General features: G+C 42.2%; 3 protein-coding genes across 8 annotated transcripts; 1 reads left to right on the plus strand and 2 right to left on the minus strand.

The window, feature by feature from the left end:
- Positions 1-7,705: 7,705 nt before the first annotated feature.
- On the minus strand, positions 7,706-33,525 carry SDC1 (syndecan 1). The gene is made up of 5 exons (XM_074153854.1): positions 33,211-33,525; positions 12,443-12,524; positions 10,921-11,414; positions 10,570-10,699; positions 7,706-10,010 (listed from the first exon to the last, which is right to left on the minus strand). Exons 1-5 carry the CDS (start codon positions 33,265-33,267, stop codon positions 9,844-9,846), a joined length of 930 nt encoding a protein of 309 aa, XP_074009955.1. The 5' UTR covers positions 33,268-33,525; the 3' UTR covers positions 7,706-9,843.
- Positions 33,526-46,047: 12,522 nt separating this feature from the next.
- Positions 46,048-117,520, minus strand: PUM2 (pumilio RNA binding family member 2). Of its 5 annotated transcripts, none has more exons than XM_074153739.1 (21): positions 117,245-117,520; positions 94,307-94,375; positions 87,747-87,852; positions 87,264-87,451; positions 86,448-86,620; positions 82,849-83,119; positions 82,472-82,565; positions 80,734-80,859; positions 79,465-79,604; positions 77,867-78,005; positions 70,230-70,373; positions 68,904-69,185; positions 63,921-64,157; positions 57,097-57,364; positions 56,405-56,534; positions 54,310-54,438; positions 53,901-54,038; positions 52,239-52,364; positions 51,150-51,271; positions 49,707-49,899; positions 46,048-48,986 (listed from the first exon to the last, which is right to left on the minus strand). In XM_074153739.1, exons 2-21 carry the CDS (start codon positions 94,355-94,357, stop codon positions 48,855-48,857), a joined length of 3,189 nt encoding a protein of 1,062 aa, XP_074009840.1. In that variant the 5' UTR covers positions 94,358-94,375; positions 117,245-117,520; the 3' UTR covers positions 46,048-48,854. The 5 variants fall into 5 exon arrangements, with proteins under 5 accessions (XP_074009840.1, XP_074009844.1, XP_074009843.1 ...); XM_074153743.1 differs by lacking the exon at positions 117,245-117,520 and adding an exon at positions 92,556-92,558 and having other exon boundaries at positions 80,734-80,841; positions 94,307-94,369; XM_074153742.1 differs by lacking the exon at positions 117,245-117,520 and adding an exon at positions 92,556-92,558 and having other exon boundaries at positions 54,304-54,438; positions 80,734-80,841; positions 94,307-94,369.
- Positions 117,521-129,623: 12,103 nt separating this feature from the next.
- Positions 129,624-140,827, plus strand: LOC141468490 (b(0,+)-type amino acid transporter 1-like). Of its 2 annotated transcripts, XM_074153585.1 has the most exons (7): positions 129,624-129,688; positions 130,686-131,436; positions 133,045-133,178; positions 136,068-136,197; positions 138,161-138,285; positions 138,740-138,827; positions 140,594-140,827. In XM_074153585.1, the coding sequence occupies exons 2-7, from the start codon at positions 130,693-130,695 to the stop codon at positions 140,825-140,827; spliced, it is 1,455 nt and encodes a 484-aa protein (XP_074009686.1). In that variant the 5' UTR covers positions 129,624-129,688; positions 130,686-130,692. The 2 variants fall into 2 exon arrangements, with proteins under 2 accessions (XP_074009686.1, XP_074009685.1); XM_074153584.1 differs by lacking the exon at positions 129,624-129,688 and having other exon boundaries at positions 130,693-131,436.
- Positions 140,828-144,179: the final 3,352 nt, after the last annotated feature.

Below are 144,179 nucleotides of genomic sequence, written 5' to 3' on the forward strand. Positions count from 1 at the left end.
AGACAGATGTATAAAGAGGGAATTTTTCTCTTGAGAAGGCAAGGGTGGGGCAGAGGACAGGGTAATTACATGTTCGTCATGAGTGCTGCTTTTCTTCCTTTGCCCAAAACAGCTTTGGAGAACGCATTCCTATTTGTGTATCTCATTTGCACTGCCTTCCCCCGAAACAGTCACATTTAGAAGGTCTGTAATTTTTTCAAGGGAATTCAACGGCAGTGGGGGGATAACAGAATCCGTAGCTGGTTGATGATGATCTGGGACCTTCTGCTGGAAGGCCTGCAGTGTGAACTGCAGCACCACAGTTGTCAGAGGCCAAAGCTCGATGCAGAGTGTTCCTAGGGGGGATGCTGCCTTTTTCCCTTCTCCTCTAAGCTCTTCAGCTTTACTACCTCAGAGAAGATCTGGAGAGGAGGACTTGGAAATTGAGTGCAGGATCCATATTTTGCTGAAGGCCTGTGCAGAATGAGATGTAGGAACATGTAGAGAGAAGGACAACAGGAATGGATGGTGGTTTTCTATTGAGTAAAAAGCAAGAGAACTTGCTACAGCCTTTAGCTGTCATCTTGGCAATGAGCAAGGGTGTCCTTGCTCCTCACGGGCCTGAAGCTGTTTTAAGCACAGAGCCCTAAGTCATCATTTGGCACCACCTCCTTTGCCTGAGGTAGCAATGAAATAGTGTGGCTAAATGCTGTGACTGTGAGTGCCCCCCTCGCCAAGACCTGCTGGTTTAGAAACATTGGCTGACTCAGCTCTACCTGTAAGACCTCAGTGGACCCTGGTCCATCATGAAAGTGGGGGAGGTTTCTGCCTCCTGCCAGAGGGAAAGCTACGATGCATCATGATAGCAAAGTAACCAGGCTAGATGTATGTTGCACAATGCTGAAGAAAAACAGAACAGAAACCCACCTCCTCAGTAATAAGCAGCAGACTCAAAGGCCCTCAGTGTTCGGATGTGATTTTCCCATGGACATGTTTTTACAGCTGTGGTTAATGTGTGACTAATCCTTACTGTGGAGTAACCACACAACCACTCCTTGGAGCTGTGCAAGCACCCATAGCTGCGCCTCGGCAGTCAGGGTTTTGTTTGAAAGTAGAAATGGTGACATCCGAAAAGAATACTTAAAACCAACACCACTTTTGAAGAGGGCTCTAATCATTTATGCTATGCCCAAGAAACTTGCAGCTAGGCTCCAGTTTATATATAGAACAAAAAAGACAAACCACCTCCCAAGAACAATAAACAGTTCAAAGGCTTCTGTTTTCAGGTGGCTGCTATCAAACATTAACAGCAGTATTTCAGCAGGAAGAGCAGAATCAACTAACATTTTCAAACTGTCTTTTCCTCCAGCAGTATATTTACAGCAATAATAAAGTAGCCACATTTTCAGTCTGCAGAAAAGGCAGGTAATGTAGCTCCAAAACTACCATATTTTACCCTGTGCCACCCTGAGAACAATAAAACTCCAAGAAGACCTTCTTGACCCATTGCTTTGGGTCATGGAGACTGAATACTCAACTGCTTCTTTTAAGTTTTTCATAAAGTCAGCTTCAGCCCTGGATGTACTGACTGAGAAAGGACTGATTCCTCCATCAGCAGGGCTGAGCGCCACATGTAGCTGCATGTACAGTCCTACTCACTTCATGTGACAGTCCCTGAAGGGCCAGCCAAACACTGGTGTCCACTCAGAGCTGGGCTGCGAAGGCCTGTGACGACAGAGGATGGGTGATCAAGACGATTTCTGATTGCCAGCAAAGGGAGCTTTTCAGATATCCTCCAGGTATGGGTGGATAAGTTATTAGATGGGCCATTGGCTCACTTGATTGTGATACATGCAAACTTTCTCTTTTTATGCACTCTCTGTTTATTTTCATAGAATCACAGAATGGTAGGGGTTGGAAGGGACCTTTGGAGATCATCTAGTCCACCCCCCCTTGCCAAAGCAGGGTCACCCAGAGCAGGCTGGACAGGAACGCATCCAGGCAGGTATTTAATATGTCCAGAGAAGGAGACTCCACAACCTCTCTGGGCAGCCTGTTCCTGTGCTCTACCACTCTCAAAAAATTTTGACAGCTTCTATCGGCAAGTTTTTTTGAAAATAAGTTCTTTTATGGCCTTTTGAAATTATTTCAGTCTTGATTCCAGTTGGTTTGATTTTGTTCTGCACAGAGAATAGCTTAAGTTTTAACACCTTAAGCTTTCCTTAGCTAAGGAAACTTGGCGCTGGTGAGATGCCACCTCAAGTACTGTGTCCAGTTTTGGGCCCCTCACTACAAAAAAGACATTGAGGTGCTGGAGCGTGTCCAGAGAAGGGTAATGAAGCTGGTGAGAGGTCTGGAGAACAAGTCTTATGAGGAGCGGCTGAGGGAGCTGGGGTTGTTCAGCCTGGAGAAAAGGAGGCTGAGGAGAGACTTTATGGCTCTCTACAGCTCCCTGAGAACGTTGTAGTGAGGTGGGGGTCGGTCTCCCAAGTAACAGGCGGGAGGACAAGAGGAAATGGCCTTAAGTTGCACCAGAGGAGGTTCAGGTTGGATATTAGGAAAATTTTTTACACTGAAAGGGTTATTAAGTGTTGGAAGAGACTGCCCAGGGAGGTGGTTGAGGCACCATCCCTGAAGGTATTTAAAAGATGGGTAGACATGGTGCTTAGTGATATGGTTTAGTGATGGTTTTTGTCAGTGTTAGGTTGATGGTTGGACTTGATGATCTGAAAGGTCCCTTCCAACCTAGACAATTCCATGATTCTAAGGCTTTACATGAGGAAGTCTGGGTGTATCTGTTAGAATAATAAAAAAAATATGTGATTCCTTTAGGTGACACATTGGCTCATCTTGTGCAGCCGGGAACGGCATCCAGCACAGTGCCAAAGCAGGGCAGCAGCAGTTTTATGAACAGCATGTTGCTCGTGTAGGGAGCCACAGCAGCCTGGAGCATCTCCCAGAGGAGCAGCCCCTTGCTCTCAGCACCTACTCATTCCAAATCTGATGGGAGGCAGGAGCCACCTCCTTGCAGAAAAGGAAGATGTCACCAGCATCACAGCTTGTTCAGAAGCTGCATTTCTCAGCTACCGCTAAGTTTCTGCTGGCACTCAAACCCCCTCCTTTCAGAAAGAAATGCGACCTGTTTTTCTACCCTAGGACAACGGCTAGCCAGTCACCTAGGGCAGGAGTTCCCAGGCTTTGTTTAGAGGGAGAAATTCACTGGTGGCATCAGCAAAAGTTTCTTCCATGCTCCCCCAGTCCCTTTCTCACTGTCCCCTGCCCACCCTTAATCATCTGCAGCAGCTCCTAGCTCTGTGTACAGGAGGGGATCTAGCTGGCTCTTGCCAGAGATGAGACAGGTGTAACAGGTTTTGATGGTGTATTTTTGGAAGTTTGGTTTTTAGGGGTTTTATGCATACTATTTGGAAACACACTGCATATTGCAGTGGTACATGTACCACAGTTTGGGGACCCCTGGACTGGTGGTGCATCTTAAGCATACAGCTCTCCCACGCACAGGTTCTCAGGGGTGGACAAGTAGGGATTCATGCTGACACCTCTCAACACAACAAAGTCACATGGCTGTAGTTAAATGACTGGAATGACTGTTCTGAGATCCACTATCTATCCAAGTGCTAATGTCTCTTTATATCTTACCTATTTATTATTTGCTTTATGCCTTTTGAAGTAGGATTTTCTACTTCTAAAAGCACTTCATATTTTCTGACTTTTTTTAAATTTAGTGGTTGCTCTTACCTAGTTCCTAGTTTGGTTTCTAGTCAGCACATACGTGTGTGTGCATGCATATGCATACACATAAGCACATGTATGTATATACATGTGTGTTTGCACACATAAAGCAGAGCACATCGGTGCCAATTATGTTTTGTTACCCTCTCAAAGAATGGTCCAGAAGGCTGCCCATCTGCTTTTCCCATGCTAAAGCACACTTGGGGAAGGAGAGCAGTAAACTTGAGTAAATAAAATATGTGATAAGTAAGAGCAGATCATTGGGACCGTCTATGTGTGGAACAACAGAGCCAACTGAAGGGCTATTCATAAACCCAGCAGTGTCGATACCTAAAGGAGCATATTGCTCCAGATGGCTACATGTTGCGTCACCCTCTCTCTGTCCCCACAATTTCCTCTTGTGTTTGCTGCTTTTATGCTGGTGAGGCTAAGTCTTGCTAGAATCCCAGCCTGGTTTACCTGCATGATGCTCTAAGCAGTGGTAAGTGTAGAAATGTGATGGTTTAAAGTTTGAATTAGGATTTTTTTTTTTTTTTTCAGGCAGTGTTTTCAGAGAGGTGTAATTTGGAAAGTTTACAGTTTGAGGAAACAGGTTGAAAATGACCTATTTCACATTTTCTCCTAGCAGAAGTGACGCTGACGTGCCTAACTAGTCTAGTCTCTTAAAAGAGGTGGCTTTCCAGAAACCTCCACCTCAGATTGTGACTCAGATGATCTTTTCTGTATTAGACAAAGAACTTTCTTCTCAGCTTGGAGTGAAGTGGCCTGAAAAACTCCAGTCTAAAGGAGGAAAAACACACTGAGAGAGGAAGGGGTTTTAACTGGTGTCTCTACTCTTTGCACAGGCTGAAAATGTCCTACTGTCTCAGGAACGTTTCATACCATAATCTTCCTGACCATCTAACTTTGTATTCAATCCATTTTGATCTTTTGCCCCCACCATTAATGGAAGAATTCTCAAAGTTTCTAATTATTTCAATTTCAATTATTTCATATATGCTTGCCAGTTTCTTATTTTTCTTGCTCCCATATTACTCTTTAGCTTAAATTGCTCATCTCCATCTTTTGTATTGTGCTGCACCACAACCAGCATGCAGACAGCAACTGTAGGAGCTGTCAGTCTGTGTTTTCCCGAGCTGAACAAACCAAACACCGTTAGTTTACTGTGGGAAGAGACTCTGTACTCCTGCATCATTTTAATGTTTTTTTCTCTGTTCCTTCCCAGCATGAATTAATCCTAGAGCACATAGGTGACAGTGAGGGGCTCGCTAGTTCTTTGTATAACAATACCCACGATGCTGGAAATTCCCTCTATTTTCTGGAAATGCCTTGGCTACTACAGCCTCTATTTATTTATTTTTTCCTTTCTTACAGCTGCATCACACAGATAATTATTCTAAAACTGACTAATTCACCTAGCCCTTTCTTCTCCTGTATCATTCTCAGGTCAGAGCAGAAATTCCTGTTGCTACCCCCTCCAACCCCTGACCTTGTCCTGTTGGAAGTTGATCCTAATTGTTACTCACCAAAACATTAAAATATTCTGCTCCTGATATTCCACACTACTGAGGCTGCCCAAAATTCCAACAGCAAATGTAATTCCATGTATTGTCTTCCATTTCAAACAATATTTAGAAAGATGGCCCCAAATTGAGGTCTTTTATTCCTTGTAACTCCCTGTCTTGCAGACCCTGCCGCAGGCTCCTCCTTAGCCCATTCCCCACCACTTTACAACTCTTCCACTAATCCCCAGCTTCCGCCTTTTGATTATTCATTTTCTGTGCAGCACTGATAAATTGCTTTCCTGAAGTTCAATTAGATTAGATTGCCTTTGACTGAAAAAAACTGCTATCAAAAAGCAAGAGATCCGATTAGTCTGGCACAATCTACGTTTGGTGAATCTATTTTATATTTTATCCCATGTATCAGCATCCTATCTTTTAATTTTTCTGTCTGTCAGATCCTTTTGTAAGATCCTGCATACTGCTGAGGCCATACCTCTTCTCCCCTCTTTCCTTAGAGCAGACACTGCACTTAATTTTCTGCAGGAAAACTGCTGTCCTCTAATTTGACAAGCTTATTAAAAATGCTGTCCATCAGGCTTCCAGTTTCATGAGCTAAACACCACCCCAGAATGCCAAGTAACTATTTCGTTTTGAGCCTCTATCTGTCTCATCACCTGCATATTTAAAGTTTTTTTGAGTTTTGCTGCTACCTCAAATGGAGCGAATTTCACTCTGCACCTTTATTCCACTACTCTTTTTCGTCAATGTACGTACTAGTCCTGATGAAGACTCAGATAAAGCATTTATGAAATGTCTGAAATAGCTTTTCTCCTCAGTACCCCTGTAGAGTGGCCGCCCTTTTTTTTTTTTTTCCTCTTCTCTATTTCAATTACAAGATTATACAGCCTTTTAGATTTACTTTAGCTTCCTTTATAGGGTCTAATGCAACCTGACAAAGTGAGAATTGTGAAAAGTCCTCCTCCTCTCATAGTTTGCCTTCCTTGACATTCGGTGCATTTACACCCTCCAGCTCATTTTTCCCCGAACAAAGACGGGGTCAGATTTTCTGCCAGCCACATTCTTTGCATCTCACTTGTGAACAAGAGCAAATGTGATAATTGCTCCAGCGTGGATGAAGAGGAAAGTCAGGAAGCACAGTGAAGAGAAACGTGACTCGGGAAAACCCAGGCTCCGCTGTGCCAAAAAAGAGAGGCAGAATAAATATCCCTTCGACACGTTATTCTCTCGTACTACAACAAAGTTTCTCTCAAGTGCACACTGCGGATCAGACACTGCCTTTCACTAGTAAGGGTTTTCACATAGAAATTTCCCACTTTTCCTCCGCAATTCATTTTTTCTCCTCTATCTATGCCACCTTAGCTTCCCACATTATCACCAACTAGAGAAGTGGAAGCAAAAGTCTTGGAAAACCCTGAGGAAGAGAATTTATAGCAGGTAAGACACTGCTACGCAAAAGTCAGCTCTGACCTCACATAAGTCTTTTACCCAGTTTAAGGGACTGGCAAAGTTGCCACACAGCTAGAAAGTGCTTTCCAGCTTTGTCTGGCTATGGAAGAGAAGTCTTCTAAACTCAGTACCCCAATTCTTTTGCCTGATCTCAAAAACTTCTCATTACCAAGAGTCCTCTCCAAACAGTTTCTGACAGGAATCACACAGCCCACAGGGTTCCAGTGTAAGCAAGAGGAGATTATAAACTGATAATACGGTGGCTAGTTTACTAAACAAAAAAAGTAAGTTTCTTACAGCTCAAAGCCTTGGAAAAGAAAATAATTGTATAAGCTACAGTAAGACCCATCCAGACAGGCAGCAGCTTTTGACCTCCCTATTTTGTGAAGGATGTTTTCTTCTACTTCTGTTTTTGCTGCACCTCCTCCCACACAAGCTGTAGCACCCCAGAGTAACTGATGCCGTACAGCGGAATACTTAGGACTGCTCTGTTCTCTCTCCTTGGGGGTAAAATCTCCAAATCTGTCTTGGGAAGAACATTTTAATAGAAAGACTTGGAGCTGCCCCTCTTGCAGCCCTCTCACGCTCCTGGAGGTAGGAAGAGGGACTCTTGGGGAAGATTTACAACTCTTTCCACCTTTTTGGGGACGGTGACATACTGCACAAGAAAGGAGAGCTCCCAAAATCAGAACCAGCGTGAAACACCGCAGGGCTCTATGAAAGAGATTTCATCCAAGTCTCTGCAGCAGCCCCTTTGTATCCCACACCACTGCCCCAGGGCATGGCGGCTCCCCACAATCCCGACATCCAGGGCAGGGGGAGAGGGAAGGAGGCCACACTCATACCCTTCAAATCCGAGCTGAACATCTGGATGTTCAGCACCAAAATTCACGTTTCATACTTGGAATCCAACTTCCCTGAAGACCTGGGCGGTCCTAAAAACCACATCTACTTTGTGAAGTATTACACGTTCACAGAAACGTTCACAGATCAGACACATTCTTGCCAAAATGCCGTTTATTGCAGTATACCTTTACATGGCATACAGATAACCAAATGTTGCATCTTCTCTTAGAACTCATATTTCATTTGTACCACTTAAATAACACAGAATGTCATGTTTGTTTCACAAACTGTCAGTTTAGACTACCAAAATATACAGTTTTTTTTTTCCTTTCCCCCCAACAAGGTTATGAGGTACAACTGAAGTTTACCACTTTATCTTCCTGTGCTTTACAAGAACCTTTTCATAGATAAACCTATCAAACAACATTTCTACATTCCTATACAAAGCAAAGAATTACAGCTGAAATTAACACCATCTGGTCATTGCATTAACCTATAAAAATTTATTCAGTAAAAAAAAAAAAAAAAGACTTAATGGACTTTGCAGCTTTACTTAACAACAGCCAGCTACACGTATGCATACACAAGTTTTCCTTGTGCATAAAGAAGAGTCTGGAATCAGGAAGTGGCATTTATTTTTATTTTTCCTCGGGTTTGCAGAGAAGGCACCAATTTTAGCTGCGTAGCAGCTTAGGAGTGTTATATACTTCATTTAAATTACACAGGTTTTTAAGTTTTACCTTTAATGTGCAACATCTGTACCAACTGTTGCAATATTCTCCAATCATTCCCTCTGGCTCAACAGTACAAATATTTACATCAGTTGTAAACACTCCTCCACCCACCCCATACCTTCTGCACTGAGTGATGAGGAACTGAACTTGCAAGAAACTAACCAAAGGCAGAGCAGAAGTAAGGCTTGTGCAGAACACCACACTCTTCTCACTCGGTTTTGAGATATTCTGGAGAACTCCAGACCCTCAATGAGGCCTTGGTGCCTCACATCTGACAGCACATTGACCACCAACAGCTTCAGGCATCTGGACTTTCCTCAGGAGGTGCTTTTTGGCCTTTACTAGTCTGACATCCCTGGAGTCGCTTCTCTCCAAAGTGCAGGAACAGCTTCTGAAGAACCGTTCCAGAGTCGTGAGAGTCAAGCACGCCAATTGTTGTGTATATATATATTTAAGGCCATCTACACTTAAGCCTTCACCAGGCTTGTTTCAGATGCTACGCTTCTCTACTCCTTAGCTGCGAAGTCACCATATGCTGCTTTCTACCTTCCACCCCTGTGTGCCCAGGTGTCCTGTGGCACAGGCAACAGACCATGTTCCCAGACAACCGCTGTAAACAGTGCGCAGAGAGGTAGGTGCTACAACACGCCATGGGTCGTCTGGCGACTACGTGGTAGCGCAGGGTTAAGAGTACTCGCAGCACGACAGCCCAGCCTACAGCCGGCACCCAAGAAAAGGGAATGTCTGAGATGAGACCGCTTGGGGAAAAAAAAAAAAAAAAAGTCTATTTCTTAATTTCTTACCTAAGTCTAGAGAGAGCAAGAGGGTAGTGGGACAGTCCAATGCTATTGGTAAAATGAACTCTCCACTTAACTTTTGGGGCTTGTTTTGTATTAGTGTACACACCAACTACTTAGGAACTGATTCTGAGTACGGGATAATGCTTTCCAAAACACAAGTTATTTTAAACCACGTGACAGTCATTTGCTTACCCTGCCCCTCACACCTCCTTTCACTAGAGATGACATTCAGCTTGATGTTTCACAGGCATTAAGTGCTCCAAATAAGAGTTAGAAAGAGCTACAGGATTGCAGTGTACCAAACGTCTGCCCAGCACAGCCATTTGTTACACTTAAAACACATTTATGAGTTAAATAGGAAGGATCCCTGCTATACAGAATTTGAGCACTGGTATATGTTTATTCTTGCTAGCCCTTTCCCTAAATATCAAGAGGTTTATACATACAGTGCTCCCTTATCTTCTCCCCACCGCCTGCCCCAGCAGTCTTTAGATAAACCAAAGTTGAGTTTAGGAACTTGCAGTCCCACTTCTGTGGAAAAAAAAAAAAAAAAAAAAAAAAAAAGTTGTGCAAGAAAGCAGGGAATGTTCAATGAATCCAGATCTACTTTGTAGTTATAGAATTTCCAATGGCAAAGTGGTAAGGGCAAATAACCCAATGATCATATGGCTTAAGTTTAATGCAAAGCACACTAGGAGGTCCACGTGCAGGGAGAGAAGAGTCCAAGAAAGATGGAATAAGAAGTGTCCTGAAGATCAGTGTTTATGCATAGAATTCTTCTTGTTTGTGTGGTTTTTGGTATCCTCCGTTAGACTGTTTTGGTTCATCCAGTGAATAGCTGCCTTCGTCTTTTTTCTTCATTCTGTATAGCATAAATGCAACTAGAAACACTGCAAACACCAAGCCTACTAGTCCTCCAGCAATAACACCTAGAAGGGGGAAAGAGCCACAAATTACTCTAGGCACCACACCAGATAAAGCTAGCATGATTGCAAGTTCCAGATTGTTCCTTACAATCCCTGACTTCATGACTTCCAGAAATTAATTTGTCCTTTTGCCCCCTCCCAAACCAGTCATCCTGCCAAAAATCTGCTCATCTACATCAGGTAAACCTGGGGAAACAGATCTCCCACCGGACCACGCTGCAAAGCACGCGAGGCTGCGTTGTTCAGCTCTAGTGATCTGACCCAGGCAGCACGAGTGCAGTTTTACTGTCATTTTTGAGAGGAGCAACGGAATAGGTTTAAACATAAAATGCCAGATAACTAGGCGGCAGTGGTTGCTTCGCTATTAGCGGATTAATATTTGCCCCATCAGGGTTTTTGACAACACAAGATCATGTATCACCAGACTCATTTCAGAGGTCGAACATAAAAGGTTGCCTCTCACGTTCAGAGATGTGAGCTCTGCAGAACTGCAGCTTCTGCTGCCTGGAAGACTCCTACGAGAGTCTGCTTCTACCAACTAGAAATCCAGAATATCAGGTACCTCCAAGAACTTCTTTTCTGTCCATAATTCCCGAGGCTCCTGCTGCTTTGGCATTCCTCCCAGAGTCAGCTGGCACTTCTGAGTTCTGGGTGGGGACCAAATCCTCATCTTTAGTCAAGATGAAGTCTCCCTGTTGGGACATACAAGGCAGGTTATTCATGTTTCTCATCATGTCTGTTACTGGACACTTTCCACAGCTTAGTTTTTTCTCGTCTAAAACCCTTCACCAATATAGCCTATTAAATCGACCACTTGTTTTTGACAAATTGCCACTCTTTCCTACAAAACCAACTTACTACATACTACTAAAGCCATCTCCCTGGGAAGGGTGTCAAAGCTATTAGTCCTTACCGGGTCTCCAGAGCCATCTTCAGAAACCTCCTCATGTGTAGGAACCACGTCCTTTGGAGCCGTCGTCGTGGGGGTGGCAGCAATGTCTCCCTCACGATGGATGGTAGAGTGAGGCTCAGGCACGTCTTTAGTGTCGGGCACATCAGAGCTAGGGATTTTAGGTTCAAGCTTATGGACCATGCCTGAGGCTTCTGAAGGAGTTACATGAACCACTGGAGGAAAGCGAGTAGTGGGGCTTCTCACTGTTGTTGTAACTGCATCATTTGTTGGTTTCTCATCAGGTGAGCCCAGGATGGGTACTTCATCCTTCACAGCTACAACTGGCTCCTCTGTCACTACATTACTAGTGGCAGAAGGAGATACTACTTCCTTTTCAGTTCGGCTCTCAATCCCGGGAAACGGCTGTTCATTGAAATCCATTGGTGTTACCAGCAATGAGGAATTAGTCAGTTCTCCTGGGATTCTCCAGGTGTGAGACTGGTCAGTCAGGGGACCTGCAAAACAAACAGACAAACCAAAATATTATCCTTGGACAGTTCAGAGACCTATCAATAGTATCTTCAGGACACAGGTCTAAGGAGGATGCCTTAACCTGCACAGCCAATTTTCTTAATATCAGCAGCTGAGTTTGTAATTCCTTATCCTGTTCAGTGGAGTAAGGCAGGGACAGACCAATGCGCTATTCAGCAATACTTTGTTAGTCATCTGCTTCTCCCCAAGGCACAGGTGCTAGTCTGTTTGCGGACAGGTCGACAAGGGGGACGTTTGCTTTCAGGATGCTTATCTGATTCTTTTCCCATAAATATCTTTTATGTGATTCAGAGCAGTCACCCGTATACTCAACACCTTTAGTCACTGGCACATCTGGCACTCACTGATTTCAGGGTCTCTTTCCTGCAGAATTTAATCTAAAATACAAACATGTGGCTGGAAGGACACTTTACCTTTCAATAGCTTGCTCAGTAGCATCCTTTAACTTCAGCACTGAACACCAATGATTATTAAACTGCATAAGGGAGACCAGTCTGATAGACTTTCCCCCCACCCTAAACCGCCTTTACTCTGCTTTTAAAGAATTATGGTCTGTGAGAACTTAACATATCTGATAACAGATAAAATTTGCACTTGATGTATGGTGGCAGGTTGAGGTTTACAAACCCTCAAATAGTATCTCCTACCAGCTCGTAAGAGAGGACAAAGGCCCTTCTTACAGTCTCTCTTCCCCAGGAGTAAAGAATGACTCCAGCTTCATAATATTCTTCACGCAGTATCTCATATCAGCAGCGACACGGAGTATTCCCACTTCTGCTCCCTTTCAAGTCTCCTACAACTCATTTTCTGCTAACTGTTAGTATCTGAAGCAGTACACTTGAATAGATGAGGCTCTTTCTCTGTTCCCAGCTCACATATTGTGCGTGTGTGTGTGATTCCTCCCCTCCTTTTAGCTTGGATGCTCCTCAAGATCTTAATTGCCACATTCTGGAAGGATCAAGCACTAACAGTACAAGTGCTAATGACTCACCTGCACCTGAACCTGAGAATGCATCATCGTCATCACCAGATGAATCAAGATCTTCAGGAGGAAGGTTCAAATTTGTAGTTTGCTTTAAAGAGAAGGGAAAAACGCGTGTTAGCGATGAGATTACTTAAAGTCACCATCTTGCTTGCGCAGAGTCCTCCAAGGGGTCCTGAAGGATTACACAAGCTTTCTTTGTTCAGATTGCATTTTCTCATCTTTCTTCATTCCATCCCCCCTCCCCAAAAATGTAATTCTGGTTAGTCTATTCAGTGTTGGATGGGTCAGTCTTGCCATCTCCCTTCTCTGCACTGTTTCCAGGCTGCACTTGTTTTGGGAAAGAAGAAAGCAAGAAATCCGTTCAGAGCTGCATCCTGGCAGCAGCCGATGCTCAGTCCTTGCACAACACAGCCATTCTGCTTCAGGTTCTGACTGCTCATCTCTTCACTATCTAGCAACCACTCCACCTGTGAATTACTGCATTACTTCTAAGGAGCAGAAAGGAAGGGGAGACAAAATAGTTTGGCTTCTCTGCCTTTCTGAGCTCTCCCAGCACTGTTCACATTATCTGAAACCACAGCATCTAACTGGAAGCAGAATGAGATTCCCTTTTTGTAAGTGTGGGTGCTCAGACTAAGTCCTTCGATGGAAACCAGCCTTCCATGTAGGAGAATGTAGCCCTGAGCTTTCTCCAGTTATGCTTCAAGGAGTACACTAACCAGCACAGAAGTTCAGTTGCTGAAACAAGGGGCCAAACCCCTGTTTTACTACACCTGTTTGTCATAACACACAACGTTCAAAGCCGTTCAGGATATCCAAAGACGACAACACTAAATAAAGCAGAGTGATTGCTTCATGCACCTTGTTGGCCTCTGCTGTATACACTTAGTGTTCCTATCGTGACAACGTGGTTGACTCTCAGCTCATAACTAGCCCTAGATTTATTTCTGCAGGGCTACCATTACCTAACCAGCTATTCTTCCTTCTCAGATTTCAGACCAAAGACCTGTAAGTCACTTCCCAATTTCATCTTTCCCCATCCAACTACATTCCCCGTTTTCAGAATTTTGACTTCTGTCCCATCCTCAAGATGCCCTCATCATCGCTTTCCAGCACTGCCCCATCCACAAGTTTAGGAGATATTGCATTGCATCATCCAAGCTGATCATGGTTTTTATCAGGAGTGTGAAATCTCATTTACATTTTATTATGTAAAAAGAACAACACACATTCTTGCCAGTTTTGCACCCAGGCTATAGCTTGCATTAACACGGTGTCACTTAAAAATGATGATAACACTCATCTTCATCCTAGGAACGAAGTTAGCCAGCACTAGTATGATCTGTCAAACAAAGCAATTGAACTCACTCATTGTCACTTTATTACCTACACAGCTGTATTTATTGGCCCTATCTCCTTTTCATTCTTTTAAGGTATCAGGTTTATCCAGTTTTCCATAACACCTTATCCATTTCCCACATTTCCATAGAGCAACTAGTTTCCAAGGTGGTTAACTAGCCCATTAGATTCGACCTCTCCAAAGACAAAGAGCTGTGCAAGCTGCCACCAGCCTAATCACACCCAAGATCTTACCCCTTCTAGGCCATCATGGTAGTTAGATGACCTTTTTTAAATAACAAAAAAACCCTCATGTAGACATTAAACTTTTTAGTACTCTCCTCCTCTACTGGAAAAACAAACCAAACCACGCCACTGTTCCTCAAGCTTCTACAAGCATATATCTAGAGTAATTTTTAAGAAGAAATCTTTTGTTTAGCTGCACGTCATGAGCTAATTGGGATTTTTAGATTTGTCCCTGCTTGCTTGCACTGTGCTTTTGCACTCATCCATGGAAAGTAGGTCAGATGATAAGTACTTCCTCCGAGTTTTCCTTCTGGTGTCGAAGGCCAGTGACTCACACAAGCTGATCTCACTACACTCCAAATATTAAAGAGTACGAACTGTTAGCACAAAAGGAATAGGGAAAGGACTTCCAGGCTTCCCAAACTCTGCTCCCTTGAGCGTCCTTTCCAGTGCCTCCAGAAGTGAAGTCAGATTTCAGAAACTGCACCATTCTGGTTGATGGCGGGGGTGTTGGGGACCATTTTTCTCCCTCCTTTCTTGCACTAGCAGTGGCAAACACAATCCTGCGTCCTCCCACTCAGCTTGGTTTTCAGAGCGAAAAGGGGGATGCCTTCTCCTCCTGGTGGGAAGGCTCTGCCTTGAAGCAGTGAGAAAGCAATCTCTCCAGCTTTTAATGGAATAATACAGTTTCAGACACGCCACCATACACCTTTATCTAGGATCGAGGCTAACTTTCTCCCAAATCTGAATCTTCGTACCGGATTTGCAAGAACACCTGGACAGATCTGATGGTCTCCAGACCTTAGTGACACTCCTGAAAGGATCACAGACTGTCAGGAAATGAAATAGCAACTCTTGATCTTGACTACCGAGCCAGCACCCCTTCCCTCCCCCTGTGGTGCTGAGGCTTGTTCAGTCACGCCATGCTTCCTTTCTTGTTATCCAGCGTGTTCAGCCAGCCTACCCTTACTGTTCCCCCTCACACCTGAGCTTCTGGCCTCTTCCCAGGTTGCTGCATCTCCTGCCTCTCCACAGCCTCTGTCATGTGCTTGTTTAAATCCTAGTTTGATTTCTGTATCTTAGGAGGGATAGCTAGGTCTTCCTCAGAGGAGAAGAGTCCAGTGCAGCCCAGTCTAAACCAATGGAGACCCATGCTGTTCCAGTGTAGAGTGGCCCACTTACTGCACAGCAGCCACCCTGCAAACATGAAGGCAGGCTCCTACTGGTTCCTGTCCCCTGAGGTTGACCTCTGTACTTCAAAAGAGTAATAGAAAACACGAATAAGGATTAATAAAGTCTGATTTCCAGAGCTTTACATAAGAACTTAATGAAATTGCACTAAATGTGTCCTTCTACTCAGTTGTCCCAAAGGGTCTTATCCCAAGCTTCTCCTCTGGGAGTCGCGGCATCTCCCTTTGACCAGGTAGCTTGAGGCCTGGGATCTGAGAGTGACTTTCTTTGCCCCAAACACTTCAGGGACAGTACAGGATTATGCACACGTGGATACCAGTCAGAATATCCACAAAGGGACGTAACTTCACAACATCATCCAATTTCATGACACATGAGAGCTAAGGAACATTCGCCTAATTTTTGTGAACTGTACAGTTATATAAAGACCACACTTCTTGCTCCACAGACTGCAGCTTCAGTAGGCATGAGAGCCAGTAGTAACCTTTCCTTGTGGCGCCACAAAACACGAGTGCTGCAGAAAGGTCATGCTTCTGTAACGACCTGCTGCTGAAGGGTTTCAGACACAGCAAGGTTAACATAAAACACTGACTCGGGACAGCATGGGAAGGGATTGAACTAATCTGGGTTTGCATCAGGAAGACGGACCGTGCTGTTCAGACGACAATCACCTCATGGTCAAGGCTTTTCCATAACCTTTTATTGCAGCCGAGTTACACCGATGAGAAAGGTTTTGATTAGTCAGGAGGATTAGGGGCACAGAACACAGATTGAATCACCAGGTTGTGCTATCATATGAGAGAGCTGAAAATAAACTCCAGCTTAAAGCAAGATTGCTCTACCAACAGCTTTGCATTACTTCAGCTCAAAATTTTATCATCAGACTGTAAGATATAGTCAACTGATGTGGACGTGCTTTCAGAAATTACTTCCAGCATCATCGAGTTTGATTTTCAGTCCACTGAGACTATTTGTGGACCATTCCCATTGGAATTGATGCCAGAGAGGCTGCCTGAATGCATTTAACTTCAAGTGGTGGATGCTTTGAAGGATCTCTGATGGTATCTCATGTATTCTTGTCAAAAACTTTCAATTCTTATACTGCCCCTATAACATGTTACCTTTTTTTTCTTTTACCATTTAACAAACTTATTTTTTTTTAGTTGATGGTTGGTTTTTTTAGCAGCCCAGAAAACTGGTTAGAAATACTTGCCCAGCCCTTTTGAAGTCACTGAATTCAGTTGCACGTGAGGGGTAAAGTTTGTAAAGGGCATTTTTGATATGCATTAACCAGTTCCCGTTAACCAGTGGAAGACCCCCTTCCCCAAGTATCAGTGCAGCCTGTTTTGGGGAAACCCTGGGGAGACTCTTAGCCTCTGCTCTTGCTGAGCGCTGTATTGTTGGGGAACAATAGTTATTCAGTTCTGCTGGGACAACCAGAAAGCTGCTTAGTGGCATCTTCAATTTAATCAAGAATGGGCCAGGCTTTCACAAATCATTAGCAATGTTATTGGCTCCAGAAGTCTGGCACACTCCAGACTTTTGGATTTGTGTGTTTTGTTTTTTTTTTTTCAGAGCATCGTTTCTAACTATTCTTCAGTCTTCATCTTGGTTCAGTCTCAAAACGTGAATCTTTCTGTGCTTATCCCATCAGCTGCCACAGAGTTCCCTCCTGCTAGAGCACAGATTTGAAGTACTCTCTCATGATGAAGTGGAGATTTGGAGTTTATTAGTCGATCTCACCCCACCCAAACTGGGAACCACATTTCTTTAATTTGGAGCCATGATATATGTAAAAGGAAGCAGCTTTTTTTTTTTTCAAATTGCTCTTTGAGGTAAGCAAAAACACTGGCTTTGTCACAAGCTGCTACAAGCCCTAAACTAGATTAAGGATGATTTGTATCCCACTCTCATTAATCCGAGTTAGCAATCAGCCTATTGCAGCAGCGTCAAACACACTTGAAATCCTCCATTATCTGAATAATGCTGTTAAATTTGCACATTGGTTTCTCATAATAGATCTGTCTTATTCAGCTGAAAAGGAATGAGCTGTAATGAGCTCTCCCACCTCAAACGCTTCCCTGAGCGCCCTGCAAGATTCTTCCGACTTTATGGGAAGCCAAACCAATGAGGATAAAGACAAGCATTTAGTTTCTAGTTTGCCTACCAAATATCACATTGGAGCATCTAGAGAAAAAAAAAAAAAAAAGACTATCACAAGGATTTGAACAGCTCTAAAATAAACTCAAACAGAAAGGTTTGTCCCTCACCTTTTTCTATATACTGAAGAGCACAGCTAGACCCGCTAAGAGACATGTTACCTGAGGCAGAGCAGCATGAAGAGCTTCCAACCTCAAAATATTGATATTACTGTGTGGGAAGACAAAACCACCTGCTGAAAGAAATTTTAGCTTTGTTAAACCTTGATACTCTGCAGTTAATAGCCCACACCTGATTAAGTCAAGTCCCAGATGTCTTAAATGATTATGTGGGGAAAAGGGAGGGAAAACACCACCAAAACCCACCAGCATCCTCACCTATCCCCCTTCTTCTGCAGGCATACAGGCTGCTAGCATTAAGCTGGCCATGCACACCTTCAGTTTAAACAGTCAGCAACAAATTCTGGACTAGCCGAGACAGAACTGATGCTTTTATACGGCAAGTCAGAAGCGAAGCTTGTGTCCAAGTCTGCTACATCAGAAGTCAGTGGCAGTGTGGCACCATCTCAGCTAAATGCTCTTCCAGTTGTTTCTCCTGTTACTCCACTGCTCAAGAGAAGCACCAGTGCTGCTTGGTGGCCCTGCAGGTTAGTGAAGTAGTTATCTTCCTACAGGAGCCAAAGATACAGACTAACAGCACAGGCCAAAGAGCAGGAAGAGACACACAAACCGTCCCACAAAGAGCCCATGGACTGGATAGACTAGATCTAAGCAGTACTTTTATCCCTGGCTAGTGTTCCCATCAAGGCTCTTCAATGCATTGCAACTGTCTGCCCTTCCTGGTTCACATGGTATCATTCCCCCCTGTTCCTCAACAAGCTTTTGCTGTGTACCAACAGGCTTCAGCATCCCCCACCCCCTCCATCCACCAGTTTACGTCAACTGGAGTAAGGCTGGTCATAGCGGCTCACAGCGTGCTCCTTCCCAAGGGAAGCAAGTGGAAAGCAAAGGATGCTCTTCTGCTCAGCATGACAAGCACCATTTTAGCAGCGAGAGGTAAATATGCCAGTTAATCTGGCTGCTTCTCTATCAGATCATAACTAGTATAAAGAAATCTGGAAAATCTTGGTTAATCGAGTTCTTACTGGCCTCCTCTTCTGTTTTTGGCTGGTGACTTGAGAAGGAGACTGTCTTTGAGGGAGAGGTCCTAGCCACAACAGGAGTTGCTTTTGTTTGAAGCATGAACCACCTGATTGATCATCACACAGCAGCTACCTCTTGGCACTCAGCTCCTGAGGCAGTGAAACACCTTCCAACACCTACTCAAAATAGGATGGGGGCTTTTAGGATTTATTCCCTGGGCAGACCAAAACAGCCTGAGAACTCTGCCCACTGTCCACCAGGCTTTGATCCTCCTCTGTCAAGGTTTGCAGCCACAGCTGTAGAAGCATACCCTGATCCTTTCAACAAGGTGCAATGGCCAAGGAAGAAGAGCATCCAGCTACTCCACACATGCAGCAGCTACAGCCCCAATGCTCCTAGAGGCTCCCCTGGGACGTACCACACTATAGCCCAATCCGCATTACATTTTCCTCCTTACTGTGACGGGGCAACTTTTTTAATTAAGTAGGGCTGAAAACACAGGCAATCAACATGTCAAGAGGGAAAATGAACCAGCCTGTCACCATCAGGTTGGGTTTCACACTCTGCAGTGGGGCCCTTTACCACCTCCCACGAGAGCGTGTCCCTTCATGCTTCCTGGACCATCCCCTGCATAGCTGTTGGTGCCGTCTCATGGTGAACCAGATCAGGGAACTGGTCTGGTTAAAAAATTAAAAAAAAAAAAAATTAAAAAAAAAAAAAGGAGAAAATATCATGCAAAGAACTTTCCAGCAGGACCAGTTCCCCAATCCTGCTCGGTGCATGAATGCACAAGTGTTTGTATTGGCACAGGGCAGAGCGCGGCAGCCAGGGGCTGCTTAAGCAATTCACAGAGAATCACAGCCTGGGTTCCCGGGATGCTGACACACATTCACCTACCCTGCGGCAGAGGGGCAGCAGAACACCCTGCCACCACCGCGCATTATGGAAACGCACATCACCACCCTCAGACTGCAGGTAACACGCAAATCACAGGCTGCCTCAATGGGCCGTGCAGGTTTATACGCATGGGAGCCAGGAGAAGGTTTGTAGGGAGAGTTCTCTTCTGCAGACAGTTTGCTCGTTCACCATGGGTAAGGTTTGTTCCTAAGTCTCCTAATATCGCTTTTCCGTCCTCCCTGACCTCCTGAACACAGTAGCAAAGGCTAGAGGGATGCCTTACTCAAAAAAGCAGCACTACTGCTTTTGTCTTGAGCCACCTGAACATTACAGGAGTTGCGATTGCAGTTTAGTACTGGCCAAGGAGTATTTTGCACGTCCTTCAGCAGAGAGGGGCTAGAGAAGTCAGGGGTAGCAGGAGTCCCACAGGTTTACGGACACCACAGCCGGGGAAGGTTGTGGTCACACACAGCATTGGTGACAACTCATCCCTTGTGCACGCTTCTAGGAGTGTAGAGCACACATCAGTTCTCATGCAGAAGAGCTGAGCTGCCTCCCAGTTCTCTCTCAGCCAGTTCCACTAGAACTCTGGTCAGTCCTTCAGCAACATAGAGAAGCTAGTTAAGAGCCTGCGCTCCTGCTTTTTCACCTGAAGGATATCTCAAACCCTAAGTGACTACACACTGCGTTCACTCATGCCAACCTGCTTCTTCCAAGCGAAGCAATACAGCCCAGGCCAATGACTGAATCTCACGGACAGGTCAACACATCCACAGAGGTGGCACGCAGCAAGCACTCAGCTTAACTCTGCACCAGTGGCAAGTGCAGGTTGTGACCATTTGGCCAAAAGGGGGGGTACCTTTTGTCTCCCACGTTCAAGGCAGCCTCTGTTTTGAAGACGCAGTCTAATGAGAAAACTCTTTTCCCTGCAGCTAATCTCATGGGAAGCAGCCAGTTCAGTTTTATGCTACAACTCCTTTTCTTTAAAGAGCCTTCCCTGCAGCTCTTTAACGTACTTGAGAGTTCAGGCATTCATTTCTTCAGATAGCATGAGAATGCTGGCAGTCAATGTGTAACCTCAAAGCGCTGTGCAAAGTAGGTGCAGCTCAGCGAGGCCGTACAGCTAACAGCTCCAGCTCAGCCTGGGGAATTCATTTTGAGCTATTTCAGCTGGCTTGAGACACCAGCAGTGAGCTGTGTGAGCCGAGACCAGACAAACCTAACTTCTCTTTAAACCCTCTGACTTAAAGTCACCAGCACTTCTTACGTTCTATGGCAGCAAAACCAGCAGAGAAGATTCAGTCTTACAGCAGCAGCCAGTTCTTCTGCTTGTTTAGAAGAGCGCAGAGGGGGAATTGCTTATTTTCAGCCAAAGCCAGTGGTGGGCTGCCCACCCCAGGAACCCTGACAAAGTCAGGTTTAAAGAGGGGAGGATGCTTCAGGTCAGAAAATTTTAATGAAGTGGAAACCCATTTGGCCAAGGACTCCAGTAGCCCAGACCCCACTACCCACGCGTACCAGCAACTGCACCACAGATAAAACACAACCCTCCCGATGGAAGGACAAATTACAAGTGACAGGATCTAAGGTCCCTGCTGCCTCTTCCTCCCCCTGCAGTAGCACAGCCACGTGCCCCCTGGCTACCACCTATTCCGACATGGCTAGTTCACAACACGTAGGACGACGACAGCACACAGGCAGCCCCTGCTGCGGGGTTCAGGCAGGTGAGGTTGGGCAACTCGCCTCAGCCCAGCCATCAGCAGTTACAGCCACTTCAATGGAGACTGGACTTTGCAGCGTTGCCCTCCAACGCATACAAACACACTGACCTTATGTCTTCAACAGCAGTCCCAGCAAAACCAGGCCCTGTCCTTCACCAATTATTCCCGTCCGTGCGCTGACCTCTGTTGCCATAAGCAAACGGTCTCGCTTCCTTCTGGGTGCAAATTCCTTCCTTTGCCCCATCTCTTGCCACCCACTCACCCTGTCTTATTACAGGATCAGGACTGAGGACTGTCACTGGAGCGAAACTCACTAAAGAACCACCGAGGCTCCCTGGCAAGTGCCAACAGTGGGCTTCAGACCGCCTGATTGCTCCTGGACAGCACACATGGGTTGGAGAAGCCAATCTCCTCTCCCCTTAAAGATGAGAAACAGCCCAGCTCCCAGTAAAGCAGACCAGTGAGCGTTACAGCCCTGAGACTGAAGAATGTAGTCCAAGAGTGGGTTTGAAGGAAGAGCTGCAAAGGAGCTAGCGTCTCCATTTGTCCCATTTGAGAGCGCCTTCTTCCAGTAGGTCCGTTAGCTCAAACTGCTCAGCATGCAGCTGAAGGCCACGTGTCAGGATGCCGAAGGGCTCGACCCTGCACGCTCCTCCTGCTGAGGCCATCACTGCAGAACAGAGCACACCAAAGCCTGCACAACACCAACGTCAGGACACGAGAGAGGCAGTTTGGGGACTTTGCTCCCACAGGACCACAACCTGCCCTTTTCAGCCATTCAGCTTAGGAAGTCCCAGCTCAGAAATCAGACGTGTCTACGGCATCTCAAATCTCCAAATTAGGCCAATGGCACACTATGAGTCACCTCGTGATCACCTCCCAGCAGCACGAGGAAAATGCGTGTGCCTCTGGTCCTAGGGAAGCCCTTTTCCTGGAGATAAGTGCCATACACCTTGGCTGGGGGAACTACTACCCATTTCAGAAGAGCTCCATGCCAGCTTTTGTGCTATCAGGAAGCTACCATGAGCAACTCCACAGCTGCACGAGTGCTCTGACCTGGGCAGATGCATTCCCCAAAGTCAGAAGAGACCTCATCACCGTGCTACACAGTGTTCTGGTCGGGGGGAAGAAGCTGCTCCGCTTCAGCTGAGGAAGGGAAGCCAACATGCAGACAGGAAGACTTCCTGCCTCCAGGAATTGTTATCAGGCAAGAGTAAGTGTAACAGCCGTCTGTATCCAGGCTCATGGCTGGGAGATGACCCAGGTTCTCATCTCAGTCCTGGGAGTTTCCCTCTTCTCCTCCTTCAACTCTAGCAATTACCTAGTGTGAGATATGCCAGGGAGCCATGAGACCAAGCTGTAAGATCTTCTTGAAGGATCACAGAAGCATTTTCAGCCTATTAGTGAGACATATATATGTTTCTAATTTGGGCAAATGGCTTGCAGTGCTACGCTAGGTCAGTGAAATCCAAGTTTCAGATAAAAATCCCTAGTGCATCATCAAACTAAGGGTTTACTGGCAGTGCTTCTGGTTCCTAGAGGCTAGGAAGTTAAACAAACCTCAGCAGAAAGGATGGACTTGCAACCCTGGCGTACTAAAGGTCTCAGCTAAAGCAAGGCTAGTTGGTAAACTTAACGAGATTACCTAAACCTACAAATAGTCAGCCTTACGACAACAAAAAAGCTGACAAGGTGTTCTGATTAGTTACATAAAGTTACAGTGGAACCACCCAGATGTAAGGTTTTATAGGAGGATATATCCTACAGCAACTGGATATATCCTATAGCAACTGCCTATACACAAGACAACAAAACCTACTTTTTATTTGCTGACACTTCAGCGACAGAAGCACCTGCCAGCTGCAAGGCCTGCTGCCATCAAACTCTGCTTTAGCCTCCCGGCTGATCTGCTCGTAGTTTACCCTACAGGACATACACCAAGTCCTTCATGTCATGACAACCAGCCTGAGACTCAACCATCCAAGACAAGGCCTCCTTGATAATTTTTGTAAACTCCCCATTTTCTCCAGAGCAAGGCACAATGAAGTCTCCAACACTTGCGAAAAGATTTTTTTATGCTAACAATCTGTATTTTCCATGCACACATCCCAGGTATCTGTTACCTTTGACTGTTGTATTTCACTATAAATCTCATACCCAGCTTCTTAGTTCCAGCATCACCAACAACCCTTTTCAGGCACACAACCCCGCACTGAAGAGCTGATTGATCAGGGAACTGGAAGCATCCAGAAAGAGCTGCCTGGCTTGAACAGACACTTGTCCCATTCTCCATTTCACATGTGCACACCAGATGGCAGGACAAGTCACACCCCACCACCCGACCTTTGATCAGTTTGCTACAGAAGACCTTGGCTATTTGCAAGGGGGCTGCAGAAGCAAGTTAAACTCGGGCAGCAAGATGAGCCAAGAGTTGGCACTCCGCAGCTGCCTTCTGATATGGTCATGCTCCTTATGGCCAAGCTCTAACCAGTTCTAAAAGCTCTGCTCCTGCACAGCAGGACTCACACCAGTCAGCCACCATTCTGTTACGAAGGAACTCGCGCATCTCAATCACCAGCCAGTTGCTGAACTCACACAGACCGTGCAAGCGGCGTTAGATTCTGGGTTTGACCCAACGCAGGGCAGTTCCTGCGCCTTGGCAGGTCTCACGCGTACGGTGGAGTGTACTTTTTGCATTTGCTTCTGTGCCTCACCATTCCCAGTTTCAAGTAAACCAGCGTGGATGTGAGGAAATCGAGTCTCTGCCTACATTACGAGGCATGCTCTCAGGTCTGGTTTATCCGCAGGATCTCAGAGTGTTGACTAAGCCTAGATCGTTTATAACACAGAAGTCACCCCTGCCAAACAGATGCAGTTACACCAGCATGACTAAGCCACGCACAAAAGGACTGAAACATCTCCACCAGATGCAGGAACCACATCTCAGACCAGGCATACCCTGTTCCCCCATCCCAAGAGTCTTCTCAAAGAGGCACTTTCAGCATCACCCCTTCCTTCCATGTAGTCTTAGCAGCTCCTGAGTGCAGGTGCCAAAGAAAAACAGCATGTAAGTGTTTTGGGTAATACTAGTCCCCTTGGAACAAACAGCAGAAGGAGAGGTGGCCTTTGGGCACAGGCTGGACCACGTTTCACTGAATTACTCTAATGTAGACCACAGTTCAGACTTCATTAACTCCCTATGAGAAATCTGTGCTCATAACCCACTGGAGCATATGATCTACCCAAATAAAATGGTGCGGAGACGAAGCTCTCAGTGCCTCTTCCCAGGACACTAATGGTCTCCATGCTCAGGTTTACCCAAGCGCTGATAATCCTCCATATAAGATGAAGTTCTGACAGCAGTTGCTTACTGCTGCCCAGTTTGCAGTTAAATTATGCAAGACCTGAGTGAGGTTATGGAAGCTGGCTGGTGTACTTCCAAGCTGAGTCATGAGGGTGTTGAGGTATCATTTCAAAGCTGAAGCATCAAATGAAATCCTCCCATCAGTAACTGTCTTAAGAAAACTGACGCTGCAATTGCGCTCTAGTCACCTACAGTCCCACTCATCCCAGAAATGAACATTAGGCATTCCTTGGCCAAACACCACATGGATTAAACTGATCGACTCTGATCTTGAGTCACTCAGTTGCACTTTTTAGTACCACATCTGTATAGCAGAGCCCTGAATGAGGGACTGTTACAAGGGCAGGATAAACCAGAGAGCTTCCCTTTGTCCCAAGCTGTTATCCAAGTCTCACCGTAACAGACACTAGCTTCAGCCACCTCGCGCCTTTATTTTTGGGTATATAGCTTGTTCACCTCTCTTCCCCACAGCCTTGTTTCAGGGCAGTCACCAAATCAATTGAGGAGGTTCGAGTTTAGGGAGAGATGCTTCCACATTTGTGGAGTCTAGATGCTGTCCTGCCTCATATGGGCAACCGTAAGACTTCAGCTGTGATTTGGCCATCCCTATGTTTTGCATATCTACGCTGTGAAGAGACACGAGACATCACTAATGCCACTTCTGATGGGCTGTCAGGCATTTAAGACAAGTCAATAAAACAATACTAAAAACTGGTTTAGCACCACGTTACTCCCAGCCCAACATGTCCCTTAGTTTAGACAAGTTTCTGGCAAGGAGTGCCATCAGGATAGCAAGATGCTACGTATCCACAGACCAAACTTGTAAGACCCTGTTCAAACATCACTAAGCTAAAGATATTTCATATATGAATAAGCTTTTGGGTCTACTTACTGACTACGACGTCTAGTCAGCGCAATGTATCTCTACAGAAAATAGAGCACGAAATGCTGAAAGCCCACCTTATGGGCCAACTCCAAAAGCACAGGCTGCATCACTGCCACGTACCATCACCATCACTGCGACACCGAATGCTTTGCTCTTCCAGGTTTGTGGTATTCACCTCGCAAACCTCCGCTGATTGATTACACAGGATTTCTCATGCAACTGTAATCCCTCATCCTTCTGAAGCATCCAAAAAGATTCAGTTTTCAATGAGAGAGTTGTGATCTCCCAGCATGAACTTTCACTTTCTTTTACTGGATACTGCAGTTTTCACAATTTCATAATATTCTGGGCCTGCTGCCAGAGACCCACTGGCTACATCCATCCTAGTAAATTAAACAACATCAGGGAACATCCCCGGGCACTGGAACACAATCTATACCATCAAGTTATTAGCATGATCTCTGGCACAGTTTCGAGCCTTGCCAACTGCTCTGCCCCCAAATAACGCATGGGAAGGCTCCCCAGCAGGCAAGCCGGTGGGGGGGAGAGGGGGGAGGAGTGTTAAAGGATAGGTCCGAAAATAAGATTTGCTATACGAATGGGACTCTAGCATTTAAGTCGGCTGCAGGACAACTAGCATCCAGCCTGTTTTACTTACTAAAAATCACTGTAAAGGAGGTTTGGTGGCTCTTTTTAACCCCTTCTGGCTGCACGCTGGGGAGGTGGGGCCATACTGAGCGTTTAGCACTTTTCAGCTGCTCCAGTAACAACTTCTAATTAATTCCTAATCGCGTCTTCCAGCTTCTGTAGCAAGAAGCTGCCCACCATTTCCCAGCTCGGTGCGTCTACAGCTGCAGACGGAGGAACTTTTCGCCAGTTAAACGCGCTTCGGAGCGGAGCCGCCGGAGGATTAAGCTCGTAGCTCCTCTGCGAGGCCGTGAGTCAGTTGATGCGAGCACACGATAGCAGAGCACTCCTTCGCCACTGCCCAGACATGCCAGAGCCAGCCTCTTTTGTTAGGCGCGCTTTGTTCACCGATGGGAAAGTCCTCACGATCTAGATGATTCCTCCTCCGTTAGGACAGAGAGAGATTTAGAAGTCAAAGCTGTCTAGCTGCAGGCTGTTAGGCGAGTTTGATGCAAGCCTCGCTACCAACTCTTTGCCACTGCACGTAGGTGCCACTTACACCCTGTCAGAGCCAGCGAGGTGGACAAATCTCAGCCGGCCATCAAATCTGCCGGTGCGAGCGTCTCTATTGCAGTTTCATAAGCACAGAGCACAGCAGGGGAGTGAAAAATATCCCATATATTAGCGTTTGTGTCAGATATGAATTCAAGCAAACTTTGTGGCTCCTCTAGTTTGGGCTTTGACTCCTCTTACCCTCAACTTCTCGACCAAAGAAAGCCTGGGCTCGGTCCCTAAAGACGACACCTATTAGCTGGTCAATGGGCTAGCAGGTTCTCTCTTCTGCAGAGATGCTCTTACCCGAGACTGATGTTTCTGTAGATAAGACAGGCTGCTCTGAGCTCCTGTGGTTGTGCAGAGCACAGGCATCAAAATTCCCAGCTTACCACCCTGGGGCCAGGGCACGCAGCCTCCAAATCCTGCTGTGAGCTGGTCAACAAATAGCACATGACAGGGATAGATATCCCTCTATATAAATATATATACATACCTATATTTATATCTCTCCGCTCCACTGCTCTCAGCACACAATAAGGCAGGAATAGGGTCCTGTTTGGGGACAGGAAAGAGCCAGGTAGTCTCTTCCTACAGCAGTGTAGCTGCCAGCTCTCGTCCCCAGGGAACATATACAGGCTCCCTCCCAACACAGCCAGAGCAGCACCACTGCTACGACATGGAGCTTCACAGGAGCTCTCATCTGGAAATCGTTAGGTTAATCACTGCTTGCTCTCCAGATGGTAGACTGGCTCCACTCTCCCCTGCCCACCTCTGGCTTCAATATACAGTCTGCTCCTCTAATAATCCCTAGATGCGAGGGGCTGGGCTGGAGCTGCTGACTGGCTCTGACCAGGATGTGTACTGCCACCAGCATTAGAAACTAATTAGAAGAGCTTTCCTGTGCACAGCGCAGGACAGTCATGGTCTGCGGCGCTGCCCAGAAAGCCTTCGGCACGCTCCCCTCGCAACTGGAACAGAGTTCAAGTTTCCTCCCGTTTAAGAGGCAATAACCCCCTCCTCACGTGGCTTGGGCAGACAAAGAGCAACCCCCAGTTGTCAGGCTGTGGCTTGCGCATGCTGCGGTGATGGAGCCGGGGCGCTCGGAGAAGTTGCTGCTGTAGCTTGGAGAAGGCTGGTTGAGAGGAGTGTGTGCCTGGGACTGCCTACAGCCAAAAACCCAGGACTGTCGGCCTTTGTGCCCGTGACGGGCGTACAGGACACTGTCGTTACTGCACAGGCAGTACAGAAAAGTTACAGGGTGGAGTATGACAAGAAGACAGAGCCTCCATGAGAGGCACGATACTGTTGGCAAGGCAGTTCCCCATCTTTTCTCAGTGCCTTTGATTTATTCATTCTGCAATAGCAAGCCTGAAGACCTTTCAGTTATTAGAAAAGCCCTGAACACTAAGAGGCAAAATGAGCGGATGTTAAAAGAAAACCATATTGCAAAAACAAGGGCTATGGAGAAGACAGTTCTGCCAGAGAGCACAGCAGCAAGACACTCAAGTGAAGCAGCAAGAGCTCTTCAACTGATCAATACCCAGCGGAGTTTCCAACTAGAAGCCTAGAAGGGAAAGCCATGACTTACACCACCTCCATGACTCAGTTGCAACTGCAGCTCCAGTGACTCAACGGGAAGTTCTATTACCAACTCCATCCAAATCCCACTAACACACTGGTTCCCATCCAGCAAAGCAGGCCTCACTGGTGAGACTGGTCTCAGCGGTGAGATACAAACATTACAGTCAAGCATGGCAAGGAGCCCAAGCTAACAGACTCCCTTGGACTCCTGCCGGTTCCACAAGACCCAGAACGTCAGCTGCAGCCAAGCTCTGCTTGAGAAACTGAGAGGTTGGGAAACCACCACATTAGCAGATGTTGCTCCACAAGAGTTGCTTGTAGGAGGTCCAAATGTTATCTCACCTTGAGGTAAGGCTTCACAGGGCAGTAACTTTTCCACTAGCATCTCCACAGTAGAAAGTGCACTCTCCCAGGTTTCTGGCCAGGCCAGATAAAGCTCATTTCTGTGGTGCACCAGTCGCCCAGCAGAGCAGCAGTTCAAATGAAGTACGCTAGTCATCTCTAACTCGGAGACCTCTTAACAAAATTGACAGTCAGTACTCCTAAGGAGACACCACACACTCTCTGCATTTTAGAGTATCTATCTCCTCAGCTCGAAAGAGGAGTGAAGAAGTCTTCTCATAGAAGAAACACCAGAAGTCCTTGCACCGTCGGTCAAAACAACTTCCACTTTCATGGAATGGTTTGGGTTGGAAGGGTCCTTAAATATCATCGAGTTCCAACCCTCCTGCCGTGGGCAAGGACACCTCCCACTAGACCAGGTTGCTCAAAGCCCCATCCAGCCTGGCCTTGAACACCTCCAGGGACGGGGCATCCACAACTTCTTTGCAAGTTCACTGCCTGTATGAAAATCTAGGAAGTAACAAAGGCTCCTCATTCCTAATCCACAAATAAAACAGTGCCTTTAAATACTAAAATGCTCCGATGCCATCTCAAGAGCTCGCAATCTCCCCCCCCAGTACATCCACTTATGTTTCTGCTCATATTCCTCACTTCAGAGCACTGATACAGGACCCAACTATACTTGTAACTTCTTCCACAACCTTTAGCACAGCAAGACTATGTCATTATTTGGAGGCACCGATCAGTTGCGCTAGGACAAGAGAGAGAGGACACATTCTCGCTGAAAGCTGGTGTTTCGCACAGCTTTGCTACTTCTCTTGGCACAGAAACACCACCTATCCAGTCTGTTTGTTTGTGGAGAGAGTTACCATAAAAGTTTCACAAATAAAAAAGACTAATGCTTTGAGCTAAATTGCTCTCAAAGACACTGAAGTAAAGGTGTCTGTGCTCCCCTTATTGCCAAAATGAGATGCAGTCAAAGCAGCCCCAACAAAGCAGCTCACCTTCAAGTAGACGTGCAGGGGCTGGTCAGATAATCGCTCTCTTTGGCTCCACTGATTACATCTCCATGACTGTAATGAGGGCTTAGGCACCTAGCACACACAGAGACACCTACGTTTAGGTGCCTTAACATCAGCTGAACATTATCCTGAGGGACCAGCGCCATTTGAAGTACCCTACGTCTCAGCAAGCACATCAATCTCCAGCTGTCCTGGAGTGCTGTATTAAATAGCTCTGAGTTAATAAAGAGTAGGAGACATCTGAGATGAAAATACTAACGCTGCAATGCTGAAGCACTGCAATTTTATCATTGACAGCACCTCCTCAGGAATGGGGTCCTATCTTCTCTCTCCCCAGAAGTTCCCTCCTCCATGTAGCAGGCCCTACTAAAGTCCCACAAACAAGTGTGGAACGCCCCTCTCAGAGGCATTAGTAAGGTTCTTGGATGCAAGAGCCACTTCAAACAAGGTTAGGATGAAGTGCTACTATATAGGCCACCTGGAGACATCTAAGCACTAGCAATGCAAAACACATACTTAAAATGGACCAATTTTGCTGCTAAAACAGCAGCCTACATTTCAGGTTAGTGCACTAGCTTAATTTTAGAAGGCTTACAGGTTTCTTGTGCTTGCTGTAACTTGTCTCGGGTTGTTAGAGAAGATTGTTTGGTTTCCAGAAGTTTCAGAGTGCTGCCATTAAAAATGTTAGCTCTTCCAGCCACTTGAAACTGAGAGAAACCTGGAACAAAAGACGACGAACTTGCACCAGAGCCCCCTTACACGATACAAACCACAGCCCATTTGTCTCTGCTCTAATCAGAGTTGACCAGATACAATAAAGTCCATGTTTTACTGGGAGGTGCCACCAGCAAGTGAGCGTTCAGATGGAGAAGCGCTGTTTATAGTGCTTGATAAATGATGTGACGCTGCTCTGCATGTGCTATAGAAGAAAGCGTTTCCTCCTTATCCACTGCTTACACGTTTAATAAGCAAGCTGGACTACCTAATTTCTTCTAATTAGTTTACATCCCGATAGGAATGACATCACCCTTGGAAAAAGGCTCTGCTAAGCTTGTGCTCACCACCAGCGTGCACCTACACCAGGTGAAACAATCCAAACCCTGTTCCCCCTCCCAGTACAGGTGGGGTTGTCCGCTGCCCTCCCGCAGTGGGCTGCAGCTGGGCTCAGCTGGCTTCTCGGCAGGGTTACACCGTGTAGAAGCTTCCGTTTGAGAGAGGAACTAGGTTAATCCATTAAAATGCATCACCCTTCTTATTTCAAGGAAATCAATGCCCCCCATCACAACAACAGAGGGCAATCACTCTCATACAAGGTGTTTTGAGCCACAAAGTGTCACCTTGAAGAAAAACAGGAACCTCCCCAACCGCTCCTGCGGGTTAGAGCGCCCAGAAAGAAAACAGCTATCGTTTGGCCACTTTCTCGTTCCTGCTTATTACTTCTACAACAATATGCACGGACGAGTCAAATCCTGCAGCAACAGCCAAGGGTCAAGTGATGTGCCAGCAGCGGTGACATGCTCTCCAATAATCAGAGCGCCAAGAACCCAACACAACCAGGGCAGTGCCTGCAGCACCACGACCTGCCACGGGAAGGACCGTGCAAGGTCACTCTGCTTTCTGTGCCCGGCGCAAGAGGCTTTCCGCCACTTGATGCAAAAGGCTACTTATTCCAGACCGGTGGGAAAGGCAGCTTAGTCTGTGTCACTGACAGTTCAGCGGGGGGCGGGGGGGGGGAATAAAAAAGGCCACTGTGATCACCAGAAGGGAAAGAGCCTCAACGCTGAGTCACCACAGAGGGCCCCAAGGACTTCTGCTCCTCCATGTGTTCAGCCAGGAAACCCCTCGATCTGAAGCATCATCCAGGCCTGCGTGTCTCTTGCACGTAGGAAAACTCCAGACGAGCCTTTACTTCGTCTCCTTATCATTTCTAATAAGGAATATTTACAATAGGGGAATTTTGGCCAAATGCCCTGCAGAGGCTGCAAATTAACTGCATTTTTTCCACTGCATTCGGTAGAAAGCTTATTCAGACCCTATGAGCAGAGCCCTCTCCCCGTGGGACGGGGGTAATGACGCTCACGTGCTTGTCATTTTTAGCCGTCTCGTAGCCACTGGCTACCCTGTGGGCTAGGAGGGTGCGTGTCCAGAGCTACAGGCAGAGTTCACAGAGGGAATGGTACAGCGAGACTGGAGGTGTTCTGAGCAGCTCGAATCCTGCCGTGCACTTCGCTCCGTCACTCCTTAACCAACTGCTGCTGTGGTTCACCTCCAGACAAGTTTCAAGTCAATTACTCCCTTTTGGAAAGAAAAAGCCGCCAGTTTTGGTTTTGATGATCCCGCCTGCTCACCCAAAGCCTCCTGGGCCACTTTTTCCTTCTAACTCATCCAGAGAAGAGGACTCCACGAGCAACGTGCGCACAGGGAAGGCGGGGAGCGAGTGTCCCTCACCAGGGGGGAAAAGGAGGGCAACTTGGGCTTTGTAACCTCCTCGAGAGGTGGCCGCAAGCTCTCTGGTCCCACACTCCCTAACCCCACGCAGCGCTTCGGGGGACCACCAGGGCTCCCCAGCACCGACCGGGAGCACCGAGCAAAGCACGTTTTGACAAGGCTGCGGGGGCCAGGTTTCCGCGGAAAGGCCGAGCAGAGGCAGGGAGCCGCGGGAGAGCCATCCCCGAGTCAGGGATGACACCTGGTGGCCGCTGCCGCCGGGATGCGGAGCTCCCCGGAGCCGAGAGGTGCCCGCAGCCCCGCGGGGCCGCCCCGCACGCCCCCGGGGGGAGCTTCTCCCCAGACACCGGCGTTCGGGGGGAGCGCAAGGCTCAGGAAGGCGGTGTGATTAGTTACAGGAGGAGCGGATAAAAGTCAATGGGGAGCAGAGCTGGGGGGAGGGAAGCAGCCCCGGCGGGATGGATGGATGGATGGCCGCCCGCCGCCGCCCCGGGGACGCGGGGGGGGGGGAGGAAGCGGGGCTGGGCTCTCAGAGCTGCCGGTGGGCACCGGGGGAGCCGAAGGATTCGAGCGTCGAGCCGAGCCCCAAGGATTTTTGGTTTAGCGGGCAGAAATGCCGGGCGCACCTCTCCCCGCCGGCCCCCCCCCCCCACCCCAAAAGGCGGTCGGGGAGCGGCCGGTCCCCTCCCTTCGCAGCCGGGCTGTGCCGGGGGCTCGGCAGGAACACCCCCCGTTTCAGAAGTCACCCCTGCCCGGGGAGCACGGGGCGGGGGGGGGGGGGGGGGGGAAGGAGGCCACCACTGAGCCACAAAGAGCCACATGCTCGCCCAAAACTTACCGCTCGTCCCCCTACGGGGCGCTCCACGCCGGGCGTGAGCATCCCACCCACATCCGCCCCCGTCCCCTTCCCCGGGCGCACCGAGGGGGCTGCCGGCTCCCGGCGGGGAGGGGGGGGGGGGGGGGTCCCGGGCAGCGCCGGGGCGGAGCCGCCGGCAGGTCGGGAGCAGCCGCAGCGGGTCTGGTTTGAATTAAAAGCTGCCGGGGCTGGAGCCCGCCGACAGCACAAAAGGCCACCGAAGCCCCCCTGGCAGGGCAGGGCAGCGCTCCCCCGCCATAACCTGTGGGAATGGGGGAGTGGGGGGGGGGAAGGTGCGGTCACAGAGCGCGGCGGCCCCCCCATCCCATCCCGGTCCCATCCCATCCCGGTCCCGTCCCATCCCATCCCGGTCTCGCCGCCCCACGTGCGCCGCTCACCGGGACAGCAGCCTGGAAGCAAAGGGCCACCAGCCACACGGCCACCACGTTTATCATCCTTCCTCCTCGCCGGGCCCCGGGAGCGCACAGCCTGCCCCTTCTTCCTGCCGCCGCCGCTCCTCCTCCTCCTCGCAGTCTGTTTAAGTAGCTACGAGTTTTCTCCCTTTTCTATTTTCTCTCTCTTTTTTTTTTTTCTTTTAGTTGTTTTTTTTTTTTTTTCCCCTCTTTTTTCCCTTTTCCTCCCTCTTTTCTCCAGCCGCCGACCCGGCCTCCCAGCAGCGCTCTGCGGCGGCGAGGAGTTGAACTCTGTCTTTTAATGAACCCAACTGCAACAACCTTCACCTTACGGCCACCCCCGCCCCCCGCCCGGCTCCGCCTCCCCTTCCCGGTCCCCTCCCCGGTCCCCTCCCCTCCCCGCCGCCCGCCCCCGCCCTACCTGCCATCCCCCCCCACACACGCTTCCCTCCCATCGCATTCCCAGATTTCCTCTGCGGCAAGCGACGTTCCTCCCGCCGAGCTTCCTTCCTCCTCGCTAAAAATAATAATAATAATTATTATTATTATTATTAATGTTAAAAGCCCTCCCTTCCCTTCCCAGCGTGGGAAAATCGCGGGGGGGCGATGCCTTCTCCCCCTTTCCCCGGCGCCCAGGGGAGGGAACGCTCCCCCCCCCCCCGGCCCCGCTCCCGGGACGGCTCCCCATCGCCGCCGCCGGGGGTTTCTCCCCCCCCCAAAAAAAAAGCGTTTGGATGTGTGTGTGTGTGTGTGTGTGTGTGTGTGTGTGTGTGTGTGTGGAGGGGGGGGTGTGTCTTCCCCCCCTTCCCGCGGATCCCCGGGGGCTGGCCCCGCACCCTCTTGCCCGTGCCTTCGTCGCATCCCACCTTCGGCGGCTCGGCACAAAGTTTTCTGGCGGCGTTAAAAAGGCTGCGAGAGGCTTGCGGCAACACCACCACCACCACCAACAACAAAAAATTAAAAAAATAAAAAAAAAATTAAAAAAAATTAAAAAAAATAATAAAAAATGCTGCTTTAAAAGAAGCGCCCTCCTGCAAATTCCCCTTTCTTCTGGAGTTAAAAGCAACTTTTCAGCGCTGCTGCGGGTTGGTCTCTGCACATCTCGTCGGAGATAGCAGAAACGAGGTGGGCAACCATCCTAAAAAAAAAAAAAAAAAAAAAAAGGGCTGAATGTTATTCCCCTGCTCCCAGGGTCAGGGCTGGCGTTCCTGTTCACTTCCAATCAATTCAGTTGTCTTTTTTTTTTTTTTTTCTGGTTTTTTTTTTTTTTTTCTTTCCTGCACGTTGAAGCGCCGGCTATAAACAATGCAACTGAATGTGTGCGCAAACATTATTAAAAAAAAAAAAAAATTAAAAAAAAAGGCAGTTTTTAAGAACTAATTCGGCTGCCGGGAGCTGCGGGAGCGCACCCTGACTGCACGGGTGCTCGGAAGTCTCCTGCTGGGTGTTGGCCCGTCTCTGCCAGACCCAGGATCCCTTCCCACAGCTGTGGCCCAAAGGCTTAATAGACATAATTGGATATTCAATGTGGCTAAAACTGTTGTGATTTTATCACGTGTCTTTAATTAGCTTGCTTTCTTTCCCTCTCTCTTACATTACTCATGCAGCCTTCCTAGGAATGACTCCTACCACGACGCCTTTCCCTCAGGTGAGCTGTGGCCACCGTGTTCTCCTCCCCACGATGGGGAGATGGCGGCACCCACGGGGCCCCGTAGCCAAGATGGCCACTGGCACATGAGGTGGCCGGGAGGAACGGCGAGGTGGGGTGGGGAAAGGAGGCAAAATACAAGTCATGGGGGGACACGGGTGGGAGATCAGGCTGCCGCTGAGGGATGGATGGGGGGAGAGTGATCTTTCCGAGCCACGTCTTGAACCTACGCAACCAGAACGTTGGAGATGAGACTTTGGGGATGGGACTTGGGTCAGAGATGTTTGGTGCTGGGGTTGGTGGGCAGGTTGTGACATCCAGCTGCGATGGTGTCCCTGGGATTTGGGAAATGCACGCCTGGCGTGGTCACTCTTCTCGTCCGGTCCAGCATAGCAGAGGCTGGTTTGGCCAAGACTGCATCTGATGGACCCTTGCAGCCACGCAGGAGGGAGTGACCACTTCCGCGAGGAAGCGGCGCGGTGGCGAGGCACCGGTGGGGTTGTGCGACATCCGGGTGTCGTGCAAGCGTGGGCGTGCGGGTGTTCGGGGAGGTGGTAGATCAAACAGTGCTGTGGTGACTTCTCGCTGGATTTGCTAGAAAACAGTCAGAGCTGGATCGGGATGTTCTGGTCAGGATCTGTGAATGGGGCACGGGGAGAACAATGCTGCGCTTGGAAGCCAAGTGTTTTCAGTGACATTCCCGTGCCCTCTGCTTGATCGTTGAAGCATGCTAAGCATTGTGGTTTCACTCAAAAGAGCTCCATGCTGAAAAGCCAGATGGGACTTGCATGGAAAGGAGTTTCTTGGCAGCCCCGAGCTCAGGGGATGATAGGAGTTGGTTGCCTCTGCCCAGCGCAGTGGAGCTGTGGGGATTTCCCAGAACTGGATCAAGGGCTTCCAGCAGCGTAGCCCAATTGAACTCAGCCTCCCCGGGGATAAGGGGCTGGTTTGAACCGTGTCCTGCCATGGGAAGAGGGGAAACGCAGCCGGGGGAGGAATCCAGCCCGCTGCTTCCGCCACCACCAGAGGCAAGGGGGGAGCGGGGATGGCAACTGTTGCTTTTGGGCAACCGCCACCATTCTTCACTGCCTTCTGCAGCAGAAGCCATCCTTCCTTGTCCCCTAACGAATGTGAGCATCACGCAGCAGCAGGAGCTGCCTGCCTGCCTTTCCGGGTGTCGGACCTACCCGCAGTAGCATGTGAGGATGTGGCCGCTGTCACCGTGTGTCCCCACCTGGCGTTTGCCCACCAGCAACAGTGGAGCCTGCAGAGCAGATGGCCGCCTCTTCTCCTGAAGTCTGGTGCCATGTGTCCTTAGATGGTTTATTAACGGACTGTGACCAGATGGGGTGGCGTTAGAAACAGCTGGTTCTGTTCCAAGTTCCTTAAGAAGGGCTGGATTGTCCCTGTTCACACATCACATCTCAGTGACTTCACCTGTTGACAAACTTGTTTGAGGGTGTTACAGCCTGACACCTGGGGATGGAGAAGAAAGGGAGGACATTCCCGAATACATGGTGGGAGGTTAGAGTATATGCAAATATTGGGATTGCGTTAAGCGTACAGGCAGCTGCCTGCCGACTGGGGTCGTGGAGCTGGTAGCCCACAGCTAATGGGTGCTGTCGCTGGTTGGCTTCAGGTAGTTGGTTTCCCTGCTGTTGATTGCTGTTTTCTCAGCTGTTGCTTTTGTGCCAGAGAGAAAACTCTTTCTCCCCCCCCGCCCCCCAATTCGGTAGCTCACTTAATTGGAGGGGGATTCTAAGAATGGGAAACCTGCAGCTCCTTGTGCGTTCCGCTTCTCAGCTAAAATGTATAGACAAGGCTTTTGAGTGAAAGCCCCGAATCTGGGTGGTGACTGCTGAAGAGGACACAGAGGAAAGAGGGTGCCTTCAGACGCACCGGGCAGTAACGGGATGTTAGATACATTCAGTTAAGTGCGTTTAGGTTGAGTCTGCCCCAGAAGCTGGTTGGAGTGAGGTGGGAGATTCACCCAAAACAAGTGATGGTGTCTGGTAAAGGCCTGAAGGACCGTCACTGATGTTCCCTTTGGCATCTGGGTTTTTCCCATGGATGGTACCTCAGAACAGTGAGCTGACAACGAGAGGTCTTGATCAGTGGCCTAAAACCTGGGGATGGAAGAGGAAGGATTCTTTGTCCGGAGAGGGCCAGGAGGCAGTTAGGACAATGTGGCTGGTGGCCTATTTGGGGACTGCGGAGACCAGGAAGGTTTGCAAGGTTTAATTCCCTGCTAGCCTGGAGCTTCTCGACTCCTTCCTCTTATAAAGTCCCCCTGGTGAGTGTTTCTATTACCCGTGGCTCACACCACATCCTCCTCTTTCTAACTCCGTGCAGTAACAAAAGAGCAATCCGCCCATTCCTTAAGTCAATACCAAGTGGAAGAACAGGTCTGCAGAGGAAGCAGCCTGGACCTTCAACCTTGCATTCCCAAAGCTTGCCTGCCAGTGTGCAGCATTTGGCTTCCAGTGGCCGTGCTGGCTCATTGTTTGGGAGGCCAGACGCTGCGGTCCCCCATTCCCGAGACCGTGGCTCTTTGTTTGGGGTGGTGGCACCAAATACACTTAACTCTCTTCCCACCTCCTCCCATGCCTTGGCGAATCCTCTGCAGTTTGTTTTGGATGTCCTTTTGCACTGATGTAGAAATAATGGATTCTGACCCTTTCAAATGCCGACTGTGATTTATAGCAGGATCACCTGAACCCACCCAGGATGCTTGCACAGTGATATTTGATTTTGCTTGTTCTGTCCGGCCACCTTTGCAGTGAGTCAGACATCTCTGAGCAACTCCATCTGCCCCCTGGCTCTCACTCCCAGGAAGGCAGAGACCAAAGGAGGCTCCCCCCCATGGCCCACCCCAGGGCGCGGAGCGTGAAGTTCGCCTGAGGAGATGTCTGCTTCCATCTCCTTTCTTCTCCCCCACGTAATGCTCGGATGGGCAGGGATGACCTTGCTTATTTGGACAAGAGTAGGCCTTCTTGCAAAAACTCCGAGGGTTTGGGGGCTTTTTTTTTTTCAGCTTAAACAATGCAATGTTTAATGGTCCAAGCGTCAGTGTAGCTGCAGCCTTGGCTTTATAGATACCAACTGGATCAACTTGGCAGCTACTCCTAAGAATTTGGTGGCTTCTTTTATTCTCCTCCATCCCCTTTCCCCGTGTCCTGCTAATGAGAACTTCTGGGTGCACACTGAAAACTATATAAAAATGTGTCTGTGCCACCGACCGAGTATTGCTCGACCTGATTTAGCAGAGCTTCCTTTGGCAAAAGCCCAGCTGGCAACGGCACGCCCCTTTTGTGATAGTTTTCATAAACAGCTGTAATAAAACCAGCTGCATTTCTTTGATGCTGCCTGTGAGGGCCCTGTAGGATCCTGCACGCTCATTACAGAGAGCCTCAGAGCTGGATTTCGGGGGCTGGTGGATCAAACTCTACCGAGGGGTTTCCCATTAGCCTCCGTGGGGTTTGGCTGAAGTTACGTTGCCCACAAGAAAAGGCTGACTCTCCCTCTCCCTTAACGAGCTCTTTTGCCGTAATACTGGCTGCTACTTTCACTGTTCAACAATTTTGGCCCACCGGGCTCGGGGCTCGTGGATTAGGCAGGAATTTCTCAAAGCTCTCACCTGAATAACCACTTTTTTGTTGTTGTTGTTGGGTTTTTTTTTTCCCCTTGCCCAGGGAGAGACTCTGCGGCATTGCTGTGATTCACTTACCCCTGTGGGTAACTCGGGACAACTCACTCGCAGTGACTAACGCTGCTTTTGCTCTGCGTGATCCCTCGGCCTCGGTCACCTTCAATAATTTGAGCGCAGAACGGGGTTTGCCCCGGCACGAAAATGAGCGCGGAGGGAAGGGTACCACAGCTCCCAGGAGCGTACAGGTGGGCGGCTGCTGCTGCTGCTGGGAGATTTGGAGAAGAGGGAAGAGGCACAGGGAGGGCAGAGCCCACCTATTTCTGTGGCATCCCCTGCTTGGTACCTGCTGACTTTGCCTCTGGCAGCCGGCCTGGCTCTTCCAGGGGAGGTTTCCATCGATCCTGTGGTCCCAGGAGGGACAGGAGCTTTCTTCAGACCAAGACTGGCAGGTGGGATGCCTGAGCTTGCAAACCCTCTGACCGTGGACGAGAAGTTGGACCCTTCATAGCTGCCTGTCATCTTGTAAAACAGAGGCTGTGATGCTTAGCGCCTTTCCAGTGCCTCGATGACTGCCTTTAGAATAAAAATATGTATATTTTTAATCCTACAGCTGGCTCTGGCAGTGCCCCAGAGACCCATTATTTGCCTGGGAGAGGTGGGGGCTCCAGGTCAAATGAGGTATAATCTCTTCTCAAAGGGCACCTCTATTTTCTCTGTGTATTCCTTTACCGTCCTCGTTTGTGACAGAGGCTCCTGGATGCTCAAATTACTCGCATGAAACTTTAATAAAAGTTCTCCTTGTGGGGTGTGGTGCCTGTTTTTCTCTGACCATCAGTGACCTGGATGAGGGGACAGAGTGTTTCCTCAGTAAGTTTGCTGATGATACCAAGTTGGGTGGGGTGGCTGACACCCCGGAGGGCCGTGCTGCCATCCAGAGAGACCTGGACAGGCTGGAGAGCTGGGCAAGGAAGAACCTCATGAGGTTCAACAGGGAAAAGCGTAAGGTGCTACACCTGGGCAAGAAGAATGTCAGGCACCAATACAGGTTAGGCGTGGACCTGCTGGAGCCAAGCTCCGAAGAGAAGGATCTGGGAGTCCTGGTAGACAGCAAAATGACAATGAGCAAGCAATGTGCTCTTGTGGCCAGGAAGGCCAACGGAATCCTGGGCTGCATAGGGAAGAGTGTGGCTAGTAGGTCGAGGGAAGTCATTCTCCCCCTCTACTCCGCACTGGTGAGGCCACAACTGGAGTATTGCATCCAGTTCTGGGCTCCCCAATTCAAGAGGGATGGGGAACTACTGGAAAGAGTCCAGCGAAGGGCAACAAAGATGATTAGGGGATTGGAGCATCTCCCTTATGAAGAAAGGCTGAGAGAGCTGGGACTCTTTAGTCTGGAGAAGAGAAGGCTGAGGGGAGACCTTATCAATGCTTATAAGTATCTCAAGGGTGGGTTGAAGGAGGAGGGAGCCAGACTCTTTTCAGTGGTTCCCAGTGACAGGACAAGGGGCAATGGGCACAAGTTGGAACATAAGAGGTTCCACTCGAATAGGAGAAAGAATTTCTTCACGGTGAGGGTGACAGAGCCCTGGAACAGGCTGCACAGGGAGGTTGTGGAGTCCCCTTCTTTGGAGATTTTCAAGACCCACCTGGATGCAGTCCTGAGTAGCATTCTCTAAGCAATCCTGCTTCAGCAGGGGAGTTGGACTAGATGATCTATATGGTCCCTTCCAACTCTAAAAAAATTCAGTGAAACACACAACGTACTCTTGAAGTCAGCCATCAGGTTTTGCATAAACCGGGGCTGTACTGCTGGTTAAAAAGCTCCAAATGAAGGAGAAAACTCAAAGAGTTTTAGGCAAAGCGCGGAAGCATTCAGTCCACGTGAAACGTATTAACCGTGTGCTGCCACACCGGCACTCTCCAACGGCCGGGTGACTCGGGTTAGGTGTTTCTGCTGCACGGAGAATTTGAGCGAGCAAGCGTAGCTCCAGGAATTCTGCCAAAGCGGGTTTAATGCTCCCACGTATGCAAAAAAGCCGCGGTCTTGGAAGCAGCAGCCGCCGTAGCAGAGGGCTCCTGAGAGCAGGGTTCGGCTGCATCAGAGGTTTCGGCTCAATTTCAGTCACTGCCGGTTAAAAAAAAAAATAAATTATTTGCAGCATCCTGAAAAATACTGTTTTGGGGGATTTTTTTTTTCCTTTTCATCCAGCTGATGTGACCTGGACCCCAGACTCGCCGAGGGTCCCTGAGGAACGCTGCTCTGGGGCTTGCTTCAGGCTTTGGCGTTTACTACGTTGCTCGCAATGGTGACTATGCCGGGAATTTGCTGTGACATAACGTACAGGTTTTCTTCCTGATTAACCAAAAGGATGCGTCTTGCTGTAATTATCACCCTTCATTTAGCATTTCGAGGCCACTTACTCGTTTCCGCGGATATTGGCTGTCTCAGGGCTGTGTTCTCCACCGCCGCATCCCTCCAGGCGGTACGAGTGTCTCTCAGCCCTTGCTGTCGTAGTGTTGATTCACCCATGGATTCTCCACCCATCCTGTCTCATCCTGGACCTTCTCACGCCCTCATGAGGAGAACGCCTTTGCCCGGCTCCCGTTGTCACCCCACCTGGGAGCGGGGTCGGTGTAACCCCTGCTCCAGGTAGGTGTGTGCTCCTGTGGAATGGAGCTGGAATGGAGATGGGGCAAGGCTGGAGCCGAGACCAAGCTGTGCTTGGTCATCAGCAAGTGTTACTGGTGGTTAACCACCACCATGGGAACATCTGCCCAGGGGGAGGCAGGGTGCACGGCCAGAGGGAAGGGGGCACAGGAGGGGACATAGATGGGTGAGGAACTGGAAGAAAGAGGGGGAAGAAGGGTTGTAACCCCAGTTGGGCTGCAGGGTGGGTTTCCACAGTCCTGACCTACGTGTCCATGGAGGAAAGAGGACCTACATGTCCATGGTGGGGAGAGAGCTGGGGTTTTATGGTGGGTTTAAGCTGTGGTGTGTGTACACGCTGCCTGCCCCGCTCTGAGCAGCACTAACTCTGGTGGGTGAACACAGGTATTTTAACTGCTTAATTTTTTTCCACTTTTTTGCTTCCTTTTTGAAGTTTGTTTTCTTTTTAGGTGATTGTGAAATTAGCTGTACTTCACAGGCAGGCCCGGAAAGAAGGTTCTGCTGTGCAGAATGGTGTCTTTTTATTAGTACTATTTTTTAAAGATACCACTGGGTTCTCAAGGTGCTCCTTCTCCCTTCCCCCCTCCCCTTCTCCCAGTATTTGTAATAATAAAAAAAATAATCATGAGGGTTGTTTATTACAGCTTCGAGCGTGTGGAGGGGCGGATGTGGATGCTTTGCTGCTTCATCTCTCATCCCATCCCGTTCTGCAATATAAAGCTCTTCTCACTTCCACCCCAGCAAGCCCCTTGGGCCTATTCCTGCCTTTATTCCCTCCCTCCCCCTTTTAACCACTGGTTTATAAAAAGTTGCTTATCGGTTTCTGGTACCCTCTGGGTGAAAAGACCCATTATCTATATGAAGGTGTCCGGTGCCATCTTAGATGTCCTTCTGGAGTAGAAGGTAGATGCTAGGCTGAGGCAAGCTCCTAGGAGATGTTCACCTGCCCTGTCCCCCACAGGAGGGGACATCCATGGGTGAGGAACTGGAAGACAGGAGGGGAGCAAGGGCTGTAACAGGATCTGTTCCCAGTGGATGTGTCTGCGTGGAAATGTCTGCACCTAAAGAGAAGTGGTTTTAGACTGGGACGGTGTCTCCTCCACAGCCTTGCTGACGGAGTGCAGCTGCGTGACCCTGGTGGGAGCATCCCTCGTATCCCCTCTCCACGGGGGCAGTGTGGGGGATGCAGGGCTTCACACAAGCATAGACTGGGCGACCTTTAACGCCCTCATCATCAGATCTCTGGGCTCTTGGTTCCTCACAAGTGGAGGGGGTGGCACACGGGGAAGGGCTGGATGAGAGCCCCTTTCCCAGCAGGATGAGAGCTCCTGCTATTCCCAAACTGGGACGAATAATCAGACTCTTGGTTCTCATGAGAGACATGACATTTCAAGGAAATGGGAGACATCATGTGAATTTGGGAGTACTTAAGATAGTCAGTTTTCAAACAAAAAGGCTTTTTCAGAGCCAAATGGCCCAGCTGAATGAGATCAGTGTATGGCCTGAAGCTCCGACAGGGGTGAACTCTGCTCCCTTCATCCCATCCCTCCATGCAGGGGCTTAGAATTGACTCTGTGGCTTGCATCGAGTTTGTCCATTCTCAGCTCTTCACCCCAGCTTCAGCCCTCTGTAGTCCTTGCTTAACGAGCGGTTGCTCCGACTGTTGCACCAGCCTCTGGAAGCCCGTTTATATAGAAAGGTGCGGAGCAGGGAAAGCACTGAGACAGCCCCACCAGAGCTGGGACCAACGGAGAAGCAACTGGGCTGAACCCTTCCCCAGGATCCAAGCTTGTATGAGCAGATGGTCTCCTGAAACTTCTCCTCCTGGATTCATCCTGGAGCAGAGGGGGAGAATTGCAAATGCTTTCTGATGCTGTATTTCAGTTATCTTAAAGAAAGGGAGATAATGATTACAGAGGGGAGGAAGCAGAGGTCTTCACTCCCACCAGGGAACCTCTAACTTCTGGCACCCCGTCAAGTAGACAAGGAACAGGGTGCCTATACTTGCACTCGTGGGAGCAGAGAGTACGTGAACATGCTCTCTATCATCATCTCCCTCGCTGGTGCTTTCTGCCACCACCTTCCCATGTGCTGCCCTTGCCACTACATCCCCCTCCTTGCAGTTTCTGTTGGCCCTCAGTAAGCAGTTGTAGATCTTTGGGGCTTTTTATTTTGGGACCTACTTTAAGCGATGCCTGAAGCAGCTTCCGTAGCACTGTGGAAAGCCCTTGGACAGGAGCAGACTGTGGTCCTGCAGCCTGAGAGGGCACAGCAAACTCAACCTTTGTGGAGAGGGACCTCAGCAGGCTTGGCCAGCTCCTCACCTGTCCCCACCGGTGATGTTCCTCTGCAGCGGCCGAGCAGCAGGGCAGCTCCATGCTGCTGTGGGGACACATGATCCGTGTCAGCAACCAAAGACAGCGTTTGTGAAACCATAGCATGTGAACACGCCTTGGGATCGGCAGCTAAGAGGGCTGTGGTCCCTAAACAGCCTCCACCACCCCAGCACTGACCTTCCAGGGAAGGGTTGTCTCCCTCCCTTGCCCCACAGCAGCTTGGCTGGGAAAAGATCCACAGCTGAGTTGGAATAGGAGGTGGGGAAGGGCTGCCAGGAAATCTGAACCCTCCAGGCAGGTCTGAAGCTCCAAGGAAGCTCATTAGGGGCTGCTCAGCTCAGCTTAGCATGGGTTTTCTCCCTGTCCTGTGGTCTCATACATCAGCCGTGTCACCCGCAACCTGCCCCCGACTCCTGTTTGCAGATCTGGGTACTCCAGGGCTGGTGGGTTCTGTGCGAGCAGAGGAGGAAGAGGCAGAAGCCCTCTTGCTTCACCAACCGCTGGTGAGAGCGTGAACATTTTATTCCTGTGTTCATTCTTACTAGGGAAAAGAAGAGGATTTTTAGGTCTTCCTACATTTCAGCCGCTACATGAAAAGCCTCTGGAGCGTTTCCAATTTGTTAATGACGGGGGAACGCTGCCCCCAAGGTGTATTTTGCATTAAGTGAGTCTGGGAGAAGGGAGGTGGAGACAGGGATCTGGGGAGCAGAACCTACCCGCTCACATTAGGAGTTGTGCTCCATCTTGCGCTGTTGGTGACGCAACGAATGGCTCAAGCTGTGCTCAAAGCCCAGCCCAAGTTCAGGAGCAGAAAGCGAACCCGCCCAGCTCCGTGCGGTTAGGACATAGTCCGGTGAAGGGAGGGAGGTGGGTTCAACCCCCTGAGGCTTATGAAGGAAACAAATCCAAGCACCTCATCTTCTGCTAGGCAGGTTCCCCAACCAGAGAGCCAGCGCTGCAAAAGCAGCAGGCTCCATCAAAGGGCTGATGGAGGAAGCACCACCTCACTGATGGACACCAGCAGTTCGGTTAAACCCCTAAGCTTGGTCTTCCCTACTGGCTCTCTGCTCCGAGGCAGGGAGGTAGCTTCCGACGGCCTCTATGTTCGGAAACATAATAGTAACGTTGGGTCTTGGTTCACTCCCTTGGATAAAGCAGTTGCCTCCTCTCCTTAACACTGCACTAGCAGGGAAAAGCCCACGTCCTGTATTGGCTCTGGAGCGCTATCAACACCTGATGGACATCCTTCCATCCCTTCCACACACGATGACCAGGCACTGTGGTGTAACATTCAGCATTGGAGCTTTGGGCTGACCCCACCGAGCAGCAAACTGCTTTTCTGTAGAGCAGGCACCGGGTTTTCTCTCCAGGCACATGACTTACATGCCATCTGCAATTTTAATCACCAGTCACTCCACCTTGAAATGCTTTTGCAATTGTTCTCTCAGCTTTACTTCCATGAATGACATGGTAGGACCTGTCCCCTCACTGTTGACCCATTTTCCTAGTTGCCAGGGTGCTGAACATCAAATGTTCTCATGGAACAAAACTGATTAACAGATCAGCCTAATCACCATGCTACTACGCAGAGAGTCACGAGCATCTCTTCAAATACCTGCTCCTTAGAGCAGAGGGAAGTGACTGAATCTGTTCCTGAACCTCCATCAGCACCCCAGAACATCTAGACATCATGCCTCCAGAAATCTCAATCTTGCCCATGCTCCAATGAGAAGGTATCAGTGGATCAAGCAGTTGGCGAAGGAGGTAACAGTATTATGGTTGTTCTGCCCGTAAGGGGCCGCTTGGGCCAGTTATTTTAACACCAAAACCAGACCCACTCACCTTAAGCTAAAAATGGTCATTTGAAAAAAATCCTGGGCAGTGACAGAAACAAGCGTGGATCCAGTGATGCCACAGCCAGCCAGCAACCCTAGCCAAGAACGCATCCTGCATCCAGCAGCGCACGAAGAAACTATCGTAGAATCATAGAATTGTCTAGGTTGGAAGGGACCTTTCAGATCATCTAGTCCAACCATCAACCTAACTCTGATAAAAGACCATCACTAAACCATGTCTCTAAGCACTATGTCAACCCGTCTTTTGAACACCTCCAGGGATGGTGCCTCAACCACTTCCCTGGGCAGCCCATTCCAGTGCTTAATAACCCTTTCCGTGTAAAAGTTTTTCCTAATATCCAATCTGAACCTCCCCTGGCGCAACTTGAGGCCGTTTCCTCTTGTCCTATCGCCTGTGACTTAAGAGACCGACCCTACGAGGCTGTAGCCTGTAACAATTTTTTTGTAAGAGAATATGAAGGTTTAGCTGCTCAGAAGTGATCTAATGATCTACTACAGGTTCTTCACTAACCGACCAATTCCCACCAGATCACTCGAAACCAGGGGTACCTTCCCAACGCTGAGCTTCAGAGCGAGCAGACAAGTCACACAACTGAGAACATAAAGAACGGCTGGTTTCCTACAGGAAAAAACACAAGACCAGATGTATTTCACACAGTGTTATTCACACATTTTCATTTTGATTTTTTACAGTATATACACGCGAACATTACATTATTCAGTATGAGCCACCTGGAGTCAAACCTAATCAAACTGGTCCATAAACAATCTATATCAAAAAGCGATACTTGAGCAAAATGTCTAGTGGTTCTACCCAAAGCCTAAAATAGTTGAAAGGAAAACCAGTGATTTTCATGTTCCTGGACATAATTTGTGCAAAATGGTTTTAGGAGAGCAAGTGGAAGATTACGTTGAAGATACTGAAAGCACTAAGGATGGCAAGTTGTAGGACTGTTTAAATTCAACCATGGCATGAGTGCTACGGGGACAAAGTACTGGGACACGACCAGCTTCTGCCTGGACATCCCTGGAAGCCGAACTCAGTGTCTCACACGTGGAGAACGTTGGCTCCGGGGGCTATAACACACAAGGTGAAAACAGTCACCAAGGAGAATTAATGTGTCCAAGGAAGTGGCTCTAAAGTCATCCTTTGTGGGGCTACGGGGAAGCTCTGGCTCCAGTGACGGGGCTTGTACCTCGCGAGAGGAATTTTGTCAACTGCCAGGCAAAAACTACTTGGCAATTAGAGTTGTGCTTACTAAAAATAACCAGACCTCCTCCATCACGGAATGCAGGCACGAAACGACCGATCCAGAATCTGGGAGCAGGACAGAACAAACCTTCCCATTTGCCTATTAATGAGTTAACGCTACCATTAATGAAAGTAGCGCCTCAGATGTATGCTTTAATAAGGTTTATGTAAACCTGATATAAACAGTAACATGACAGAATTCCTTCTACAGGTTTATACCGCTGCTATTTCCTTTCCTCCTGATCAGAGCCCTACCGGAACAGCCTTTTATTTCATCAATGCTCAAGACACTGCTTTCCAACTACCTTGTGGATCAAAACTTTAGGTTAAGCCATCCAAATGAATGTTTTACACAAAATACTTACTTCAACAACATACAAAGCACTTTCTTTATCTTTCAGAAACTGAATATACAAAGTAAGCTTTTTCCAAAATATTTCCATAGGCAAAGGATTAAAAAGGATTTTAATTATACACATATGGTCACAATTCTGCCTTAAAAAGATCATTGGGAAATGTACATAAGGCCGCTTGTAAATGTACATCATCTTTATGTTACTGTTACAATGTCATATGTCCAGAGAAAAAAATTGACAGTATCATACATATTTGCTTTACGCTGGGAGAAGGCTATTCAAAAATACAGTACTCTTCTGTACAAAAAAATCATGCCACATTTATTAAGATGGAAGAAGCATTGGTTTCTGCGATAACCAAATAGTTCAGTCCGTTTCTTACTATGCTTATTATCCCGACTTCAAATTTGAACAGATTGATTTCCCAAAGTGTCCATATTAACAGAATCAACAGCTATGTTATAAACAAAACATAATGTTTCTCACAATAGATAAAAAGAAAGCCGGTTCATATTTCTGAAACCATATAAAGATAGAATTTAAAAAAATCACTCTTGATTTGCTGAAATAAATTTACATTATACAACACTATATGCCAGGGGGGAGAAAAGGGAATGGGGATATGAATATACACTAAAATGCAAATTTTTGTCCCAAAAAGGGGTAAAACAAATTACATTTACAGCATGAAGGTTTACAAATGTACATCTGTACAACCAAGGTAAGCATCACTACTAAATTAGCAAGGCTTGTAATAAACATCGAAACGAGAGATTTGTTTTCAAACTGTAAACTTACACCTATTAACTACACGTATACAATGCATATATTTATAGGAAGCAAAAAAGCTATCTGAATATTTAATCAGTCATGCTTAAATGTTGAGCTATCAAGTTTACTTTTCAGTGGCCCCTTTTCTCTTCATCAATACCTATTTTTTTGCATCTACAGTGAGAAAGCAAAATAAATGCTCAACACTTTAAAATCCTTACAATTCTATATGCAAAATAAAAAAATACAAATCTCTACTCTTCCTGCCTTGTAAAACTGACTGTAAAGTTAATACAGGGTTCGCTCCTTTTCCAACAGTGTACTGTACTGAGTGGAAGTACCACCATCATTTTAATCCCTCTACCTTGTACAACAATTAAATATATAAGTATATACAGCAATTTTAATTTTTAATACATCGCTAGAGAAAACCTTAGGGCACCATTTAAAAAAACCACCTGTATCCACGGCGAGTGATGAAAGCTGGTCTTTTTGAAGTTCCCGTTATTTTGTTATTCCCTACTTTAATTTGCTGCGCCCTGTTTATTATTTGGATAATATGTTGTGAACCACCAAAATACAACTTAACTTTTCAACATGTTAAATAATGTTTATGCAGCTGATCAATTTTAATCTGGTATAAAAGACTTCACACAAAAGGGAAAAAATAAGGATTAATTCTATATACAACTCTATAAACCTGTTGTGCTATGATGCTGGGTAGACCTACCAGATTGCAAGCCAGTGTATTAAAAGAATACTGTACTTTTTCCCTTTAAAAACTATTTCAGTGACTTTACAAGGTAAAAATTTACAAAATATGTGACAGCTATTTTGATACAATTACATCATATACAGGCATTCTGTGCTTTGCCAGCCATCCAATCTGATAGGTCTCCGGATCAGGGCTGGAGATATTTTTTTCTTTTCTTTTTTTTAATAATTCACTCCCCAAAAATATACACAAGAATAAAAATTTTACAAATGGATGAACAAAGTCAATAAATAGATTTAAAAAAATCAGAACATTTATAGTTAAGTTGTATGTTTTGATCATTCACAATTCAATTTTTCTTCCGTTTCTTTTTGCCTTTTACAGCATCCCATTTGGTGGTCCACCAATTGGCCCCAGATCAGCACTGTTCTTCAGGTAATACTTTTCCAACTTGGCCAGAATGTGTTTGCCATAGGTATATTTACGGAGAGTTGTGATGTGGGGTCGAATCTGTAAGAAGAAACCCGTTATTTTATTTTTTTTTCCCCCCATTAAAAAATTTTAAGTAGAGGTTACGACACTTTAAAAATATTATGTAAAAAAAAAAAAGTCAGAAAGAAGCCTGTACTTCTAAATTTTGGGAGTTTCTGGAAAGATGTAAAATTAGCGATTTTGACTCCCCAAAGAACTGACACGGAAAAGAGACGGAGCCCTTTTGTGGGGGTGCCCTGTTGGTGACTGGGGGAAGCAGAAGATACTGGGCCCTGCATTAAATAGCCCAGGGAAACTATGGCAATAGCACTTTTGTCCATATCTGCATATTCTTAAGTAGAAAAAGTGCTCGGTATGTAAGGAAGTGTGGGAAGCTCTTTTGGGAGAACTGCAGAATGGGTTTATACCAGCAAATAAAAATACAGAAACCTGTATTTCTTCTGCTATATTAATAAAGATGACAGATACTACGTTTTTATATTAAAAGTATTTTCATAGAAAAGCTGGCAAAGAGAGAGGATATGAAACCCAACTTTTGAAACTTTCCTGTTGATTTACAGTTTTAGCTCAGCGCTCAGAGATCTGGATATATTCTGCTTTATCAAACTCCACTGAATGCTTACGCATCAAGTTCTAGATGACAGAACTACCGAGTTTTACACGTAGAGGGGAAAGGAATTCTAGCAGAAAAATTAGTATTGGTATTTTCTGAACCAATAAAACTATATACAAATATACCTTGTGCATTATTATCTTCCGCTGAGCGGGTTCAGCCATATCAATCATCTTCTGAACAACATAGTTGGCATACTGGTCCTTCATCATGGTGTATAAGGCACTGTGAGGACCATCGTTCTGGCAACAGACCTCATCAATAAGTAAAGCTCTTTCAGCACGAGAAGCGTGCGTTACACATTTTTCTACCACATTGCTGAAAAATAAGACAAATGCATTCTGTGACTTAAGATGTAACGTTGCTTTAAGCAGCAATTTTATATTTATCTGAACAGTTCAAGTGTCTTAACGCCACTAAAGAGCGCACTGAAAACACATCAAGTCCTGATTTCCAAATCTTTAGTAATGACTGAGAAAGTTAAAGGATTATACGCTCCTGCTCATGTAAAAGAAGTAATTTTTTAGTACTTATTATCTTGTAGGGGAGATTTTCCACTGGACCTCAGGTTGCAGATATATGCTAGTACATCTATTTCGCTCGTGGGCCCTTTTAAGACACAACAGAGAAAGGCAGATACGGAGCTGCTTGATTTTTGAATAAAAGCGCTTTTCAGGAGCACGCCTAGATCAGGAGATACTCTCAAATATTTCCTTCCGTAGAGGAAGTCTCTGACCTTCCAGATACTTCATAAGCTGGAAAGGCTATCAATGCTTATAAGACAGGGAAGTGGTTCTGGGCCTAAATTTGTACTTTAGAAATTAAGCAAGTTCCAAGGAGAGGATCATGAACAGTTCTATTTAGGCAGAGAAAAATAAAATCCAGGTAAACTTGCTAGTTTGCATATAATCAATTTTTAAAACAAACACCCCCATAATGTCACAGTTCATTTCTACTTAATGTTGATGAGAAGGCTGGTCTCACTACACCATCCAGCATGAACTCTGAGGTGTGTTTTCCTTAGCGAATGGCACATCATCTGTATTCTGGCAAAAAACACTGAAGGATGAGTTTTAGGTTCTAGTGTTAAGAGTGGTTCAGGACTGCGACAATAGCCTTTGAGACTTCCTCACGCATAAAATCTTTGTCAGGCTGAACCAGCACTTTATACTTCTAAATTGCTTGGCTGGACTGACAGATAGTCAGGAAGTCCCAGCTCATCATCACCAGCGCATCCAGCAAGTTCTAGGAGGGGTTTTCACCTGCCTCTGGGGATCCTCACATGGAGATTTGGAACCCATTCCCTGCACTTGTGAGCAAAAGCCATCCCACGAACCTGTGGAATCTTCTTTGTTTTGCTACAGAACAGCATTTCCCCCTTCCCTTCCCCAAATCTAGTATAAAATACCACTACCCTTCACCTCTGTAAAAATATGACATTTCAGGACGCAAGTTACACAACAGAAAATAAGAACCCCTATCATATCCCTTTTGTAACACAATCAATAATCCCATCCTGCAGCTTTAAAAGGTTAGTGAACCTTTAATATATGAAGGCTGTGCAATACCTGGCAAATTTGTGCTGACTCAGAGCTAGGACTTTTCCTCTTATTTCTGAAACTATTTTACTCTTGTCTTCAGGACGACCGTGCTCCAGTACGTGTTGAATAACGTAATTTCCATATTGATCCTGAAAATAAGATGACTTAAATTTTCTTTTGTGTTCATACCAAGTAATCCATACAGCTTTTGTGTATTTGTATAAACTTTCAAATTACTATTTGCACAGATATAAGGAAAAATACAACGTCAACATTCTAGAAACAAAGCGATGCAAGAAATATTGCATCAGGAATTACTTAATGGACCACAAAATTTACATGCAAAAGGTAAATAATCTGTAAAACCAGCATTTTGCTAGAGTACCTTTTATCCTCTTAAAGAAAGAAGTCCTCAAACTTAAGATCATAACCCTTTAATGGCTGTAATAGCTCCCTGAACTTCGGTTCCCCAAGACAGTTATGTTTTAACTAAAGACTTGTGTATACAAGAAACCCCTGAGAAATAAACTAGACCAATTAGGCAATAAACTAGGCAATTCTTGCCTTTTTACGTGTGGAAATTCCTACTGAACACTGAGTCCTTTCCGGTATTTTAAACCGCTTCAATTTCAAAGCCATTTGTAGCACTCTGTTTATTTCCAGACAGGAAATCATGTTGCCTAACATCTTTTGCTTTCTTTTAGAAAAGATACCCTTTTTGTATAAGAATACGCAACATGTATATTTTTGACAATGTATTCGTGTTTAGACATTATCAGAAGATATCTGAAGGACATCTGACTGAATTAAGATAAACTACAAAAAAGCAATCTTTGCGATAAAAAAAATATACTAATTCTGTGCATTTACAATGTATATTCGAAGCTACAGTCAAAACTGTAAGAAAAAGGCTTTTTAAATCTTCTTTGCCTCCCAACTTCCAAATTCATTTTCATTAAAACTATGGAAGGAAAGAAAAACAAAAAAATCAATGTGTACAAACCTAAAAAGAGGCAAATGCATTTAAACTATTTCTTAAACTAAGAAATACGAATAAATTATGACAGCAATAAAAAAAGCTCGAGAATGCATTAAACAATTAATATATGCACTAACCTGCACTAGCTGTTCCGTGTGTTGATGCAGTTCTTCCAGGATTGGCAGAGTCTGCTCAGCAGTACAGTGTTCCAGAATACGCTGAATTACTCTACAACCATATGGATGAGTTGAAAGTACAAATACCTTAAAATAGGAGTGCAAACTGGAGTTAAACCAACCAAAGTTTACAGATATAGTAATATTACCATGTTCGAAACGGAATTGAACATGCCAACAATTTCTATTAAAAAAAAAAGAAAGTTTTGCCTGCCAATATCAGAATTCCATCTCCAGTAGAAGTCAAGAAAAGACAAAAATGCAGTTTTTTGTACGTCAAGGACTCAAGTAATTATACAACTAAGAACCCAAATTTTCATTACAATGTTTCTAGCCTACTTAGCTGCAAAGGAAAGCCTGGAAGTATGACCCTTGGTTAAGCACTGTTCACCTTCCAAGCTTTACTTTTAACTTTGTACTTCATTTTCAAATTTTAAAAGTCAAAATCTGTTTTTTTCCTTTTACTTGCTTCTCCAGAAGCCAGGTTTGTGTTTCAGGAGTTAATTCAGAAGATTTAAGAGGCAGCGTTGGTCAGAACTGAACACAGTATCTCGTCTAATGAGACATAAATGCAAATGATGTAGGCAGATGAAAAAGATAAGCATTGTTACATGACATGACTAAAGTGTGGCATTTTCCGTTTGCCACTTCAGATTAGCTACTATTTTTCATATATAATAGCTTGGAGCTGAGGATGGATGTCCAGTAAACAAACAAATTGACATCTTAGTCAAGGGGCTCTCTTTATGGTTTAGAAACTGCATCTCATCTACCCCATACACACTTTTTGATGTAAAAAGACTTGACCCTACAAACCTTGGAATGCCATTTACTATTATGTACAACAACAATTCCGGTATTGCTGTTGTGTAAAATGTGAGAGAAGGATATTGTAGATTTTGTGAAGAAATATATTTGGCTATCCATTAAAGTAAAATTTAGTAACACAGCCAAGTTACTAAGATTTTACAGTTCTTCAAGACTATAAAAGTACACATTTGTCTCAGAGCATTAAAATCTTATTTAGCTGCAGCACGTTCTCTAGCCTGCAGCACAGTATCAATCTTACATCAATATAACTTTTTTTGGAAACAAAACAAAAAACCCAACCTTAAATAAACAAATACCTCCCCTCTTCACTTAACACTAGCCCATATGTAGGGAACAGATTAGTATATTTCTTCAAAGTATTTCCTTAATGATAGATTTTAATTGGGAAACATTGAAAGACAGACTTGCAACAGAAGAAAAAAAGGGAAATTTTAATGAAAAATATATGCCAGAGAGCAGATACTTTATTATTACCATCAAAAATGGCAACGGTAAAAGTTATAAAGGAAATTCGAAATGGCACATCACAGAACTCAAACAGAAAGCCTGGCCTTAAGCCAAATAGCTCTATTGGTATTTATTATACATCCAAACAGGTCTTTCTAGAGCCTCATCTCCAACAGATTAATCTTTTTACAGCTCTTACAGCTTTTCCATTTTATCATCTTTTTTTTATCCTACTTAAAACCAGCTGACTGCAAAGTGTCAAACATTATCTTCTAATGCAAATGATGGAAAAAGACCTGCAAATGAAAGCAACCCCGCAGAGTGGAAATGAATTGGTGACACTACCTGTCCTTTGAATGCGTCAATGATGAACTGGAGCGACTGGGGTTGAACACACTCAATACATTTTTGTACAACATGGTTTCCATTTTGATCTTTCACACATTTCAGGACATGACCATCCAACTCTTTCACCATTTCATTCTGGAAAAAAAAAAAAGATTATTCTCGTCTTTACAATGATTTTTTTCTTTATGCCCCCCTCAAAGGAATATTCCGTTTCATCCTAACTATCCAATCTCCATATTTGCTGGTGGTTTACTTGTGTAGCTCAGCAATTTAAACAACTATTTTAGTCCCTAGGGCATTTCATAATGAAAAGGAACAATCAACAACTTCAGCAAGTAAAAAGATGGATGCAATATAAAGAAATAAAATAATAAAAAAAAAAAGCATTGCTCTAACTTACAATTACCTGCTGGTCAGGTGAGATTGACTCGAGTGCTTTCTGAATGACACGACAACCGTACATCTGCAGGGCTAACGGCAGAACGTGACCACGTATGCGTGTCGCTAGGGCTAACTTTTGATCCAGGCTTCCAAACTAGAAGAAAATAAAGATGCTGTTAACAAATGAAGACATAAATTCCAGCATGCTGCAAACATTACACGTCAGAGTAAGTACTTTCATTACAGGTTTACTGTACACCGTAAATGATTTTTTTCTTTTTGAATTTTGTTGGGTATGTTTACCAGAAGCATTTATATTCGAAATGCTTCATTTTGTAATATTCCACATTCCAGCTACATACCTGCTATCAAATGCATGACCTTGCAAGACAACAGAAGAGATCAAAGTAATTTCTACTTGACTGTCTGTGGAAATATTTAATTGCAGTAACCTGCTTATTTAAACAAATTATACCAGGCAAATTAATTACAGATTACTGTAATGTATTAATTCAAATCAGATATTCTCTGATCTCTCAAATTTGTAGGGGTCAGTGTATCTTACATCTCGTATGCAGTAAGCAAGCTGTAACAGGAGGGGGCGAGGGGGAAAGATTTCAAGCCCTAAAGCAGCTTCTCGGTAATTTCACATGGCTTGAAGGATCATTCTTACCCTGGGTGCTTGGGGAAATCTAGAAATACTTGGGCTTTGCAGAGCAAAATCCAAGTGTTTTTTTACTCTGGTTGTATATTTCAACCAATGTTTTTCAGCAGTAGCTAATTTCTGCCCATGTTATTCCCTCCATGGTCCTACCACAACCTTCCGTGCTACTCCATGCTGAGCAGAGCAGAAGCCAGTCAAGGTTCATAATAACACCCATAACCCTGTTGCCAGATGCCCACACAAGCTCCTGAGCTGGCACAGTGCAAGACGCCACAGAGAAGTGATCGCCTGGACAATCAGCTGGGTAGCATCAGCAACAGTCATGCAGCACTGCTGCGAGCTGTCAAACCTCTCATCTGTAGTCACCTAAGACTGAAGAAAACTCAAACAACTTTGCCTTCCTACCCCCTGACTACACCTAAGGCCTAGTGCACTTTTTTCCTCGAGAACACTTCCACATAATTAAGATGGAAACACTCAATTGATAATGATTATCTATGTATCCATCCAACCTAACACTACGGAATAAAACAGCACTTGATGACCCTTGAGCAAGATCAAGATCTTGCCATACGTCAGCCACACTTTTCAGAAGGTACTTTGATTTGTAAAATCAAGTAAAATAAATATCAAAACCTGAGCACACTGTTTCATAGATTACTCATTAAAAACTACATTCCTGTTTACAACAACTATCTTACTTCTTACTGGATATTTTCCAGCTTCATCTTCTATCCACCCAGTCACTTTCTTATGGTCCTTGATTTGAAGTACCCTATGCTAGATTCCTTTCCTACATACTACTTTTTCCAGGACACAGGTATTACTTTTTCTTCTGTTAGTCAAATCTTCAAATCCTGTAACTCGTTGATAAGGCTCTTTTTTTTCTCTTTTCTTTTTTCTCTTCACCCCAGTTTTTAAACAAAAAGCAAAACTCTTTTAAATACTAGCTTTAGTAATATTAGCTGTATCTTATGATATCCCTTCCTCAAAATTCTTCTTCCTCAATACATTTTATGCGACTTTCTTCATATACAGCACTGGATGAAGTTCACACAGCTATTTTTTGGGCTGCAAGAGCATTTTCCAGACCCACTCTTTACCAAAATGCACTAACCGATAAAAAGTATCCTTCAAATCTTTAAGTTCCCCATCATCTGCTGAAAATCTCCATAAATTACACTAAAAGGCTTGCAAAGCCTGAGTGTGCAGCCTGCACACTCACCAATGTTCACCGACGTATTGCACCTCCAGTGTAAAGAGAAACTGTGCCTGTTATGAAGACCAGCAGGGGATACAGAACAGAAACCGTGTGTGCAGTGTTACGTGCTTGGGTTCTGTGGTAAAAGTCCAGTAGAATTCTGCTACCATGTTAAGAAAAAACTCAGTTAAATTTAATCAGATTTTTACAGCATTTCATTCGCATTTCTGTTCATACACTTAGGGTTATGCTTACCTCAAAGAACTTCTGTATTACATAGTTTCCAAACACATCAGTCATCAATTGATACGCTGCTTGCAGGATCTCGTTAAATACCATCTGGCGCTCAGCTGGAGTAGCTCGCTCCAGCTTTTGCTGTATAAATCTAAGCGCAAAAAAAGGTACGTTATGCTTTACATAAACAACAGGAAAACCTCTCAAACGCCATTTCAATGAGACACCTCAAAATTCTAAAGCAAGTATTCAATATTTATAAAACTTATTAAAATGAAAGTAGCACCTTCACATATAAAAGGATATATTTTAGTAAAGTGATACTTAAACTTTCATTTGAAAAGGATTAAAGATGAAAAGAATAACAATAACTAAGTACCTGATGATGTATTGCTGAAAAAATGGTTTTACATTCCAGATGCCAGATATTTTGTTTTCTTAATCAACGCCTTTTTGATACCTAAATACTAGAGTTTACAAGTCTAGTTACGAGGCTATTTCTACACCGAGAACTTCTACAAGCAGCGAAACGTATGCTACTTTTATAATGAAATTTCCTAGAGAAGAAAAAGGTCAGTGTAAGAGCATGTGCTCCAATTAATGGCATGCTTTGTATTAAGATGACTAGCAGCTCATTCAAATGTTTGATGTCAACGTAACAGTATCAAAGCAGTAAAATGTTACTAAGCTATTAACTTTACTATAGTAATTACCTAGAACCATGCTGGTCTTGGGAAAATTCAACAATATGTCCGACAAGGTCTCTTAGTTGAAGATTGGGGAAACGATTGTTTCTGAAATCTTCCAGCAATCGACTACGTCCAGAAGGCATAATATCAGACCTACTGTAACGAAGGCGCGAAGGAGGGAAGAGCTGACTGGTGGAGCTAAAAAGACTGGAGGTACTTGCTGCACTGCGATACTTTGCTTCGGCTCCGGGTGCCGCAGAAATATAGCGACCACTACCATTTGTCAGTCCTCCTACAAGGAAGCAGTTCCGTCAGTAAAAGCCGTAAAGGAAAATAAAGCAACAGCACAACAGTAAATGTACTACAACTACGGATACACCCTGGAGCCAAAGAAAACAACAGCGTTGTCTCGTTATTTGTATTTACCTCATTACGGTTGGAGGAGTTATCTAGCTCTATCTTCCAATAAATAAAACCATTCTCCTCCTCATTTTTATTTTACGTGAAGGGCACCAGGAAAAGAAATGTCATTAGAGGAATATAACGAAGCAGGTAAAGTGAGCACCCACTCAGACTTACAGAAACTTTAGAACTGGGTGGGCCTTAGCTCAGTGGGCAGATTTCCACTTCACAAGTAATACTGACACATAGCCTTGTTAGTAGTCTCAAAGTTAGCCAATTGTTTCAAAATAGACCATGAAATCTGAACTACCCTTCAGTCCCTACTGAGATAACTTTCCAATTTATCTTGTGAAAGGGCGTTTTTGGGGAGGCGCACACGGTGCCTCATCATGCTGTACCTGTTCTGCAAAACATTTAATGATTTCGGCATCCCAGGCTTTCAATTTGGCACTTTCTGTTAAATTTCAAACCAAGTAGCTAAGAATGCTGTACCCAATTCTAAAACAACCAAAGATACATCAAACTGAAGTTCCTTTTAGAAAACTGAAGTCCTTCCTTGCTGCAAAACATTCATCACGCACTACACTTCGTCTTCCCTTACTTTCTAAGAACTGAATTGCCTTTCTGCATTAAGGTCCTGCTCCTTTTTGCTGGTGATTCCACCTACAGCTCTCATCACCCCACAGTCCCGTGAATTTCTCCTCCCCTCTCCCTCTCTAATCAGTTTCTGTCACTGGGAACCCCTCCAGCAGGCCTCTCTCCCCTCCACTTTAACACTGGCAGCAGTTACCATAATAAGCATGCAAACAAAGCATCTTTCCCAGCTACAGTATGATTTTAAAGGGGATACTGCTACTATACTGCAAGCAGAAATATTCAAAGACAATTCCCACCTAGAAACCTCAACTCTACTACTTTAAAAAAATAAAAAAACCCACAGCCTAAAATTACCAACTATGAATTGGAAAAGGAAAGCATTTTCAGTTTCCCTACAAATTATCTAGAAAGTGACACAGTAACCAAAAGCCCTTTCGAAGTCAACAGAAGGAATATCTACATTTGAATTTAAAACAATTTGCAGTATGTGCTGTTTGAATGGTGCTCTATTACAAAATCAATTAAAAAAAAAAAAAAAAAGGAAATCAGCTGACAGTGCCCCAGCCAAGCCTTCTTTTGGCTCCAAGTATTTATAAGGCCAGGCAACAACAGTGTTACAGTGGGCTGGGAATGGATTAATGGTATCTTTTTGGAAAGGTCAAATTGCAATACCAGAATCTGAGATGTTAGTGCTCTGCAAGACATATCAAGCATGACATTTATTGCACTGTATAGGATTATGCCCTAAAAGAGAAATAATTAGTATTTATTTCACAATTAGTTTTCGAAATTCAGTGGTAAGAATCAGTAAAGAATCAGTAAATACTTTATGCCCCACCACACCTTTTAAAAACCACTAGGTTTTCTTTTAAATTAAATTAAAACCTCTTAATTATTTACAGCCAGAAAAATCAAGGGTTTTTTCCACTATCGTTTTTAGTTTCCGTTGACAATCACTATTTCCAGGAAAGAGCCAACAGCAACATGATACTAACAGACCAAAAGAGAAAAAGAAACCCCACGTTCTGCCGGTGAAGCAGGATGCAGAGCGATGCTCTACAGTCATTTCTCTTCTAGGAACTGCCTTCTACAGAACAAAAAGTTACGCATCTGAAATGATGGTATTTATCATCTAGATTATTTAAATATATGAATGAAATGCAACCTTGCCTGTGAATGCTGCGTGGTAACACTATTTAGTGCCGCGAGAGGGCAGCAAAGCCCGTTTAAAAGGAAGTCTTACAGGCTGCCTTCCTGCGGTACCATCTCTGTATCTCTATTGCTCCACTCATCACATGCTCAATTCCATGCCAGGAACCAATGGGGTAGTTTTGACGATACGCTCACAAACTGCACAGCTCTAATTACTATACACTGACATGGAAATGCACATGTGAATCAGGAATTGTTTCAGCTTTTTTTTTTTTTTTTAAGTGAGCCTTCATGTTAAGTATAAATTAAATGTGACAATTTGTCCAGCAGTTAAAAGAGAAATTAAGAAACTTGGTAGCGTTTAACAAATATGCTATGTATGTGTAGTAGAACTGCACGTATACAATAGATTTCACACTCAGGATTATCAAGCCTTTCTTCAGTCTAATTTGGGAACTCTTTTTTTCAGACTTGTAAAACGACTACGCTGCGACTGGGAGACTCCCGTCTGGCCTGTGGAACTACTCAGGACGATCAAGTTAAGCAGGATCATAATTCAGGAAGGCTGAAAACACATCCATCATGCCTAGAAGAACCTGTCATATTTCAAAAGCACACAGAAAGCTTAACCTTGTAAAACCCTGGACACTATTATAAAAAACCCCAGTAATTTAATAGGTAATTAAGCTTTTCTTCTCATGTAACCTTTTATTACAGCAGTGCTAGAGCTCATTGGCAACTTTGCAGATTTGAAAAATAGTAAAACCCTCAAAATAAAAGCATATTGTCATAGGTACTTACTATGCAGATCTACTCTTGTATACAATGGACTATTTTCTGAAATACTGTACTCATTACTTTCTCAGTCCAAAACCACCAAAGCATTACTGTGGACATAAGGACACCTCGTCTCCTTCCTGAAAATTTTAAGTGTGAACAGCTTAGAAATGGAAAACTGAAATCTGAATTCTAGTTACCCAAATCCTCCTGGTTAGTATACCGCATCCCCATGCTCTTCAAGACCTCAGGACACTTGTTTTAGAGATTCTGATTCCAAACTAGAAAGGTAACAGACCAGGTCTTATAAATTACTTGAGGAACATACCCTATGTAACAAAGCACCTAGTCTAAACATTTCTGCAAACACTGAAAATTTAGAAGACTGTTATCAGGCATCAGTGTAGCCACAGAATTACAAACCGCTGGGGAATAAAGTGTGCAGTTCATTCTTCAGATAATCACTTGGCTATCACTGCTGATCTCGTAAGACAAAGATCTCCAGTGCAATGAATAATATTAAGTAGTTTTACAGCTTAATTGAACCTAAATCCCTGTGGCTAGTCCATAGGGACGAAGAGGCACAGAGAAATAAAGGCGATATAGACCATCTACAACAGAGCCTAACTAAGCTTCAAGGACACAAAGCATGTTAAATTACTAACTCTTTAACATAGCATATTTATTGTAAAGGAGAACATGAGAAAATATTAAAGACTAAACATAAGCACATTTATTTTGATAGCATTAGTCTGTTAGTACTTACAACCAAAGTATTTCTTCAATCATTTCTAAGACATAAAACAGCAGTATTATTGTCTAGTAAATGACGTGAGTATATAAACACTTTAAACTTGATTTCTGCAAAATATTTGTTCATCTGTGAAAAAGTAGCTTCATCTCACTCTCATTTCATCTTCATATGGAAAACAGAATTACACATACATATATGTACACGTATATGCATATGTATGCATGTGTATTTTATGAATCAATGCTTCTTATGCCTGGTTTACGGAAGCCCTACAGAGTAGGTACGCAGCACAGGCAACGCAAAGCTCCCCACACTGTCTTGCCAAGGGGCTTCTACTCCTACCCAGAATGACTGACCACTTCTGAAGATAAAACAACATCTAAACTACTAACCAAACTGGCTTGCAACACACAGAAAAGAATTACCTCCAAAAGCCCAGATTTTAAAAATCCTACTCTACACCAAACCCTTAAAACGCTGCAACGTACCATCAGACAGAGTAAGCACTACCAGTCTAAAAGGATTTTTTTATAACATAGGAAAAATACTTCCTCTTGCAGTTTTTTGTCCCTGGGAGTGAAAGGGTAGTTCAAATTCATGACCTTACTGCTCCAACTGATTACAGTAAAGCAGCAGTTACAGACAACTGACAAATCCCTTCAAATACAGGAAAACTGACACTAGAACAAACCAATCGGCACATTCCTATTTTAGGATGTTGGATAACAGTTGGTGAGAAGAGATAAAAAACAGTAAAATACCACAAGTTTCTTGTAAAAGGGAAATTGGTCTTAAGCTACAAATTGCAGCAGTGTCTGACAAAGGGGTTATAAATCCATGCACCCTTTCCCAGTTTTGTGCTCTAGTGCTCTGGTGGCTGAAACAGGAGCAACCGAGTTTGATGCCCATTTTAAAACAGAAGTTAAACTTAGCTGAACCTGTTGATACAAGCAGGCAGGACAAGTTTTGAAGGTGGAGGGAGAGCTGGATTTGACAGGCATTATCAGAATACCAATGGAAACTGCATGCAGACATGACCTTACAATGTTGTTCTACTCTGAAAAGTGACTACGTGATAATCGCACCCTTCTTAAAATATACTCCCTGTTTGATTTCAGGTATAATTTCTCATTTGGTGAGAAAGCTCTGCCTTTTTTTTTTTTTTTTTTTTTTTTTTTAATACGTGAGAACAAAACAAAGGCTTCCAAGAGTGGTCGATGAACACACCAGAATAAGTTTAACAGGACAAACAATTAACTGCAGAAATAGCCTTCAGCTTTTTGCGATGGTGCACCTTGGATGTAACTGCGCAAAGATATGACACAGGGCAGAGTGCAGAAAATGCTAAAAAAAAATAATAATATTTTACTGCGTTTCTGTGAAGGCAAAAATCCAGAAGACCTCAATTTCCAAATTTCAGATTGATCTGGTAAGGTAGTAAAAACTTTACCCATAATCAAGGTCCAGTTCATTTGGAAGACGCTGGAAGCCAACAAGGTTATGTCAATTTTCAGAGTACAACTGTACATTCTGGCCTTTACACACTGATCCAGTACGTGATTTTGACAAACTATTATGCTTAGTTCACACTGCCAAACAGTCCGAAATAGATTAAAAACAATATTTAAACAATTTTAGCCAATAGAGGTCACCCTCTATACTGATCACAGCTTATTTTCTCAGAGCTGAAAAAAGTCTTTTTACCATTTATCAAATGTGAAACAACACAAAACTTTATATGTTTTGAATTTTAGATAATGCCTTCCAAAATTTGGTTTGAGTATAGTTTTCAGTAATATGAAAACTATTGTGAGAGTACTTTGAAAAGAAAGAAAGAAAAAGATTTCCATGATAACCCCATTGTCAGATGTTCAGAACTTTCTCAAAAGCCTCCATTTGGGCTGAAACTTTCCATGCTTGGTCTCAGCCCAAAGGTGCACTTTGTAGACCTGAAAAAGGAAAAAAGGTAAGTAAAAAAAAATAAAACGTGCTGAAACATCCCCTTGCCCAGTTTTACTTCGGGTATTCAGCACTTAACCGTGAAGGCGATACTGAACTGTAAATGTAATATATTTAAATTAATTTTAACCTCGTTATACAAATCACTCACACATTTCTCCCTTGAAGTGTATTTTGGCAGGCACTTTTACATTTTGTCCTGTTTTATTTGCACTAACAGAAGTAGAGGGGATTAGGTTGCCTATTACATGCACAAAGCCGTGCACTGAATAGTTACTGGAGCAACAGGCAACTCAATCTTGAAATCACATCCAGTTCCATTGCATGATTTTAGCATCCAAATTAAACGACCACAAATATTTGCAGCGAAAAAAGGGAAAGTTTATCAAGTAACCTCATGTTAGAGGCACTCTCTTGTAAATATACTATAGGCTGTGGTGGGGTTTATTTAGATTCTTTTTAATTTTTTTTTTTTTTTTTTAAAAAGTTTGAGCTCCCATGTCATATAACCAGCTCAAAAAATTTCTGAAAGATTACTATCATCGTTCCTTAAAAAATACATCCGATAACAGAGAACCACCACTGACAAAGCCTTTGCTACTTCTTTCAGAAATGCATTTTCTTTTTTTTCCACCAGTGTGGTGATAAAAGATTTTCTTCCTGGCAAAGCATCTGAGCCATGAGGTAGGAGGCTCACCGATTCAAAAATCGCCTTTCAATACATTTTACATTGAGAGCTTTGCTCGCTTTTCTACTCTATCATGGTAAGGGGCAGTAGTGAAATTCAACTTCACTGTTAAAAGCAGTATCATTTAAAAAAGTCCTTAAAGTGGTAATACACTGAAATAGAAATAAAAGTAATGCACCTTTGCTTGTCATACTGTAGAAACATAATACAAAAAGGACCACCAATAAGTCTTTTACTGGGCTTTCTATCAGGCTTCTGCAAGGGAAGAAAAATCAGTTGTTGGCCCGAAACTGCAAAAGGCTGAGTGCCCTCTGCTGTAAATCAGCGAGCATCTGAGCCTGCTCTTCACCTCTGAGGAACGGCCCCTCTTCATTACAAAACTGTTCAACAGCAAAGGTAACGTGACATCTCTTATGCAACATATATTTTACACATAGAAATACATACACACATACAAACAAAAAGTGTTTTTTTGGTTTTTTTGTTTTTTGATTTTTTTATATATTTTTTTTTTTTTACCTAAATGCAAACTGGATGAGGATCCATGTGATGAAAGTGATGGCGGTGGCGTAAGTGAATGTCCTGGCGTTTGGCTTGGCAGAGGCATGCCTATTGGACTTGGAGAGGAGGAAAATCCCAGACTATTGTAAAAAGGCTGCCCTATGGGTGCTAGGCTGCTACTAGATCTTTTGTACAAGTCAGAGCTAGTAGATAGAGAATCTCTCCTTGTGGCACTACTACTTGCAGAACTGCCAACTGAAGAAGAAATAAAAAGACCCTAATTACACAGTGTCAACTGAATAAAACCTATCCCCAACTACAGCTGGGCAACAACAGATGCGATCACAATAATTACAGCAATCGTTATGACAAAGACAATTACTGTGATAATCATACATGCTTTTAAGTAAATCTAAGTGGGTATAAACATACCACTGATAAGTAATTTCACCAATGCCCACGTCTTTCAACATTTCATTCTAGACTTCTCACAGTAACATTGCAGTACTCTGTTTTAACCAGCTGGCTTCAGGCTTTGGGACAAACATGGAATTTATGAGATTCGATAACACTGTCACTTTACACAGTAAACGATTCTAAAAGTATTTCCACTAAACTCTTTGATAAATTTTTTTCCACCACTAATTATTAGTCAGATGTCGATACTTGATTTCAGAAAAAAGGCTAGAGACAACTGGTGGTTGTTGTTTAAGGGTTCAGAAAATAACCTATATGGCTGTTCAGCTGTTTCTGAACATTCTCTTGTTTGTGAACCCCTCACCTGTAGGAAAAAAATGACTACTTAAAATTCCCTATGAGAATTATGGTTCTCAAAGAAGCGTTTTGAAAAGATATAAAGGAGAGATAGGCTAAGAAGAACATGAGAAGCAGAGCAGAGATAGGAAAATTAAGGTGAGAAACTGAAAATGTAATTTTACTGCTACCAGTATTTCTGAAAGTCAATTAGACTAGCAGCTTTGGATAACAGTGTATTATGAAGGACTGGTTATCCTGCACAGCATCATTCAGCGGGGTGATGAACAGTCTAGGATAAATTAGGAGAACAAGAAAAAGTTTTTAGAAATGTTAAATTCTGGTATCTGTTGCATACTCGTGAAATATTACACTAGAGTGCCTACTTTAAACACTGGAACATTATTATAGTCATGAACAAAACCAAGATTATGGATATTTTGGTAACAGAGATGCTTCTTAACATGAATTTGGAAAAGTAATTTCCACTTCAACTGAAAAAGGAAAAGGCCAGAATTTAAACTTCCATAATCTTTACCCTCGTCAGGCACCTTCCACTAAAGCCGGCAGCACAGGCCAATATAAAGGTCGCCTGATACTTCACATTTGAAGACACTAATTAGTTTTCTCCTTAGATTAACAACTTGGCCAATACTTTTCATGGCAGGTACCTGCTTGGACCAAATTCTTCAAAGAAGTTCTGCCCAAACAACACCGTGGTTTCAGAAAAACAGGCAAGGAAAGATGCCTTATCCATAGCAAAATAATCTGTCTACCTATTGTTTGAGAAGTTAATGCTTTCATGTACTTGGAGCAATGCGCTAGCAACAGAGGACCTTTGTTTTCATGCTCTCTTTGATTGAGCTAAAAATCTTAGCAAAATCACAGTTCATCCAGGTTCAGCAGAGGTCTGCTACAGACTCATAGCTGAAAACTTAAAACTCCTGTCTGTACACGGCACATCTGAGATGCTGATAAAGGCTTTCCCTGCAATTGAACTTCTAGGCTTCTGTGTGCTATGCCAAAAAACGGGCTCTGAAACTGCTGTCCAAGATCCCAGCTTGTGTTCGAAAGGCCCATCAGGCAGTGTGGGAAGGAAATTTTCGACTTCAAATGCAGAGGAGACAAAAACCAAACACAAGAAATAGACCAAGAAAAAAAAAAAAAAAAAGAAAAAAGGAAAAGAAACCAGAACCAGGAGGAGAGAAAGGTCAGACAAAGAAGCCAACAGGGAGACTGCAAGAGAAGTGGCAAGCACTTTCAAAACCAGCGGGACTGAGGATGAAAAGGAAGCAGATCTGAAGAAAAGTTAGGCTGTAGATGGTATATGTGACTGTAGGGCAAAAAGACTGGAATAGTGAGCTGATGATAGGAACATCACACAATACAAGCAGAAACAGAAACAGTACTTAGGAGGAGGAGGGGGAAGCAGGAGATAAATGTTGCCTGGACTGGGAAGACAGACATACTGGAGGAGAAGCTAGAAGGAAAAGATACTGGCCTAACTAGGCAAGGAGACTGAGAGTGAGAAATCAGAAGAGCAAATTAAGGCAACAGTGGAAAGAAATCTCAAGATTTGAGAGCAGCTCTACAGGTTCTGGCTCAGCTGGTGAACCACGTGAATGTTAATACAACACTACATGATGGGATTGTTATTTTTCCAACTACGAAAAAAAGCTAAGCAAACTTTAGCCTGCTTTCAGGGTTTCTTACTCAGCTAAATTACTGCAGCTTAACAAGTTACCGTGAACCAGCTGAGCTGCATTTTCACACACACACAAGCAAAGCTCACAGAAACCAGGAGACAATTTGAATTAGCTGATCCCTCCTCACCGCTGTAGGTCATCTAATTCTTAGTTACCTGTTAAGCTGCAGTAACTCAACCTTTAAAATGGAGTATGAATAACTTTATAATAAAAGAGCAGAGACTGTAAAGTACATACAGTCATTTATATGGTATGCTCGCCCCTTCCTGGTTTTTTGCTTTATTGTTCAGTCATTCAGAAAGAACATGCTCATCTTTGAATTTTTTGCAGAGCTTTTTTTTTTTCTTTCACTGCAACAACTGAAAACATAAAGGCAAGATCTGTATTGCCATCTGTCAGTCTTCAGGGCTACATTTTAACTGAAATTCAACCTTTACAACACACTGAGGGGAGTTACAAAGAAGCTGAAACTTTGGCAAATAAAAAATTAAACTTGTTTTTAATTTGCCTCACCATGCATTAACACCATTTGTATAAGCATTCATCTGTGCAATTCAATTTGTATTTACATACAGCTCAGGAAGTCCTTAAAAAAATTCATCAGGAAGCATTTTTAAATGGCTATTATGGCAAATACAATTTACACTTGGCAGACGGGCACTTTCAATATACTTTTATTCCAATAATACTAAAAATATTTCGGGTTTAGATAGCACCTTTCATCAGCACTTCTCAAACTGCAAAAGCACAGGCTTCCTGCTTCCCTGTGGAAACTACCATGCTAATTAAATCACCTAGGATACTGCTGCAAAAATTCAGCATATGCTGTCTATGCTGAAGGCTTTGGACAAAGCTCTGGAACTGCCCTTTGTTACAAGAAAAAGGCTTAATCTCCTGTGCCAGAAAGAACTACGCTGATTCTTCTTAAGTAGATACACAGCTAAAATTTGTATTCTAGGGAGGCCCTTGTGATAACACTGGATAAAGACTTTTATGACTTAAAACTATTCTATCTAGAGACTTAAAATGGGCGCACTGCATTAAACATGCAGATATACTTATGATCATTATCTATCAGTGAAATGAAACTGTACCTAGGGTGGAACACAGCTGCTAAGAGTTCACTGAAATCCTACAGGTAGCTCAGGACAAATTGTATTACAAACCCCAGTACTTGGATAGCACAATTACTGCTTAAGGAAGATTTACCTACTGTGGTATTGTGGAAAATTAAGAAGCTCTACATGACTGGGTAGCCTCTACTATTTTTTTTATTTGTTTTGTTTTTAAATTAAAGATGGTACGTTAAGAGTCTCCTACCCCACTCTTTAAAATCAGATACTAGAGAGGACCAGTGTAAAACTTGATTCTGGATTTCCCAGCATTAGTTTTGTAAAAGTAAATTGTTTTTCAGATTATTTTAAGAAAAACAACACTGCACTGGTACACAGTATATTTAATGTCACCAGGTATCATGTTTTAACACTGATGAGAATGCTTTTCCTTTTGTTTTTCCACATATTAAGCTATCTTGCAATGATCTTTCTTTAGAACAAAATTTTTTTTTTTTTTTAATTATTTCCCTTGGGGCATTTAACTTTGAAAAGAATACTGTTAAGAGTTCCTAGATTTCCCCCAATTTCTACCCATCTGCAAGATACACAAGATTATAAACATGCTCCACTGATTTCATTAAAATAATAATAACAATAATGATAATAGGCAATTCAGTGGTGTAACTTAAGAGATGAATAAAAGGAAATATTCTTTAGAAAATATATTTATCTTTCCTTACTAATACTGAAACATAAGAAAACCTACCTTGCATGTTTAAAAACTGTGAGAATAAGAAATCTCTGCTATGGAACAGAAATATGACGGCAACATTGACTTTTAATTTTTTTTTTTTTTTTTTTAAACACAAACAGATTGATAATATTCAGGAGTATCTGCTGAAATAATTTAAGGCCCCAAACTTGAGTTCAAATATATCCACGATTAAACCTACTGAAGTTAACAAGGACTGTTCTCGGGCATTAAGTCTTCCCATTTTATAAATTCTATTAAAAATGTTATGGAAACAAACACTTCAATATTGGATCGAATTTAGAAAGTCATATTCTATTTAATTTTTTAAAAAATTAGGGATTTTCCTGACATGAAAATTACAACAAAAGAATACATATCTCAAAAGTCATCAATTGTTATTTTAAACAGAGAATGAAGACTTCCTTGAATATAATAATAAGAAAAAGCTTACTAAAACAAATAACAAACCTCTGGGGCAGAGTTCAATCATCAATATGGAAAAGTATTTTGGAGATATCTACGACTATTCTTTAAAAATGCATCTCACATACAGAGCCCAACTGAAGTTTAAAAAAAACCCTTTTCTTCCCCTATAGTTTTTTTTTAAACTTGAGTAACCTATTTTTGCATTCTTTTTAGAAATGTATGTGTATATAATATGGCTGGATAAAGATACATTTTTTTGCTTAACACAGAAGTCTCACAGAATTTCCTCACTATATTAATAACCTACCTGATGAGCCAAATCCACCAAGTGCGGAGCCGATAGCTGCTCCTAAAGAGCTGCTACTTCCAAAGCCAAGGGATGTGCTTCCTGGTTGACCAGGACCATGGGAAAAAAGGGAACTGCTCTGGGAGTTACTGGTCAAAGAGTTACTGCCATAAAATGAATTGGATTGTAGGCTACTATTTGTTTGCTGTTGCTGTTGTTGTGGCTGGGCACCAAGTGGCCGAAATAGCCCGTTCGTGGCTCCCGCGAGATTGTTTGCTGTTCCTCCAGCTGAAGCAGCTGCAGCTGTAAAACACATGTTTTCAATCATAATTACTCTCGCAAACATTGCTGATGGCAAATGGACGATTCAGATCTAAATTGTATTTTCTCGAAGCCCTCTTAAACAAGCAGAAATTCACATATTAAAGGACTAAAAGAGATTTTATAGTATTACACAGTCTTAATTACCCCAGGAAAAAAAAAATAAAACCAGCATAATGTTGTAGGCTAATCAAGGCTGTAGAATTGTCAACGTAATTGAGGGAATTTTCAGTGTAAACATATCAGACATTACTGTTTACTGAACTGTACTTTTATATCCAGTTGCAATAGCAGAGTTGCAGCTAAGAGTCATTCAAAGACCTCTTCAGCTACTAATGTCAGGAGTGAGTTCTGCATAGAGAAAGCAGCTTATAGTTTAACTTAAAATCTAATTTTCTGAACAAATTAATTTAATTAATCTGGTGTTTGTATTTTGGATTTTAATTTAACAAATGCAATAAATACAATGGTTCAGTAAAGTACCACCAGACCTTACTGATAAAAAGAGAAAAAGAAAACTAGAGACTTTTGATATAACTAATTCTCCTCTTCTGCTGTTCGTTCTCTAGTTTTTTTCCTTGCCACACTTTTCAGGAGAAAAACACAGCAAGGCCCCAGAGCACTCCATCATCTTCTGCCAGGCCGAAGCAATGAAATGATGCTTCCTAGAGGACACCATTCAGAGGACTGATGAGAAGTGCATGTTATATGCATGGGGAGACGAAAGGGGAAAATGTTCATATCTGACAAGCAACAACATTTGCAGAAACATGCCTGTGTATGGGGAGAAGACTGTAAATTCAAATTAAAAAAGGAAAGGTACATCTCTGAGAAACAGCAGTGTCTCTCAGAGGAAGGGAGATGACAGAATAAGAAAGTGAGCGTGTACGGCATATCCTTTACAACTAGAAAACGTCACAGATGAGTACAAAACATATCAAGAGTACCAGATACTAATGAATCAACACTGATATTAAGATTCGGTATAAAAGTGGAAGTAATCTCCATGCAGGATCAAATACGTACCTGCTTGTGCTGCTGCAGAACTGATTATAACAGGAGTTGAGGCCACCAATCTGACTGGTGCTCCGAGGCCAGTTCTCGCTCCAGGGCCTACTACTAAGGCACCAGTCTGATCGTAATAGGCAGTGGGAGCTAGTACTTGGTAGCCTACACGACACAGAAGACAAGAATTAGTAGTACAGATAGTCTCAGTCTCAGACAGCATTTCTGCTCTCCTTGAAATCCTCTGACAACAAACTACAAGGGGGAAAACAGCATTTCTGCCGTTTTGCCTCAGAACCTCAACTGGACGTCAAAAGGAAAAACAGTGACCATCATAAAACAGTGTGACAAAATCTTATTTAGGAATGCTCTGCATAATTTTTTAAAACTACAACAGCTGCATTTAGTAGCCTAAGTTGAATTTTATTTTCAAGGTTAAAAAAAGCAAATTTCTAACACCATAGTGAAAAGGCAGAGGAACACCACAACTGGCCGCATTTGGATCATTATCAAATCAACTTCTTTTAGCCATTTAAGACATTCTACATTTCTCTCGCACTCCTTTGTACACGGAAAATGTATTGAAATCTGTACAATTAAAGGGCTGAGCTAAATGCAAGTTTGGCAATTCCATACATCATCTAGCGATGCTTCAAAGTCCATCTACAAAAACACATTAGGAAAGGAATGCTCTATGCGCAGGAATACCTGGCACCAGTCAGTGTCACAGAAAAAAAAGACTGTAATCCAAGTACAATTTAATTCAGCTGACAGTTAAGAGTTGGAACTGGGGGAGAAAAAGGAGGAGGGACTGAAAAAGGAGAAAAGCAAGCAGTAGGAAGGAAAAGAGAATACAAGATATGAATGAAGGAAAGGAAGAGAGACAAAACCAAAATCCCTTTATTTAGAACAAGAGCAAGAGCATTAATTTTAAAGCTCTGACATTTTACAATGAAGTAGAAGAACCGGAATAAGAATCCCTAAAATATGGAAAACAATAGGATATTCTAAAGAAAAGGGTGCTGACAATGAAACGATAACACTGTCTAATTTTTAAGTTGAATATTCTTTATAAAAGCAATAAATTAGAACCCAAGAAAATTTCAATACTCCTCCCATGTTCAAATATACACTAATGCTATTAAGAAAAAAGTCAAGATTGCAAAAATCACACATCTATTTTTGTATGTGTAAGAACCGAGATTTCTGCATACTATTTTAAGTCAGTTTCCATGTATGTTCAGAACTAGGTCTAGCAGAGTTCTCTCTGAAATAAATATGGACCTGAACATAAAGATCTGGGCCTCTAATTCCAGGTGAGCACCTCAATCACCAGGCTTTTAAGTCATATTTTCTCCTCCTCAATTTCTAAAACTGTGTAATCTCTTCTGCCTAGATGCCTTGCTCTAAAACTGGAGCTGGAGACACCATCCACCTACTGGCCTGGTGGCTACGGTTCTCTGCAGGGAAGCCAGAGACACAGGTTCAAATTCTCTCCCACTAAGAAGATCTGAAGATACAAAGGAGATCCAGATATTAACTGAACAGGAGAAGAGCGATGAAAATCCAGATCTTTAGGTTCAATTCATGGTTCTGGAGATGAATGCACTATACTGGTTATGAATACTTGTCATTTCTATCATTCCAAACCTCTTCGATCTCACTGCTCACTACCTGTTCTGCATTCCAGGTGCATCTACCTCCTCTTAACCGCCAGCTGCACAGGAAGACAGCTGTCCTCCACCACGTTTGTCTGAAACTTGTTCTTACAGCTGAATTGGTTAGGAAACCTTTGCTATAGGTGCCACTGCCCCTTCTACCTACAAAATGGTGCTGTGCTGCTCTACCACCTTCCCCACTAAGAAAGACTGCTGCATTCCCAAGGTAGGGAGAGGTGAGTGACTGCTGTAGTTCTGCAGAGATTATTAGAAGATTAGTGACACAGTAGGAAAACTCTTTATAATACCACATACGTTCCTGCAGACATTAACAATGTTAATTAGTAGCACCTACATAATTTCTGTTTTTACTCCTAGCATCAATTGATAACACCATCTTGGTCCTACCACTTGTTACTGTCATATAAAGCCCCCTTTTCAGAACTCAGAATTGGCTAATACTTACCAGTATTTACCCTGTCCACCTACCCTCCTTCTTCAAATGTTCAAACCCATGGATAATGCTACAGCTGCCTAAAAAAGGATTGACCATATATTTACACCCTTGCGCTCATCTGAAACTAATACACAGCATTTTATATGACTTCAGACCCGCACGTAAACAAGCCTATTTTCCAATGTGAAATACTTGGGGAAAAAAAAAGAACCCAAAAGATAACTTACACAGAATTGCATCAACTAGATTTACCGGGATTAATACTAATGCAGTTTAATACATTAACTTTAGAATTTCTAAAATAACTTACTAGTATGACTGCTGAATTAAAAAAATGGAAGCAACTTGTACTTACTCTTTGCGTTACAAAATGCCCAATTTCTTTTCGTACTTCCTTGCCAGTATCTTATCTGTGATGCTACCCCCAAACAGATCATTTAGAATTAGTAATAATAAGCTAGGTCATTAGCATCAAGATACCACCCATCTCAGAAGGCTTAAGCTATGCACGAGAACTGACGGGTGTTTCTGTGTTCCTAAACTCTGAGATGAAGAGATTCTGACCTGGAATAGGAGCCCTTTCAGCTTTCTACTCAAATCCACTAAAACAAAGCAATGAGGGCTATTTGTGAAATTGCCGACACCTTGCTAAGTGCACCTGCAGCCTCAAAGATATAAAATTATTTGCTTTGACATCAAAAATATAATTTCAGAGGGACCATCTCAGATCGGATTAAATAATCAAAGAACAGCTCCCATAGCAAAACTTAAGTTTTCTGCTTTCCCTTCATTCACAGTATTCATCAAACTTTCCATCCCACCTCAGAGAGATGAACACAAAGATAAAAACTATTTCCCAGCCTTCTCTCTCATCAAAGATAAGATGTTAACTTGCCAGATCACCTTCTCTCTAATTCCCTCTCTCCTCCTGTTTCAGTTTTTATTATTTCTCCCTCACATCGTGGTCTCCCTGTGGCTGTGCAATTTCCCTTCCAAATTAACAACTATCAAAGCTCATTTCAGTGCCTCCACATTCAAGCTTACTGTGGTCTTCCACGGCAACCAAAAACCTAAAACATACTTTTTGCTTCCTAATCAGTTCCTAATCACACCTTTTATTTTAGAATTCAACTGCTCTATCTACACTTACTGTCTCCAGATCAGCGGGGAACATGAAAGTAAACAATCTGGTTTACCAGTACCGTGCTTTGCTGAAATGATTTCTAAATGTCTCCAAAACCACAGACTCTGAAAACTTTCTGGATTCTTTTCACACAAACCTTAAATGTTCTTAAAGAATGAGAATAAATCTGTTCTCTTGGCTCGTGCAGCCCATTCTTAGTGTTGCTTTTATCCATCCAGTAATTTCTTCAGTGTCTTTCACTGGATACTTCACACTCTCTTCTCACATTTTTGTATGTAATACCACAAAGCTCTGCCCAGATCTCCTACTTCCTTCCCTCTATGCAGCTTCCCTCCCCGATGATACCCAAACGTATGTCAGAGTTTGTCACTTCTCTCGACTCAATTTAAGTTAACAGATGTGACACATCTTACTGCCAACTCAATTATCTGCCCCTTTTAACGCTGCCATCCTGACACCTCTCTCTCTCACCCTCCACTCAGGAGCGTAACCTGCAAGTCCCTGGAGAGTCCTCTCTCCCTATGTAGAAGATTTACAGCTTCTCCCTTCTCAACATTCCCGAGATCCAATTATTTTCCTCTGCATACAGATTTGAAAATTTATTCAGCTGCTTATCTTCCACCTTTCCTTAAATGCTGCAGTCTTTACTTCAGCCTCCCAAGCTCACCAAAATCTGAACCACTTTAACCTTTTGTTTGTTCTGAGGAAGATATGCACAACCTTATCTCCGCACTTGTCCTCTCATAAATCAAATTCGGAACTCAATATCCTACCAGGACATGATTTATACTTTCCATAACCATTGTAACTTTGCCAATACTTTGACTCCCTGTACGTTTACCACAATTTGACTTCTATTTCATCCTACCTGGAGGCACAGAGTACATGACCCGCTGCAATGGCACACTTTTTGAAGTGTGTTTTTATTCCCCAAGGTAATAAAAAATGCAATGCCAATAGAGAGAAAATGTTGATTTTGATGTTTTAGATGTATTTTTCAGACAACTCCACGGCATGCTAGATGCACCACTACAGCCAGTGCCAACAGCCTCACTGGCGTGCAATTCAATAAAACTCAGTTGCATCCGATCCAGCCAACGCAGTCAATGAAGCCTCGGGAAGGACCGAGCCGACCCATCGCGGGATATTCTATTTTAGGGTGAGCAGAGCAGCTCTGCAGCCTCCGTACATCAACGGCACCAGGGAGATCTCCACTGGGCACAAGGGCTCCTTAGACAACTCGGGTCACATGCAGATTTTGGATGATTAAGCCAAGTCCAGCCGTTGTCTGTGATGGGAACTGGTTTTATTCATAGAAAAGAATGCATACTGATCACATTATGACAGAACTGGGACTGCCCTCGGACTTTGTCTTGCACATTTATTCAATCAGAAACTGTCTGGTTTTTAAGAAACCTTGTTACTCAAAGACTTGCTAAGTTAGGACTGGAAGAATCAAGAATGAAATTGCACAACTCCAATTCAAAATGAATGTATTTCACTTCTGATGATTTTAAAAAAGAACCTGAAATTTTCTGAAAAGAGACTTAACAAAAACATAACGTGAAAAGTAACCTGGATTTCAGACACTGCCTCTTCACACTTAGGATATGTGCCTTAAGTGCTCCATGAATACACCTCCCTAAATAATTAATATAGAAATACTTGAAATACCAAATTTGAAAAATAAACAATCCCATAGTTGGCATAGCTCATTAATTTCATCCAACATGAAGGCTGTGGCATGGAGAAAGCAGGTGAAAAAAATCTGAAGAGCAGTATGGACGGGCTGAATAATACACTCATTTATTAGCCTCCAGTGAAGCCAAACTATAAATGTTCTCTCTGTAAAGAATATTCAAAAGCCTGAAACTCACTTTAAACCTACACTTTCTCGTAAAACATCTAAGTCCACTGAAACAAGAATTCCACATATTTTCTGCTTGTTTATCACATTGTATGTGTTGTTCGGCGGTTACTATCTGGGATTTACTTAATCACATTTTGGTATCTAGATGTAATTTAGTTGTCTTGACTCAATTTTACAGAAAGCGAGTAGAAAAAGGCACTTCTGGAGCAAAACCCACTTTATCTTAAATCAGGTAACTAAAATAGAGGCAGATGAATCAAGAATAAAAGCTCCTATTTCTCGTCTCTTCTCTAGCTATAAAAGGAGCCTTAAGTATCTAGCTCAAATACAGACATATAAACCAGTATCACGATTCCCTTCAAAAATGACTTGTATTCATTTCATCATTCTATATCCTGCTCCTTCACCTAAAAAGAGGAATCACCAGCACTCCTTATGACTCACTACAAAACCATCTTATGATGACTGAGAAAAATGCCCTTTTGGTTTATATTTTGAGCCCCATTCCCTCTAAGAGTACGGTCAGTAAGGTTGAAAGCCTGTTGCACACAATTCTCATTATAGAACAGTCTGAAATATGTTCACATGAATTAAATTTTTCTCTGGCCATTCAGGCACACAGGAGATGGGGCGTAGAAGCAACCTGCAATGGAAACAATAAAAAGCTCTCTGTCCTCACAGAAAACCTCTTGGGGCTCGTGCAGGAGGAAAAAAGTCTTCAAGTTCAATCTTCACGGGACAGGCTCTTGCATTAGGAAGTTTCTGTATTTGACCACTCAGTATTACTTTCAATCATCCATTTGGAGAGGGGGCCTTTTTGTGGGTTTTAATAATTATCCTTGAATTACTCAAGATATACTTTTCTTTTTTGAAAATAATGCTTTTTTCACATGTTCCTATAATGAAGTCACAAAATTTGGGCTGTGTCAAGGTCTCAGACGTTAGGCACTGGAATAGGTTTGCCCAGAGAAGTTGTGGATGCCCCAGCCCTGGAAGTGTTCAAAACAAGGATGGATGGGGCTTTGAGTAACTGGTCTAGTGGGAGGGGCATGGCAGGGGGGTTGGCACCAAATGATCTTTAAGGTCTCTTCCGACCCAAACCATTCTATGATCCTATGTTAATCGGACTCAGGCTGAACATCACAGGCTTTCTGCAAGGCATGGAATACTCCACAGTCTGAGAGCTCCGTGTCCAAAGCAAGAACTAGTAAGTAATGGTAAACAAACACACACACCCCCCACAAAACACACAAAAAAGATATAGTTAAGGGTTGAGCTTTTGCAAAGATGCTTACAGCATCTCTGATACGCGTCACTGTTTGCAGGCCTTGTCCACTGCTCTGGTGAGGCGCAGAGATACCGCTTGACAGGTGCTGTGACAGCATACTCTGCTAATTCCTCATTTTAGAACAAAGAGAAAGATCCTAAAAACTGAAGATACTACTGCATGAGAAGAAATAAAAATGGCAGTTCTAAAACAAAACAGATTAAAAAAAAAAAAAAACAGAAGATCCAGTCTGTTCTGCAGCTAGAGGTGTAAAATCTGACGGTGTGAGGCAAACTGCACAACGCAGTTCCCGGAGCACCCAGCAACAAACTAACTCTGACTTCTACAGGTTGTGAGGCACCTCACAGCCGTGCTGGTGCAGAACAGAACCTGCACAAGCCAAACACATTTGCAGCTTACAATCAACATTATCCGACTTAACTACGTGAAAGCTTGACTTTCCATACTGAAGAACGGCCAACCATACTTAAATTGTTCTTGCTCAGGTAACTGCACCAAACAAACGCGATGCTCAGCTTCAAGCTAACACCTTGTGCATTTACGACACGCGCCGAGATGCAGAATAACCATTCCCCATGTAAGTCAGAAGCCAGGCACACTAAAAAAAAATCTGAGGCTCCAAGCTTTAGATTGCTTCCACTTCAAGCACGTTGCGAACTTCAGAGGTGATTAAGCAGTAATTTTCATTTACATTTCCTAATCTTCGATTCTGAATTTTAGATTTTTATTATTATATGCCACAAGTAAAAAATTACTTCAGAAAGACAAATTAATACTTCCTGTTGTTGCATCAGAGTAACCACGCAGACAACTCATGACCTTTTGAGACAGCACGCAATTGCTTTATTATATAGGAAATTATTCTGAAAAAATCTGTAGTACTCCTTGTGTGTACATTTCACTGAATTTCACTGAATTTTTTTTTTTTTTAGAGTTGGAAGGGACCATATAGATCATCTAGTCCAACTCCCCTGCTGAAGCAGGATTGCTTAGAGAACGAGCTTAGAGAATTTGTAACAACAGAGAAAATGCTCCAAATCAAAAATGCTAGAAAGAATTTCTTGTGCTTTAAGGATCCTGTGCCAATATTTTAATCCACCTGAACAACATAAACCTATATAAAACTAAATTCCAAGCAGCTTATCATAAACATAGCAGGATTTAGATTGTTAATCCGGTATCTAACACTACCAATATTTTAACTTGCAGTGATACTCTCAATCCACCGACAGCGTACATACCCGGCATGCCTGTAGCGAGACCCTGACCGAAAGCCAAAGCTGGATTTGCTGCTGCAGCTGCTGCCAGTGACTCTGCCTGCTGCCCCTGCTGCCCCTGGTTGGGGGTGAGCGGGCGCTGAGTCGCTCCAGCGCGCAGAACCTGGGAAAGAACAATACGACTTTCCTTAAAAGGTAAGAAAGTAAGCCCATTATATGCTAAAAAAAGGTCTATAACTTTATATATTTGATGCCACTTAGCTCTGAGTTTCATTTGGGAAATATTCCACCTTATTGTTTTCACAGTTATATACATACAAAGAATAAAAGGCATAAATTATTTTGCTGACAAATGTGACAATAAAGTATCTGCCTTGCTCTGGACAGCAGAACTCAAGTATGTTGCATCAACAGTGATGAGTATAAAGTAAGGAAGAAAATATGTAAGAGTGATACATTCATGATCTGCATTTTTTATTACCTGAACACCTGTCCTTCCCTGATAAATGCATATGTTTACCGTATTTTCAGGCAACTGAATGATGTAAGTCCGAATACTTTGGAGCTTGTAGTAACTCGTCTAAATAATTAACATTACGCTGCCAACAGTGCTGTAAAAAATGCACTCACTAAGTTTTAAGAATTCACATAACACTCTATCACCGTGCAACACAGGCTTGTTTTATTATGTTCTGACAGCGTATCACTGGGAATCTGATTGAAAAGCAAACTAAATTCTTGGAACTACTCCATTCCTCGGAACTACTCCATTCCTCTTGGTTAAAATAATCTTCCAGATCCAAAATAAGAGGGAAATACAATACAATTTATAATATATCCCCACAAAATATCTTACAAGTGATTTGCATAAATCGGATATTAATTTTATAGAGAAATTAAAAAAAAGAACAGTGGAGAGATGATATACATTCAATTATCATCGCAGTTCACTGATAACAACGATCAGTAGGAGGAAAGAGACACCTGAATATTAAAAAAAAAAAAGTGATGAAGCTACTCTGGAACTTCTTGGTAACTCAAAGTCACTTCTCATATTAAATTTGTAAGAATAGCATTGATATTAACCATGTTGCTAATTAAAAAAAAAAAAAAATTAAAAAAATTTACATTCATTCAAGCATAAGGTTACTGTAAGATTTTGGTTTTTCCCTTGTGGAAAAAGGCCATTTGTTTATACTGAAAGATCACATAATGGTTTTAAGAACGCACACAGAATAACAATAGAAAATCAGCTTTTTTAAAAAAAAGTTACTTCCTAGTTTAGTTTTAAACTTTACATTAATTTTTGAGTAACTGTACAGGCAGCATTGCCTAGACAATAAACACAACAGCACAGTAACCTAGATTAAAACTTTTTAATGTTTTTTTATTTTAAAAATTCAGACTGCAAAATAAACTGAATATTTAGTATGCAGTAAATGAATTTTTTAAAAACAGTGATAATCAGTAATGTAAGGAAATTGAGAATTTTTAATATTCATTTATTACTTGATACAATACAGCATCTGAATTGTGTAAAATTTTCTACAAGCTGATCCTTATATACTGAAAATGTTAAGGTAAGGCTTTAAAAGCACATCTCCTTTTTATGAGGAACATACCGGTTGCTGTCCCTGTTGTGCCTGAGAAGCTGCTTGCTGATTTGCTGTGGTATTTGCTGCGGCAGCTTGCTGCTGAAATAAATTGGCTGGATACACCCCCCATGGAACACCATAATACTGAGGTGGAACCACAGCAGGACCTAAAACCAGAAAACATGATTATTCCATCGACTGCACTTAGTTAAAAATAACTGTTTATATTCCTTGTAGCATCCCTCATTGATCTAAATGTCAAAATGGAAATCAGTATTAAGAAGAAATTAATTCCCATATTAGCCAAAATGATACATGAACACAAATGGGTTAATTTAAAAGATTCACATCAAACCATACCTTCTTTATGAAAAAATAACTACCCTTCTGAGACTGAGGCGACAAAGAAAACACTTTAAGTAATCAAAGCTTATATACCAAAGAACACTCAAAATCAGTTTCCACGGTTGGAAAAAAGACCATTTCAGAACATCGCAAAATGAATCAAACCCATCCTCCTGAGAGTTTGATCTTTGATCATCTATTATTCCTCCTTTCTGTATGCTTCCTTTGCTTATAAACACCACCACTGCCTCTGCTTCCCCTGCCTGCTACATCACGCTCTTCAGAGTGGGCACATTTATTTTTTTCCAGTCTACTAATAAAGAACCCATAGAAGAATAAGCTCTCTATATCATTGAACTGTACACATAATGCATTATGTATATATATATATTTTAATTCTTTCTACTGCCTTTCCTGTGAAACTACCAACTGCAGATACAGGGTTGTTTTCAAAATGTTATGCTCAGGTCTGAGCACTAGCTGGGACTTGAATACTCAGTAGCATTGTTTCAGAGCAGTATCTATTAACTTTTAAAGATATCTTCCTTGGCTTGGGGTTTATCTGTTGTCTGGACCTTTTAGGACACTGGGGACCATCTTTATTCTCATGCCCGCTGGGAATGGAATTAGAAAATTAATGCACCAAGTAAAAACAATCAAGGAAAGGCTAGCTGTCTCATCTTTTGAAAATAATACATACTACTACTGCCAGATGAAACCTTATTAAGGTTAAACATTTTTAGAACAGAAGTAACCTAATTACTGCATATAGAAGTCCAGTGGAAAGACATACATTTTAGTGACAATTTTCAAAACCACAATATTAATTTTCCTACAAGTCCCTCATTCCTAGAAATACTTTTACAGAAGTAAACAGGATGGATTTCAGCTTTTTTTTCTGATTTCATTTAGTAAAATTATCAAGATAGACACTAGAAAGTGTTCAGTTACCTGCTAGGGTAGCTGCTGCAGCTAATCCAGCTGCAGTGTATGGGTCAGTACCTGGAGGAGCAGCACTGATAATGTATGGGTTTGGCACAAAAGCAGCTGGAGCCAAGCCTGCTGAGAATACGCCTGCTACAGTAATAAACAGAGCTTAATTATAGTTAACATACTTAGCAAGCATCATCATATTCAAACCAATCAAATCACAAAGCATATCTGTTAAAATCAGAACTGCTTGTACTTTGGAAGTTTCTAAGAGCAGGTACACAATTACAGAAATCAACACTTCTATGGCTTCTCACTAGTTCTTTCTTACTAATCCCAAGGTCTAAAGCTTTGTTTTGCTGGATCTACAGACTCCAAGGAAGTTTATCTCATATGTATCTACCCACCCTTATATAGAACCAATTATTCAAAGTGGAATTTATCTTGCCCAATAACTATCTAAAAGTTACACTGGTCTTAGAAATGAATCTGTATCAGACGAATCATCTAGCGTCTCAAGTGAATCAGCCAGATAGAATGAATCACCTGCAAGAGATACAAATCTCTTTTCACTATCAATAGGAAAAAATCTAACCAGATAGTTTAAATCAGACACCTGGTGTTTAAACAGCCAGTTACGAGATGCTAATCTTACTTTCAAGAATCCAAATCTGATATAAGGACTGTAATGGAAGGAGACAAATGAAGAAACTCAGTCATCACACAAAGCATTGCTACCCAGAGTTTCCCCCTGTCCATCAGATTCATGTACTCTCTCCAACCCTGAGGCAGCAACTAGCCCAGCAAGCACAGCACATCAAACTGTGCTCCTCCTTCCTCTTTGGAAGTGGAAGTGGAGTTTGGAAGTGGAGCAGGAGGCTTCCTGCTAAATTTCTGTCAATATGCAATATCAGAAAAGGCTGCACTTCAAAGGGGCAAGATACAGCTGAATGCTCAGATGGCACTTTATACACAGTAGGGGTTTCTCTGAAGTTTAGAAGTCAAAGACAGGCAGAAGACAGGACTCATGGACTCACACCAACATCTCAATCTGCCATGCTCCCAGCTCTAGGACTGTATTAATCAGCTACATAACACTAAAGAGCTGCCACTTTTAAACTGTCTGAACAGACCTCACAATCTAGCTTAACAAGCTGGTGGGAAAACTTAACCATCACTGTATCACAGAAGAACACGGATACATCCCTTTGGAGATGCTCCTTCCTATTTCTGTCTGCCCTTCTGATTCTCTTCTGAACTCTTTTTCCCCCTCACAGAGAAAGGAAAGAGGTGTACACACCTCAACAGCCCAGTGGTGACAGAGGGAAGGGCAGGAATCTTTAAACCTGCCCTGCAGTGACAGAACATGAGGAGCTGCCTTCCTTAAATAAGGAATCGCTTCCATGTGTGCTCCAACCTGCCTCACCCCAAACACACAGCTTCCCCATAGCAGCAGGTAAAACTGTGGTCGCTGTAACGCAGCCTCCTTGTTAGTTGCCAGCACACTGAGAGCTTTACGCATTACTTAATTCTGCAATAGAATAACAGAATGGAGTATGTTTGTTCACACAACAGAAAACTTTCTCTGGGACAGTCTTACGCAGTCGTTCTGAGAAGTTTTCAGGAGAACCACTAAAACAGGCCAACTGATCACTATCTATTTGAGTTCCAATACCGTGGGTAAAACTGAAAGGATTATACCAAAGCAAAACACCCACTTTTGCCAGGGATTTTTGCTGTACTTTTACAAAAACCTCACCTATGTGTGGCTGCTGAGCAGCAGCCAGTGCGTATTGCTGCTGCTGGGCTGCTGTTAACTGTTGAACAGTCAGAGCATTAGTCCTCTGGAAAAGCTATTGGGAAAGAAAAAAAAAAAAAAGATGCATTTCAGTTTTCAAAAGTCAGGGCTGTAATATACTGGGATTTGCTCAGAAAAAAAAAAAAGATTTTAAACTAAACTTCTATATTGATAAATTACTAGATTAAAAAATTATGCACCAATATTCTTCTAGATTAAATATATTTTTATTTGCCTTTGACTAAGTCACAGTCAAAACAAAATTAAATGCATTTTATGCTTAAATGACTGATTATCACAGAGGATCAATTTGGCACGTTTTCAAGTCCAGTACTAACCTGCTGCTGAGAATTGTAGTCAAAAAGTCCTACAGTAGCTCCTGAAGAGTCCATTTGTACCTGATTGCCAGGATAGTCAAACTGCAGAGAATCAAGACCAACTTGTTCCATGGCATCTAGATTCTGATTTTCTGGATTTGAAAATTCTTCTACCAGAGGCTTGTGGGCGGTAGGATTGGGAAGTGGACCTAATCCTTCTGTGGTGCTGGGATTGGGGCCCAAGCGTTCAGCTACTTCTGTTGGGGAGGCTTGTCGACTTCCAGGGGTACGACTGTTCAGAAGAAAATTTAAAACAGACTCTTCAGTCTTAAATAAAGCTGTCCATGGACAGAAGACAGTATTTCTATTTTAAAAGGATCTCGCAACTCAGAGACTTTACAAAGGGAAGTGACAGACTGATTTTAACAATTTTAACCAGCATGCATTGGTGTCTTAAAATAAAGGACACATTTAATTTCAAAGCATAATTTTATTTTATTTTTAAACTTTAAGACTATACAGATATATATTCAAATCACTGATAAAAACAAACTAATCTCTGAGGCCGTTTTGAATGAAATGGAGTGAACTGTTGTCACCTATAACTTTTGGGATGGCTCTTTATTGCATTTTGGAAGCAACAGGAATTATTAGAAAGCGTATCAGAGAAATTTAAAAAAAGGAAAGGAAATGGCTAAGTGCGTCTCATGCAAGGGAAGCGAGTGACAATAAAACCTTAATTGGAAAAGACAAACACACAGTATAGCAAGTATCTTCCACATCTCAAAGCCAAACAATACATTTTTTACCTTAAGTAAAATGGACTAATAACTGCCTCATTTAGCATTTGATTACAACATTTCATTTCCTACACAACCCATTTAATAGACTGCACTACACCAGATGACTGGTCAGGGGAAAGAAAGCGTTTCTAATACAATTCCACCGATTCCATCTCAGTTTCCCTAAGAATAAATACAGCCTGCTGTTCCAGAAGAAAATCTTTAGGATGGCGCAAAACATAGGTGTTTGATTTCTGTTGTCAGTCAGACAGAGATACAGAGCTAGAAATCATTTACTGTGCCGAACCCCTGAAAGTTCAGTTTCCAAATATGAAGGGCTGGTGGCAACTGAGATGCAGACAGCTACACTTACACATCTCCAGGTGCACTAGTGTTTAAATTCCCATCAGAGGGGATGAAATTCTAGTCAATACCATTGACAGAGCCTAGACAGCGACTCAACTGAGCAGTCACTCAGTGTTTACATCAGGGTAAAAGCTGAATTGTTCTCCCATCTCCACCGGCTGTATCCACTGCATCCCCTCCGACTTCACGGGAATTTCTGTGCACCTATAAACACCTACAGGCAAACATCTCAAGTGAGATATCTATTCCCAGCCTAAAGAGATTCCCAACCCTGTATTTGGTTAGATTTAGGGTACCTTAATTTGGAGTGGTACACCACCTTCTGTGTCAGGTCACATTGTTCAGAGTACCAATTTTTACTGGCCAAAATCTAAGTCAGCTACTCGGAATGAGTTGCATGAGAGAATCTATGATCCTTTAACACCATTACTGTGTTGGCAGAACTCAGTAATTATATACTGTTTCTCAGGAAACATACAACTTTCAGTTAAGTTTGCTTTATTTGTGAAAACTAGGCTCAAATACAAAATACCATCTTGCAGGATGAAACTAGATTTCTTCCAGCAGCACACTGCCAGACCAGGGTGGTGAACAGCTAATTCCAGGACAGAGACAAAGCCTTAGTGCTACCTGTTCTCCTCCCTCTTCAAGACTCTGAAGCTGAAGTATCTGTTTCCTCACTGAAGCACAAGATTAATGCAAATAAACATGCTAGTACTTATGTATTGGCTAGTACCAGGCCTAAAGATTGCATAGACAGAAAGGAGTCTTTCAGTGAGTTTATTCAATGATACTGTATGATCTATTACTTTGGACAAAATACTTCAGAGATAAAGCAATTACACTAGATTATTTTTTTTAATGTAAGAACCAACCTCGTGAGGACCATCTGTAACATACTGGCTACCATCTAAATATCCTAGCTAGCAACCATGCCTTGCTCAACATACAAAACTTTTGGTTTTTGTTTGAATATTCCTTATTCTTCCCAAGTGACATACAGTATCAACAAAGCAAAGAACAAAAGGAAAAGAGGCAGTTATTCCAGTACATATTTTAGTTTAAAAAAGCTGTAATTACAAAAATACAAGGAGGAGGACAGGACAAAGTTTCTTTGTTTACCTAATATAAGTTGCTCCTTACATTGGTGCTGTTCTGTTGCTATAGTTAAAGTTGTGTCAATACTTCAATTATAAACCTCTGTTTGGAGGGGTTTATAACACCACTTTATACGGCCCATTTAAATTAGATTGCCTTATTTTTATTTTATTTTTTTTTTAGAGGTTTACTGGCTTTGGATGCTTTTTTGCACTTGTGTATTTTAAAATAATTTCTCTCTTCAAATAATACAGAAGGTACTTTGCAAGCGACTATTTCAAAATTGAAATAGATACTGGTAAAGAAAAACAGGACAAAATTTATTCTGTATTTTCTACACAGGATACTGATGGTAACTTTGTTTATAGTGCGTATCGCAGCACGCATCCAAAAGGAGCTAATTTGAGCTCTTTAATATGCTTGGTATTATATTCCTTCCAATAATACGTCTTGAAAAATAGACTTGAAGAATCCCTCCTTAACCACAGGTCAATGCATTTTTTAAAGGGTAGCAAATACTTATGTATGGGATTCAAACATGCATTTTAACATACCTGTTCAATTATGGACTATTGAAACCACAACTATTCGGTCACGTTCAACACATTAATAGAAATTTATGAGCAGCACTCTAGTTATCAGATCTTGTTAATTCTTCTGTATGACAGTTACAAATGCATCACAGTCATTTAAAAACAAGGATTAGTCCTTTAAAAATATCCAATTTAAAATATAGTTTAGTATTAGGGAAAAACAGGCTGGCTGTGCTGTCATATAGGAGTTCAGTTCAAAAGTTCGAGCTTGGTCCAATCCCCCTCCCCCCCCAAGAAAGCAACCAAACCACACCACCATTCTATACTGTGAATAGGTGACACTTAACTATGTGAATAGGGAAATACATTGTTTCTCCTTAGTCAAATAAATGGTTTACATAAAGACTTTTGTGGGGAAATAATTGTGTTAGGCTGTGGTATCCACTAGCAAAATTAGAAGGAAAATTAAAATTCTGTAGGACTTACTGTCTACAACAACAATCAGATGCAAGAGTTATAGAGTATTAAAAAGAAGCAGAGAGAAAGGAATTTAGTTTGAAATTAAAAGGGTTAAAGTTTTCATCCCTCTTTAATTCACCACATTTTGAAGGTACCCATTTACTTTGAATAATTACTATAATAACACGAATTTGTCTCATGAGAAGTGACACACACATTGATGACATCCTAAGAAACATGTGGCACAGTGGGAAAGGGAGGACGTGAAGTAGGAAGAATCAGTCTGCAGCTGGGTAATGTTTAAAGCTGACACACAAACCAGAACTGTAATAATGCCCTTAAGAGACATGCTCGTCTTCTTGAGAAACAGTTAAAAGCTTACTTAAAATCTTTGCAATCGGCATCCATTCCATTTGGCAAACCTCTGCCATTTATTTTAGTAACATCCTCATCATCTCCTTGTTTAAGATCTCTGTTTTTGTCCTCCTCAAATGGAGAAGCCTTGCCTTTCTGATCTCCTTTCTCAGGTCCATCTGTTTCAGCATCTCTAGTGCCCTGAGGAAAAAGAATCTGTTTGATTCTGAATATTGAACAGAACACAATAGGAGCACCACAAGGTGACCTAATTCTACACTACAGTGCACGTACACAATACAAACAGTTTGTTTTCAATAAAATTGCATTTGGTAGGTAACTTGGTCATCAAGTTTCAACCACATGCAATTAATAACTGCCAAAATGTGAAAAGGAATGCCAAGATTTATAATGGAAGAGCTAACTCAACCTTAACTATAGCGGTGCTGTTAAAGCAGTAACTCTTCAAATTAGATAAAGTTTATTTTATACAGTCAAAACATCTAGTAAAGAACAAACCCGTATGGAAACATAGAATAGGAAGATCTAGAATAAAGCCCATCACACATTTTAAATTAAGCTATTTGCAATCTTTTCCCTACCTTTATTTAAAGGTGTTAGGAAAGTACTGTTTTTAAGACAGCTATTCAGTCAAGATTCCCAAACCACTTCCCTCTTCTGCCCCCTCCAACCAAGGAAGACAGACAGACAGCAACTACACACTTCCTTCTAAAGAGAAGAGTTAAAAAAGGAAAATGGACAAATACAATAGAAAATATAACCATGTTAAGACAGTAAGACCATAATAGGTAACTAGGCAAGCTTAACACACTGCATTACTTACAAAAGCTCCTTTCCTAAACCGGGAATCCAATTTATCAGCTGGAGAGGAACTTAACACATATTCTACCATGCTCACTCCAAGGCCACCACTTTCTGATCGTGGAGACAATACAGCATTTACTTCACTGTTTCCATGAAAACCCTGTCCAGGCTTTCTCTGTACCATAATAGGTTGGGACATAGAATGGTCTGTTAAAAACAAATAAATAAATAAAACTATTGTATTTTTTTTAAATACAAGTTGTAATGTATTTGCATTTTATTACAGAGGCAATGTTAAACAAGACTTAAATTAAATTAAATAAAAAATTCCAAATCCCAGTTTCAAAACATGTTATTGGCAAACAACAACCAATGCAGTATACATTTTCACAATTAAAAAATAAAATTTAACATACAAAAAAATTTTATAATATTCATTTATTTTGAAATTACTTTTACTAAACACGACCGATTTTTCAATATGTATACATCAATCACTTACGAGGAGTTCCCCATGCAGTCTCTCTCCACTCATCACCAAGGAATATCCCTTTTTGTCCATCTTTTGCTGAATCATCAGGTTCCCAAAACTTTTTGGCAGGTAAAAGCTGTTCCAAAAGAGAAAACAGTTTTATTTAAAATATGCTTATAAATGGCCAAAAAATAGCAATACTATTAAGAGCATAAGCAAATAACTTATTTTAGATACCCAAGTCAGCTTTGCATCAGGAAGCACCCATTGTGCTGTGGAATAATTATGAACTCTTAAAAGTTATGTTCTGTTACTGAAGCTGATGCTGTATGAAGAAATTGCTCAAATGACCACCAGGAGACTGAGATTCTGAAGTTATGAGGGAGACATACAGAATTTAGAAGCTGTTGTGAAAAAAAGCTAATCAAATTAGAATCATAGAACAGAACAGTTTGGGTTGGAAAGAACTTTTAAAGGTCATCTAGTCCCACCTCCCCAGAAATGAGCACGAACATCTTACACTAGATCAGGTTGCTCAGAGCCCTGACCACCCTGACCTTGAATGTTTCCAGGGATGGCACATCTACCACTTCTCTGGGCAACCTGGGCCAGTATTTCATCACACTCACAGTAAAGAATTTCTTCCTAGTATCTAGTCTGAATCTTCCCTCATTTAGTTTAAAGCTGTTACCCCTTGTTCTACTGCAACAGGCCCTGCTAAAACATCTATCCCCATCTCTCCTGTAGTCCTCCTTTAAGTACTGAAAGGCTGCAATAAGGTCTCCCCGGAGCCTTCTCTTTTCCAGGCTGAACAACCCCAACTCTCTCAGCCTGTCCTCATAGGAGAGGTGGTCCAGCCCTCTCATCATTTTTGTGTCCCTCCTCTGGACCAGCCCCAACAGGTCCATGTCCTTCCTGTGCTGAGGGGTCCAGAGCTGGACACAGGACTCCTGGTGGGGTCTCACCAGGGTAAAGGGGCAGAATCCCCTCCCACGCCCTGCTGGCCACGCTGCTTTTGATGCAGCCCAGGATATGGTTGGGCTGTGAGCACACACTGTTGGCTGATAGTTGTATTGATAGTGGTTGTTGCCCCGACCCTGAACCTCATGAGGTTCACATGGACCTGTTCAGGTCCCTCCGGATGGCAACCCATCCTTCAGGCGTGTCAACTGCACCACACAGTTTGGTGTCATCTGCACACTTGCTGAGGGTGCACCTGATCCCACTGCCACTTGGTTCCACTGATGAAAATATTAAACAGTACCGGTCCCAATACGGGACCAGTAATTAAAATTAATCCCTGTGTTAAACCAAGTCAATCCTTTCAGAAACTGTAACTAACACTGCCTTCTTTCCACATTGGCTCAAAAGCCTGGCCTTTGACTAATACTATCACGATAACCAGAACCAGCAGCAGTTCATTGTCAAGTTCCTTTCACTTAGAAATGCATCATATTTCAAATTTTAGAATGCAACTAGCACACGTGGTGGCAAGTCGGCTCCTTTAGGCCCTAGGGATCTGCTGGTTACAAATCTGTGACACTCAAATCTGAAGTTCCATATACCAATGATTTCATTTAGCTGCACGGTGGGTTTTTTTCATTACTACTTGTAAAGCAGAGCGTTTCAAGTTAGATCCGACTTCTACTGTTTTCGAGGACAGAAGGCTAAGTACCACGTGACAGAAGCACTGCACAAAAGTACCTCAAATGTCAGCATTCCTTTTACTTTTATTACTTTATTCCTCTAACTTTTCCCATTGGTAGCAGTACGACTGCCAAACTCTACGTATCACATTTTCTCTTGAACATGTAATTAAAAAGCTGTATTCTCAGACTATGTATTACATAGTTTAAAAGGTCCATCAACTAAAACTACAATGAAAACAGCTTGCAAAAAGAACAGAGAAGATCTCTGAAGACAGCATCATAATCCATCAAATTTTGCTAAATGTAATGTTCAATTCAAAATATTAAATTTTGAGAATTTAGAAAAAACAAATGTAATCTGATAAAGCGTTATTTGCAATAAACGAGTACATTCTGGATTTTTGAATGTCCTGTTACTTAAGTGACTAAAAAACCCTTTTGAACTTCACAGCTGCTTAGCATCACCCTTGACGAAACTACTAACAAGAGTAGGGGTTTTTTTTGGTATTTCTTAATGTAGCATTGAAAGAGCTCATGAAAACAGCTTAAAGAAGAAGATAACATTGCCATTATCAGGCCACAACAGTAACACTGAAACAGAGGTGGCAAGAGCTCCTCTGGAGTAGCTTAAGGACTGCTGATTGCTGGTTTTCTGTGCTGCACAGAGCTCTTACCAGAAACAAAGAATTCTGACTTGCTAACCTGCCGAAATCCCTGGGTTCCTCACATGAATTTGTTACCACAGAAGGACTCAGGTTGGAGGATGACAAAACTAGAAGAGACTATTACACTTGCAAGAGTCTTATACTGTTATGATCTTCCCCGGCAAAGATGCCCACTTTTCAAAGCATAGGAGCATCATCACCAGGTGTCAACCAAACATACTTTGGGAGCACTAGGATATTACATATACCCCAAATTTAAGGGATCAAGTTAGCCATCAGAGGACAGAGAAATATATTAATGGCATCTTACAGCTGCGGTTCAAATAAAAGCAAGAAGTTCTATAAGTTCACATCATCCTATGCAATCTACTCACCCTCTTCAGGTTGATATTGTAACGAGTTTGGAACACTACTTATTTTTCATTTTGTCGGTTAGCGGTAGAACAGAAAGCAAGTGTTTCATCACATCTATGAAACCTTGGTTTTGAGAAAAAGAACTACATTTTATTTGAAATGCAGTCTAAGACAAGTTCAGGTGTGTCCAGCTGAGATGAGAGTTATGAGAAATACAGAAGTGGAGGTGTCACAACCTAACACAACCTTGTCAGAGTAAAACAGATCAAGTAGTATCTTGTGTGTCATAAAATGAGCATCACCTTAAAGTATGCTTACTCTGAAATTAGAAAATTCCACTCTCAGACAGGTGTTCAGACAACACGATGTTAAGACCAATATACAAATTTAGAGCGGAACACGCTGCAATACGGGTTTTGATTTCAAAATTCATTCGCAGTTCTATCAAATGAAAAAATCCTGTCCACTGGTAGAAAGCAGTAATAATCCTCACTGCAAAAGTACAGGTGGTTGGGAGGGGATTTTTTTTGTTGTTGTTTGTGGAAGGTTTTTTTAGGTTTGCTTTGGTTTGTTCTTTTTTTGTGGGTATTTTAAATACATACTTTCAAACACCAAACAGATATATTCAACTGATTGCAATCTTCACTTACTCTGGTACACAAAGAACATAGAATATCTTTAACACAAACCATAATGCATCACCTATACCTCAAGAGCCTAAGTTTAAACTGTCTGACTGAAGATCAAAAAGATTTGCAGAAAAATTACTGTTAAAATTTCTACACAACAAAGAAGTCCCTCATATATCTAAAGAAATGTATTTTTTTTTAAGTTTACAATTTAGCATCTCCCTGAGGGTCAGTGATTTAGATTTATTCTTTACTTATTTTTGACAGATGATGTATATGACATACACCATGCTCTTTTAAAGGCTTGTTTTAGCTACTGGATTGCCATACAAATGAGGAGCCTTAGCAGCTGTCAACCATTTCACTGTGGAACTCAAAAGAAGAGCACTTTTCAGAAAAAGAAAACAAGTGTTTTTCTCTTTAACATAAAAGAAAAAAACCACTTGATTAGTTCTACTAAAAGACTTAATCAAGAAGTCATTATCCCTAATTAATACAAGCACCTAAAATCATCATGCTTTACCCTTTGATAACATGCATTTTGATCAATACTTCCTGCATTTAATCCAATAAAAAAAGAAACTTTACAAAAATACATCCAATCCTAATTCGAAATAATGGAAAAAGATTGCCATATTTCTTACTAAACTCTTCCAACAGTATGATAAAAAGTCTCTTTTTCAGTATCAGCACTGATCCCTGTTATCATCTGCCAGATGAACAAAGCCCTTTTCTAAGCACAGATAATAACCAATTATGCTAAAGCTGCCTCTTAACCAGCTCTCTCATAAGTAACTGCACAGTCTCGACTACTGGGTCTTGAATTAAAGCTTTATTTATTTATTTTAAGATCAGAAATTATTCCTACAGAGCCATCTGCAATTTCTTTGAACGAAGTTTTGACACCAGAAATGAATACATTGTCCCTAAAATGAAATTTGTTTGTGCTTTGACCCTGTAAGTTTCTATAGGAATAGACACTATCTAAAAAAGATTTAGTTTTATATTCTGTTTGGCAATTAATTTTATGTATGCCTGTACTGGGTCACACTAAAGGTCCTAAAGCCCACTATGCTGGCCCTGGAATAGCAAACGACAGATGCCTAGAGAAGAGAAATAGCACCACGTGTCAGTATTTCTTCAGAATATTATCACGACCTTAAAGGTCATGATAGCTTTTGGGAGCCGGAGCCAGAACCATCATCTGTGTTCAAACCAATCTAACAGCTAAAATTTTAGGAGACATTTTGGGAAAGACGCCTGCAATACAGCAGATCTGCTAATAAAACTTTAGCCCGCTTCTTTACAGAATAAATTAACAAAGAATTGCAAGACAGAAGCAGATCAAGGAAACCATACATCTGGCTCCTGTTATGCTGTGCTATTCCCGATACTGATTGATACCAGGCTCCATCCGAGTGCAGCTCAGATGGACAGCTTAACAGAAGGATTTCCAGTACATATTATTTCCAAAATGCGTTATGGTACAATGAAAACAGATTTCATACTATATTCTTTTACACTGGAACATGGAAGAGATACTTGCTTGACAGCTCACAGACAGTTTTGATTTTAGTAATGATGTGAAAAGACTTAACAGTCTCCTAATGTCAAGTATTGATTCCCAGTTGATAAAAAAAAAGACCAAGAAGGATTAGAATTATGAACAAGAAATTAATTTCAGTTCAGAGAAAAATCTATCCAGACAGAGAACATGAGGAAGAGACATGACCGCTCTTTCACACCTTTCAAAGTAGACAGTGGGCAGCAAGGAAGAATGTACAAATACCAATTCTAGCTTAGAGTATAGATGAAGACGTTTCCTTTAATATTTTAAAAGGTTACAATCAAAAAGAAGGTTAAAACAGCCAAGGATTCTATTCCAGAATTACTTTTTTTTTTTTTTAGACATCTTCATAGATCTACACAGTACCATGAAAACAAACAAAAATTATAATCACGTAGAAACATCTCCCTCAATCGGAGGAAACCTAAAACGAAAATCCGTATGAGCAATCATACACCTCAATTTAATTCCCAGGAATTTGTGCCTTCCTTCACTTTCACTGCTTTCGATCTTTCAGAGTACTTCATGGGCAGTGAAATAACAAACACCAATATGAATTTTACCCATCCACTTATGCTGTTGGTATTATCACAGATACCTTACCAACACCTTTACCTTTCAAAAGCAGTTTTTAAGAGCTGGGGAGGCAGGGGGAAGCAAGCATATCCAATGTGGCTAGTCAGCTTTCAACAGAACAGGGCTTTATCTATTATTGCTTTTTCAAACAGGAGATGGTTCAAGAAAGTCAACATGGAACCCTGGATGAAGCAAAAAATGCTGAAAAGCCAACTGACTGGTTAAATGTTTCCTCAAAGTAAAAAAAAAAAAAAAAAAAAATCAAGTAAGAATAGCCACGTGTCATGCCCAGAACAGTCAGCAATGAGAACACGGCATTTGTTTTTTATCAGCGAGTTATTGTTTCCATAGAGATCACAGTTCTATCATCATTTTTAAAAAGTTGAGCTGAAATATTGTCCCTAGTTCAATTATCAACTGAATTAGGTAAATATCCACCGAGACAAACGGATCAGTATTTTAAATCTTAGTTCAACGTGAATTTATTTCATTACCACGTCCTGTCAGGGCTAGTAAGTCTAATGCATGTTGGTTACTTTCTAAACAGTTCAGGGAACTGCTTTTGAAGGCGCAAAGTCATCCTTCATGATCTTAATTCTGTCCCCAAGTACACTGATTTAAAACTTAAACAAAGCTAAACTGTACAATTGTACTCTTCACCTGGGTCAAAGTCTTCTTTTAAGGAGTAATTGCCAGTAAAAAAAAAAAAATAATAAGTTACCACACATTTCTGCCAGGGTATGCCAGTTTCACTTTTCCTGAAGCCAAACCTTTTTCAGATCCTGGTCTCCTTGGCTTCTCAGAGGTAGTACGCAATTCTTTCACCAGCTTAGACACAGTGGCACTGAAAAGATGCCTCATTTCATAGAATTGCACAAACTTTTAAACAAGTTACTCTGTCACTTCCCTAAAAGTATCAGTCATGTAGTAAGACTGACGTAGCAGCACAGTAGATCCAGTCAACAACCATCTCAGTGTTCTTGCAAAGTACTTAGTTTATCTTCACCTTAGAGCAGAAACCTTCAGTTGCCTAAAAAAATCAATTTGGTCTTAAGAGAAGCTCTTTGCTTCAGGTTGTATTATTTAAGACTTCTTAAATTGTATCAACATTTCCAAAACACCAACTGGATTTTCAGCTCTCAATAATTACCTCTCCCATTCCCCGAGATTCTAGGGCAAGAGCTTGAAACTCATGATTCATCTCATCCACAGATCGAACCTGTAGGGGGAAAACCAAAAGAGCGATCCATTAGTCAAGTATATTTCCAAAAGTTGAGTTTATAATTCTCCACAAGATTTCTGACAGCACACACAAAATTTGCTAGTCAATCTAGATTGAACATGAGTTTAGATTTCGTGGACAGTTAGTGCCCAATTTAATGAACCATGCTAATATAATAACATGCAAGAAATTCCAAGAGACTTAAACATTTTAATCTTCATATATCCGGATGGGTATCACTTACTATGGAAACAACCAATATTACATTTGCAACAAATGCAAAAAGTGAAATTAAAGATTTGGACATACAATATCCTTCCGAAAGGAGAGAAGGAGCTACTGCACAGGATGTTACCAAGTACACTTAGCAGCAAACAAACAAAATCTCACAACACGGGTCACAAAAGCTACTAGCAATACGTTGCTTTTAAAATCTAATAACTGACTGCATTATCACAATTTCTTGTGCTTTCTTCCAGGAAATAGCACTCTTCCTTCTCTGTGTGTTGTCTTTTTTTTGTTTGTTGTAAATACGAAAGGTGTATTGCTAAAGCCAGAGTTGTTGCTGCAACAAACCACCTCCTTTTCCATGGCATGCAGACAGAATGCACTGGGTGCATTCTTTCCTGAGAAAATGGTTTCCACAAGGAGTTTTCAAAGCCATGAGGAGCTTAGAAAAACAAATAAAAAAGGGAAATTCAGCATTGTTTCTCCCTTTCTCTTCTTTCTCAACAGTGAGATGCAGCAGGGTGAAATGGTAGTTATTCAAGTTCAAAATAAAATTAAAGTTTCCCTCCCAATACCAGTCCTTTCCCGAGGAGTTAATTTCACCCAGTAAGCCCAACTGTTTACATTAACAAATAAAACAAAACTCCATACAGCTCATAACACATTAAGCTCACTTTTGAGAAAACACTCAAATACTGGCAAAGAAAGAATCTTGTGCTTTTAATATTCTGGTGCAAACAACTTTTCCAATTTTCTTCGCATTCTCAAAATGCTCTATTCTCAAAATCTTGTTATTGCCCCATAATCATTACAAGCCATTAAATTCCCAGGCTGAGTGTCTCTGTGCTTTTGAGGAAGGAATTTCACAGCTCAAAGAAATATTCCCTCAGAAAGAACAGTATTTAAGTTCAGATGGATTCTGAAACCAACCTCCAAAAATTTCTGTGACCTAATGAAGAGCAAATTTAGTTTCACAGTGACTTAACAAGGGGTAGGGTGGGTGGGAGGGGGGAATCAGCACCCTGACCTTTTTTCCAGCGATGCTGACATTTATCTCAATTAGGTTGATTTTACTCTTTAAAAAACTAGAAGCAGATTTTAATCTACCCTTAAAAAAGCTAAAGGTATTTTTTCTAATTAATTACAAAATAGATTATATATAATTTATGTGAAAGAAGCTCTTTTTTTATTACATCTGAGGGATAACTGAGGGATAATCCAATTTTTGTGCATGCATATAGAAAAATTAGCTAGAGAAGAGGCAATATTTAGAAAGAAAAACCAGAAATTCAAATTTTGAAGACTTCTGAATTCAGATATTACAGTTTCTGAAAACAGAATTTCTTCTGATGGCTGAGAGTTGATTATTTTACCGTAAGCCACTCCCCATGCTGAAGTCATGGAATTTAGTTTCAACTGCAATCAAACAGTAAATCGGATACTGCTGTCTTCAAAGGTGGGTTTGGTCTAACAGCATCTCTGAGCAAAATTTGTAGCTAATACTTACAATCATAAACACTACCCAAATCACTGTTAGATAAAAAGCAACCAAGTATGAAAGATGTTTTATTTTTTTGGTTGCGGGTTCTTTTTTGTTGTTGGATTTTTTTTGCTTTGTTGGTTGGTTGTTTTGGGGTTTTTTAAGAGGATTTTTTTTTTTTTTAAATTTTTGGTGATGGCTGTTTTGTTTGTTTGGGGTTTTTTCGTGTGTGCTGCAAGACCTAATACCAAATGCTTATATCTCACAATTCAGCAAAGTTCAAAAACATGGCCACGCACACTTCCAAGCCTCTAAGAGAAGACAATCCAAGAATCAGGGTAATAGCATGTAATAGCACAGCCAACTCCCCCCTTTTTTTTTTTTTTTTTCTTTTCCTGAGCACTTCAGAGCCAACTCTAAGCTTAAACTGAAGTTTTCTGAAACTGTAAATAAACTCTAGCACACTCAACATTTTGCTCACTGGCCCCACTCTTAGAAACATGAAATTTAAATTGGTGTATTGCTATCAGCAGCAAGAGAAATAATATAGTCCTTTTCCTGCAGCAAAGAATCTCCGTTTCTGTTTCCATCAAAAATAGCAGCCCACAATACCCTGTCCCTTATCATAAATGCAAGTTTCATAGATCAGTTTAGAGATTGGAGAAAATACAAGCAGCACCAATATCTTCTGATCATCTGCTTTCCTCAATGCTGGCCCTATCACTGCAACAGAAGAAGACATCCAGTATAGTAACAACCAAGCTAGATCTACTACTTATAAAGACATGCCCTCTCCCCGAAGGAGAAACTTTGGTTAGGATTACCTGTATAACCAGGAAGTTTTATTTGCTTTAATTCAATGCCAACATTCACTTAATTCATATGCTCCAGAAATAAACATTTTTATTGTATACTTCTTTACCTCAAATTTAGAACACTGAAAAAATAATTTCTCCATTTTTATTTATTTCCCATCATCTAGAATAATTCATAAATCACAAAAGAGGCCTATGAAACACACTGCTCAACACTTATAATTATTTCCTGGTTTTGGCTGATTACATTTTTTTTTTTTTCTTTTTTCTTTTTTTCCACTCCTACAATCACTCTGAAGACTCCTCTTTTCTCCATTTACCACCTACCTGCTTTTGGGATTAGTTGCTAGATCTAATCTTAGTTTTCAGGAGTCGAATGCTAATGAGCCTTTCCAACTAAGAGAAGCTGGCAACAGTTCCTGATACACATCAAATCATTCCTTAGGGCCCCCAAATTACACACAAATGGATACTACACACCAAAGAAGTCTTTAGGTATAACAATTCCTCACACACCGCTGTTAAATAGATAGAACCATTTAAGTGTATCCATGAACTTTTCTCCTTCGACGTACTGATTGAAAATTGCGATCTTTTTCTCCTTCCACAGAAACTGGATATTAATACAGCATGTATTAGTCCATTTTTCAGCACAGCATTAGGAATGAGATTTTAACACAGAGTAAAAACAAAATTGCATTTTTTTAGTAGACTTTCTTAAAGTTTATGCTCTCTCCCCCTGAAATTCACAAAATAATTTATTTTAAATCTAGAGTCCTACGTAAAAACCTTCCTTTATTCTGTCAAAACTCCAAGTAAGATTAGTTATTTCTTTCTGTATTTCACTACTACCTCACGCTATGCCCACCAGACAATACTGAATGCTTCAACAGTCAACCAATAAATTGAGTTCATGACCAAGCTGAGCACATCTAACCAGCTACTGATGAATGGGACAGTCCTTCCATCCTTCATCAACAGCTTTTACCGCTCCCCTCACAATGAACTTGGTAATCATCAAGTAAAAGGTTTGGTCAAGAAGGTTTGGAGAAGAGAAGGCTGAGGGGGGATCTGATCAACACCTATAAATACTTAAAGGGTGGGTGTCAAGAGGATGGGGCCAGTCTTTTTTCAGTGGTGCCCAGTGACAGGACAAGAGGAAATGGGCACAAACTTGTACATAAGAAGTTCCATCTAAACATGAGGAGGAACTTCTTTACTTTGAGGGTGGCAGAGCACTGGAACAGGCTGCCCAGAGAGGTGGTGGAGTCTCCATCTCTGGAGATGTTCAAAACCTGCCTGGACACATTCCTGTGCAACCTGCTCTAGGAGGACCTGCTTTGGCAGGGGGGTTGGACTAGATGTTCTCCAGAGGTCCCTTCCAACCCCATATCATTCTGTGAAACCGTGTCCTGACATAACTCAGGAGGCAGACTGCAGACTGGATAGTCATCTAGGATTACCATAAGAAACACTGCTTTTTTTAAAACAATATCCATTTCTGGAATTCAGGCAGCCAGACCCAGATCTAGGGACAAGTACTCTCTCCAATAACCCTGGATCCTACCAGAAATAAGCTTCTAATCACTCTCTTGCAAAAGCAAAGATCACTTCTTTGAAAACAGTTGGAGAAAATAATTATAAAACAACTAAAAAAAAAAAAAAAAGACTCATTTTATACATTAAAAGTGGTTAAACCAGCTAACCAGAAAGTAGCCACGACACTTTTTCTGCATGAAGAAATTCCAAATCTCATTTGTCCCCTCCCAGGTGAGTATTCTGACCACCCCGACGAAGAAAAGAACGACACATTTTGAGGCTGAAGTTATGGTACTAGGCCATAAATTCAACACAAAGCACCTGGCGATTACAGCACTGTGACTGGAAAGAAAAGGAACCTTCTTGTTCACGTTGCAAATGCTTGAGACTTTTTCTTTATTTTGCTGAATGCTTCAATGCAAAATACCTTTTTAGTAGTTTTCTACAGGGGTGGCTCTTCTGCAGCATTTATCTTCTTGTGTATGACATATGCTTATGGCAGAGACTTAGAATTATTAGCAAGTTCAAAACCAATTTAAGAACACTAAAATGGTTTTATTTTAAAACATAATACATAGTTAAACACTGTTTTGTAAAGCCATGCTGGACACTTGACTACATATACAAAAAGCTCATTTAACATTTCAGATGGGTGACCATCAATAAAAATAATATTTTAATACAAATTAAAACATTTGTTATAAATTTACTAGATTTGTGTCTAAGGTCAACAGGGAAAATTACACAACAAGCCTAAATTGCAAATCTCCAAACACTGCAGTTCAGGGCTGTATATAGACATTTTCCCTCTAGAATATTTTGCCAAATTAACTAAAATCTCCTTATTTTGGTTTAGAAGCCAGCTAATAGTACATCCAGGTAAAAAATGCTGTTCAGCAGCTCGACAAGCAACTACAAGTCAGTACACAAGTTAGTTACAAAATACTAAATATTTTGTGAGGCATTTTAAGAAAGCAAGGCATTCATTTGATTAAAGCTGCCTTTGGCTAGATGCATCTTTCCATACCTTTCTGAGGCATCACGGAATCAAAGCTTCACTTACTGCCAAACTGGTTAACATAAATTGCTGCTCCCCAGTAATCCAAAGTCTACAGATAGGTTGTATTTTGAAAAGAGGTAACATTTTTGAGCACCTATGTAACAGTAATGCGACTGCAGACTTAACCAAATACTCCAAAACCAGAGCAGTCTAAGCTCCGTAAACAGTTTGAATAAACAAGACGTTAGGCATTTCTGACAAAACACTTAAGCAACCAATTTTATGTTCTAACACACACTTCCATGGTTATAATCCCCAAAAGCAAAACATCTTCCCCCAGTAAGTATTGAACAATTTTCATTGCATTAAAATATAACGTTCTAAAACCAACTCAAACTTTTTGCAGGCAAGCAAATAATTCCTCAATCCCTGTATTTTAGGCTTCTTAACTCATATTCTGGGATCAAGCTATACTTCTGCACTATATGACCCTTAAAACATTCAAATGCTCTAACAAGAACAAATTTAGTCTGTCAATTCAGTTGGCCTGGCTCAGCAACCACTCTGGATCTTAATGTTCTTGTGGTTTATTTCCTTGTGAACTTTCCATTGTAAGTTTGAGAAGCCAATCCTACCGGTGCCGAGGACACCAACAATGCAAAAAATGAAACCAGGAGATTTCAAGGCAGGGTTTCTGCAGCATGTAGCAAGGGGGAGGAAATAAATAAATATATATACTCAGCAAAAGGACTGTCCAGTCTGCTAAAAAAGCTAAGTCACAAAGGCACAAGGTGATGATAAGAGCTGACACTTGTATACGCAATGCTGACCAAACATTTTGCTCGTGTTCTTTTCAATAGGAATATCAGTATCCTGGAAGCATGCACACAGGAGAAAGGAATCTCCTAGGTTATTATCAACAGAACATATATATATATGTATATATAAAAATATATACAAAATTATGCTGGTTAGCATCTCGCAAGTCACTGCCAAGTTTAGAAATTGCAGATATACTTGCATATTCCCTGCCAACAGACTATAGAGAGCGAGAAGAACAGGACACTGCCTCCCATGAAGAAAAGCTGAGGAATATGAAAGCACATCTTGCCGCGTGTTTCAGAGCTACGTGATGGCTCATTGGCCTAACAAGATTCAGGAACCTTAGGTTCTGTTCCCTACTACGGAATGAAATGTGCTCTAAGAAATACGTAACTGCACTCGTTTTTCTCCCTGAACATGAATTCTTCCATCACATAAGAAACTTATCTCTTCCTTGCACAGGCTTTCGTGCTGCCTTCCCACCCAACAAGCTCAAGCTTTGCTCCAGGAGTGGCAGAACTGTTAAGCACAAGTTTTTTCTGAATTACTGTCATGCGTCCTCAGTGCTCAGGATCTTAATCCCTACAGTCAAATACTGGTAGAACTACCAGCCTCACATAAATTAATAATAATGCGTCTGTACTGAAACCAGATTTTATAACTATTTATAACAGTTACACTGTTGGCTCCATTTGAAGAGCTGAAGTGATATATTCCAACATAAGTAGGGCATATAGTTTATACTAAATAACTTAGCAGGTTTCTCAAAGTCTTTTAATCATGTAAGAAATTATCCACTCAGAGCTTCTAAGAAATGTACAGAACAGGAAGTCAGGGTGACAGATGTTGCAGGAGTTTGTAAAATAAAAGTCTAAAGAAGAGACAGTAGTTAAAAAGTTAGTATGTAGATAAAAAGTTAATATATAGTTTTACAAAATAGAAGAAAAATCCCATAAAAACTTATCCAATGAGTTTTTGTAAACAGGAAATTATTTAAAAAAATTTAATTAAAACAATTTATTAAAATAATATTTATCCATACAGTTTTAGCTTATTATTTAAATGAGCTACAAGAAAAGGTAATTCTTCGGAAAAGGAGCTTACTGGTCCTTTTCTGCTTGTACATCAAACTGAAGAACTGCCTTTCATACAAGAAAATGTACAGGTTTAATCCTCAATGTGAAATAGTTTAGGTGTAATCCCATTGAGTTTGGTGAGACTCTTAACCACACTCTTAGACGTGTATATTATTCTGCATCTCTCACTCCCATGTTCCTGCATAAATATACCACAAACAAAAAAGGAAGACACTAAATATATTCAGAAGTTTGAAAACAAAGCTGTGAAATGAAATTTGAATTGCAGTTCTTGTCTAAACACGCTTATTATTTAATTGGTGCCTATTACTTAGAAAAAAGATATTTGTCATGTACAGATACTATTTCTAAAAATCTACACTTTTCTTACTAAGCTAGTCACTCAGCAACTGAGTAGTAAGTGCTACTGTTGATGGAACAGAAGTTTAGGGGAATTCCCGAGACTCATTTCTAACCATTATTGTTCCATTCTACACTGAAAGGCTTTGTGAGTAATAACACTATACAGCTACTTCTATAAGGAAGCGTGACATTAATTTGCTGCATTGCTGTTCCGACACATCAGCCTTTGTTACTTCATCATTAGCTCTTATTCAAAAAACTTATTTAATAAGTTAAAAAACTTCTAAAAACCTTCAGTGCTGTCTAGGCATTATGCTACAAAAAAAAAAAAAAAAAAAAAAAAGACAGACTTAAAACTTTGCCTTTTCTGAAGATGAAAATTCTGTATAAACCCAAAATTTATCTACTCATAAGCAGGAACTAAAGACAATTTATCTCAATATATATTGTAATGATTAATAAAACATACAACATTCATTCTAACAGAGTCAACAAGCTTTTCTTAAATGTCTTAAAAAGAATTGGAACAAACAGAATGTACAGGCCTAGAATGAAGTAAAACTTTCCATAAATTAACTTTCTACATTGCAATCAAGACTTTTTTTTTTTTTTTTGCTGATATGTTTTCTTTAGATACCTAAATTATTTTCACTTTTCTATTTGCTACCAGAGAATCCGGTAGCAAACCTCCCCCCTCCTCCAAAAGTAAAAAACAAGCTTTAATTTTTTATTTCAAAAAATGATGTATTTTTTAATACCACCTTAAAAAAAAAAGTGATTTTAAGGGATCCCATGGAACATAACTGATTTATAAATAACACTATTTATACTAAGAAAAAGATTTTGTACGTATGTATATACACACCCCCACTAAAAGTAGGGCTGAGGAAATGACAGAAGTCACTCTAAGAGAATTTCCAGGAAACAGTTTTGTGTTATTGTAGCACTCATATTAGCAAAGTTCCACCCCCAGCAATTCTGGATATATAACAATCCCCTTTCTCAGAGCATTTACTTTCATTTTCTTTGCTCCTGACTGGCAGAAGAACTTAAACATTCATTTTTCAAGGACACTAGATGCAAGAACTGAAGTTTCACCAGTAATTCTCCTGCCCAAAAGTTTTGAGCAACATGACTTCTCCCTCCCAGCCCAGTACCCTTTGAACAAGCTCTGCTGTTGCTTTCTTTTCTCCTCCAACCGATAAACGGAAACCAGAGAATACCAACAGAGTCTGCTCTTCTCAAAGTGGGTGCTAAAACCAGGGATGAAGCAATGGAACTACCGAGTCTTCAGGCAATGAATTGAATCATGAGAAGAACAAAGAAGAAATTAAGAATTTTTAGACTTCTCACTCCACTATGAATACATAGTTGTTCGAAAGCAAGCTGTTGATAAAGCACACAACTTCTCTGTATCACCAGCATAAAATGGCAGTGAGAAAACCCAAAAGTTTCAAATATATGCCCATTTGCTTCAAAGTCTACCTTGATTCTTCAAGCCTTTAGACTCTGCGTAACCTCAAGGACAGCCAGAGAACACTACAGCATGTTTCTTTTCACTTATTTTGTAAGAACCACTATAGGGAAGCATATGTGTTTTCTACTTTATCTGTCTATAGCAGGAGAAGGGACACTTAAAGAAATTGCTGTTATCAAATCTTTCAGCTGTTTTCTAAGGATATTCTCTTTGGACAATATGTGTATTTAAACTAACCACAGATTGCCTAAAAGCTGAAAAAAACAGCCAACTGTTAAAACAACAACAACAACAAAAAAAATCTACAAAGAGACTACTTTAATTCAATAAGCCTCATTTCTAATTCAGTAAGAGCAGCAGCTTAGCCTTGGACATTAATATCTCATTAAATGTTGGCCAGCATAGTCCTTCAAAGGAAGTTAAAAAAAAAGTCTAAAATAACACCAAAGACTTTAAACTGATGACAGTTAACCTACTGGAAATAAAGTAGGCTATTTAAATTCAAATTAAAGTAATAAAAGCTTTGTAACAAAAATTAGTTCAAAGACTGATTAATACATCTGTGTTAGGATGGATTTAAAGCCAAATTCTTCAACCTTTTCACTTCAGAGGCCAAAAATTTGAAAGCACTTGTATGTAAAGGCAGCTATCAGCACATCAACAGCAGAACTTAGGGTAGGCAGAAGCAGTAACTGTGGACACACCCACAAAAAAAATGTGAATTCCCATCTAACAAAATAAAGGAAGACATCTTACAAGAAAAACTTCTGATTAGATGTCTAAATTCCAGGTTATTCATTCTCATCCAAACTAAAATATTCCCTCAAACCGTTTACCCAACTGAGTGCTGTCCCCCCTCTTCCCTCCACATATTTACACACCACTTTGCTCCCTGTGAAAGTCCATCCTCCATTGTCTTCACTAAAGAGAAAAGGCTTCCATGCAACTCTTCCTTTACCTTCACAAAGACACCCAAGGGCCCTCATCACCCCGACTTTAACGTAAACTGTATCAAACCAAGGCAATTCAGAAAACTAAATGTAGCCCTTCCATGCAATAAAGCAGTGTCATACATTTTCATAAGCCCCAATATTAATCACATAAAAAGAGAGAACTACATTCTAATCTGTGGATAAGAACTTAGATTAAGCAAAAAAAAAAAAAAACAAACAGACACAAGTTTAAAATATTTTTATTTACTTGACACCTTGAATAATAGAAGAAAGTGAGTAAGAAAATAGGAAGAAATATATTGCAAATGCAAAATACCTGAATGACTACATGTAGCCTTTCTTTCCCCCTGACCTTATTGGCTCCCAGCACCTTAACCTGGACATCTATGCAAAACTCTCCTAGAACACCCAAAACAAGTTTTAGCTTTGTGAAAAAGCTCTACAACCACATTTAGAATGAGGCCTCACTCATAACCCCACCTAGAACCTGGAGCCCATGGGAATAAAACTTCAACTGGCTCCACTCGCAGCCAGCTCAGGTCTCCGGTTCCCGGCATGCCAGGCTCCAAGGTGCACACACGCCGGCTGCTCCAAACCTGTGTTACCTCCCAAAGCGATGCTACCGCTCACATTTATGCTACTGTCAATAATTCCTCGCAGACCTGAACCGATTCAGCAGAGAGCTATAACTGTGCAAATGTACAGAATAATTGATCTATATGTAAATCAAAGATAATGCTCAGTTGACCCCATGCTCTTCGTTTTGCTGTAATATAAAACCAGCATCTCCCTGTGCTAATTACTGAATAAGCAGTAAAGTACGAAGGCTTCTGCTTCAAAGAGCTCTCAGTCTAAGCATAAGACAAACATTGGTACAATCAGAAACCAAACTGGTAAAGTAAGAATAAAGTAGCCGTTCACATTAAGACACTCAACCATGCAGGAGTGCCAGGTATTTGGAGACATCAAGGCAGGTGAAAATGTAAAGACTAACTCAAGGAGTATGTCAGGAAGCACAAAAAAGTGGAAGGCGGCACAAGCAACGCTTGTGAATGCACTTAATAAAGACACAACAAATACTACAATCCACAAAGAGGGGGTAGCAGTTCACAGCCTGATAGCATCCGAGACAATGTGCTGTGGGTGGGAATTAGCCAAGCAGCTCATGAGCTGAAACTATCAGCTGCAGTTCGAAATGTTGGTGAAAAGGTCAGAAAATATGCAGATGCATCAGAATGGCAAATGTGATTGAAAGAGGTGATTAAGGAAAAGACTCTTTGAACAGAAGTTACATGGAATAAACTTGTTTGCACAAGTCAGGTGACTGCAATTACTCTCCTTGCCCTCAGGACAGTTAACACTAAGATGTCTATTCCACGCACTACATGCTTGAAACTACTAAAAATACAAATCAAGTACCTGCAAAATTCTAAGCTGTAATTTTCTTTTAAGTATAGCAGAGGAAAGTTCTCAATGCTTTTCTTTCAGTTGAATCACATGAAAACACCTTGCAGTTCGTCACAAAACATTCCCTTTTAGCTGTTTCAGAACAAAGAGAGAGGAAAGACAGACAAGTTACCTGTTCCCAGCTATGTCTGCTCCCACAAGTGTGAAGTCACAAGCAGGCGATAAGGTGATGTCTCAAGTGTGCAGGTTGCAAGACATTTAAATTTTTTTAAGCACACAAAAAGCCATAACCTTAAAATTCACACGAAAAACTTACATTATTTTCTCCAAAATACACAGCACTAGGGTGATGAAAAAATCTCACCGAGAACTTAATCAAGGATTTCACAGGGCATACAACATTTTCCAAAACAGGAATCAAATCCCTCACCGAGCTCTCCCCTAACCACAATGGAAAATCCTTCCAGTCTAAGATTTCTTTTCCTAGTTTGTGAAGCTTGAAAAGTTTTCCTAACTTGCAAGTTTGAGAAGCTGCTTAAATCATACATTTGACGTTTACAATCTAGATTTCTAGTTAAGTGGAGCTAAACGCTACTACAATTAATTGAAGAGAATAGCAAAATAAAAAATTAAAAGCAGTACAAACTTAAACACAGAAAGACGAAACATAACGAAGTTGTTACGGAACCGGTTGATTGCAGTCAGAGAAACAAATGATCTCAAGAACAGCTTCAGATGGGCATCAGCTCTACAGGGAGATGGAGCCATCAATCAGCTAGGATAAAACTTGTTTGTTTTTTTTTTTTTTTACTATGATAGACTAGCAATATAGGAAAATTATGTGCTGCTTAGTTGCTTAGCACTTGAAAAAGTCATAAAGTATCTGTTTATAAGAGCTATTTTGAAAGCACTTTAAAACAGTTGTATTTCACAATTACACTTTGTTTTTAAACTTAAGTAAAAGTTGCAAACAAAGTTCAGAAATCAAAAAATAGCTCACCCAGATTTCTAGAGACAGTTTTAAGTAGAATCTGTAAAAGAAGAACTAATGATTCAGGAAATGCGACTCCCACTGTAAAGTCAGGAAACAGATGATGTTCCCAATTTGAATGATGAGATTATGTTCATTGTTCCAAGGGATTGGCTACACGACTGTGAGGTCTCATATGGGAAAATTATTTCCCAATTTCCATTGCACAAACATATTAGCATATCTTATTTGAACAACAAACAAAATCTTATTGTTTAAAATCAAGGCAAAATTTTTGCTAGAAATTTGTCCATTTTATCCTGAGGCAACAACGTTAAACATTTGCACGTTTTTTTAGTTTAATAACATCCACACGTTTTCGCTTGGCTATATTAATGCTAGCAGATCCCCATGGAAGTCATGTTGAGTACTTGCAAAAAAAATGAGACATAGAGCTTCTCTTCAATATCACAGAAGTGCTAAAAAGCTCTTGAACTCAGTAAGACTCTTTCCTTTGTTCTCTCCATTCCCCCCAAAAAAGAATTTTTCTTTGTTTCAGCAGCTATTCACAAAACTTCTCTAGAAGTTTGTAAATACTAACACAAATGAGTTACAGCAACTGCAGCTCAACTGAAGCTTTGCGCAAAGACACAATTTATGGTCTTTTGTTTATAGCACCACTGTCCTTCAGATGCTTTGAAAAGGCTGCTACAATCGGAGCATTTCACTGGTGTTCTTTCGCATATCAACTCTAGCTTCCTCAGGATCTGGAGACTCTGGTAGACCCACCTACAGCATTCTAATATTTTCACCATCAGTTCTTACCCTTTTCCCCTCTACTGGAGGCAGAGAGAGCAGAAGCAGCAAACACCACATTAAAATTCATAACCTGATGTATTTAGTTTAAACTGCTGAAGTGCTTAAGTACCTTTGCCATGAGGGAAGCAAACAGGGACGATGGGGGAAAAGATAGGACAAATACCTTGGGCAGTATCACAGTGCTGTAGCTCTTTGCTTCAGCACATGGGAAGAACATTCCCAAGTATTCTGATGTCCAGGAAAATATATCCTGGGCTTCCCCAAGACCCCATCTCTGTAACTCCAAGTATTACGGACTGACTGCTGATCACTAGGCCTTTGTATCCTAGATGATTCTTCATTACAGAAGCAATGTGAATTAATGACAAAGAGATCACTAACCTATCTGCAGCCCCATGGGGACGTTAACAAAAGGATGATGCCACAGCGGACAGTGACATTCCTCAGATGCTGTGCTATTAAAGAGCCTGAAGTGCTTGTTTGGTCTTGAGGGAAAGAAAAATACACCAAAAACCCAAGTGAGCTGGTTTTTATACTTAGTTCATTACCCTTTACAATTTTTTTCAATATTAAGTATTTTAAAGGAAGATGAATGAGACTGAGGGATAGTCATTTCTAGACAAAGAAGTTTATACTTAACCCTGTCAGTCAGTGACCAGATGCTCACTGCTGTTGTAATATGAAGGGTGACAATGGTGGTCTCTTGACTCAGATTGAACTTTTGGCTTTGACACCTTGCAGTGAGGAGCTGCGCACGCATCACCTTTCAACCGAGTGCCCAAAGAATTTTGGATATCATCTCTCATGCAAATGAGTGCTCCTCCAGCCTCTGCCCTCCCTTACGCTGCCAATAATTCTGTACAGCCTCCCCCTCTGCCAGCAAAGTGGTTCAACTTTCCACAGTTCTTGCCATAGGAGTAACTGAAGCAGCCTTAGGAGGACACAGACAGAATGTGAATGTTAACAATATCACACATTTCTGTCTCTTATTCTATGAGCCAATACTAGTTTTGAGTCAGAGTGGCTAGTAAATTTAGACAGCAATGTGTCAAGAGTACACGTATCAAAAAGATTTTTCCATCTTGACAAAAAGTTGAATCACATTCAATTGTCGTGTGTTTGAACTTCCTGCTCTTCTCTTAAGTGTGTGTGGCACCTGAAATTTTTCCATCGCAGTGTTGGTATTTTCCAAATCAGCACGCATTAAGCCTCAGTACTACCACAGAACTCCAGGATAACCCACTTCATCTTCCCTTGTGTTATCAGCAGGCTCTAAAGCTACTGTGTATAGTAGAATATTTCAGTTGGAAAGCACCTTCTAGTCCAGCTGCCCGACCACTTCAGGGCTGACCAAAAAGTTCAAGCACATTATTAACGGCATGAACTGCCTTCCAACTAGTGGCTTGGCTGAAACTCCCCATAGGTCATTTCTCAATAGTCCCTCAAAAGGGACACTGACAAGCAGTTCTTCAGGCTTTTAACCAGAGTAAAAATTAAATATCCTACTAGACAAATAATTACCTTTACTAAAGACGTTGTCTTACTTTATCCTTAATAAGATGTTTGGTTCTTTAGAAGACAATTCAGAGACCAAAACAATATTTCCCTAGTCTTCTCAGGAATTAGTTTCTTGAAATTAATGAAGTATATTTATTAACTTCTTATTCTGGCTGACTTAGAATGGGTTACTCGACTCCTTTAGCGCTTTAAACTGATTTGAAAATTCTTCAAAATCCATCAGTGATTCCAGCCAAGTTGATCTGTTCCTCTTAAGAACAAATTGCTCACAACAACTCTTCTTTCAACTCACTTCTATGTACCACTCAATCAGGTATCTTCAGATACAGAAGAAAATACAAGGTTTTTTCCACATTCTGTATTTACTTGAATACATGTATAAGGCCTCAGGCTTGTGCCAATTTCTTGCCAGAAGACTAGTAGGGTTTCAAAAGATAATTTTAAGCTATCCTTATTTTCAATGTATGAAAATTTCTTACTTTTAATAGTTATTTTTGCTTGAAAAATCCCTGCTGGGTTTACAGTTTTCCATTTTTGTATTTCACTTTTATACATTTTAAGTTGCTACTGAATCAGTGGGGATAAAGCTCTATTGTCTTCATGAAAAAAAAATGGTTCAGTCTTGGTGTATTTATCTAAAATGCTTTTTTATTACTTTGGCATTGTTTTACATTCTTTGACTGCACTATGGCATGCTAAAATTTATGTCAAATCCACAGTTTTAAGATACACTTAGATAACCCATGTTGAATCAAAGATTTCAGCATCTTCATGTCTCCTTCTTACCTATATAACAACTTGGGCAGCTGGCTCTAGGTGGTCCTCCTTGAGGAGGGGGGCTGGACCAGATGACCTCCACAGGACCCTTCCGACCTCAACCATTCTGTGATATTTATCTATTATACTTATTTCTCTTATTTTTCTTTCCAGTTTTTCTCTAAATGCACCAAAATATTCTCTTTCATATATTTATCTACACAGATTGTCTATCCAGTACTCACAAAACAATTGTAACTAAACTCCTTCCACAGTTTGCATAAATTCAGACTTGAGAAAACCCATTTCTTTAGTACTTCTAACTCAAGAGTTGTCTATTCTTTAAAAAAAAAAAAAAAAAAAGAACAAAAAACACAGTAACTTCTGCCTTAGCTTCTGTCTTAGGAGATGGAGAAGTCTCCTGATCTGTACTTGATTTCTGTTAGCTCATATTGCTAAGGAAGAATAGGAGCAGTGAAAAATGGCAGAACATAATGGCAGTACTGATTACAGTAAGTTGGAAAACACTATTTTCACATGGGTAACAATGCACAGCAAAATAAGAGTAGTTTCCCCCTTCACTAAATCTTCATAATGCATAAAAACATTGAAGTACTTTAAAAAATAAGAATAGTTCCCCTGCACTCCCCATTCAACTTACAGAAAACACATGGGGTTCATAACATTTACATGCTGGAGGAATGGAGGAATATTTTGATGCACCTGATAATTAAACAAAGCTGCTGATGAAGACATGGGTCTGATTCCCACTGGGGATGGAAAGCAGGTGGCAGAAGAGAGATGCAACTGTTACTCAGCATTTACCTATCTGTGAATAATTTTATCTACACAATGTATCATCCTTGGAAAATGCTAGTGAAAATCAGCACCATTGCCTGTGTAACAGACTGAATGCTGGCAAGGAAAAACCCAACGTTTTCATACTCAGGAATTGTGTCCAAGTAGAATATTGTTGAATTTTGTGTTTACAGAACTGCTTTAGAGTTTCTATGTAAGTGTAATACAGAACGTGATACAGCCTGAAGCAGCATGTCAGGGGAAAAGATTTTTTATTTTGCTATGTAGATCAATATAGCAGATGAAGCAAACCCCAGACACAACAGATATTCCTGCTTTAAAGCAAAATTTTAAAGCAATTTTTGTTTATTCACATTTGCTCCTATATTTAATGCATTTTTTGAGCATGTTCCATAAGTCCTTGGGCTTGGGAAGGTACAAAAAGTTCCTCATGGACTCAAGCATGGCACATTACAAGAATCCTGGGGAAAAAAGCAATTCTTATCTCAAATTCAGAATGAAGTTTTTAAAGAAAAATTAGGAAGGTGTATCAATTAAACATTGGGGGTAAAAGCTTAAAACTAGATTTTTTTTCCTTCTAGGTTATTATCTGCAAAAGGAGAAATTTAAGTTTTGATCTACACTTAATTCTACTACCTCTGTTTTAACTGAACAAAATTTTTTTTACCTGCAAGTGTAACAAGTAAGATTGTGTGCTAAATCCATATTACTCCTCATAAAGACTACCAGAAGCTAGTCCCTTTTCAAACTAAACAAATTGTTTTGCATAAATTCAAACCTAATGATTTGATGGCATTCTGATAAAAAAAATAGGTACTCACAAAAATAAGAAATGCTTATATAAGTTAAACGAATGGTTCAAACTGAACATTTCGAAATTATTTTATGCAGTTTCACTTATAACTGTTTTAACAAAATGAAGTTAAAGTTTTTCAAAGTCTGTGGTAACCCAAACTCTAAAGCGAGCTTAACTCACACATATCTTTCATAAAGATGTGGATTCAACACAAAACACAGGAACTGTTTCCATGAAAAACAAATAAACCACCTACCGAACAATTTATATGAATGCTGACTCTTGTGGGCTAGCGGTGTTTGCAGGAGTAGCCACCCAACTGCTCACCAGCCTGCCTCTGGAAAAACACCCAACTCTGGCACCATCCTGAGAATGTCCACTGAGGGGTACCAGGGACATTGGAAGTGTCTGACACTGCAGTTGTGGGGATGGTGTGAGAAGTGTTTCCACCTGAACTGGGCCCTGATGTTGCTCCAACTACTGTTCCAGCTGGGGCAACCCCTACTCCAACCTCACTGGCTTCCTGACCAACATTCACATGCATCATTTCTCTGGTCTCCTGCCAGGCCACTTCATTCATGCCTAGGAAAACACATGGAATGCTCATTCCACATAGAAAACTAAAAGAAAAAGTCTTGATAAAATAAAAGGCTTTCCCGCGTATCTTTAAATATGCAGCTCTTATAATTAGGATGAAAAAAGCCCAAGCTAAAGAACAATATTCATTGTCAAAATGTTTATTGATTTAAACTTTAAATACCATTACCAAACTAAGCCTCTGAGATAAAGTACTACAGACTTTTTTTACAAGACAATATATTAATACGGTACAGTTCCATGTATTATCAACATTTGCCCGTGTATTTCCTTGCTTAAAAAAAAAAAAATCAAAATATGATTTTCAATCATAATGGCAGCAGTTTCTTTTACAGTATTACTCACTATGATGTGTAAAACCACTAATTCTATTGTACCATTATGTCTAATTTTATATATTTGTAGACTACGTAGAGAAGTTAGTTTTCTATGCTACTTCATCATCTCAACTACAAATTCTTACACACCAGCCCCACTTTTTCTTTCAAATGAGTTAAGCTATCTAAGATTCTAACACAGCAATTGACATTGAACTTCTCCAACCCACATGAAAGTAGATTTGGGGGCTTTCACAAAATAAAGATTTCAGGCTCGGATTAAAATGCAGTTTGCCAATTCCTTTTTGAAGCATTTAAGTCTTGGCTTGAAATAAGTATAAATGACAACAGCAAAAAAAAAAAAAAAAAAACCAAAAAAAAAACCCAAAAAAAAACCCAAAAAAAAAATCTCTGATCTCGACAAAATCCTCAACAAAAAATACCTGCCCCTGAACACATACTCTTAATGATGTCAACACATGTTCTTAATCTACCATAACTGATGTATTATCAATCTTTTAATATGTAAATGGACTTTTTAGGAAAACAGGACTACATATATAAATCCCAAAATACCCTCTACAATCTTAACTAAGGACTTTTTTTAGGAGGGAGAATTTAAATTTCAAGTCCAAGAAATGTCTCCGTTTTCATGCTGAACCACTGTTAAGTCCAAACAATAAAAACTGACATAAATCGAAAGATATTTAATCAGAACAGAACACTTCTGTATAAAGATGTACGCAAAAGAAACGAGTCCTCTAATCTCTCTATGCAATTCTGCATTTTTAATCTAACCTTATAGACTATAGAATGTCCAATCTTTAGGAAGATGCGTAATATACAGATATATGGTAGAAGGATCTTTTTTTTTAATAATCTTGAACAATCTTTATTTTGTAACACGTAAATTCTAAAGCTACTTTATCTTATTATAGTACTGTTGCAGTAGGTACTTGCTTTTTGTCAAAATACCATACTAACATCATTTTGCAACTTCTTCAGACTACGTGACTTAACTCATCGTTGCAGTATGCCCAGAACTAAAGTTTAAGCAATATGTATCAGAATGGAAATAAACAGCAAGATACTCAAAAAATATGAGTCAAAACAGACTCACTCGTTATTTTTAGCTCAACTACACAAAGTCCCCTCCAGCAAGTCTAGCTTTGTATTTAATCAATAAGCACGTGTAAAGACTTACAGAACTAAACGCACCAACCCCGCTTTCAACAGCTCACTTCCCCTTTAAACAGATTAGTGAACAAATTCTATATGAAACTTCAGACCAGCCATACAAACAAAGAAAAAATGTATCCAACTAGTTCAATACATCACTGAAAATTCTTCCTCAAAATAACATGGATGAAATCTAAAAGCAAAGGTATGAACACAGGTCTGACACAACCCTTATTTCCATTAGGATTTATATGCCGAGAGGTTTATAATACAGACAACCACACCTATTACCTGAAACTGGAAGCTTTGCTAATACCTCAATAGCACTGACGGAACAAGAGCTAACTTATCTTAGAGTTGTACAAAAAATGAAAATGGAAAACAATCAGAATTACAAGATGTAGACCAGATAACTTAATCCAATATACATAAATATATGCTGTAAAAAAATCTGCCTGTTCGAAAGGCTGCAGAATTGATAGTTAGCACAGCCAGAGGATCATATCACCACTTTTAAAGTTTAGTGGAAATAGATGCTATATAGAACACCTAGCAAAAAAGTTAAATTCCCGAAATACTTTTGCCTCATTTCCGAGTTTTAGATTTTGTTCCCAACTCCCAAGATGGTTGTCACAACCTCTTCAGACATATTTCTTCTACATGTCTACAACTGTTCTTAAATAGCCACGTTTAGGAAAAAAAAACTGCCAACCAATAATGAAATACAATCTTTAAAGATATTGCTAGAGATGACATCTGGTCTTTATTTGTAAGCTAAACATTTCACATACCAGCTTGAAAAACTCTTGCCTGCTATTCTAAAAGCCACAGCAGGTATTCCAAGGGCACAGGCCGTTAGTATAAAATAATTTTTATACAACTTGTTTGAAATTATATCCAAGCAGCTAAAACTGAACACATTTACATGTTCTGACGTCATTTAAAACTCTTTTCTACTATACGACTGTGCAGCGTCTCCAATTTCATTACTACATAACTGGTATTTGTTGTTATAGGAGGAGCAAATGAGCTTTCAAATGCAAGGCTTCTTGTCCCATTTCTGAGACAAGAGGCTGGTCACTGGCTTTGTGACAACACTGGAACGGTTGCATTGTGTGGAATAATCAAGACAACAGCTATGTTATGGGTGGGGAAAATTCACATTAGATGAAGTAACCATTTTCAACTGAATTTGTTGAAGAGAAAGAAGATTGCGTGTATTACACGTATAGGTATGTGAGAGAGTTTATCAATGAGAAGTGTTTATAAAGCATGTCTACTCTACAGTTTTATGTTGTTTCCTTTGCAGAGTTTCTATTAGAAACTGTTTTTAAAGACAATACAATGTATTAGTGCTTGTTTCACAGGAGATTCCCAACACAGAAAGAATTTAACATTCAAGAAAATTTACGGTTTTTTTTACTGCAATGGACAGTGAATTTTTATATAATTCCACATTCAAAAAGAAGCATGAAGACATACAAGCAGGAATTCAAACCATCTACTGGATTACTTGCCTCTGTGTATAAAAACTTGGTCTAATCATTTTGGGGTTTTAGAAACCATTGTACAAAGAAAAAAAAAAACAAACCATGAAGTTATCAAGGAGAACGCTTTTAGAAAATTCTACACATGATTATTCAATGCACACTCACATATCATTAAATCAAGGAGGGGAAATATCTAAAAGTGAACTAGAAAGTCCTGTTGAAAAATCAGATCTAGTTCACAGTATTCAACAAGCTGATGTCCTGCTAACATACCTGCCCCAAACAACTGCAATATGTGGAACTGCAAAGAAACATTTGAGAGAGTAAATCTTGAGGAAAACACGTACACAAAGCTTTCACTGTGCACTACAATCCTACATAAGATTTAATATATAAGGTATCTTCTCATCAGAAGACAGGCAAGTCCAACTTTTCCAGCCAACTGCTCCTTGCACTGTTGGCTCAATCATGATGCCAGGTAAGATTATAATTGCCTCAGCGCTGTGCCAATATCCCTAGCATAGAAGAAAAATATTAAGTTATTACAGAAAAAAAGTACCATTCCCTATTAATGAAGAAAAAATGCTATTCAAATAACATGGAGTTTCCTACGTGCAACAGCCACATAATAAACTGCAGAATCTGCATTATCAAGCAGTTTCTCACATGCATTTGCCTACTAACCATTCTTCTGGGACAAATTCCAAATTTTCAACTCTCTGAACACTTCAGAAAACTGTCAGGTGATTTAGTGTCATTTCTACACATATAACCCAAACTACACCACCACTAAATTATCATTTCCTTTTTTATCCAGGTTTCCTTCTCCCACCTACCTAACATATTTATATTCACACTGACACAAATTGAGCTGTAGTCCAGAGCACGGCAGACAATAATTCTCTCAGCTTTTCAACAAAACTACAACTGTTGTTAACATTTGGTTTTAAACCTAGACATGACTAAATATAACAAAATACTATGTTTTATATATAAAAATGGTAGCATGGGGTAGTAATTATATTTCAAATGCATTCGTATCCCACATACCTGAAGAGCTATACCATCAACTCACACTAACTAAAAAAGCCTGATCTCTCAAATTGAGATGCAACAAAGAGAAAGTAAAATAAATCTGAAAGGATTTTATTAACAGGTAGCATATAAGCTATAAGAAATTTTACCCATTCTCATTTGCAATGACCTATATAGCTTATACACAGCTACATTACTCAGAAAAAAGCATCCCAAAATCAGCTGATATAACCTCTTTATCACATCACGTATAAAACACGCCACGCATTGTGGTGTTAAGCCATCTTGCTTCAAACAGTAACCCAGAAGAATATAAAGCGTCCCAAGTATATTAATTTTCTCTCAAGGAATTAGGAATCTGAAGTTATGAAATACATTAAAGAGAACAATGACCAAAAAATAAAAAATAAAAATATCTTTGTCCAACGACTGCCAAGTAGCTTAAAAACCCAACTGTTAGTTGTAAGCACGATCCACTCAGGGCAGCTGGCATTTTTCTCAACTTTTTGTTATTGTTGTCCGCGCAGAGATGTTTGAAGTAAAATTAAAACCTAACACTTCATTGTTTGCTATCAACTACCAAAAGCATTTGGCCTCCTCGCTCCACACCTTCAGAAAGCAGTCATTATCCTTAAGACCACTAAATGTATATATATATATATATACACATAATGCAAGTTTTCACGCTTTCGGTACATTTAAACAAAGCCCGTTTCACCCACGTTCCGCAGGCAGCAATTGTCCGCGGAACCGACACCCTCCCCCCCCCCCCCCCCGCAATGTCCCCGGCTCCTCACGGCACCGAACCGCATTGTAACACCTCCCCCTCGTGTCCTCCCACCCTCCCCCCCCGCCCCTGGGGCCTGCCCCACGCTCCGGTCACCCTCACGCGTGTACCGGTACCTCTCCCCACCTGAACACACACACACACACACACACCCCCAACCCGAGGGCCCTGTGTCGTCGGTCCCTCCCCCCTCTAGGACTTCTCTCAGGCAACAACTTCGCCCCCCCGAACCCCGCTGGGATGGAAACTGAACCCCGAGGTCCCGCTCCCCTCAGCTCGCCCAGAGCACAATGCTACAATGCGCCCCCCGCCACCGCCGCCCCCCCACTCACGGCGCTCCCTCCCCACCTCGGCGCCGCTCCCCGGCGAGGCGGGCGGACACAAAGGCGGCGAGGCGCGGGCGGCCGCCGAGCAGGCCCCGCGCCGCCCGGTGACCTGCCACAACATGGCCCCCCTCCCGCCCTCCTTCTCCCCTCCCCTCTTCTTTCCCCTCCCCTCCCTCGGCGCGCAGCCGAGGCCGGAGACAAAAGGGGGCTGGAGGAAGGGGGGGGGGGGGGGGGCGGCCGCCCGCCCGCTCTGCCCGCGGCCTATCCAGCGCGGCCCCGGCCCCCGAGGATACTCACGGGCTGGCTGGCGGCGCTGCTCGCTGCGATGGAGCCGAAGCGGGCCCTGGGACACCCCTGCCCGCCCTGCCGCCCCCTTCTTCTTCTTCTTCCTCCTCCTCCTCCTCCTCCTTCTTCTCCTCCCTCTCGGCGCCTCTCCTTCCTGCCTCCCCTCCCCCCCGTCGGCGGCGAGGGGCTCACAACAACATGGCGGGAGGGCGCGCACGGAGGGAGAGGGACAGCGAGAGCGCGGCAAACCTCCCCCCGCCGCCGCCGCCGCTGGCCCCTGCCGCCGCCGCCGCCGCCACAGCGCATGCGCGCCCCCGCCCGGGAGGGAGCGGCAGGCGGCGGTGGCCCCCGGCCCCTTCCGCCGCCCACCGCGCATGCGCCGCCGCTCTCCCCTCAGCGGGGACGCGGCGGGCGGAACCGCAGCGCCGGAGCCGTCCGTTTCCCTCCCGCCGAAAAAAACGGTGAAAACACAGCTTTTGCGGGGTGTGTTCGCTATTTTTTCCTCCTCTTTTACATACTTCGCTGTCGGGGAGGAGCGGCGGCGGCGGCGGGAGGCGGTGCCCGCCCGCAGGCCGGGGGTGAGGAGACAATGGCGAGGCCCGCGTTGAGGGGTACCCGGTGGCTCCTGAGGGCCTCCCTCCCTCCCTCCCTTCCAGCACCGCCCGCCGGCCAGGCCGCCTGGGTTCTACAGTAAACAGAAACGCATCGCCCTAGTTATTAATTAACTACTGTGCCGGTAGTTGCCGGGCGATGATTTTGGGAGAGAGTCAATTATTTCCTTCCCTCGAGAGAGTTAAATACAGGCTCTCTGGTAACAGCTGTGTGGTTGCTGTTGGTAAATACGGTACTGGATGCTAGAAAACACTGTGATGGTTTTTAATAGCCTCACTCAATATGAGCATAAATTCTACTTATTTAGCAGCCTCTGAAAAAGCACAACAGAATGGGCTTATTAGGAAGGGATCTTAAAGATCATCTGGTTCCAACCCTCCTGCCATGGGCAGGGACACATTCCACTAGACCAGGTAGCTCAAAGCCCCATCCAACCTGGCCTTGAAGAGACTAACCTCTGCCTGTCAGTGGCATTTTAAAATACGGATTTCACAGAAAAGCCACTATTTTACTTTTTTCACTGGTTCTTAAAAGGAGTCTGGTTAGAGAGTACTCCCATTTCAGGAAACGGCACACAGATGCCACACACAGATCAAACTTTCAGATGAAACCGGGTTATCAGTCCTGCGGCGGCTGTTCCGAAACCTGCTACAGTCTGGTTTTTTCTGTAGGCAGGAAGGAGTCGGGCTCTGCCAGCACCGAGGACCCATTCCGAGTACAGCAGGGCGAGAGCAGCGGATCCTGGGGTGCAGGATTACCGGGTGTACTGGTGCTATGGCTGGCGGCAGCAGTTGTGGGGATGAGACGTCTGTGAGTACCAACTGCGTTCTTAAAAATAGAGATGTCTCGAAAGAAAAAGCCTCGCTGTTTACAGTATTTATAGTCATGGTTAAAAACTTGAAAGTTCCCAGCTCCTGGTAAAGATAGGAACGTTTTCCCAAGAAATGAAAATTATTTCTTCAGCTTCACGCTAGTCCACTAAGTACCCAGACATCTGCAGCCTGCTGCTGGTCGTGTAGCTAATCCCTATGATCCCTGGCATCCTATCCCACTCCTACCTTTGGGCTGTCTTCAGGGAGGCTGCAGGGCTGAAAAGCCAATTCCTTTGCTTGCTTGAGGAGAGGCGGCCTCTAAGTCACAGCCTCCAAGCTAGCCCTTCCCTTCATGGAGACCGCTGGGACTGAAGAAAAACCCTTTCACCCTGCCTTCCCAAACACTTACAACAGCTGGTCTATGTTACACCAGCTCTCCAGCTCAGACCCTTTTGGGATCCCAGTTTGTCCTGGATAATTCTGATCAGTGTTTGTATAAAGCATTAAATGTTCAGGAAGACCTCGACATGTATCTGATAAGCATAAGCTTGAAGGATTTCTACATTGGTCTGCCCCTCGGTACTGGAAAACCCAACCGGATCAAAAAACAGAAAAATGTTTAAGTGCAACCAGTTTGGGATTTGATCTGAGAAATATGATTATTTGGTTATTTTCTAAAGTATTTTTCTAAGGAAAAAAAATATATGCCACCACCACACACCTCACAATAAGGGCACTAAAATTTTTGGCTAATGCTGAAATAGTTCAAGAAAAGTCTTTCTTCTGAGCGGAAACTTTAAAAGTACTTAATACTTTAGATAGTTTAACTCAGTATCACTCCATTACCAAATGCTTTTCCTAGCTATTCCTTTTTTTTTAAGGAGGTGTTAACAGCTGACTGGGCACTGCTTACACTCCAAATGTTTCTGGTAAACTCCATTACCACAGTTACGCCTTGTTTTTTCTGTCCATAAGCATCCTCAATGAAAAATACTAAACAACTAAATCATTTTGTGATTTGCATGTGTAGTAGCCAAAGTCCAATAAATGACTTAATAAATGTACAATCTATAGTTTAGAAAAGTAGCCAAGGATATGGAAAACCCGGATGCTGTTGCCTTCCTCAACAGTCTTCCAATGAAACCTTGGGCAAGGTACTTAATTGAAGAGCACTCACAGAAATGGAAAGCTGCAGTCCTAACTACCCCTACTCAGCTACTCTCTAATCCTGAAGATGTCTGCATTTTCTAAAGCTACAAACTTTGGGACCTAAAACTCTACATGAACAAAATTTGTCCTGCTGTGCCACGACATCCCCAGCAGTTTTGACAGACAGTGCTGTCAGATCTAGCAGGGCAGCAAATAATTAACCTGTATTAATTAAAACCAAGGTATTCCTCTATGGAAATGAGAAAAACAACAGATGTGGTAGACCTTCTCAAAGCATCTCCACAAAAGATGCAGTTACCTACAAAAGATTGCACTCTTTTAAAACTCTTTTAAAAAACCTCCCAGGACTGGGGAGCACCCAGATTTAAACTGGAAGAGGGTAGATTTACATTAGATGTTAGGAAGAAATTCTTTACTGTGAGGGTGGTACGACACTAGAACAGGTTGCCTGGAGAAGTTGTGGCTGCCCCATCCCTGGAAGCGTTCAAGGCCAGGTTGGATGGGGCTTTGAGCAACCTGCTCTAGTGAGAGGTGTCCCTGCCCATGGCAGGAGGGTTGGAACTGGATAATGTAAGGTCCCTTCCAACCCAGCCATTCTCTGATTCTATGATTTGATTCCTTTGCTCAGGATTCACAGGTCTGACTTTATCTTAGAGTCCTGAAAATCAGCAGACCACTTTAGCTGCCCTGTGTTGCAGCTGGGCTGTTCTACAGAGAAGAATTCAAGATCTTCATCTCAGATCTTCTGCTTAAAGGCCTTGCTGGCCTTGCAGTCATAGAATCAGAGAATGGTTTGGGTTGGAAGGGACCTTCAATAATCCTCTAGTCCAGCCCCCAAGTCTAACTGCCCTCAGTCTAATCCACAGTCTAACTACCATCTTATCACCTAAGAGGAGCTGTCATAAATAGGTGACCCTTGCTCAGTTCTCTGAAATCTCAGCTGCAGTTAACTACCTACCACCTTCACAGAAGGACAACGCTGCAGCTCCGAAGCAATGAGAGCTGTCTGTCCATGTTCCAGAGTAGGGCCCTGGAATGGTGGTTTATGTCCTTAGCATGTCCCTTGTTACCTACATCTCTCTAAGATACGCTGATCTGGATGCATGTTTCATGCATTTATAGGAGCAGATCCAGTTCTGAAGTTATTAGTTTTCCCATGTACTGCATAGCAAATCTAGGCACCCAATGCACAATTCTGTATTCTGCTTTGTCAACAGACATAAAATTAATTAATTAAAAAATCAGTCTGAAATACATTGCTGTAGAAATCGGTCGGCATTTCATGTTTTTGGCCAGCAGTGACCATACTACATAGGAGGGTTTACTGAGATAAGAACTGTGGCCCAGCAAGCCGAGCGTCCCCTTTGGGTAGCCTCTCCCCGGGGCCTCAGAGAAATGTGCTTAGAAGCCACAGACTCTTCATACAGAGGGACTTTTCCACTCGCACATCCTCTTACACCACCATTGCCTCACAAACACAGCCTTTCCCTGCCGCAACCATTCATGCTAACTCAGGGTTGACTCTTTTGTTGCTTTTGACCACATCACCTGTTAACTCAGCTCCTGCTGCTCCATCTCCTTGGACTGATACCGTTGCCTTAATTCCTACAGCCTTCACAGCCTATTCCTATCTCAACCCTCTCTCTTCTGATAGAGAAACATTTGGCCCACTGTATGCAACTGCATCCATTGCCCAGTTTTAATGTTTAAAACTACACATCTTTAAGCTTTTTTCCCCTGTGTGGGGAGAACTCTTTCACCTCCTTCAGATTTCCCATTTAACGCACAAACTGGTAGAAAAAGACCTTCCTTTAGTATGATTCCTGTAAAACCATTTGAAAATATCCAGGCTCTCAGTGTGCTGAAAAGCCCAATCTGCTCTATTGCTGAAAACTGTGGTACTGCTTCCATTTGGCTCCCCTACCTGTCTGTGCAACTCTTAAGTTTCTTCAAGGAAGACCATCTATTCTGGTTAATTTTTTTGGACTAGGTAGCAACTGGCACAACATACTGAGCTAGTGCGAATGAGAACGCTTCAGTTCAGGCTGAATTATAATAAATTTTGTCACTATTCCCATTTTTAGACGTACTCATTACTACAGGACTGTCTTAAAATGCAGGGAGGCTGACTTGCCATTCGGTTACATGGTCATTGCTCTTGTCGACATCATCAGCTTTTCCAAAGACGCTGGTTTGCGATAAGGTTAAAGGAAATGCATGAGAGGAGGTGTCAGCGAATGGAGTGCGCAGCCCTGCAGCACCGATCTTCATGGACTTGTCCCAAGAAAGAAGCGTCTCTTGGGGAAGTCCTTTGCTAAGTAAGTCCGTGCCAGAATGGCCGAGAAGGTGTCAGCTGAAGACTCGTTTCACCGGCAAGACAGCTTTTGTTCCTGAGTCACTCCCTCCCTCATAATTGGCTGAGGTATAAACAAGCTTCATAAACATACCTCAGAGTCACAGCCACCAGAGACAGTCATTGTGACAGAACAAGAGTAACTAATGGCATCACTTTGTGTACATGAATGTAAATAGCTTTGGAGTGGCAAAGCCAGAGATAACAGCAGCTGTATTTTAGATTCACATTCGCTTTGTTCACAACAGAGTGGCTATCAATGCTTATCTTAAGAAAAAAGCCTGCGTGTCTCAACAGAAGTATATTTTTCTTTCCAGTGGAGAATTAAGTTCCAGGAACTCTTTGCGCTGAATGCAAACTGCGGCTCTTAGAAGTGAAGATCGCGTATTATGCTCAGTACAAAGAATGAAACCTCAAAGATGAGCATCAAATTGATTCTCACTCATTTCATACATTAAGCAGTAATGAGTAAACACTAGGATTTCTAAAAAGTTAAAGAGTTTCAGAGAAATATCCCAGGCAATGGAAGCGATCACAAGAGCTTTGAATAAAAGGCAGTATTTTTTTTTTTGCGCACTTAGAAGAAGATAGTTCAGTGATACCAGAGCAAACCAGAGTGGGAAGAATGTAGGATTTTTTTTTCTCCTAAGGAAAACCATTCTAGGAATCCTAAAAGCATAGCCAGAAGTTTTAATTTTGTTGCATAAAGTCTCACCAACTTAGCTTGCATGAACTAGAAATTCTCAGTGTTTTTAAAAGTAAGGAGCCATAGTACAGAGGATATCTGCAACAGATCTTGCAACAGTACTTTATGCTTATACCATTTCTCTCATCTTCGGTTCATCAGTACCCTTCTACCTATTGCTGTATCAGATGCTGATCCTCCTCCTGCAGCAGGTTCTTCTGATGAGGCTCCAAAGATGCAGCCCAGCACCAAGTGGACTTTGCTTAGGGTAACATTGGAAATCTGTGGTCATCTCTGCTCTTGTGATGTAATCACTAGACTGTATATTTTTCTTCTATCTCAGTCATACCTGAAGCTCCCCAAAATTTCCTGGGGAAGGTCAAGGGGACCAAACACAAGCAACAAGATATGTCTGTATGACTAGAGACATCGTTGGAACACCAAAACACAGCATAGCCCTATTAGCTCAGAGCTAATTAAGACCCCCGTTCTGACTCACCATTATAGGATGAAGACATACCCACTGGCCCCTAGTTCCACGTAGAGAACCCAGACCTTATTCTGTGCCAAACAAGCCTCCAGAGCAACGAGGCTCAGTGCAGTGAATATACAACGGCAGAGATCTATGCAGGAAAGGAAATCCTCACTTACTTCCTGAGCGTAAACAAAATGGTTGAGCACTGTAATACTGAAAAGTAGGTGTCAATGTTATGCATGGATTGCATAAAGTATTACATAAATAGCGACAGTGTATTCATACATATGTGGGCTTACCTTTAATTATATCTGCAGGTTTTACAGACTTCTGAAGTACCTCTTCTGTTTCCAGTGCATCCCTCTTCCTAGGCAGCTAGTCAAACACAGAACAAAACAACAAACTCATCAGGCTGAAATGGTGTATTTTTTAATATTGCCAAAAAGTCAAGTTCCGTTTCTGAGCCAGCTCTCCCTCCCTTGCAGAACAGGACCCCTGGCTGCAGCTAATCTCCTATCAGGGCCCAACAGCCGTTTGTGCCTCCGCACCCCACATTGCTGGGGTGGGGACCCAAGGGTGAGCCTGTGTCCCTACCAGAAAATGGAAAAGGCAGGGCAAGAAGGATGAGCAGTACTTTGTTTTCCTGCAGGAGCTGCTGGGGGAGGAACCCACCACCCACCCAGCTGTACCTTTGCTGTTCCCGTAACACTGGGAGCAAAGAGCTTTGCGAGTGGGAAGCAGAGATCGGCTGTTCAAATAGGAATAAACGATTCCCATTTCCCTGGCACAGGAAAAGTAGGCACCAGACCGCACCCTGCAGCCTCCCGCTTGCTTTGCCTACTGGCTCGAGCTGCCTCCAGACGGAAATCCAGTTCAGCTGGAAAACTTCTTCCCTCGTAACACATCCTGTTAGTGGACTGCAAAACAGGAAGTTTTTGTGTGTAAATATGAGTGCCTTTCCACCCATTTTGGCTAAGGGCTAAGAATTAGAAGACAACACCTGTAGATTCATCCAATTTGCATTCAAGAGAACAATGCTACTTCAGAGTGATTCTTGGCCATCATCATTACATCATTAATTTATCAGCTTGACTGCATCACTGATGAGGGCGATTAGGAAGCTATGGTCTGGGACCAGAAAGAGTCCTCCAAGCCTTTAAGTGCAGTTCTTTTCATCATACAATCTCAAATGAAAATTTACCAAATGGAATTAGAACCTGTTCCCCATCTCCCACACATATTTCCCCTGGAAGGCCAAGAAAAGATGGGTAATCCATTTCATCCTTCCTTTTATTCATATCTATTTATAACTTTAACCAAAGCATACAGATGGGAGTAATTACAGTCTCAACACATCACTATCTTCCTGACATCATTAGTTTTTCCCTTGGTAAAATTGTACAAGATGAAGCATTAGCTGCAAAATACATGTTTGTTACAAATTCATGAAGCACCAGCCGGAGATATGAGAGCATCATAACCTACGTGACTTTTCCAGGCAAACACTTTTTTTTTTCTTTGATATTGGGCAGAGTGAGTTTATAGAGTCTTAAAATTAATCCCATGTCCTAGCTTTTTGAGAAGCTATGCAACAACTGGCACAGAGACAGGCTGAGCCCCCTTGCCCATTGTCCCCTTTATCCCAGGAGATCAACTTCCCAGTGCCCTAAGCATGGCCCAGAGCCCATCGTACAGCCTATACCTACTCCACAAAGTGTTTTGGGCACGTAGGGGCTAGGCCTGACCTTGTGCTGGCCCTGGCTGCCTGCTGGAGCACATCCCACCCCAGCATGGGGACAAAGCGGTGGGAGAGTCATCTGCCCCACGCGTGTTGACAGCAGTCAGTGGGATGCGGGGATAAGCCTACCCAGCCCCACCCTGCACTTTGTGCTGGGACCAGAGAAAGCAAACAGGCAGAGGCAGCCCAGAAAACTTCCAGGAGCTGCCACAAGCCATGTTGCCGTATTTTTCTTCCCGCCTACAGTTCTCTGAGTGTCTTTCCTTGTCCCCCACATAGCTCTACTATGTTCTACTGCGCTACTAAAGCTGGATGCTCCCTCCCTTGCCCAGTGATGCCCCAGTGATTAAGAAGAAGAAAAGAGGTGGTTCTGGTTGTTGGGAGGAAGATGTTGTCTGGCAGCACTGGGGGTGGCCTGGGGAAGGAGCTGCTTTCTGTGGGCCTTCCATGTCACTTCTGCTCCAGAGTTTCATTAAAAAATAGGCATCACTTTGGGTGAAAACTTTAAGGTGCTAAGTTGAGTACCTTCAGTTGCTATGTTCCCTTTTCACCTAAGAAAAACTGGAATCATTTGAACATATGTTTTTGACGAGAATCATACAGAGGACACTCTTTCATTATAGAATGATACCTAACACAGTGAATGTAAGGTTATAGGTTAACCTCTAAGGATATGTTGTATAAGTTTGTTTTAAAAGTAATAAAACTATTTAGTGTTAGTGAAAGTATTATTATACATCTACTCATAAATGTAGGGATGCATTTCACAGATAAAGAAGAATTTCAGAGTTGAAAATATAGCCATGTTTTAATTCCATTTTTCATCTTGCTCGGTAGAAAGTTTTAATGACATTGTTTGTTCATATCCTGGTATTTAAAATGACAGCATTCATTTGATAATGATTCTGCAAAACAGACTTCACATAGGACAAGATAATCTAATCTTGAATTAAACCTATTAAATAAATTAAAATTTAATTCCATAATTTAGAAGGAGTACATTTTAATTTCATCTTAATTTCTTAAGAGTACAAAAAACCGCAAAGAAATTGTTGAGGCTAATTTAAAGCACTGCTAGGAAAAGAAAAGAAAAACAGGACAGGTTTGGAATGCTGTGTATAGACATGTTTATACACTGTGTATATATAGAGCCATAAAATCAGGAAATATGGAAACAGGAATGAAGGAAGAAATTTGTATAATATTCCCTCAGTGGGTGAAAGAAAATGAAGCAATGGCACTTGGTACAGTAACTGCCTGCAGTGCCCAAATGGGGAACCCTGGAGCCAGCATCAGTCTAAGTGTTGGGTTTTTGTAGTGCTGGGGGTTTTTTGGTTTTCAGGGTTTTTTTAGTGAAGTCACTGCTCCACCAGCTTTGGGAATAAATGCTTACACAGATACTTTTCTGTCGCTCTCAGTCTGAAGACTGGGATCATCTTCACTTAGGACCTTCTCTTGTATTGGTTTCTAATGTTTGCAGTGTCTAGTGGTAAAAATGCAATTCTTATTTCCCTGTTTAGTTTCAGAATGCTGCTCTAATCATATCAGAAGCAGCGTTATCTTTTCTAGTTTTTATTATAAACCTTTCTAATAAAAATAAAATTATTGGAAACTAAACTTCAAGTCACATCTCCTGACCATTGCAGGCAGCGCTGGGATCAGTACTCGTGAATGTTGTAATTACTTTCTTTTCAGCTGTAGTTCTTGTTTTCTGTTATTCCACCACTATTTTCTGTAACAGTTCTTTCATTTAAGGGTACACCCATGCAACGTGTAAGAGCAGGACCGTTACTGCCCTATGACCGGCTCCACAGAGCAGCCCAGAGAACATGCAGTGCGACACTAGTAGCTTCCTCCTGAATGCGGTAAGATAACTAAACAAAATATTCAGTATCTGATTGGCACTGTGTGGGATACCAAATACATTTTCATGCAGAATATCTGTAAAAGAAAAGCAAATCTTTCAAAATTTAATAGTTGCAGAACCAGAACATGCTGAGCCCTTACTGAGCAAGAGTGGGGAGCCCCAAGTTCACCTTCCAGTGGCCCCGCTGCTGGCTGCCCTCAGAGCTGGACAGGAACCACTAATTCAACTTACGGCAAATTCTTGGTTTTTAGTTTCCCTCTCCGTCCCCTGGGCTCAGATCTGCTGTTGTAACGTGACAGGGAACGTGAGGGTATTCAACTTGGATTTGTGGGTTTCCATGTCCTCAAGCAGAGAAGGCTGTTGAACCCACATCTTACATCCTGGGTGAATTCTCTAACACTTAGTTCATCTCATAGAACTTGGATTTTGGTTTTGGTATTTTATTGTATTTTAAAAAACAAAATCTTAATCACTGCACAGTTTTGAAGTAAAATATTGGTGTCTGCCTCTGAAGAAAGTTACTGGCAATGGCTTTGGCTATTCCATCCTCCGATTGTGGGTTATTTTTAATCCCCATTCTAAGATTTGTAACTCTTTCCCAAGCATGGGACAGGGAAGCCAAACCCGTAACTGTGTTCCAAATACCACTCCTGGGACCTAAAATTAAATATTGCAAAATATTTGGCCACGTGTTTTGTCTAGTTCTTACCACTGACATTGGCCTTTACCTTAAATCAGCTTTCTCTAGTCCTTGTAGCTATTGCTGGGATAAAAATAGCCCTAAACACATTAAAAAGAATTGTAATTCACTTTCTATTTTTGTTAATTAATATTGAAAAACTAATACTTAATGTAGGGTTTCTTTTTAATCAGTAATGCAAAATATCAAACCCAAATGCAGAGTGAGCCATGTTCCACTGGACAAAGCTGCCTTATTGTTTTGAGACCAGTAGATGGCAACCACCCATTGCAATGTCAAAGGTAAATGAAAAGTGAGAGTTGTTTAAGTAGGGGATTTATTATGTGACAGCTTGAGCAAAAAGTTTTGCTCCTCCACATAAGAAGAAAGCAGTACTTTTATTTTTATTCCTCCTCATACACGTCTTTTGAAGAGGAGCAGTGAGATGCCCTTTGACGTAACCAGTTTTGACAAATGATAATTGTGAGAATCCATTTGGCTAAAATATCTTATGGCTGCTCCTTACTGATGATACCAGTCAAAAATGAATGAGTCAGTGAGAAAAAAAAACAACTAAAGCAATCAGACTGTCTTAGCTTCCACAGGAATAGCCTCAAGTTCTTATCATGATTAATTAGATTCATTATCACTTTAGGTAGAAGCAGCTAGAACTGAGTAACAATGGTCCTGGGATTGGAAATAGACCTCCCTTTAGGAAGTGAGTGAATCTATTGATGTACCAGTTAATTAATCCTTGTTATCTGAGTGGTCCTACAGAAATTTTTCTGACATGATCAAATTTGAAGAAATTCCGATTCCTTCTACAACATTAGATTAATTTTTTTTTTATTTCTAAGACCAGTCACTGTGAAGGTTTGAAAAGACTCTCTTAGGCCCTCCAGGAACCTTGCATTTACACTTTAGAAAAGAAGCTCCTTCATTAAAAGAGAACAGTTGTGGAAATATATCTGTAACTTTACTAGTAGGGTACTTAACTACCTGTAGTCATATTAAGTTTTCCGTTAGCATTGATTTAACTGTATTTTGTGAATGTGTTCTCAATTAGGATTGGTATACATGATACATGTATGGATGCACACAGAAGTACAGTGTCTGTAGCACAGAAAAAAACAGACCTTTAGACCTCTGATAGCCTAACACTGCGATTAGCAACTTGAAAAAGAATGCGCTACAAATAGCTAACCCAGCCAACAAGAAGAGCACTGTCACTTAGGAGAAGTAAAAGAAAATTCTCTGCATTACTGGGATGCCTCCCTCCAAGTTCTCAAGCACTTTGCAAACCATTAACTTGAAATGCATTAACTTGCATCCTTGCAGTACAAGGTGTGTATGTTTATTCTCAGAATTTGCTAGGAAGACATAAAAAGCCTACTTGTTGCAGATAAAGTAACCTTTCACTCTTGTTAAAGATACAGCTTGATCAGCTGTGAATTTTTGTAAGTGACTTTGAAATCAGGAGAAATCCAGCTGGGATCCATTCACCACACACTAGTGAATACTAGTGAGTTGGTGTTAGGAATAGCTTCTAGTATCCCTTACAAGCCCCCCAAACTTTTCTCATTATTTCCTTCGTATGTCAATAAGATTTTTACTGTAAAAAACCCATAGTCTTTAATGATACTTGAGTTATTTTTTTGCTTCTTTGAAGAAATTAAAGGCCATCAGCCCGATTTGTGCAACTTTATTTGCTTTAGCATGAGAAATTATGTGACTTGTATATGTTGTTTTTCCTACAGGCCCATGAGTTTTGCTGAGTCCAAGAGTATCTTGGACTGTTCTTGCAGAAAACTGCAAAGCTAGCAAGATGATTTTTTTTTTAAAGTAAGCAAAGAGAAATCTAAATGATTTAGAAGAGAAGGAATTTTAGACAAACAATAAAAATACTTTTCTGTTTATATTTATGCTTTTTTTTTAGCTCAAATGGCTGAGGACAGATAGTTTTCAAGACTCAAGGTCCACTGTTTCCATGAAGGGCTGAGGAAGGTCTCACTCCTGTTTTCTGGTACTTATCACAACAGAAGTCTGCAAGAGACCACCAAGGACAGTAACTCTCATTCTTTACAGTTGCAGTTAGTAAAGTTTAGCTGAAGTTCAAAGGAATCCATATGGACATTCCCTTCTGCTTAATACTTTGTACAGATCACAGATCACAAAATACACCCTCATGCACTGTAACAGTATTCAGATTTATAGCAGAACCCTCCCCAAAGTCTGAAATTTTACATTAGCTATCTAAGTAGGGGTCAGTGGCATTTCCAAAAGCTTGTACCTCTACGTTTCTCTCAAGTGTGCACTGAAATGTGTATATGATGAGCAGTGACAAAGTCCTCTGAAGATCATGGTCTGTTGAGAATGTGCTTACCTCATGTACATTGGCAAAAAGGGCCCATAAAAATGTAATTACAGCCTTTTCATTCTTCTCCTGCACCTTCTAAAATTTGAAAAAATCCCCAGAATTGGCGCCTACTATTGTGCGGAAGAGCAGTCTCTGAACTGGTTTTAGTGGAACATTTTGGTGTCTTTGATTAAGACACTGGAAATGTTCCTCGTTGAGCAAAGCCTGTTGGTTGACAAGTTTGTTTGATTGCTTTATAGTGGGGAATGAAAATACAACTGATCTCTAAAGCAGGTGCTTGAGCATTGACTGTTAATCAAAGAATAAAGTACAGTTTTGCACGGGGATTTTGCTTACCTGATCCTTATTCCAGATGCCGTTTGAACCATAATTGAAAGGAGCGGTAATGAGGGACACAGTCCAGTGAGGTGCTGAGTGATTCTGAGCTGGTGCTGAATGCTATCCGCTACCATTGCTTGCAGTGAGATTCAAAGGTAATCAGTCTTGGCAGGATCTGAAGCATCATAAATTAACAAGATAAAATGGGTAATGAAAGAATGCAAAATGCGGAAGTTAAGTTTGTATTTCTTGACAGTGTTCAGTGTGACTTTTGTAATTATTAACTTAACCCTAAAAGCCTGAGATAGTCTTTATTCAAATGCCTCAGTCTTACTCCACATTTTCTCCTAAGAACATCTCCTGACAGTTCCACAATGAGGAAAAGGAAGACAACAGATTCACCTCATTCATCCACAGATCCAAGTGAAGGGAAGGAGAAATTAAGACTGAAGCAAGAGGTTGGCCTGATTAGTGGAGTGTCATTAATTGCAGGCACTATGATAGGCTCGGGAATCTTTATGTCCCCTGAGTGGGTGCTACATCATATGGGGAGCCCTGCCAGCAGCCTGCTTATCTGGGCAGCCTGTGGCCTCCTGGCCATGTTTGGAGCCTTGTCGTATGCTGAGCTTGGAACCGTAATTAAAGAGTCTGGAGGAGAATATATTTACATCTTGAGGATTTTTGGTTCTTTTCCTGCTTTCCTTTTTGCCTACACTTCTGTTATCCTGGTGAGGCCAGCTGGTTTGGCAGCTGTCTGTCTGAGCTTCGCTGAATACGCTGTTGCGCCGTTCTACCCAGGGTGCTCATCTCCACAGGTTGTTGTCAAATGCACAGCTGCTGCCTGCATCCTCCTTTTGACTGTCATCAACTGTCTCAACGTGAGGCTGGCCACGTCTATTATGAACATTTTTACAGCTGCAAAACTCCTGGCGTTGCTGGTGATCGTGGTGGGCGGAGTGGTGCTGCTTGCCAAGGGACAAACTCAGAGTTTTCAAAATGCTTTTCAAAACACGACTGCAGGTATCGGGGCAGTTGGAGTGGCGTTTTACCAGGGACTCTGGTCCTACGATGGGTGGAACAACCTGAACTATGTAACTGAGGAACTGAAGAAGCCTGAGGTGAGCGAGTGAGCTGGGTTTTACTTACTTAATCCTGCTGCTAATATGTTTGTTTCTATCTATGATGGTGTTAAGAGGGGTAATCAAGGGATTAGAGTGTTGAGGAAGGACTACTGAGCTTTCCTCCTGGCTTGTTCTGTCATCTGGGGTAAGACTCCTATGGATGTATCCAGAAAGGATAAAAATGAGTAGTCTCTAAGCAAAATAACAGCTTGCCTACAAGAAAGCACTAAAATACCCCATTGACTGGAAAAAAAGCTATTAGGCAGCACTTGGATGCTTTGGGGATGAAGTTTTGTCTTAGTGTTTAGAGGATCTCCCTGCAGACACCTGGATTTATGCAGAAAAGCACTCAAGCACTCACTGCTATAAACCATACAGATTTCTTAACACCACATATTCCCTAAGACTTGATCTGTAATGTATGTGTCAAAAGCCCACTTATCTCTCCTCATTGCATGGAGGGGGAGCTTTAGAGCAAGCCAAGCCTCACTGGAGAGGGAATTTAACTCTCTGAATGGCCCTTGTCTTCAAATGTCTACTTTTTAGGCACTGTTCTGTCCACGCTAAAGGCACTCAAGTAGCTCACTTGCATCTCACATCAGTCCTCTCTGTGCCATATTACCTCTTTTTGCAGATCAGATGCTACAGCAGTGAACGGCCCTTTTTCAGAAAGAGCTGTGTGAGTGCAGAGTGTGTACAGCATGCTTTCTTTCAGTGCAGCACACAAGATTTTACAGATTAAATGGAAATACACAGTTAAATATTAACCTAAATGGCAGCAAAGATCCAAGGGTCAGGTGGCACTCTCTCCCACAGGACCATGACTGCTGGTATTCAGGCCTTTGTGGGGTGGAGGCATCAACATAAGGAATTGCTCTGTCTTGTGCTGCAGTGGGAATGAGGAATGCAAAAAATTGATATTTCAGGTTTTCAGATGTATAGTTCCTCTATGATCACCCTACTAGTAGATTTTTTCCATTGCTTTCAGCTGCATAGGGTAGTAAGTAATGTAAAAAGCTGATTTTATTGAGCCTTAAAATGATCTGTGGTGTTCCAAGATTGCAGCATCCTGTCACTAGAAAAAAAATATATTAAAAAATTCCTTCCTAGAGCAAATTCCGTTTGTGCTGCCCTGCTTGGATTTAGCCTGTAGAGGAGGTAAAATGCTATGCAACACACACTGGTACTTCATCCGTGTCAGTGGGATGTTGATGGGAAGATGCAGCACACCAGGAGACATAACACACTAGTAACAAATAAATCAATATTAAAGCAATCAAGAAGTGTGCAACAGACATCTTGGGCAGCTATGAACCAAAGTGGTTTCGAATAAGATTTGGGTTTTGGTTTGTTGTTGTTTGTTTGTTTGTTTTTTCAAAGACTAGCTTTTGAAATGTACAGCCTTACTGTTTGCCTGATATCTGTGGGATACTGGTGTAAAATCTGCTGCGTGAATCTGGATCTAAGTCTTGTTCTGTGGAAAAGCTTAGTGAGTGAAGGAGTTTGAATGAGAGACGTGGGTGGTGGCAAAGACAAAACAAACAAAAAAAGCCCAGTGCAGGCATAAATGTGCTGCACCTAACACTCTTGTCATCCCTTTTCCAGGTGACCCTTCCCAGAGCTGTGATGATTGCCATTCCTTTGGTCACATGCCTGTATTTGCTGGTAAACGTGAGCTACTTGGCAGCCATGACTCCGTCTGAAGTGCTGTCTTCAGGAGCTGTGGCCGTCACTTGGGGGTGAGCTCTGCTTGTGGCAACACAGCCAATGCACTCCTGTAAAATACAGGTTGTCTCCTGAGTTTCAGAAGGTTTAGGTGCTATTCCCAGCGGGAGTAACAGCACTGCATTGGTTGGGCCAGGAAGACCTCTCAAACTGTATTACAGCAGACCATGCTGTCACCTTGAGGGCAGTGCATAGCCGTCCCCCACCAAAAGCTAAGGCTGACCAGCCCTGACTGGCCCAGGGTCTCCAAGGTGCACCCAGGCTGCCAAGATGGGGTGCTCTACAGCACACCTCTTACTCCCCATTCCCATTCATTCCACTGGGAACCTGTGGCTCCCCTCCAGCTCATGGAAAGTGTCCATAAAGAGGGGGTGAAGTGCACACCAGGAGCATCTCCCCGCAGACACTGAGGATGCAGTGTGGGTGCATATCCAGACCTGGGGACTGGGAGATGCCCCACGTTAGGTATTTCCAGAAGAGTGGAAAGGACAATGTGCTGCCCCACTAATGCGGTGGCAGTGGCTTGGGAGTGAGACAGGAGCCGACTGTGTGAATCCTGTCCACTCGGCACCTGGTAATTAGACCAGACCAGAGTCATTTGGTTCAGTTTCTTCATCTTGGGGGAAATGGAAAATGACACTGGTCTGTACAACACCTTTGAGAAGAAGAAGTGTTATACACAGGTTGGGTAGCCCTTAGTAATTGTATATTTAAGTTGGCTTTTGCTTTTCCAGAGCTGCACAGAAACTATTTGTACCTTCCGTCAGCCTGAAGTGTTTGGTGGTATTAAACAGGCTCTGTGCAGGACAAGGATTTTAGGAAGAGAAGGAAGGGACTGTCATGAGAGATGTAGGCACCATCAACTTCTAACCAGATGATCTTCCACCAGAACATCCAGCCTTAGTCTAAATATTTCCAAAGACACAGAATCCGTGATAGCCCTAAATGAGTCGTCTCACAGAAACCATGACACAGGATATCCAGAGATTATGTTGCTGCTCATCCTCTTCCTAAAAACTCAGCAGCGGCTTTGCTTCTGTGTGCATTTCACAAGATCTCTCCAGTTTGAAGATCTGACTGATCTCTGCTCGATGTGTTCTTTAACAGCCTTTCATGTCATCATTAGCAGGAGCTTTTAAAGGTCTAGTACGTTGTTTGAACAGGTTACAAAGCCTCACTAAGCTCCCGTGTCATGAACTTCCTCTGCACTTCCTTTCCTATCATTCCTGATTAACAAGTTATTTGTGAGCTTCCTCCTTTTTAACACATCTTCTTTTCCTGCCTGATTAACCTTTTCATACAGAGAGTGCCATTTAAGAAGAAACATTGAACTGGTAACCAGAAAGCTGGGCACTCAAAAGCCTGGAGGACAGGTAGATAACCAAGGGCTGAGGAGGGTGTAATGGTTGTGGTTCACCAGCACGAGATGCAGCTGCTCAGGCCATTAAGGAAGGATGGGAGGAAGATAAAGAAGCCAGAGGAGGACATACCACATTTAAATGCGTTTATTCCCCACATAAGAAGAAAACTGCCAGAGAGAAACATTGTTCAGTGATGAGAGGTGCAGCCACAAGAGGAGCTCGTGAAGCTCTCCCCAGCATTTCTTTGGTGCCAGTGATTCAATAACAGCTGCAGATCTCAGTTTGCTTGTAAGAAGTTACTCTCAGTAGCCCCTGTAGTTCATATTCAGAGTCCAAACAGCAAAGCACCAATCTTATAAATGCAAAATACATAGTTGCTAAAGATTATATTATTAATTTTATGATACACGTTGTTTTCGCTTGAGATCTTATGTTAATGGAGTTGCATGATCATAGGTGATGCCCAGATTCCATCGCTTTGAAAAAGGGAAAATTTTTAGTTCTGGTTATTGCAAGTAGCTTAATAACTTGAAGCCTGAAGGATCATGATCCAGATATTAAACTTTTAAATTACTTTTTTGAAATTATTGTGGTAGATGATCTTCTGCCATGATTTTGGAAAGCCCAACTCTTGCTTTTTGAATGTTTGGGACAGGCGATAATAAAAAAAGAGTACGTAACTCTTAAAGCCATACAATTCAAGCAGAAATATGAAGTGTTCTAAAAAACTTTTGAATTTTGGATTTTTGCCAATTAGATGAACAGTGTGTTTGTTTGTGTATGTGTGTGTGCATGTATGTGATAATTACCCCAAACACCAGTGTCTATTACTATATTAATATTCTTCACGCTGCTTCATTCCAGAAGACAAGCTTCACTTTGAGGTGCGAAGTTTATCACATCTTCCAAATATTTACCTTGAACTCTGCTGTAACCCTGCTCCTTCTTCTGTAATGGAGAAAGCAAACCATAAATGTCTGAACATGTTGTAGAACCAACCTTCTGAAATCCAAACAATGGCTTTGGCTTAAGCCTGATTCACAGAGTAGCAGAAATATGTGCATATGGGCTTACAGGGGATTCTGTAATAAATTCAGGATAAATTCTGTAATAAATTCAGGATAAATTCTTACTGGGGAAGGGTTTATAATGTGGGATATTTCTTCAGGTCCGGTGGGAACAGTTTTTCTGCGATTTCCAAGCTAATATTGTTGGCTGCAATAGCAATATCTCCAGGATTCACGCCACAGCCTCTGTACACAAGGGGATTTTGCCTGTTGTGACAGCTTTGTGTGCCATGGCGATGTAGACGGGTGTAGGTATATATGCACCAGGCAGGAAGAAAAGCTGCCTTTTCTGGACAAGACAAAGTTACTGGTGACTAAATATTATGGGAACTGGAAAAAGGCTTTAAATCATTCAAAAGGCTTTGGAAAAAATTTCAGTGAGAATAATGGAGGGAAGAAACCCGTCTGGGTCTAGGATGAGTGTTTGATACACCTCTGAGCTGGATGTTATGCTGTGAATTCTTTCCCACCACAGGGACAAAGTCCTGGGCAGTTGGGCATGGCTCATCTCCCTGTCGGTGGCACTGTCTACGTTTGGGTCATCGAACGGCACATTCTTCAGCGGAGGCCGCGTGTGCTACATTGCTGCAAGGGAAGGCCATATGGTAAGGACAAAAAAAAAAGGGGTCTGGGTTTTTTTTTGAGCAACTTTACCTTTTTGTGACACTAAAGCAGAGAGGAAATCTCTGTGTATGTTGAACTGGTAGAGTGATAGCTCTTCGGTGGTTTGTTTCTTCCTTGAAGATGTTCTTCCCCATCTTTTTCAAATGTAATGTGTATGTTGTCTCCTGACTTCTTCAGCCATGCAATTTCAGAAAGATATATAATCACATCTAGCCTGAATTTTAAGAACAGCCTTGCAATGAACAACTGAAATGCTGCTGTATTGGAGCACCTGGCACAGGCTCTGGGGTGACGGAGCTGATATACCTGCCAGGGAGGGGAAGCCTGGCCGTGCTTGTGTGTTGTAAGGCACCCCTGCTCCCACTGGGAGGGTAGCCCAGCACTGGAAAGCTGCCTTTGCAGGCAATACTGACTACATAAGCTGGTCTTGGGGTGTTCCAGCCTTCCCACGGGGTAGTCTAGCTCAGATACAGTGTAGGATATCTCTGCTCGTCAAGCTTCATAGCAATTACAAGGTGACACCGAGCCTTACATCTCCCCTAGCTGGGGTTTTTAATTGGTTTTGTTAGGTGGGGCCAAATCTGGTAGCCCAACGGAGGTCAGGCTACTGCAGCTCCATGCTCCCGGGTCCAACCGGTAAGTTCAGCGTGTATTCCCAAAGGCACACACACACAAATACCAGTATGCAACATATGTATACACACATACATATGTATATATACACATACAGAGAGCAGGCCACACAGATCTACACATACAGGCACACACAAACACTGGCACAAACAGCACCAAGGGCCTCTCTTTGTTCCCCTCTCTGGCTGATCAGGGGTCTGTTAGTGGGAAGTATCTATATAAATATATGTACAACATGGGTCCCTCCAGCAGCTGGGCTTGGACACTCAGTCTGCCCGGTAGCTGCCCCTGCATCCCAGTCTCCCCAGTTGCTGGTACCTGGGCATACAAGCCCCCGATGTTGCTGCTGGTACAGATCCCCTCACTCACAGGCACCCTCCATGCCTACCCATGCTTCTTCTCCCTCTCAGTGCTTGGGCTGAGCTGCATTTGTCCTCCTCTGTGATGAGCAGGCATGTTGTGTTCCTCCTGGAGCTTTGTGCTTCTTTGGTCTTTCCTTCCTTCCGCACCTTCTGGCTCTCAGGTGCAAAGGATACCACCCCGCACCGGTTTCATTCCTTGCACATGGGAAGGAATCTTATATGTATATGAATGACCAGGTTGGTGGAGATGACTGGGTTGGTCGTTACTGGTTTTGGTGGTTCCACAGCTTCACTTACTGATGACAGAGTGTTTGCTGTATTGTGCTGAGCAGTTCAGGGATGGTCTGAATTTGACCATACCGGACACTCTTTCTCAGACACTCAGCTGTAGCAGAAGTCCTTGCATGATATTTTGGTTGGAAATAAAAGAGAAAAAAAAAAAAAAGAAGCCTTTAGCCTTTCTCATTAAACTTTCCCAATGAACCGAGCAATGGAGAAGCTAGTAGTTCTCTCCGTGTTCTGGTTCATTGCATAAATGTTTCAGGAGTAGTCCTTGTCTCATTTTCCAGTCAGCCCAAGAGAAGTCAAGTCCCAGAGAGACATGGCAGAGAACAGAAGGGTGGGACCAAGCACAAGGTCCTGATGATGATCGGGAAAGATCTGATTTGACTCAGCCTTAGTCTGTCACACTGGTAGTTTGAAAACCTCATCTTGTATGCCTAAACTGAGCACATATGATATGAAATCGGGGAGACACAATAAAAATATCCTTGAGGGGGGTTTCCATGTTTACATTCCTCGGAGTTGAACTGCTGTTATATTATGATGCTTATTTGATGATTAAGAGCGGCTCTGGCTGCAGACAGAGCTCCCCCCAGCAGCTGAGGGGGATGAGTAAGGATGTCTGAGTACGTGATATGATGGTATATTGTTTTGCTTTGGCTTTCAGCCAGACATTCTGTCTATGGCTCATGTGCGATGCCTCACGCCCTCCCCTGCTCTGCTCTTTACATCTGCTATGTCTTTAATAATGGTAATATCGGGAAGCTTCACCAGTATTGTGAACTTTTTCAGGTATGTATGCATAGCGTTCCTCTTTGCATCCCCTGTGCTCCTGGGTTTTGACGTTGTTTTCGAAGTATTTCCTTTTAATGTCTTTTTGAGCCTGGGCTATTGCTTTCTAACCAATATTGTGCAGGGGAGGAAGGGAAGAAAGAAAAGAGCGAGCTTAGGAACCAGCATCTTTGCAATGCATGAATGCTTCTGTCACTATATACTTAATTGGATGTGATTCATCCTCATATTGAAATGAATCTATAATATTCAGATCATTCTAAAGTTCTCATTGTTGTGCTGGAAAGGAAATAAATGAAAGAACTACTAAATTTATATCAATATTCTTCTTTTTAATTGGAGATATGAACATCTGGGATCTGCAAGACAGGTCTGACATTCCTGGAAGATCTCACCCCAAATGTAATGCTGTCTTTTTTTTTCTTTTTTCTTTTTTTCTTTCTTTTCCTCCCAGTTTTATAGCGTGGTTTTTCTATGGCATGACTATTACTGGTCTCCTGTATTTAAAAATCAAGAAACCAGAACTGCCAAGATCTTACAAGGTGAGGTAATCACATAAAATCCTAAAACCCTTTCCCTATATTATCCAAATATAAGAGAGCATTATGAGGAAAGAGCAAGCACAGGGGCTGGTTGCCCGCAGATTTAGTGTGTTTGTCTTTCCTTTTTTATTTCATGTTTTGTCTCAGCAAAATCAGTGAGCAGCAAGACAGCGTGAATATACAGGCGTAATTCAAGGCTGAATTCTTCGTCTTGATAAACTAATAACGCACTGCCCCCTCACTGTGGAAAATATATCCACCATACCCTCTTTTTTTCTAAGAGATTTAAGAGGAAAATGAAGGATGATTCTGATCAGCAATCACCTGTTTATGCTCTCAGAGCTTGGTCACGCTCCTCAGAGGGTAGCTCAGGAATAAAAACCCTGCAGAGGACAGAAAACCCAGCCAGGATGCCCCAAGTCCTTTGGATGGCCCAGGGACAGGTTTGCTCCCCACAAAACAACTAAGTGGAAGGAAATCAGGAGTTACCTGACCCGTGAGACTGTGAATGCAGGACAGTGACTTTTCCCTGAGACAAGCTGAATGAACATCCTGGTTTTCATGGGATTCCTCCAGGAGACGGATGACGGGCTGACACCGCCAGGCTGTGCAAAGCAATATCGAGCATCCCATGGGGCTTAGCATGAAGGAGAAGGGCAGTGCTCTATTAAGTCTTCCAGTCACTGGCTTCTGTGGCTCTGTCCTGAAATTAGGATGCTGGATGAAGACGTTCACCCAACTTGTTGGCTGAATGTGCTTTAAAGAAAAGAAATTCTGTTTCTGCAGTAGTGTTTTCATACACTGTATAAAACTCCCCCAGTCCTCCAGGCCTGTCCTGTGAGGATGTCAGCCTGCTGCAGCCTTTGGCTTGATGGCCCAACTCTTTCCTAAGCTAGGAGCAGCTCATGTCTGAAGGTTCCAGGTCAACTGACAATGTATGGCTGATGTCCTGCAGAATCCGTATGCGTGTTGCAGGTTTATATTTAAGGATAATATTTCCCTTGGTTTGGAAACAATAATTTTTATTAGCATTGTGCCGAAAGTATTAGAACACAGTGGGGAGGGAGCAGAGTGGAGCATCCCACTAAGGCAGATGAAACCAATGGCAGGTCTTCTCCATGCTCTCACAGGTAACCATTAACAACATTTCCTTTGGTCTATACCAGCTTCCTTGTGTTGGACAAAAGGCACGAAAGTAAAAATTGGAAAATCCCAGCTGAAACATTCAGTTTTTCATCTTGTTGTGAAATCATTTAGTGCTGTGCGTTCATTCACCTTTGAAAGAGATTGGCTTCAAATTTAAATGCTTTATGACCAGACTTACAGAAAAAGCCTTTGAGGTTGCCTGTCCACCTATCTGTCAACACATGAATAAACCTTTTTGCCCAAGGGTGTTAAGATTCAGTTATGTGATTTGTGCAGTTGCTGTGTGTTTTGTCTACAGCTCAGCTTTTGGATGCAAGGTAGTAGGGAGAGCAAGAACAGACCTGGCAATAAAAACAGTAGTTTGCATCTTCAGGTCTAGGAGGGCAGAGAAGACCAGGGGTTAATGTGTGTGGTAGTGGTGTAGCTCTTGCAGGGTGTTCAGCCTTGGAGTGGGAATGGGTTGGGAAACAGGATGCCTGGATTAATTAGAATTTCTAGGTAATAACTCAGGTCGCAGCAGGGTTTCGTCTAAAAAGCCTTCTGCAGAAGTTTCAGGGTTGTCCAGACCCGGAGTGGGCCAGGATTGCGTGAGTCTTTATGCTGTTGTTTTGCTTTCACAGGTCCCAATTATCATCCCCATAATCGTGCTGATGGCAGCTGTGTACCTGGTGTTAGCTCCCATCATTGATCAGCCCCAAATTGAGATCCTCTACATCGTCCTCTTCATTTTCAGCGGCGTCATTCTTTATTTCCCACTGGTTCACTTCAAGTGCCACCCTCGCTTTTTACAGAAAGTCACTTTACATCTCCAGTTGTTCCTGGAAGTTGCTCCCACCACCAGGGATGAAAACTGAGATAACGTCCTCCTGGCCTATGGCTGCCCACCCCTCTTGGTTTATCCCAGCACCTTGGCTTTCAAGGCTCAGAAGATATTTTCTGTAAGGGAGAACGAAAGGGCCACTAAAATGTCTAGCTGAGAGGGGCTAGAGCCATGACTCCTCACGTTTCCTTAAAATTCTGAGGACGTGTTTTTCTCATTTTCAGCTCTGCCTTGGCAGATTACATACAGATTCCAAAGGAATACGTGCTTTTGAATTTTCCATCCCAGGAAGAGCTGTTCATCAAAATCTTAGCTCTTAAATTTCAAGGCAACAGGCAACAGAAGACTGACAATGAGATATTATCCCTATAGCAGGTTGTGACCCTAAGCCATTCCTGGCAATACCTTTAATTATTTCCACCTAGTTCTGCCCACTGTGATCGCAGAGCTTCTGAAATAAATAAAGCATGAGCACACCATGCTCACAAAAAAACCCCTTTTCCACTCAGGCATTTGCTCTGGGAGCATGCTTTTCCCTTGCTCCTTCCAGTCCCAGGTGCACAATCACAACAGTCCTTTCTCTGTCTCAGTACACGATTCCACCACATTTCAGCCCAAATCATCCTACATCTCCCATAGAAAAACCTCTGATGTGAGACGAGAAGTACTTTAAAGCTCTGTTTACTCTGTGGAGAATGCACTTGTCATCTGGGATCCATCCATTCATGGTGAGGACACAGGCAACATCACTTAAGTACCAACAGTCACCCAATACCCTGCCCGTAATTCCCCCAAAGACAAATAATTTCTCTTGTCACAAAGTGAACAAAAAAAAATCTACCGCATGCGCACCAGCAAGATACTCTCATTGCAAATTAAAGACACCCCATACTGGGCTACATTAGCAGGAGCGTGGCCAGCAGATCAAGGAAATAGTCTGTCCCTTTGGACTTAGCACTGGTGAGGACACACCTGAAATACTGCATCCAGTCTTGGCCCTGCTGTTCAAGAGGGAGTTGTGAAGACAACAGAGCCAGGCTCTTGGTGGTGATGGCAACGAGGGGCAACAGCCACAAGTTGTGGTTTGAGATGTTCAAGCCGGACTTCAGGAATATTTCTTCTCCATGAGGGCAGTGCAACATTGGAGTGGTGTGCAGGAAGGTGGTGAGATCTTAGTTCTTGTGCATTTTCCACCACAGCTGTTTCTACCAATTTCCATGTTTCTCAAGGCACAGCACAAAAACGTCATGGGCTGTGCTCTACCCACACCTGACACACTGCAGTCACTGTTGTTTCCCATTACCTTGAGGCTCAACCCTTTCTCTCTTGTTCTAGGGGAAAAAGAGATATTATATGTAGTTTTCTTTCCATTTGTCCAGATTGTTCCTGGATGGGACCTGTCCTGTCATAGGCTAAAAAGGTCTAGGCGTTAGTCCCTAAAATGTCTTCTTGTGTCTCAAAGTACCAGATGTTACTCAGGTCGACATTCTGTCAGCATTTCTTCTGCAGATTTGTACCTGGCACTGCATTCCTGGAACAGGGTCACTTTATTCTCCAGGCCTCTTCCAGCCCATCTCAGAGCTGTGTATCTGGTTACAATCTCATTCTGCAATGCCGCCCTTCTGTTCCTCTCAGTGCTGATACCAGCAGGTACAGAGAAAGACAACAGTCTTTTTTTCCATGTGTTAGGTATGACAGTGGGATCGGCTGCTGCTGCTCCTCTTCTAAATCCTTAGCTTAAACAGGTTTAGGAGGATTTCCTTCCACTGCTTTTTACTGGGGTTGTCAACAAAGGCCAACGAAGGAACAGTTTACCCTCCTGAATCCTACCAGGATGCAAAATTCTTGGGATGCCACCTTGTCTTCCCTCCCTTTGTACCCTGATGGAGAGTGTGTACTTAAAGGACTGAAGAACTCAGGAGCTCTAGGTTAACTTCCCACCACTGCCCTGGGCTCTTCATCTGATGTCAGGCAAGCTTCTTAAAGGAGCTGCATCTCAGCTACTTATCTGAAAATGAGGATAATATTGTTTCTCTGATTATAATTTTTGGGAAACAATCTCTGTTACTTACACATACTTATGGAGCCTACCACATGGAACTGTGCTCTTTTGAAGATCTACAGTCCATATCCAAAAAGTGGGAATTTAAAAGCTTATTTAAAGGTTAGATATGTAATATTTGTGGCCTTACCCACCTATCCTTGTGTACCTAAGTACAATCAGGGTTGGTGTCGTCTGCCCATAATTCCATAGAACAGGAGTTATTGCCGCTGTTTTATATTATGGGTGCATTATACTATAGACGATGGGAAGATGGAAGGATTAATGGCTTGCTCAAAGTCACGCAGGAAATGTGTGGAAAATGTGACTGTTTCTTCCAAGATCCAGTCAAGCATCTTATCACGTAGTTCATCCTTTCTCTCTGTGCGCCTGTGCCATATGAACAATAGTAACGAACACAAAATGACTTAACGCTTGGGATAAGTAGCCTTTATATGTTATTGGTTTGTGTATGGATATAGGGGAGCTGGAAAGCTGCAAGTATCATATTTTGCACCAATCTCATTTTCTATAGATATTGTAACAAGATGTTCTTTTTATTTATGTTGCCTAGGGTTTGCATGCACAAGTGTTTATAATGCCAAAAGGAGATGCTGAAAGCTCAGAGAATGGCAAGATAATTACAATAAAATGGACGTTAAAACGAAGTGAGTTGACGTGGTTGTTGCTGTTTCTCATCCAAGGAAAACAATTCCATATAAATTTTACTGCATGAACATAAACAATCAGCATCAGGCTCATCTCTCCTTGGATGAAAGGTTTAACTACATGCGTGGGTGCTTATATGTGCGTACACTCATTTTTCAAAATGATTGCTTATCTATTTCAACCCCAGCATATGCAAATCAGAGTCTCTCTTTCCGTCATCAGACGTTTGCAATAGAAGTGTCAGGAAGAAGCAGCAGGTCCTTACCCTTCATTACTACCGCACAGTAACAAACGTGATGGTGGGTAGAGCTCTGTGGCTGCCGTCGCGTCTACAGGTCCTGCTGTAAGATCACGTTGGCCCTGTCTGTCTCCGAAGCTCCAGATCCCTGTGACCTGTGCTTTGCCCCTTCCTTCATGGGCTCTGAGGAAAACTGGATTCAAGGTAATCGTAACAGCTGTACTTCACCTCAAGACCCTGAGTATAAGTGAATCCCGTGCTTGAGCTGGTGACCTGCAGCCACCAGTCGGGAGTTTTACCTTGGTGCACAAAGCTGAGTGTATTCTGGGTCTTCTCCTGACTTCCTCAGAAGCACCAGAGATGGACTACACCTGGGGACAGTCAAGGATGGTCCAGTGTGTGAGAGGGTACAGAAAATCCTCCTTTGGTGATTTTCTG

Source organism: Numenius arquata, chromosome 9, assembly GCF_964106895.1.
Source record: "Numenius arquata chromosome 9, bNumArq3.hap1.1, whole genome shotgun sequence".
Taxonomy (NCBI): domain Eukaryota; kingdom Metazoa; phylum Chordata; class Aves; order Charadriiformes; family Scolopacidae; genus Numenius; species Numenius arquata.

Bases quoted from the DNA above. Each gene is read 5' to 3' on its own strand.
- PUM2 (XM_074153739.1), bottom strand. From the start codon at position 94,357: ATGAATCATGAGTTTCAAGCTCTTGCCCTAGAATCTCGGGGAATGGGA. The intron at 87,853-94,306 runs GTAATTATTGAG...CTTTTGGAACAG, and splicing joins AATCTCGGGGAATGGGAGAG to CTTTTACCTGCCAAAAAGTT. The intron at 64,158-68,903 runs GTAGGTTATTAA...TTTCTTCTTCAG, and splicing joins TGGTGGATTTGGCTCATCAG to TTGGCAGTTCTGCAAGTAGT.
- LOC141468490 (XM_074153585.1), top strand. From the start codon at position 130,693: ATGAGGAAAAGGAAGACAACAGATTCACCTCATTCATCCACAGATCCA. The intron at 136,198-138,160 runs GTAAGGACAAAA...TTTGGCTTTCAG, and splicing joins CTGCAAGGGAAGGCCATATG to CCAGACATTCTGTCTATGGC. The intron at 138,828-140,593 runs GTGAGGTAATCA...TTGCTTTCACAG, and splicing joins AACTGCCAAGATCTTACAAG to GTCCCAATTATCATCCCCAT.
- SDC1 (XM_074153854.1), bottom strand. From the start codon at position 33,267: ATGATAAACGTGGTGGCCGTGTGGCTGGTGGCCCTTTGCTTCCAGGCT. The intron at 12,525-33,210 runs GTGAGCGGCGCA...TTCTCTTTAAAG, and splicing joins GCTTCCAGGCTGCTGTCCCG to CAAACTACAAATTTGAACCT. The intron at 10,011-10,569 runs GTACCTGATATT...TCCCCCTTCTAG, and splicing joins CAGAAAAGAAGTTCTTGGAG to GTGTTATTGCTGGAGGACTA.